At 37.1% G+C, this 120,000-nt stretch overlaps 6 protein-coding genes and 1 long non-coding RNA gene across 22 annotated transcripts in view; 1 reads left to right on the forward strand and 6 right to left on the reverse strand.

The window, feature by feature from the left end:
• Positions 1-2,543, reverse strand: part of LOC132140525 (ubiquitin-protein ligase E3B-like) — a 9,339-nt gene extending 6,796 nt beyond the window's left edge. Inside the window, exons 1-6 of the mRNA XM_059549295.1 lie at positions 2,325-2,543; positions 2,130-2,245; positions 1,854-2,052; positions 1,694-1,774; positions 1,431-1,610; positions 7-75 (exon numbers count right to left, since the gene is read on the reverse strand). Coding sequence (XP_059405278.1) covers positions 7-75; positions 1,431-1,610; positions 1,694-1,774; positions 1,854-2,052; positions 2,130-2,176 — 576 coding nt within the window. The 5' untranslated portion in view covers positions 2,177-2,245; positions 2,325-2,543. The remainder of the gene's footprint in view (positions 1-6; positions 76-1,430; positions 1,611-1,693; positions 1,775-1,853; positions 2,053-2,129; positions 2,246-2,324) is intronic.
• An 11,194-nt stretch (positions 2,544-13,737) lies between these two features.
• LOC132141587 (forkhead box protein N4-like) lies at positions 13,738-21,759 on the forward strand. Of its 3 annotated transcripts, XM_059551239.1 has the most exons (11): positions 13,738-13,877; positions 13,967-14,110; positions 14,858-14,946; positions 17,399-17,562; positions 18,892-18,983; positions 19,111-19,203; positions 19,301-19,422; positions 19,530-19,626; positions 19,724-19,931; positions 20,309-20,671; positions 20,775-21,759. In XM_059551239.1, exons 3-11 carry the CDS (start codon positions 14,861-14,863, stop codon positions 21,023-21,025), a joined length of 1,476 nt encoding a protein of 491 aa, XP_059407222.1. In that variant the 5' UTR covers positions 13,738-13,877; positions 13,967-14,110; positions 14,858-14,860; the 3' UTR covers positions 21,026-21,759. The 3 variants fall into 3 exon arrangements, with proteins under 3 accessions (XP_059407222.1, XP_059407223.1, XP_059407224.1); XM_059551240.1 differs by having other exon boundaries at positions 13,786-14,110; positions 14,861-14,946; XM_059551241.1 differs by lacking the exons at positions 13,738-13,877; positions 13,967-14,110; positions 14,858-14,946 and adding an exon at positions 16,792-17,154.
• Positions 21,760-22,184: 425 nt separating this feature from the next.
• LOC132141588 (acetyl-CoA carboxylase 2-like) lies at positions 22,185-50,073 on the reverse strand. Of its 7 annotated transcripts, XM_059551243.1 has the most exons (55): positions 50,056-50,073; positions 47,934-48,432; positions 43,417-43,549; positions 43,197-43,335; positions 42,916-43,025; positions 42,757-42,838; positions 42,569-42,667; positions 42,385-42,494; positions 42,194-42,304; positions 41,891-42,100; positions 41,251-41,421; positions 40,962-41,123; positions 40,124-40,287; positions 39,862-40,012; positions 39,653-39,756; positions 39,465-39,546; positions 39,228-39,373; positions 38,992-39,142; positions 38,714-38,848; positions 37,854-38,000; positions 37,578-37,766; positions 37,291-37,391; positions 37,071-37,159; positions 36,755-36,879; positions 36,474-36,587; positions 35,781-35,894; positions 35,619-35,708; positions 35,417-35,535; positions 35,132-35,173; positions 34,101-34,124; positions 33,497-33,640; positions 33,312-33,411; positions 32,306-32,413; positions 32,177-32,233; positions 32,044-32,085; positions 31,743-31,958; positions 30,765-30,920; positions 30,453-30,656; positions 29,405-29,560; positions 29,180-29,302; positions 28,696-28,965; positions 28,399-28,496; positions 28,187-28,307; positions 27,945-28,055; positions 27,643-27,786; positions 26,783-26,903; positions 26,564-26,660; positions 26,392-26,488; positions 26,143-26,278; positions 25,337-25,514; positions 25,132-25,244; positions 24,878-25,032; positions 24,580-24,750; positions 24,024-24,160; positions 22,185-23,377 (listed from the first exon to the last, which is right to left on the reverse strand). In XM_059551243.1, exons 2-55 carry the CDS (start codon positions 48,323-48,325, stop codon positions 23,251-23,253), a joined length of 7,188 nt encoding a protein of 2,395 aa, XP_059407226.1. In that variant the 5' UTR covers positions 48,326-48,432; positions 50,056-50,073; the 3' UTR covers positions 22,185-23,250. The 7 variants fall into 7 exon arrangements, with proteins under 7 accessions (XP_059407226.1, XP_059407225.1, XP_059407231.1 ...); XM_059551242.1 differs by lacking the exon at positions 50,056-50,073 and having other exon boundaries at positions 47,934-48,452; XM_059551248.1 differs by lacking the exons at positions 47,934-48,432; positions 50,056-50,073 and adding an exon at positions 46,504-46,735.
• A 1,952-nt stretch (positions 50,074-52,025) lies between these two features.
• LOC132141590 (AP-4 complex accessory subunit RUSC2-like) lies at positions 52,026-74,760 on the reverse strand. 3 transcript variants are annotated; one of them, XM_059551251.1, is made up of 13 exons: positions 74,446-74,760; positions 65,218-66,916; positions 64,236-64,746; positions 60,849-61,487; positions 59,387-59,584; positions 59,041-59,187; positions 58,017-58,093; positions 57,711-57,885; positions 57,526-57,631; positions 55,990-56,036; positions 54,735-55,797; positions 53,366-53,542; positions 52,026-52,760 (listed from the first exon to the last, which is right to left on the reverse strand). In XM_059551251.1, the coding sequence occupies exons 2-13, from the start codon at positions 66,754-66,756 to the stop codon at positions 52,577-52,579; spliced, it is 4,863 nt and encodes a 1,620-aa protein (XP_059407234.1). In that variant the 5' UTR covers positions 66,757-66,916; positions 74,446-74,760; the 3' UTR covers positions 52,026-52,576. The 3 variants fall into 3 exon arrangements, with proteins under 3 accessions (XP_059407234.1, XP_059407233.1, XP_059407235.1); XM_059551250.1 differs by having other exon boundaries at positions 64,236-64,764; XM_059551252.1 differs by lacking the exon at positions 59,387-59,584 and having other exon boundaries at positions 64,236-64,764; positions 74,446-74,759.
• Positions 74,761-75,425: 665 nt separating this feature from the next.
• Positions 75,426-76,386, reverse strand: LOC132141591 (uncharacterized). The gene is made up of 2 exons (XR_009433905.1): positions 75,911-76,386; positions 75,426-75,880 (listed from the first exon to the last, which is right to left on the reverse strand). It is a non-coding gene; the product is annotated as an uncharacterized LOC132141591 (long non-coding RNA).
• A 26-nt stretch (positions 76,387-76,412) lies between these two features.
• On the reverse strand, positions 76,413-99,523 carry LOC132141592 (probable phospholipid-transporting ATPase IM). 2 transcript variants are annotated; one of them, XM_059551254.1, is made up of 28 exons: positions 99,145-99,523; positions 92,125-92,207; positions 91,934-91,992; positions 91,539-91,652; positions 90,778-90,876; positions 89,777-89,838; positions 89,020-89,092; positions 88,820-88,890; positions 88,574-88,656; positions 85,894-86,052; positions 85,544-85,632; positions 84,823-85,010; positions 84,338-84,546; positions 84,143-84,189; positions 83,900-84,065; positions 83,616-83,804; positions 82,584-82,699; positions 82,093-82,257; positions 81,831-81,942; positions 81,274-81,379; positions 80,932-81,073; positions 80,645-80,828; positions 79,473-79,696; positions 79,288-79,371; positions 78,790-79,035; positions 78,566-78,704; positions 78,309-78,439; positions 76,413-77,469 (listed from the first exon to the last, which is right to left on the reverse strand). In XM_059551254.1, the coding sequence occupies exons 2-28, from the start codon at positions 92,165-92,167 to the stop codon at positions 77,149-77,151; spliced, it is 3,621 nt and encodes a 1,206-aa protein (XP_059407237.1). In that variant the 5' UTR covers positions 92,168-92,207; positions 99,145-99,523; the 3' UTR covers positions 76,413-77,148. The 2 variants fall into 2 exon arrangements, with proteins under 2 accessions (XP_059407237.1, XP_059407236.1); XM_059551253.1 differs by lacking the exon at positions 99,145-99,523 and adding an exon at positions 98,828-99,103.
• Positions 99,524-102,621: 3,098 nt separating this feature from the next.
• The window catches only part of LOC132141593 (protein unc-13 homolog B-like), a 43,650-nt gene continuing 26,271 nt past the window's right edge, over positions 102,622-120,000 (reverse strand). For 2 of the 5 annotated variants that reach the window (XM_059551259.1, XM_059551258.1), the window contains 15 exons: positions 119,579-119,705; positions 119,238-119,334; positions 116,443-116,586; positions 116,231-116,308; positions 116,023-116,100; positions 106,845-106,933; positions 106,340-106,486; positions 105,980-106,103; positions 104,893-104,937; positions 104,749-104,820; positions 104,275-104,422; positions 104,107-104,163; positions 103,608-103,700; positions 103,315-103,474; positions 102,622-103,136 (listed from right to left, as the gene is read on the reverse strand). In XM_059551259.1, the coding sequence (XP_059407242.1) occupies positions 102,851-103,136; positions 103,315-103,474; positions 103,608-103,700; positions 104,107-104,163; positions 104,275-104,422; positions 104,749-104,820; positions 104,893-104,937; positions 105,980-106,103; positions 106,340-106,486; positions 106,845-106,933; positions 116,023-116,100; positions 116,231-116,308; positions 116,443-116,586; positions 119,238-119,334; positions 119,579-119,705 (1,745 nt within the window). In that variant the 3' untranslated portion in view covers positions 102,622-102,850. Of the gene's footprint in view, positions 103,137-103,314; positions 103,475-103,607; positions 103,701-104,106; positions 104,164-104,274; positions 104,423-104,748; positions 104,821-104,892; positions 104,938-105,979; positions 106,104-106,339; positions 106,487-106,844; positions 106,934-107,876; positions 107,904-108,070; positions 108,092-109,109; positions 109,149-109,290; positions 109,318-116,022; positions 116,101-116,230; positions 116,309-116,442; positions 116,587-119,237; positions 119,335-119,578; positions 119,706-120,000 lie in introns of all 5 variants that reach the window. The other 3 variants (XM_059551255.1, XM_059551257.1, XM_059551256.1) reach the window with 3 other exon arrangements.

Here is a 120,000-nt window from a genome sequence, read left to right on the forward strand (position 1 = left end):
AATGACCGATAATGCGTTTTTAACAGTTTTCCAGTCATTCTTGTCATTAATGGAGCTCACATTAGAACATTCTCCCTGTAAAGCCAACATTTATCATAAAAGCATTGGAGAGTCTGATTCTACATAGATTTCACTTCTTATTTTGGGGTGTCAATTTATACCAGTATTGGAGACAATTGTCATATTTAAACAATGAAATATGGTTATCTTGTTAATTGGAGGGTGTCGCAATATACCATATATTTTAATAATGAATAGTACACATAGAAATAGTATAACACACAATAATACAGAGCCATTATGGAGTGTACAATAAAGAATAAATTATGATTAATTTGACTGATAGTATGATAGTATGATTTAATCAGATTTGACTGATAGTATGGTTATATATATATATATATATATATATATATATATATATATAGACGGTTTCAACGGCAACAACATAAACAAACGTTACTGTGCATGCGCTCTTTTGTGGACCTAACTTAACTTCCGGTAGACTTCCAAATAGAATCAATAACAACAACCAAGTCCCTCTAGAGTAGATATTTTTTGATAACAAACAAAATTTGTTTGCTGCGTGGATCAGGCCGACTTAATGAAAATGCAAATTCATTCTTTGCCAGCAGGAGATGTTTTAAAGCATAGACATAAAGCGCGAGAAATAGAGGTTTCCCCAGTAACAGCTGTAAACAAAGCAGAGCTACGCTCACGCGCTGCTTTATCAGACATATAACATGCAAGTCTTCCTTCAGAAATACAGCGATATATAAACACATGTGCCTCGTTTTGATATTTAAACATATAAATGTAAGGAATTATTATTATTAAACGTGCAGTACATAACGTTACTCATGTTTATTCAACGAAGCCTTTTTGAAAATCGATCAGTTTTAAAATTGTGGCGAGTCTCCAAAAATAAATTAATGTATGGGAAACACATCCCGCAGCACAACCACCTGACCCAACTTCAGTCTACTCATCACCTTGACTTTAACTGCGTTTGTAGAAGGCACCGCAGCCAGACCGATATACACAACACAGACCGGAAGTTAATTTAGGGCCAGGCGCGTGCGCCCGATGAAACCGTCTATATATATATATATATATATATATATATACATATATATATATATATACATATATATATATATATATATATATATATATATATATATATATACATATATATACATATATATATATATATATATATATATACATATATATATATATATATATATATATATATATATATATATATATATATATATATACATATATATATATATATATATATATATATATATCAAGATTTCTATATATATCCCAATATACCATTATCATGATTTTTGTGGCCACAAAAAAATCTGATATTGTGACAGCCCTTTTTTGCACATCAGATTTATAATTAGAAATCATACCTGCACTAAATAACTATAATGTTTAGTGTCTTTCTCCAAGCCCAGGTGCCTCAGTAGATCTTCCTCTCCTCCCTCCACCAGCTGGTAGAAAATATGAAAGTTTCTCTCACCATGGTTTTGGTGAACCACTCTCGACTTTTCCAGCAAATAGCTGAGGATGTGGCCACCAACAGCATCTCCCTACGTATTGAACACAAGCGTGAATCTTTTTTAACATGCAATATTATTTAATGGGATTAAAGTAGTATGGTATTTGTCGATACCTGACAATCAAACTGGATGTCCATATACTTCCCAAAACGGCTGGAGTTATCATTTTTCATTGTTTTTGAGTTTCCAAAGGCCTAAAAACACATGTACTGAATGTAAAGCATACATAATGAATGGTCAGACACATTTTGAGAATATTATTTTTGTACTGACCTCTAGTACAGGGTTGGACATGAGCATGCGGTCTCTCACAGTGTCCAGTAAGGTGGAACTAGGGCAGCTGACCGCGTAGTACTGCAAGATCTTCTTGGAGGCCTCAGTTTTACCTGCTCCACTCTCCCCAGATATCAAAATAAAGTGGTTGTTGGCTTCTGATAGCATGGTGTGGTAGACATTATCTGCTAATGCATATCTGAGAAGGACAAAAAATAGTTTTTTATTTTTATTTTTTATTATTATTTACAAATGAAGGTAAGTTACAAAACTTACATATGAGGGGGCAGCTCAAAAAAGTTCACTCCCATGTAGAGGTCCATTTGTTTCTTGGTGTAGATGTCCAATTCTTTGTATGGGTTTACAGATATCAGCAAAGTACCAATGTAAGTCTGAGAGCACAGAGATGTTGAGATGACATAATCACAATGTAAAAAGCTAAGTAAGCTTTGTTTCTGATGTCTGACTCACATATATCAAATCCTCTGTGAAACGCTTCTTCAGATTGTCCAGGAAGGCTGACTCACTGTTGTGGGCATCAAGAAGCACAAAGTCCTGAATGCCAACTCGATCTCTGGCAATCAGGGCTCCCTCCAAGTCCAATTGACCCAGTTTAACCTTTCCTTTCTGCCAATCAGACAAGCACAAAACTGACCATGACCCAATGCAATTTGTTTACACTGACCAAGTCTATAGGATTGTGTCATTCTGCAGGCATACATTTCAGAAGCTTAGCTTTTAAAGCAGCAAAACAGGCCTTAATATCAATTTCTGTCAAATAATCAGTGACTCATTTCCAAACAATATTTTCTTCGAATATTTCCAAAGAGTTCATGGATGTTGCATTTCTTCACCGACAGAAATCAGCATTAAAACTGAGCTGTTTGGTGACTCTCCTCCTTTCCATTAATAGATTTGTTGAGACTCAGACTGAAATTTGGGGTCTAAGGTCTCTGATTGAGTCACAATCATCGAACCGCATAATCCCCTGCTGATGTTTAACTAAGTACTTTATAATGCTGCTCCCTATTGTAGAGGCTTTTGTAACGAGATATCATATGCAAGGAGTACCACGTTCCTGTCCCTATGACTGACAGCTTTGCTTTCGCTAAGAAACCTATTTAAATAGCACGTTGTGGCTGGATTTATTCCACCTAGCATATTAGTTTACATTCAGTACACCTTAAAAATGCATGGCCATATCTTCCAACTTACTGGGAGATACTTTCGAAAGCCAAGAGTGCTTGTTTTCACTCCACTGAAATATTTCCTGAGATATAGATTTAATCAAAACCAACATCAATAGTAAAGTGGGTTTAATCAATGCCAATATCTAGCACAGTGAATAAATGTTGATTTATTCTTGATATTGCTTTAAAAAAAAAAGGGGAAAAAACCTTTTGGTTTCTTAGGTTTTTAAGCAACTCAGGAAGAGGTTTAGCCAGAAATGTCACAATTTAACTATTGTCTGCAAAAACCACAATCCTCAACCCAAATGAGTAGAATTTTTTCTAGTTACTTCCTTAGTTTAGTGTCTGTCATTGTGTTTTAAAAAGAGAACAGAGAAGTATATTTCTCAATATGTGAAAGAAATTTTGAAGGCATGCATTACTGTATTTTTAGGATTGCCAGTGGTCCTTACTTTTCTTCAGAATTTGTTGTAATTTGTCCAGGATATTTGACTTTCATATAGCGAATTAGAAGAAGAAACAGAAAGGGTGGTGTGGGGGGGGGGGGGGTAAACTAACTCTAATCTAACGACTAGAAGCCCCAAAAATCTCCTCCATGCCCCCCCCCCCCACCTTTTCACCCCCATAAACCTCATTAGAGGCCAGTTTTTTTGTCCTGTAAATTCCAAAGACGATGGACAATGAAGAAGCTTTTAAAATGCATTCTACATTCCATTACACATATTCTCTCTGCGTATCCTTTCAAAATTTATTCATTAGAAAACATTTAATGTCACACCGAATTTCACACTGGGCAGTCCCAGGACAATAGATTAGATTTGGCCTATTTGGGCTGGTGCGGGCTAGTTGGATGTAGAGGGGGAGAGGGCAAAGGAGCAGAAGAGGGAGAGAGAAAGAGGTAGATATGAAGGAGGGAAAGAGGAAGGGAGGGAGGGGGTTGCTTATATTTGTCTGATCTGAGAGCTTCTGAAATGAGGCCTTCTTGAGACAACAGGACAGACTAAATTGTGCTGTAACGGTCTGTGTCCCGCTGCTCGCTGAGAGACTCATTTAGCATGCCCTTGGGGCACACAATGGAGGCTTGTTCTGAACAGCACAGTTATATGAAGACCGTAATCAAGGGTGCTGTGTTCGGGAGGGGGGACGTGTTTCTTGGTTGGGAGATTTTCGTCCACCTGTTCACCAATAAAATTTTCATCCCACTGCATACAAGTAGTGAATCACCACCCACCACCTCTCATCACTTCACGCTTCCCACTACTTCATGTCCTTGCCGCCAACCCCAAAACATGCCCCTCCCGCTCTCACCCTGCTTTAAGCCAAAGGGGCAGGTGAACAATATCATTGAAGATCCCCCATTTGAGATGTCAGAACCAATCTCAATCTCTGCGTTATTGTGGAGACTCCCCCTCTCTAGTTTCTGTCCCCACATGGGAACAAGCTGAACTCAATGTCACATGAGGGAACAATGGACAGAGGGAATGCTAATGTTCATAGTGTGACACTTTCAGTGTGATAAGATGCATGGACATGGGCACAGGAAAAGCCTGTTCCTCTTCTTCTCCAATGAGAGACTCAAACAGAAGGCAAAGATGTTACTCTCATAGGTCTGAGGAACCTGTATGTTTCACATATACAGTCAGAAGTTTGGAGACACTCAGGTATTCCAAAATTTAAAAAAAACACAAATGAAAGTATGGAAAGTTGTATTTTTGATTCTCTTTGCCAAGATTCCGGATACCAGATTAGTCAACTGCAAAAGGTGAATCTTGGGATGATAAATGAGTTAAATGAGTTCCCATGCAAAACTAAATAAATAGATATTAAATATTTTCATAATTCCAAAATTTCATAGATATTTTCCAACCAATTCCTAAACCAATTAAACATGGTAAGCAGTCACAACGTAGACAAAACTATTAAGGTCAACCATATTTTAATAATTACATAGCCTGCAAGAAATGTAAAAACAACACTGAGCCCCAAAGTCAAGAGATCAGTGTTTTCTTCAGTAATTGAGAGATTTAGTCTTTCTCTTCTAAAGAGAATAAAATAGACATAATGACACAAATTGTTTAAGTCACAAGGCTGGTCACCCTTCATCAGGTGAATCTATTTCTCCCTTTAGTATAAAAGCTATTGTCTTTTAATTAAGAGATGGTCCTTCAGCCTGGTCTAAAATGTCAGTCGCGGCTGAGTTGAGATGACCTCCACCAAATCAGAGAGGGAGGGAAGGAGAGAAGGGAGAATGGAGGAAGAGAGAGAAAGATACAGTAAAGACATCCAACTCCTCAGAAGGCCTGGCCAAGAATAGGAAAGACTAGACATGATGGGCAATAGCACTCTCCTAAAGTGAACAGCGAGGTCTAGTTACATCTCTTCTTCAGAGTAAAGGAACCTGAAGTTTTGACAGGTTTACAGCTTGTGATTTATCATCTGGGTGACATATTGGATATTGCGCTACACTGAAGCTATCACCGCCAACTGTGACAGTAAAAAAGCAAACAGGAAGCTAGAAACTGAAAAGAGCAAAAAAGCACATTAATGGTCTCTTTGAGCGCTGAAGTATTGCTTCATTTGATATTTGCTTTTCATATTTCCTTTTCATTGCTATTATTTATATGCCATTGTTATCTTTGCTGCAGAAGATTGATTACAGCAGTTAGAACTTATGTGGAGTAAAATATAAATGTTCATACAGATATATATGCAAACAGATCATACCTGCATCTTTGGTCAGCTGCCGATCAAAATATGGGAACTGCTCACATCCAGACCAACGCTGTCCTAAATAATCCTTTCACTGTCCAGATAGAGCCAAGCAAATCCTACCATCCCACAATGGAACCTCAAAATGTAAATGTAATCTGGACTTAAAATTTTCTCCAAAAACTCATCAAAAGTGCACTCCGTTTTTCTTACATGGCTTGCGAGCAGTTCAAACTGAAATGGCTCAAAGAGGATGGCCATCTATTATTGGTGTGCTCTTCGCAGTAATGACCCATGTTCTGGTTGCAAGACCTGGGTATTTAATGATTCATGGCCCAGTCAGGAGGGGGTTCAGAGAACCAGAGATCTTATTCAGTGCTTACCTGTGTCTACCACCGCGCTGGGTGTAACACAATGATACAGAAACACAATCCGTGGATGTCAACCCTTCCCCCAGTCCTCTACCTCTGCTACGGTAGAACCAAACATTACAACAGAGCGGCTCCTGTTTCTGATCTTTGATTAGGGAGATAGATTAATGGCTAATTAACCATCAGTGAGTTTGAGAGACGCTCAATAAAGCTGTCCAGGGGCGGACTGGCCATCTGGAGCACCGGGACTTTTCCCGGTGGGCCGCTAGCCAATGTGGGCCGGCCCGCCCGGTACACAAATATATATATATATATATATATATTTTTTTTTTTTTTTAATTGACGGAAATCATAATATTACATCTCTTTTCTACGCAAATGGATGAGTGAGTCGATCGCGCAGCCAACAAGCGCGTTTTCGTCTAATTTAGAGAGAGACAGATTCATCTGGTACAGCGAATTTCTCTGAGCAGCAGGCCACTGTATACGTTCACTTAAAACATAACCGACTGTGTTTACGAGAATACTTGCAGTGACAATTATTTTGAAATAATTGTGTGTGTATTTGTTCATTCAGAAGTTAGGATACCCAAAAGATGAATTAATTCTTTGTACGCGCATTGTCTGAAATGCTGCTCACAGCGCGTGCTTTGAACGAGTGCGCGCAAGCTTCGAACGCGCGCAAATTGTTTAAAAAAGTTGAATCAGCAAGATTTAGAAACAAGTGAAAACGATCAACTACGATACATTTCACCCCTCCAAGCGAGTGAACAACGCGAATTTTAAAGCACTATTCACGATAGCCCGTCGGGAAGAGCAGTGATACATTTTGGAGCCCGACTGCAAAACACAATAGCCCCTGGACGTCGGGCTAGCGATTTTGCGAGCCCTGCACCTCAGATCTATCCAGTTTGTGAACCACTGGTTTCCACAATGTTTTCGTTAAACAAAATAAATGATTATTTTAAAAGATTTACTCAGGAGAATAATCTGTTCACGAATCGGATCATGAACTTATATTACCGCATATTCATGCATCTGTTAATTGCAGTGTTGGGAAGGTTACTTTGGAAATGTAATAGGTTACAGATTACAAGGTTACAAGTAAAATGTAATAGTAGTGTAACTTTTTCAATTACTTTATTAAAGTAATGTAACTAATTACTTTTGATTACTTTTTGATTACTTTTCAAAATCTCCAATAAATGTTTATTTGCAACTGTTAATCATCTTCAAACATTTACACCATTCAGGTTTAACCTTACAGCAGTGCTCAATACTGTCAGACTTTTACAATCCTTCATCACTTGAATTAAGATGATCAAATTTGAACACATGTCTGCATGTCTGCTTCATTAATTTCCACATGGGGCGGACTGGGATAAAATTTCAGACCGGGAAATCTCAAACTCATACAAACAAATTCATGGACAACACTATTTTTTGTATGGACCTGATATAAAAAAAGATTTAAATCTTTAGTTTGGGGACATGCAAAATAATTAAAAGTTCTCTCCAGAACTTCACCTTCACTTCATTTCTTTTTTCTTTTCAGTCTCTTTATTTTGCCCTGTTATCCATCTACCTCATGACTTTAACACTCAAGATTTAACAAAACTATACTTTCTAAATTGCCTACATGTCAAATTGAGTGCATCACTACAATATAAAATCCTAATACTGAACATGAGTCATGTTTTTCCCTCACAAAAATTAACCGCTTTTATTACGTAAAGTACAGTAACCATGTTTTTTTTTAATTATTATTATTGCAAATGGATTACCATTTGTATTTATTTTTAAATAAATAAATATGTAAATTTGTGGCATGGTTTAACAACAGTAACCTTTGTCTCTGAATTTATAGCAAATATTAAAACTTTGCATATGCTTTGATTCAAGTGTACTTTTGATATATTTGTCCAAAATGTGGCATATTCCGTCCGTGTTAGGCAATAGCAATCCCGTTTTTATGACTGGATTCTACTAACCAGACTATGTTTCTGCATCGCGGAAATTATAGGGCCGTACGTCTCAGAATAGTCAGTTCAATTTGGGAAAGAAATCAATTACATCTGTATGTGGATGTGTGTAAATATTCAAATGTAATCCCCACTGTAATCTTTAAAATTTTCAGAAGTAACTGTAATTTAATTACTCATTTTTTTCTTAGTAACTGTAACTGATTACAGTTATTTTTATTTTGTAATTAAATTACGTAATTAAGTTACATGTAACTAGTTACTCCCCAACACTGGTTAATTGAATGCAAAGTGTGAGTTCTAGGAGAATGTTTGTCTCGTGATGAACATGTATCGCTCACTAGGAGTCGCTAAATGAACAGCTGCAGCACGCAGGTTATCTTTTTTTTTTTTTATTCAATGGCGGATCAGTTGCCCTATTGGTTAAAATCCCCAAACAGTATACTTAAATATCAAATAAATAAATTACATCAAAACAGGGGCTTTTGCGTTTTGATGTGGTGGGCTGCTGTGGGCTAGAAAGTCCAGGGCCACTTTTTGGTCCCAGTCCGCCCCTGAAGCTGTCATCAGGGCAGACGGCATGCACTCCTCCGAGCTCTTGGCCACTTGAAGCCAGCTGGCTCAGAACACAACCAGCATATGTTAACCATTCAATCACAGCTTGTCATGAAATTTTTGCAGGGCATATGAACGATCACTTCATGTGGTTCTTGGATGGACTAGACTGGAAGAGGTCTTAGACAGTGATGATGACTACAAAGCCCAACCTTATTTTCCCTTTGTCTTTGTTATCTGACTCGTGCTTGAGACGACTGACTGGTGTCTCTTTTCGCTCTGTTAATGACCCAAATAATCCAGTAGAAAAGATTGAGTTTCCTACAGCACTTGCCTCGAATCTCAAGTGTGTGAGATATACTGTGTCAAGCTTGACAAGCATGTGATGTTCAGTGTTGCTCATTTCAACAAGGTGACATGTGACGCCAGTTTCCACTGGAGTGCACTTGAACTTTCTTGTCAGCTTTTATTATCTACTACGAGCAGGTTATGAACTTGACCCTTACTAAATGAATATTCACTGTTCAATACAGATAAGCTCAATCATTAGCAACCTATCCCACATTTAACGAACAAATTAATGAATTAATGAAGGAATGAATACATAAATAAAGACAGAAGTTGCAGTGATGCATTTACAATGGAAGTGAATGGGCCTAATCTGTAAGAATTTAAAAGCAGAATTGCAAAGCTTCTAATCTTATACAAATGCTTACAATAAATATTGTCGAAACTTGTGCATTTTTTTATTTTTAATGTAGTTTACATAAATGTTTTAAGGTTTATGGTGTTCTGCTGTCATGGCAATAATTGTAAAATTGGATATAGCTTTACACAGAAATTATATGTGAATTTGACGCTAAAACCATGCTAACATCCATGCTGTTTATGTCTATACTATTGAAACAGTGAGTATAGTAACAAAGATCCATCAGCCCATTTATTTCCAATGTAAGTGCCTCAATGTAAACCAGATTTGCACATTTTTTAAGAAACAAAGGGATAAGTGGAGATGACCTTGTCTGGTAATAAATAATTATCTCACAAATGCTTCAAGCTGACTGAGTTTAAAGGGATAGTTTGCCCAAAAATGAAAATTCTGTCATCATTTACTCACTTTATGTCATTCCAAACCTGAATGACTGACTTTCTTTCCTTCTGTGGAACATAAAATGTGACCCTGCACCAAAAAACCAGTCTTAGGTAGCAAGAGTATATTTGTAGTAATAGCCAAAAAAACAACAACAAAAACCTTATATGGGTCAAAATGATCAATTTTTAATATTATATACATTTCTATATAGCAACAAATATATTAAGTTAAGATATTTACTACTGTAAATATATAAAAATGTACTTTTTGATTAGTAATATGCATTGCTATGGACTTCATTTGGACAGCTTTAAAGGCATTTTTTCAATATTTTTTTTTGTTCCCTCAGATTTCAGATTTTCAGTTAAATCTTGGCCAAATATTGTCCTATCCAAGCAAACCATACATCAATGAAAAGCTATTTATTCAGTTACTGTATAAATATTAATTTTGAAAAATTGATTATTATGACTCATTTTGTGGTTGGTCACATATAAGATATTGTGAGAAATGTCTCTGTAATTTTTTGGTAAAATGTAAATTTTTGCAACATTTTTCAAAACATCTTCTTTTGTGTTCCACATAAGGGCACAATTACGTTAAGCACAGAATATTACTTTAACCTTGTTCAAAATAATTGTTTGCTTGCATCAAATAGCCTTATAGTTCTGTATCTACTGGAAACAACAAGTCCATTGCACTGTAAAGGTAGGACTACACACACCAATCTATCCAGTTATATTAAAAGTTGTCCCATTCAAAACCTCTGTTGTCAAGGCTACTTTCGCCCCTTACACCACAGGCCCGTTCTAGCCCCCCCCCCCCCCCCCCCCCCCCCCACTTCTAGTAATGCTTGTCCAGCCTTAACAGGCTTTGTGCTGCCCACTGGGCCCTGATGCAGCACGAGACCCGGTAAATCCTATTATACAGGAGTCACAGCACTTGATTTTCCCATTAGAGATTCCAAGCGGCGAATAAGGGTGTATTATAACACCGGCTTTGCCGCGTTCCCACCGAAAATCCCACCTCGCTCTCTCGTTTTCATGAGCTCTTTTCTTAGTATTAGCTATGTTTCATCGGTTCTTTTACTGTGGGATTCTTGATGAGCAGTAAGAGCTAGAGAAAAAAAAACAATAAATGGATTAGCATTCTACATAATAGTAGCTGTTATATTCTTCTGTTGTATTCCTTGGCTTAATTTTTATTTGCATTGTGAGTAATTAAATAATTAATATAATTAAACCTTCCAGACTTATCTATGAAAATATGTAGTGGCTTTGCAATTTAAAGATACTCTCCTCGTGCCATTGGTAATGTTTCTAAACTGCTTTTTCACACAGGTTACCCAAGGCATCTTCAAACAAATCAACCAAAAGACAACCGTTTTGACATAAGACAAGAGGGACGACCAGTCGTTTTTGGAGGTGTTGAATGAATAGCAGAGAGAAGAAAGCTTTCATTCACTCTCCCTGTCAGAGTTTAGGTCAGCCAAGACCTGCTGATACGACCAAAGGTCAAGACTAGTGTCAAGAGGTGACCTGATTGGTGACCCCCAAGACGTGGTGTTTGAACTGGAACTTTAAAGGTCAGAAAAGAAACAGAAGAATAGGAGGTGTCCACTAACACAAGTGGCCTCAGTCAACTGATTTGAGAGTTACAAATGTTTTCTATGTAGGGCTATTACATTTTTGCTAGTCAGTGATGTTACCACCAATTTGTGTCATCTCATTACTCATGCCATTCAAAAATTAGATCAACTTCTTTCTTTTGTGGAACACAACAAAGTTTTGAAAAATGTCTTAGGGTTTTCTCTCTCTCTCTCTAAACAATGAAAGTCAATAAGAAATGCTAAAGTTGTTTAGGAATGAAAGTGTATGTATGTGTATTTGTGTGTGTGTGTGTGTGTGTGTGTGTGTGTGTGTGTGTGTGTGTGTGTGTGTGTGTGTGTGTGTGTGTGTGTGTGTGTGTGTGTGTGTGTGAGAATGCTTGAATGCGTGTGTGTGTTCCATTAAAGACAAACATACTTTTATCTTTTTGGGCACAAAACCTGTTGCTAACATTTTTCAGATTTTTCCATCTTACACAACCATATTTGTCCCAGCTGAACCAACATTGTTGCTACCGTTGACCATGTGGTCACTAAACCTTCTTTAAGGCTTCCTAATGAACCCTCTGACCCATCAAAGACAGATCTTCTTGAGACAATGCTTTAGGCTTCCTCTGCTGTGGTCCTGTGTCATCCTGGGTTCAGTCTGCGAGACAGCGGTCCAAAAGGTCACTCAGGGTCTCTCATTAGTCTAGGAAACAGAAAGAAACAATGAGAACAGATGAAGAGTGACCTCACTCTATAAGTAGTGGGTTAAAACAATATCAAAATCAAAACAGCTCGATCTGAGGTGTGACTTCTGTTTGCCAATCGTACAGCTCTGTTTGTCAAAAGACAATCTTAAAACTGGCAATAAGCTTCAGGGAAGTGCAAGATGACAGTTTTGGTTTACATTATGAAGAGGAAATTTCCTAAACCTTAAGTGCTTAGACAGTTTCTACACACAAAAGTGAATAAATTGTATTATATATAGTCAAGGTGCATGTATATGTAGCTGTTAAAACGTAGAAAAATATTGTTAAGCAATAATGATAATATAGGTCTAACTGATCTCAGTCACTAAATCTGCTTTGCCTCTTAAAATAAACAGGCATAAAAACTACATAAAAAAGAAGAAGAAGACCTTTCTTTAAACCATGTCTAATAAACATAGAGACATAAGAGCAAAATACCCTTAGGGTAATACAAATAAAAAATACACTCTAAAATAATGCTATAATGCATTAACTAATCAACTTGACTAGTAACATAAAACACTTAAAACGAAAAACAATAAGAAAAGTATTAATTTCACTAAAATAAAACCATGTGTGATGCGTCTGGGAACGTCCTGTTTAAACTAAAATGACTTTGTATGACAAAGTAACCTAATTCAACTGACATGTTTACATTATCTTTCGCTTCTCATTACAAACTTGGCACAGTGCAGTGGCTGAGGCTGAAAGAAGAGCAGCACACACGGGCTTTAGGACCCAGCGCTTTTCTCTTCTGCAGGAGCGTCTTTTTGTCCGTTGCAAGCGCGCATTGATTGTGACTTCGAGATTTACCATCTGTAGAGTCCCATGTGGTTCAAGTCAATTAACGTCACCGGCCGGATATTTGAAACCTATATTTCAAAATGCAAAACCTTTCCTAAAGTCATCTTTAAAGGCAAATAGAAAATGATGAAATATTATGAATATCTGTGGAAGTGTCATTTCTTGCACAATTCTGTTTTCTGTTTTCCACTATGCAAATATGAAACGTTAATCTTTTTTGTAATTATTAATTACAATAATAATATCTGTAGTTATAAGGAGCAGTATGAAATAATTAGATATGTGCACAGTTCATTATTTTGCACTCAGCATAGATTAGTCCAAATAATATGACAGTAAACGATTTAAAACACACTTTGTGTGCCGTCAATAACATTATCTCCTGCCTTTCATATTTATTTCACAGAATAGCCTTTAAACTCTCTTGCTTGCTTGCTCTAGGAGTCTGTCATATCTGTGATGTCAAGCCCAGCCTGCGCGCCACTCAGCGCGGTTTCCCCGCCACAATGTAGCAAAGGACGCGGCTTCAAAGGCGGTTAAATCAAGATCAGAACACTGAACTACTGCTCTTATCAGGACACAGTATCTCACAGACGCGCGCGGAGAGGATGTGTCTTTATTTAGAATGTTTAAAAATAACAGTTCTACTTATAAATAGGTGAACGTCATCAAGAACTCTCACTTGTGTTATTTTGTGTTGCCTGGCTACAGGGGGACATGAAATCACTGCTCAGTTTGTTACAGCTGGTCACGTTTTTCTCAAAGTTTATAGGAATCCATAGTTTGTAAAACAAAGCTTCCAGTAGAAACAGAGGATTTTGTTTAAACATAGCTTTTTCGTTTTTATTTTTTGTTTTGGCGGGGGATAATATAAGTTGCGCACCTGCGGGCTAGACAACTGCACAAAGAAAACACGGAGAAAAAAAGGCCACATCTCTGAGGAAAAAAAGTTTTCGTCAAATTAAAGCACTGGAAACCAGGTGAGATGCTCTGACAGATAATGTATGTGATTGTGGAGGCAAGGCAACAGCTGTCAGTCAGAGCTGAACCCCCTCCTCTCTTCACGCAGTGCGCATGAGCGTCCACAGAGAACCCACAGACGAGGGAAATTTAAAAAAACGGGGGACAACAAGTGCCCCGAACGACAGAAGAGCTTTCCTCTGTCTCGTTATTAAAGATTTTCTATACCGCAGAACAACTGCAGCATTAACAGGTAAGATGCGGTTTATTTCATGTTTCTATTATCGTTAATTTTAAATAAGACAAGAGGATGCGCACCTGTTTCGGACTTGCATTTGATGCATAACTGATATAAATATCTGATTTTATTTTATAGGCGGTGTTCTGTAAACAACTGCAAAAAGTTTCGCGTCTATTTTTAAGAAATAGCCTACTTAACGCTTTTTGGTTAAATTAAGTATTAAGCTACATGAAAGCTTGACTGACAGGTAACGGTGACGACAGATGATCACCGATTAGTCAACAAAACAAATATCACATCAAAACTGGATTGTACAAATTACATTTTTATCTTTTTGTTTCTTGCTCACACAGTTATTGTGTATCAGTTTTTTGTTGGTGGCTTCCTACTTTATTCATATTTTCAAATGAATGTGTTCTCATGTCGTGGTGACGTGTCAGATTGTTTTATGGTAACACTTTATTTTAGGGTGTCCTTGTTACGCATGTTAGTACATGTACTTACTATTATAATGATAATTAATTAGTTATGCATAATTAGATGGAAGTAATTATAAGCCTAACCCTACTTAATAAAAGTACTTTAATACTCAATATTTTATAAAGGTCAACTGTTTTTCCTTTACTTTTCTTTTCGGGAAATAGTCACATTTTTTACTATGTGTATTTGCGTTTTCATGGGACTGAATGCACATTTCTAAAATTCCCCTTTTTTTCTTTCTTCTTTGCATGGTTCATTTACTTGCGTTTTATCTGCCAGAAGATGATTGAAAGTGGAATAACAAGCAGGATGTCAGGAGTTCATGAAAACCCTGTACAAAGTCACCACACCTCCACACAAGACTACAGGTAGGGGGTGATTTACTTTGATGGCTGAACCCACTGCTTTTCAACCTTGAGCAGATTAGAGAATAAAAAGATAATTTTGGGAAGAAGAAGAGCGCTGCTAATCTTAATACAATCTCCACCTTCCCTATTCTGTAAAATAAAGGTATGTTTTGAGAGGCAAGGAATTGGGGTTTGTGAAAAAGAAAGGAGTGAGAGAATACATCATCTTTGCTCTGAATGGATCTGTCAGAAAGCATCAGCTCTGTTTACACGCCCGCTGTCGGCACACGGAGGGATTGAGGACCTTGGCAGGGGCCCCCACGGGTCACCAAGGAGAAGTGGCTCCCAATTAGAATGTAAACGAGGGCGACTTGAGCTGTGATAAACCGTGACTGTGTGCGCCCGCCTCCCCCTTTCTGTGGGACACGTAATGGTTTGCATCAATGAGCAAATAAAATCATTTTTTCTTCCACTTCACCCTAATGACCGTAAACTGAACAATACACAGCTGGGTTTACAATTAGACTTCAGAAATGCTAATAAGTACAAGGATGTAGGCTCCCTTTTCTTGACGATCGTAAATTTGAGTTCATGTGGCATGTTATGAATTCTTCCCAAAATCAAGCCCCCTCTCCTCCCAATTACCGAAACATGGTTTTTAAGGCAGTATTATAACGAATATCATTATTAATCTATTTTTTTTGTTATTATATCTGTGCATCAATCTCAGACCTGCAGTGTGAGACAATGTTTTTCTAAAACGTAATGTGCTTCTTATGTTACAGTACAGCCATTGTCTCACAACACAACAAGTGAATGCTCTTCCTGGCAACATTTATAACTGTCGGTTACAGTCACGTCAAAATTAGTTTTAGATGATTTCTCAGTTTTAGATGTTTTCTTTGAATGAAGGATTCTAAGCACTTAATGTAATTTGTATACAATATTATAATATAAAATATTTTCTACATAGAATATTTAAATAAAAAATTCAATGTGTATAAAATAGGTGTTATTATTTAAATAAAATATATAATATTCAACACACAACCCGAGGGAGTTTAATAATTGTTGTGCCAATTAATTACTAATCAGTCATTAATTTACCAGTGTTAAATTAAACTTGATTAATATAAGTTAATATTGGCTTACAAAATAAATAGAGAGCAATTTTAATGAGGAAATCAATATTTGAAGAAAAAAAAATTCCACTACAAAATGAAAGGGCGGAGAAATCAGTTTTAATTCCATTAAATGTTTACACTCAACAGAAAAAGACTGATTAAGGCTCAGCAATATGAAGCAGAACTTATAAAGCCAGGTGTTAAACTGTCCCACATGGTGTCTTTTTCATGTCTTTATGTGGATAGGCATTAGGAAGCCATTTCAAATCGCATGACAGTGTAGTGTTGACATGTTCGGTGTCTAAGGTTTCATGCTAGTAAGTGTGTGTGTGTGTGTGAAAAGGATCATTTTTCAGAAGCTCCAAACCAGAGCAATCAGGGTCCTTAAGCCCATGTCCCCAAGTTCTTCCTTCAATGCTGTAATTTATTCAGGTGGCAGACTGTGTGTGCAGTGTGGCTTGACCTCCACCTCCTTCAGCGACCCCCTCCCAGATACCCCCCTTAGCTACTGTCTGATGCCTCCAGGCGGGGGGGCTGGGGGAGAAGGGGACAGGGGTTGGGTGGAAAGGGACAGGGAAACAGATGGCATCCTATTTTTCTCTGTTGTGTTAGGCCTGTCATTCCAGTAGATTAATGCAAGGGGTTGGTTAAAAAAAAACCGGTAAAGACAATCAAGGAAAGGTCTGGGGGGGAAACAATAGAGCCACGTGCCGCTGTGCAGATTTGTCGTTTGGGACACAATAGGTGATCGTTTTTCAATGGGGCTGGACCAACTGTTGCAGGCAACGTGTGCCACATACCCATGTTTCAAATGATATCATGGGTTGTTTACATATGATTCAGCCAATGACGGTGCAGACAGCGGTAGTCACCTGACCACAGTTAGAGGTTGGTTTAATGGAGAGGGGGGGCACTGAAGTGTCCAGACACACAAAATAACTGAAAAGTGAGGGTTGTCATAGCGACCCCAATTATTGGACTGAATAGCGAGTGTGTAGTGAAGTCTGGAGAGAATACAAGAGGGTTTCTCCAATTTCTTGATGCTTAGTCCAAATGAAGAAATGGCTGAGTAAATAATTCTCACTGCACTGGATTAGATCAGAGGGTGAGCGTATTTTTATTTCCGTCCCCAAAGAACAGATTTACAAAAATACTTTATTGTTTAGCTATTTACAAGAAAACCTGTTAAATGAGAAAAGAATAGGAATAATACGAATTTAACATTGAAAACTGACAATTAGAAGACAAAATTGAATTCATAAAAGTGCGATTGTTTCCACAGTTCTCTTTTTGTCATATTAAATTCATATTTGTGCTTTAGTACTGAGAGCTATGCTGTGTTTTTGTAGACTCCTGACCACAGACCCTTCGCAGCTGAAGGACGAGCTGCCTGGCGATCTTCAGTCCCTGTCCTGGCTCACTTCTGTGGATGTTCCCCGACTGCAGCAGATAGGATCTGGACGAGCTGATTTTGCCAGTTCTGCTCAGAACAGCCTGCTGGAGCGACAGACAGGTCAGGAGCTTTATAGACTGTGTATGGTTAGAAGTGACAAAGTGAAGTGAGATTGAATGGATGGATTGAGTTAAAAATGGCAGTCCCAAAAATAAAGAAAAGAAATATCGGAATTCATCCAACAGCATCTAAGATGCCAAACTTTATATATTAGCCTGTAATTAAAGGCTGTTATTTATTCGGATCCGTATTTATTTGTTTGTAATTTTTATGTCTTTACTAGTGCTGTCAAATGATTAATCCTGATCAATCACATCCAAAATAGATGTTTTTGTTTACATAATATATGTGCGTGTACTGTGTATGAAACGTTTATGTTTTGAAAATATTTAGAATATTTATAATTTATATTAAATATAAATATATTTAATATATGAATGTAACATATTTTTTTAAATATATACATGCATGTGTGTGTATTTATAAATACATAATAAATATACACAGAACACACATATATTCTGTGTGAACAAAACTTTTATTTTGGATGCGATTAATCACAATTAATAGTTTGACAGCACTAGTCTTTAGCATATTTGTCATTTTGCATTCATTCTAAGAATTTTTATTTTTTTTACCAAACCTTTAGATTATTCTTTAACCCAGTTTTTTTTTATAAATATTTAAAATATATATATTTTTAGAAAGCTGTGCCTTCAAGGGTTAGTTCATCCAAAAATTTCAATTCGGTCATTAATTACTCACCCTCATGTCATTCCAAATGCATAAGACCTTCGTTCATCTTTGGAACACAAATTAAGATATTTTTGATGGAAGCATCCATAGACAGCGAGAATACTACCACGATCAACTCACAGAAACATAGCAAGGATATCAGTAAAATAGTCCATGTGACATCAGGAGTTCAATCGTAATTTTACGAAGCTGTGAGAACACTTTTTGTGCGCAAATAATGCTCGCACTTTCTACTGAATGTAAACAACACTGATTATGTTCTGGGGTACATAACTCGGGGAGAATAATTGCTAAATAAATTATGTTATTATTATCTTTGCACGCAAAAAGTATTCTCATAACTTCGTAAAATTACGATTGAACTCCTGATGTCACATGGACTATTTTACTGATATCCTTGCTATGTTTCTGTGCGTTGATCGTGGTAGTATTCTCGCTGTCTATGGAGGCTCAGAGAACTCTCGGATTCCATCAAAAATATCTTAATTTGTGTTCCAAAGATGAACGAAGGTCTTATGCATTTGAAACGACATGAGGGAGAGTAATTAATGACAGAATTAGATTGTTAGGGTAAAATAACCCTTTAATAATAGTTGACTGAATCCCTAAACAACCCTTTGCTGAAACTTTCAGCTCAGCTGAATAGCATGACGGTAGCAGGCGGAGCAGGATCTGCGATTCATCTACAGAGTGAAATGCAGCACAGCCCTCTAGCCATCAGTAGCGTGAGTGAGGTTTCAGATTTCAAACAATTATATCATACATGTGCAACTAATTCAGAATGTAACCACCATTTGTAATAGAGTTAAAATAATCTTGTGTTTACAGATGTATTCTGTGTTGTTTTTGTAGATGCCTCAGTTTTCCCCTGGGTTTCCGTGTGCCGCTTCAGTGTATCAAACAGCCCCTCAACAAGTGCTCACTTTCACTCAGGCAAACCAGCAGGTTGGTTCAGTAATTGGGATTATTTGTAAAGACTGTTCAAAGTATTAATATTATTATACAGTATATCAAGATACTATTCCTGTGTTCAATTCTTTAGTGTTCTCCCGGTGGGATTTATGGCAACTACAACAGCCAGAGTCTGTTTCCTCAACCCCGTATAATTGCTCACAACCAGGACTTGCAGCCCAAGACATTCCCTAAACCAATCTACTCCTACAGGTGAAAGAAGGTTCACCGCGACAGACTCTGAAAAACATTATGATTCTCTGGAAAGGGAACAAGATTTTATTTGTCTCAGGTTGACTATGTTTGATATCTTTTCTCAGCTGTCTGATTGCCATGGCTTTGAAGAACAGCAAAACAGGCAGCCTTCCTGTTAGTGAGATCTACAGCTTCATGAAAGAGCACTTCCCTTATTTCAAGGTGAGGAGTTCATGCAAAAGAATGCCGGCGACTAGGCCATGGAGTCAAATAAATGTTACTTACAATATACTGTCCTCTCGATTACTGTGCTTCTCAGACAGCACCTGATGGATGGAAAAATTCTGTACGCCACAACTTGTCCTTGAACAAGTGCTTCGAGAAGGTGGAGAACAAGATGAGCGGTTCCTCCAGAAAGGGTTGTCTCTGGGCACTCAATCCTGCAAAGATTGATAAAATGGAGGAAGAGATGCGGAAATGGAAACGCAAGGATCTCCCAGCCATCCGTTGCAGCATGGCCAATCCAGGTCTCAAATCATTGACTATTATCTTTATTATACATCTTTGCTCTGACAACACTCTAGCAGTGAATTTTCTTACATTTAAGGCTGGTTACAGTTCCTCAGAACAAAGCAAACTCATGCAGAAATACACACCTTGTTTTTAGGAAGACACATGACAAATAAAATGCAATGCATTCTAATATTGACTGCATGCTTCATGTCAAGCATGCTTCATATACCCCCAAAAAACTGGAGCCTGTGCCCATGACACATTATGAGATTTTCAGTGAAATCGGTCAACTCCTACTGCACAAAATCTGCAGAAATTACGTAGACATAGTAACTGAAAAGTAACTGTAGACATTAATACGGTCCTGTTTTGGTACTTTTTCTTTTACCAGATGAATTAGACAAACTCATTACAGACAGACCGGAGAGCTGCAGACAGAAGTCCATTGAGACTGGCATGACTCGCTTGCCCAGCTGCCCACCAGGGCCGACCCTCCCAATACCAGCGCAGATGCAGCCCCAACCAGTGGTCACTCTCTCTCTACAGTGCCTCCCTATGCATCAGCACTTTCAAATGCAGCTCCAGAATCAGTCTCGCTTGGCTCCGGCCTCCCCTGCTCCTGCTCAGACACCCCCTCTCCACACCGTCCCCGACCTGACAAACAAGCAGCACAGCGACTTCTACACGGTTCACCCCGACATGAATTCAGAGGTGGATGCACTGGACCCAAGTATTATGGACTTCACCTGGCAAGGTAACTGTGTAAATAATCGAATGATATTAAAATATTGAAAGCCACAGAATGTTTGTTTGTTTCCGAGCTGGTATCTAACACAGTTCTTCTCTTCTGATTGCAGGAAACCTGTGGGAGGAGATGAAGGATGACAGCTTTAACCTGGAGACATTAGGGACACTCAGTAACTCCCCACTTCGGCTGTCTGACTGTGACCTGGACACTGGCAATGTCACACCTGTGTCCAGTGCAGGAGGACTGCCTTACCCAGACCTGCAGCTGACAGGCCTCTACTCTTCATACTCGGCTGTGGATGCCTTTTCTAACCAGTACATGAACACACAAGGAGGAACGAAGCCTATCGTTTTGCTTTAAATGCACCTGCAAGAAATTCAACAAACTGAGCTTTACCTCCCAGGACCATCTATAAAGCTTTCAATCCGAGCCTTCGTGGTGTGCCAGACTCCAAAACACATCCTGCAACACAGATTTCTTCCAAGGCAGCCAAAAATGTTTTGTTCAATTATTGCAACATCAGATATAGAAAGATATCCTGAACTGAAAGGAGTAGCATTTATGGTGACGTCACAGTATTCAAATGTGTCATTTGCATTGACTGTATTAATTACATTAAATGCAATGGGTTTGAAGGGACCAAATCAGTAATTGTTTTTTAGAGAGAATTTGCATGCTGAGAGAATATGATTAATAAGGAGTTGAAAAGATTTCCTGTACCAGTGCAGATACTGGCATTGTGGCCAAACATAATCATCCAAAATACAGTGTTGTTATTATACGCCTAATGCAAATTGTGAGTTAACTCAACACTTAAGGAACAATGATCAAATTATGGGAATTATGATTTTGGGTGTTTCCAAGCTTTTTTCTGTACCATTAAAGACATAATTTTGTCCATGTAACTGTTAGCCTTATAACTGTAGTTGTGTGTCTTTTGTTGTACTGTGATAGACACTGTATCTGCTCTTTAATATTTGTTTATTATTTATATTTATGAAAAGAGCTGAAATGGTGACATGAATCGTTTTTATTGTACATATCTAAATATTTTGAATGCAAGCAATAAAATTTCAGATTCAGATTGAAAGATGTATTCATTTAACTGTCTTTTAATTCTTAATGATCTTTTGAATTTTTAACTACATATGCATATTCATGACCACTAGTGTTGGGAAGGTTACTTCGAGATGTAATAGTTTACAGATTACCCCATCTAAAATGTAATAAGTAGAGTAACTATTTCAATTACTTTTCTAAAGTAATGTAACTGATTACATTTAAGTACTTTTCTAAATGTCAAATGTTTTTAACTACAGGAGCATCTCAAAAAATAAGAACCATGGAAAAGTTCTTTATTTTTTGTAATTTAATTCAAAAAAGCAAACTTTGCTATATTCTAGATTAACTGCACACAAACTGAAATATTTTAAATAAAATAAAAATATATATACTGATGGTTACGACTTAACAGCTTAGGAAAATGAAAATTGGATTAATGACCACAAACTCACCAAGATGAAAACACATATTATTTAATGCATAATTATTATAAATCTCTTTTTAAAAACAGCCTGATAATCAGTCAACAAAGTCAGGCCCTTTGGCTCTACTGTAGTATTATTCTGACTTGTATGTTCTAAAAGCACACAAACTCAATTAAAGGCATTACATCTGATCAAGAAGTCTTCTTTAATCAGAATCAGTACAGCTGAGTACAGTACACATATTTATCCATTCATAGAACCAGCACATACTGTATGGCTGCATTCATATAAACAGAAGAATTACCTGCAGTCATGTGAAATAAACTATACAAAAAAACAAAGTTCAAGCCATTTAAATATACAGTGGCCCTGATATTGATAACACTGTATGTGTATAACTACTTTCATTATGTGATATATTTAACACCAAGCAGATTAGTTAATGTACATTTAATATGAACAGAAAATACATTTCATGACAATTTGAATGTGCATCAACTATTCTGCAGGCATTACAGTACTTTGCAATGCAATGTCTGTTTATAACTACTGTAAGTTATCATCAAGAATTACCCTGATATCTACACAGTGATTGTATTTAGGTGTAATACTGTTACTTCGCTCTAATAATAAAGATTTAATAAATTGTTCTTCACAATTTATATATTCCTGAGGAAGTGCTACACAGCATGAATGTGCGCTCCAAGCATCGGTGATTCCCTAAAACCATCTGATATTCAGTCTTGTTTATTTCCACAGAAAGGACACAAAGGCACACTAATAACACTGCATACTAATTTCCCTGTCTTGAGAAAGTTTAAAGAAAAGCTCTGGTGCTCCGCTGAGAAATGTCCATCCTAACATGGTCACTGAGAGTCACACTAACAGCAACTGTGTGCACTAAGATGAGTAGGAGGACTATGTGACTGCTGGACATTTAAAATTGTTTAAGGTTACTGACCGATGCGTTGATCCAAAGAACCGACCAAAAGTGTCCTTTTTCTTTTTCTTTTAAACTATGCTTTTAAAGCACTATTTATAAATAATACCACTTGACTGTCATCTCTCTGTAGGTTTCTTTCAATGGCATGCATGTGATCAGCTGCTGGTGGAGCTGTCCATGGTGGCCAGCAGGTGGCAGACTTTGGCTCTCTGTGAGGGAGTGATGTCCTGTGCCATCTGGATGATGCAGTCCACGGTCACTTCTGGGTTGGCTTGGACTAAACTAAACATATAATGCAGGAAAAGTTTTAAAAGAGGTTTGCTTAAACAACGACTGACTGTTTGCTGGTCATTGTGCTTGTGCTAAATCTGACTTAAAGTTTGATTGTTATTAGAAAACTGATTTGAGAAGCAAATTAGATTTGAGAAACGGAAAACCAGGAATGGTGTTGGATGAAAAGCTTTGGCTTTTCAGGGTTTTTTTTTTTAAGTGCTTTATACTTTCATTCAGTAATGACACATTAAATTGACGTAGTTATACAAACAACAACATTTTTAAATAAATGTTGTTCTTTTCAACTTTCTGTTAATCACAGAATCCTAAAAAAAGTATCTATTTCTCACAAATATTATGCAGCATAACTGTTTGAAACATTGACACTATTTCCTGGACACCAACAACTGCTGAAATTCAGCTTTGATTTATTCCTTCACAGAAATAAATTACATTTTAAAACCGTAAAAAGCTCTTTGAAATCGTAATAATATTTTACAGTATTACTGTTTTTACTGTAATTCTGACCAAATAAATGACCATAAGATAATTCTCTGAAAAGCATAAAAAAAAGTTTATGTATTTTACAGCAGTGTGTGCTATTACATCCATGGAAAAAAATGAATTAAATGCCTATCCAAGGGGAGAAAATGACCTGCGGATGTGTTTGAGAGCGTAGTCCCTCTTTAAGTATTTAATGTTCTCTCTGATGACTGAACATGTCCCATCCTGCTGGGACAGATGGTTCTCCAGCCACTCTACCACCACTTTGTTATTGTCCCATAGATACGCCTGCAAGAAACAATTAATTCACATGGGATGAATATCAACTTCATCATAGTCAAGTTTGATGAAGATACATTTGAAGTTACATTTTAGCTAGCAAAGCTCAACTACACTTCCCACCAATGTTATTTTAGTATTATTTATTACAGCATTTAGTAATATTTGCATGTTTTCCATTTTCATATACAATTTTTTTTTATGAATCTTTCATTTTTATTCCAGTTTTAGAAATGTCAATATTTCTTCATTTCAGTTCATTTTCAGTTCACCAGAAACTACTTTTAATAGTGTTTTACAAGAACAGTTGTTTTCTTCTTGGCAAATCAGATCCTAAGCTGACAATTGTCTGAATTTGTTACAAACTCTCGACTTCAGTAAGAGAGAAAAACAGAAATCTTCAGTTCACATGAATGAGGTTTCCTTACTTTTACAGTCCCTTCTGTCTCCACAAACCAGCGGCGTAACATGGACTGTATATGGCCATTGCTCAGATCTTGGTTGGCCTGCATGATCTCTCCCTTCACCACCTCCTCCAACAGCAGTCGCCTCAGACGCCAGTAAAAGAATGACCTAGCATTCTTCCAGTCCAGGATGTCCTGAAAACATTTGATCAGGTGAAAAAAAACAGAAAAGCCACTCTTTAAAACTGGTAGTTTTCATGCATGTGATCCACAGCTATGACCACATGGAGCCTTCTGCTCCTAATGTTTCGTTTGTTTATACCATGATGACACTCTTTTCCAGCATCCTTCCTGGAGTGTCATGAAGGTCCACAAACTGCACCGCCACCTGGTGGTAGATGGGAAGGAGGAACTCCTCTCTAGACTTCAGTTTGGCCTCCAAGTCTTTACGCTCCTGGCTTGGTAACTCTGGGTTGCCTACGTGGAGTACAACAGTAAACCGTGTGTCACATGCATGAGTGTAAACGTTCCCTGCCAGTGAGGACATTTGTGTTCAAGTGAGATTAATAGCTATACCTAGCTGCTCAGCCAGACGGGAATACACAGCATCAATCCTTTGCATGGCCTTTAGCAGGTCTTTCTTTCTGAACTTGATCTCTACTGTGCCCTCGGCCTCTAGAACACCCCCTCTGAAGAGGAATTGAGGTGAACGATCAAATAAGATCAATGGAGTAAAAAGATTTAGAAGAGTAGTGAAGAGAAGCTGTATGGACATGCTCACCTGCTTTCTCGATCTGCGTAGAGCTCCATGTGCTGAAGGTTTATAGTGGGGTCGATCACAACCCATGATCCTCCTCTCAGCTCAGCGTGGGGAGGGATGTAAACCAGTACAGGCTGGGGGAACTCTCGCAAGGCATCCACGATGTAAGAGCCAAACTTTAGCACCTGGTCATACATATCTGAACCAGAGCGTTCATGTTGAAACTTAAAAGAAAACCTCTTAAAACTTTGCAGATGCACAGCCCTTCAGAAATGTTGCTGAAAGTAGTTAACACACTCACCAAAAATACAGTAATATTGTGAAATAGTATTACAATTTTAATTTTACAATCCTTTCTATATGAATATATTTGAAAGTCTAATTTATTTTTGTGATGGCAAAGCTGAATTTTCAGTAGTCAGTACTCCAGTCGTCATTGTCACATGATCTTTCAGAAATCATTCAAATATATGCTGATTTGGTGCTTAAGAAGCATTTCTTCTTCTTAATATCAATGATGAAAACAACCGTGCTGCTTAATATGTTTGTGAAATCCATAATAGCATTCTTTGATGAATAGAAAGGCCAACAGATCCTTATTACCTTATATAACTGTCACTTTTAATCAATTTAAAGCATCCCCTACATCTTAAATGTTTAATTTTAAATTGGACATCTTAACTCTTTTCCTCATTTGTAAGCCGCTTTGGATAAAAGCATCTGCTAAATGACTAAATGTAAAAAAAATAAAATAAAAACGACATAATCCTAAACTTTTGAACAAGTACATTAAAAAGCATACTTGTGTGTGAAAACCAGCTGTATACCTTTCATGCCTCCAGAGAAGCCTCTCCAGTTGGCAAACACCATAAGTGGAAGTTTCTCCCTGTTGAAATCTTCAATAGCCTGAGCGGTTTTATACGCCGAATCTGGGAACCACACTTGACCAGCCTGCTGATAGATCTGAGGCAGAAAAGACACTTTAAGTGCATAAGAATAATTGGGACACGCTAACAGCAAACACAGAGAACACAAAACTAAACGTTCTAAAACGTTCATAGTGTCAGGACTCTGACCTTGGCCTCTGAGTCTAAGTTGGCTGGATCTGCTGGAATGGTAACCTCTACTGTGCGGGTCTCAACGGCAATGACACCAAGAGGAATCCCACCAAGCCTGTAGGACATTCACAGTCTCACTCGGCTCAGAATATTCAGTTGAATCAAATGTTTGTTTGACAGCTTCACTTACCTGGCTCTACCCACCACAACTGTCTGTGCCCAGGTAGCCATCACCTCCATAAATGTGCCATGGTCAAAGAACCCACTCTGCCATGCTCCCTTCACAGCTATCAACACACATTCACAGAAAAGAAAGGCTGAGTTTGCAGTATCATCCTGAGCTCCTACACAGACAGGGTGGAGAGTATGTCTTCTTCATAACAGATTGTGTGGATAATTCGATTCTTACTGGGATGGGGTCGTCCACACAGCAGCCAGCGAGGGTCATAGGGGGCTTTTGTGGGAACAAAATCAATCTCCCTCTCAACTGGATCAGTAGGAGGCATTATTGGGACGGGACTTTGATTGCTCTAAATTATAACAGAAAACACAAGAGGTGTTTGATGTTAATTTAATTGAACACAAAAACACACTGGCCCTTTTGTCATTTGGACTAACAGTCCAAACTACTTAAAGTCATGCTAAAGATTACATCTAAAGTCTGTCAAGATCATAACAATATATATATATTACAGTTTTTTTTTTTACTGATGCAAATGTTAGAAATTATGCATTGGGATACAAATGCCAACTTGTATACGATGCACACTTTTTTTTTCTTTTTTTTTTTACAATGCATTGCATCATTAACTTTCATGCTGATGTCACATGGATTATTTTACCGATGTCTTTACTACTTTTTCTGGACCTTGATCGTGGTAGTTACCTTGCTGTCTATGGAGGGTCAGAGAGCTTTAGGATTGCATCAAAAATATCTTAATTTGTGTTCTGAAGATGAACGAAGGTCTTACAGGTTTGAAACAACATGAGGGTGAGTAATTAATTACAAATATATATATTTTTGGGGTGAACCATCCTGTTAATGCATCTTTGCTAAATAGAAGTATTTGACTTTTTAACAGGGGTGTTTATAATGGTAGAATATGTGCCTTTTAATGCTAATTAAAAATAATGATGCTGCATTTGCTTATAATTCTAAATCATGATAGCTTTTTTTATCATTATTATTTTGGGGATAATTATGAACTAGGAATGTTTTTTTGTTTGTTTGTTTGGAGATTCACCCTACAGTATCTGTAAACAGACTACCTTTGGCATGTAGGACAGCCACTGTAGTATAGTTAGCACCCCTTCAAAGTCATCTGGCACAATGCTGTGTGTCACTCCATTGTTGTGCATGATCTGAACCCCTCCCAGCTGGTTATTGGAGGTGTACACTTCACGACCCAGCACCTACAAAGAAATACAGAATTCAAGACTTAAATCACTGAATTATAGTGGCTTCATCTATTCTTAAGGAATAAAGGAAACCAACATAAACATGACACTTTTTATTCTTATTCATTATTTTTTTCATGACACATTTTAAGGTGTTCCACTAAATTCCACACCTTGTTTAGTGCCCCAGCCCCAGTCAGGATGATATGGGAGTTTTCCACTTGAATTACTCTTTGTCCTAGACGTACCAGATACGCACCGATTCCTATAGCACGACATGTGACCTAGAGGAACACAGAATGATTACAAGATGACCAAAACATAGGTAATATATTATATATTACATATATTGGCATTTGGTTCCTGGCACACTGTATATTGTTTGATGAGATTATGGGAAGATGTTAGATAGTACCATGCTTATGGTGATGACTTCCTTATAAGCCTGAGAAGTTTCTCCAGCTATGGTGCCAGAACCCCTCAAATTCTCCACTCCAAGACCTTCTTCTTTCCCTATGATGTCTGTGATGATGTACCTGAGACATTATTTGAACACATAAGAGCCAATGAGAGAGGGTTTGGGTATACTGTAGTTCATTCTGTGCATACTGAAGCCATAAGGGTTACCTGGACTCGCCTCCCTCCTCTACATGGTGACAGTGCACAGAATTCGAGGAACTTATGCGGGTGTAGTCCTGAGGCGTCAGATACAGGTACTTAAAACCCTACATGGGCAAAACAGAATAATAGACTTGAACAAAAGCAGAGCAAACAAAGCAAACATGCATCAAATATGATTTATAAAATGAAAAAACCCAAGATTTAACAAAGATACAAAAACATTAGCGATATTACAGTGAAATTAACATGAAACTCCCCAGACAAGCAACGGTAAATTTGGTAGCACATTAAGCATTCGGTCACCTTATAAGGGTCATCTGGGTCGATCCAAGCCACTTGAAACATGTGACGTATCTCCTCCGCCAGGCCGATTCGAGCTCCACTATTGGCAGCGATGTATATACGTGGAATCCCCTCTGCTCTCGACAGCTCAGACGCCCGTAAAAAAAGCTCATCCTCCTGGGGTCCAAATGAGCCAATCATATGGGTAATATCATTACAGATCACAATGATATCTCGGCCCTCTGGGTACTCTGGAGTCTTCATTTTCATGCGGAAAGCCACCATGCCAATCTGGAAAGGGAGGACAGACAAATGGCTTGCACAGAGCTTATCCATTTACTTTTCATTTACTTTCCATCTTTTCTTTACAAGGAAAATTATTTAAAAAATGTAAACAAGTTCCATAATTCTGTTTGATGAACAGCATTCTCCTAAGATCCATAGAGAATTAGTCCTGTGCCTGAGAAAATCCCTCAAAGAATACAGTGAGAAATTATTGATGCACCTCATTGTCTCCTGGTAGTCTGTTCATCTGCACAAGTCTCCCCTGAGAATCCAGGACCAGTTCATTACACATCAACACGTCTTTAGGGTAGCTGTCTCCTGGTCCCCAAAGCTTAAACAAAGCCTGGCAACAGAAAGCAAAGATAACAGGCTAATGTCATTCCAACTATAAATTCCAGAACCAAGACTGCCACAATCACAGTGAGTGATAACTGAATCACCTCACCTGTCTGAACATCTCCGGGAAGTCATAGACGTACGTGGTGCCAAGGGTCTGAGCCTGGAAGCGTTTGGCCTGCAGTAAATCTTTTGTGACATACGGTGTGTTGATTAGCATGCCGTGCAGTGGACCTTGCTTGTCTCCAAACGACTGGAACATTATCTGCAGATGTAAGTTAGCATTAAAAAAAACCCTTATCCTTAACCATAATTCTGTAAATTATGAAAAAAATGGAGAAGCCATGGGGTCTTCAGATATTGTTGTGGACATAGGTGGCCATGGAGTTAATACGTTTGTTGCACTGTTACAACAGCAATATGCAAAGCAAATACTTAATATTTGATTTCTAGCCTGTCTAGAATTGTTCAACATCAAAGTCTCACTCAGTGGACACACAGTTTCGGTAATTTATTGGTTCACAGTAATGCAAGTACAGCTTTTATCGACATAAATGGGGGAAAGACTGAAACCCTCAAGATCATGTTCAAATAGGAAAAAAGCCTGATGACATCAGTTTCAAAACTTGTGTTTTTTCCTATTTTTAGATGGCCAAGATAATGTGGGTGGCACTGCATTCAGTAGTGAATCAGATTCAGTTAGCAAGAGAAAATGCAAATGCACTTTAGAGCACAGACAAATAGAGATGAAGGCACATATATGACATTGAATTAGCCATCGTTTGTGCAAACTATGTACACTCAGGAACTCATTCAGCAGTTTTGCACCCTCTAAAAAAACTGTTTTGATGTTGTTAGGAAGAAAACGGTCAGCTGAAGAAATGGCATGGAGTACAAAAGCATAATGATAAACACAGAAAAATGAAGCAGCTGCTGTTGTGTCTGAGCTTATGTACCTCTGAACATTCAACCTTTGAATTTTTGCACTTGAGCAGTGAATATCAAAAAGAAACTGGGTCAGACGTATGTCTATGTATCTTTGAAATCTATAACTGAAAAAAAAAGGAATTCCTTCACACATTTATTCACACATTCATTCCTGTGTTATGCCAATGTGTCATGTGGTATAATCATACTCCAGCGAATGTAGATTGTACCTGTCCAGTGGAGGGGTCAGTGACCTCCTTGTAAAGGCTGATGTCTAAATAGTAGCCGGACTCATTGGTGAGGAAGAGGTGGATGGGAATGACATCTCCATTGTTGGTGAGGCGGATGTTAATCTTCAGTTCAGCCTGGAGAACGCGCAACTTCCACAAACGACTACCGTATCGCATCACCATTGAGCGCACAGACTCCTCTATCTGTAGGAAAAGACGACAGAGCAATACAGCTCAGGAACACTGCCAGCAGCGATGATTAACTACATTTAAGAGTTAAAAGAAAAAGAGTTTCATGTTTTTGAAGCTAACCTTTGAGGGGTCCATAATGACAGTGGGTACAAAATTGAGAAAGATGTGATTGCAGTCAGTACGAGTGGATATGTTACTGAAGGCCACTTCAAGCTCATCCATGGCTTCCAGCAACAGCCTCTCTCCCTCATTCTGCAGGTACTCGAACGAGGCCTCCTACAGAAAGAGTAAAAAAATGAAATCATATATATATACATATATGAAATAAGAACTTTAGATTTCTGGTTTCACATTGAAGATACATGCATTAGTATGAACATTTTAACATCTATTGTCAATTACCTTTAATTGCCAAGTCTAAAACAAGTGGAAGTTGGAAGCAATTTGGTGCATAATGTACATCAATATATAAACTAGCATTATAAGCTTTGGGGTCAGTAAGGTTTTATTTTATTTATTTAAATAAAAAAGTTAATACTTTTTTCTGCAAGAATGCATTCAATTTATCAAAGGTGACAAATACTTTTAAACTGTTGCAAAAAATCTATGTCAAATAAATGCTGTGCTTTTTAATTTCTACACATTTTACAACAACAAAATATGCATCAGTTTCAAAAAATCTTATAATACTGTACACTAATTATAATAAATCTTTCTTCAGCACCAAATCAGCATATCGGAATGATTTCTTGTGGATTATGTGACACTCAACTTCTTTCAAAAGCTTTTTTTTCTTTTTTTTTTTAAATCTTACAATTCTAACCCCATATTTGAAATGCTGGTATATTATAAACAAAAAAAAAATGATGTGTACAAATATGTGTAAAAAATTATATTCAGTATAGTAAAATATTTTAGGATTTATGTCAAGGATTATTCAAGCATGCATTTATGATGGTGTCCAGTTAGACTAATGTAATCACGAGTTCTGACCCAAATATTCCAATGGACAAAATAAAAAATCATGGCATGGTTGAAGGTTTTAAAAATATTGTAGGTTCATTTCTATGAAATATAATATTTCATACTGTCTAGTACCTTGGTGATGAGGTCAGAGTGGCGAATGATGGCTCTGATAAAGAAACGATAATCTGTGACCTCTGCACCCTCTTCCACACGAGCAGCGCCCAGGTACAGTTGCATCCTATGATGGGCGCAGGGAACGGCCGTCAGATCAAAGTTATGCATACGATTCAGCTCAAGCTGGAAGGCCAGAGCAGGCTCCAGGTTACGGTAGATTCTGTCTTCATGGAACTTAAGAGAAACAGAAGGACAATGTTCAGTTGTTACTCTACAATATACATTTTTAAATGACCGAATCGACAGATGCATCACTTACTTCATCTCTGGCCCTGAACGTGAAGTACTTCGGGAATTCTCGCTGAGGGGCAAGATTGATCAGTTTAGCGTTTTTCATTTGAATCTTTTTTGAGTGACAACATACTTGGTCATTAGTGTATCTGAGCATTCACCTTTTGTGCAACTAAAAATGTGATTCTTCTGATTCCATACTCATAGAGCAGAGTTTTCTGAAATGAGGCACAAAGAGAGTTAAGTCATGGAGCAGCACACACATCCAAAAGGATAAGTCTTCAACATACTTTAGAATTAGCAAATGCGGTGAAATCCTTGACTAAAGCATCATCATCTTCAGTGTCTGCTTGTTTGATTGACACATTTATGATGTGGATGGGATTTTCCTTCATGTTCTGAAACAGAGACAGACCATATGTAAAGTGAAATCAACCATAAACTAAATATTAGAAAAAAGGAAAGTTTGGAATGACATGAGGCTGAGTAAATGATTATTTTTTAATTTTTGGATGAAATATTAATGTTTTTTTCTAGGGATGTAATGATGCAGCCGGAGACTTTTTACAATCAATACAAAGACGTGACGACTCAAGTTGATTAAGACGTTAAACGAATCACAATAAAACTGAGTTTATGTATCTTTGAGGAGATTTAGTAAAGTTTAGATGGTATTTTCTTTCATCTTGCCTCTGTATAATGCATATTAAAGTGCTGCTTTCTTTACAGTGGCAACCAAACTCTTTATTGCCACTGTTTCATAAGCGCCACCTGCTGGCAGAAAGTGAATTTGCGTTTTCATTCAACCCATCTGCTGTTTTTGTTTTTCGTGCAGATATGTTTAATGTAGTATAGATTCACAAAACTAAAGTCAGACCATTCTGTCTTTGCTTCAAATTTTTAAATTAAACAATATAACTTAGATTAAAAACTGTTTATGTTGCAAGTTTGGATTGTGATTATAATGCAGTAGTTTTCTCTCATTTTAAATGAAAAGAGCACTGGCAAAGCCTTAGCTTGTTTACATTAAAATATTTCATTTATGAGTTATTTTTAAATTTATTTATTTTCAAAGTTTCAGGTTAGTTTTGTTATTTGACATATTTCAATTTCACAAAAAATGTGCAGCATTTTATCAAAGCAATAATAAAAGGACACCTTTCATAATTTGCCTTCAATCTCATTTAGTTAAAAACTGTGGATAAATCATATTGTGAAATCAGTACAGTGAATCATATCACATTGTGTGTTGAGTGAATCGTTAAATCCCCATTTGTTTCTTCTCCTAACTCTGACCTTACAGCTCTCCCCATCACAAAAGGTGGAACAGCCATCAGAGAACAGAGAACTCTCACAAAGCGGATCCGCAAAGCGGCAGATCACTTCATCAAAACACCTACAATACAATCAAATCACAGATCACATCTTCCATTATATTAAGCATTTAAATCTCGATTTATACGAAAAAGAAGTGAAAGCACCTTTTGAAGTGTTCAAAACTATGGAAGGCGACCATGGCTCCCATCCTCTGGCAGGGGGGCGACATCGCCCCCTCGAGGAAGAGCTCACTGCCCTGACGACGCATTGTTTGAAACTCTCCCGTATCATTCACAGGAACAGAAAATCTGTGATTGAAGAGTTGGAATATTATATATGTATGTATATATAGGATATGTATGGGTGTGTGTGTGAATGCAAAATGGAAAAGTAAGGAATTATGTGTACCAATTATGTACAAACATGCTAAACTCATGGCACTGCTTGTGCTAAATGGAAAAAGCACAAGTTTAAATGCAAAATACTCCCTGATGTTCATGGTCATGTGGCTCATCTAAATTAAACAATGGATTGGTATAAATGCATTCCACATTTTAATACTGTGTTGACTGAATGCACATTTAAGGCAAATTTAGGATTGTAGAATTAGCCAATAAATCGAAGAAGAAAAAATCTGAGCCATTAAATCCAAAATAAAACAAGCAAAATCCCTTTAGGCTAAATTTCTTCAAGTCATTAAACAGTTGCATCCAGCATGCATTTCTGCAGACATACTATGTGGTTCTGCAAGGAGGAGCTGTACTCTACCTGTTCAAAGTAGGACTGCTCCCTCTGAAATGAGAGCAGGTGAGTTGTTAGCATTGGATTTCTTTCTATCATGATTGTTAAAAACAATCTTAGTAGAAATATTTCTCTAAAAAAAATCTAAATAGATTTTAGGTTGAAAATTAGCAAGCAAATTTAACTGTAAGGGAATCACTTTTTGCATTTGCAAAACATCCAAAGCTACAATCCTTATTACAAATCATATGCAGAGCAACCCAGTTAAAGGAACAGTTTTATTTTATCATCATTTACTCTCATGATGTTCCCAAACTGTATACATTTCTTTCTTATGTTAAACACAAAACAAGATATGAAGACAATTGAATTGACTTTCATACTAGGGAAAGAAACTATAGAAGCAAATGGGGACCATCAACTCTGCTTAGCATTATCCTTCAGAATATCTTCTATGTTTAACATATGAAAGAAACTTGTATAGGTTTGGAACAACATGAGTAAATGATGATAAAATGTTCATTTTTGGGTGAACTTTCCCTATAACGCGATTCAGTGTGATTGACCAATCTGCTTTGACTTTTGAAGAAACGGAAACATTTCTATAAAGATTTAGTTTTGATGCTTTAATATTTAAAATCACCATGAAAAGGTGTTTGAAATGTGACATTTCTGATTATTATATTTTTGATGAAAGTCATTCACAAGTGAGGCTAGGAATGTGTGGCAAAGTAAACAGGATCGATTTTGATTTCATGTCGGCTTATATATACAAAGAAAGCATATGATTCAGTGTCTATTTTTATATCATTAAAACCTATGCTTATGTAAAAAACTAAATACTCAAAACAAGTTGATCAATCACCCCAGTGTGATGGTGTGAAATTTTGCCCCTGTGCTGTGCTCGATATCATCTCCCAGTAAAGCTTAGTAAAGGAAACCCAAACCAGGCTTTACACCAAAGTGGGAAGTTAGGAGTGTAAGAAATCATCTGTTTTTGTGCACTCTGTTATATATTACTTCATTAAATAGATGCTAAAAAATAAAGAGCGTATTACGTGGGTTTGGGCATGGACTGGCTCAATGAGACGTAAGGCTCTCTTTCAGAGGAGAGATACACAGAAAACAATGTCACAATAGGAGAATAAATGTTACAGGGGATCATACAGAAACATTCAGACTAGAAAACAGTTGTACTATACATCCAGGTTCAATTGTATTGTTATTCTATTACATGGACAGTGTGGCCTGTGAAGCACCACAGCTCAGAGATTTCAGTATCTGGATCGTATTTGTAAGCCCTATAGAGTATATAAAGTATCTAAATGTGGTTGCTGCTATACCTGTTAGGGTGGGATGATGGTAACATGAACTGGAAATCCACTGCACATGTTCCATCCTGCAGCTGATGATGCTGAAGGCTGTTTAGCTCATACGCTATATATCCCCTCCGTACATATACCTGAGGAAATCCCACACAACACATTGGAAAGGCCTGAATGCATACCACTAACAGTTGGGAAGAAAAGGTCAAGCTTTACTGACCTCTAAGGCAGCCATGCAAACCACCCGGTTGCTGTGGTAGAAGAAACTGGGCAAGACGTCGAAGATAGAGGTTTCAGACAGGATGAGTTTCTGCAAATGCAGGATTTAGATAAACAAATATCTAAAAGTGTTAAAGCGGTAAAGACGAAAGAATCACCTTACCTTGAGGTTCTCGGGACAGAACTGATGCCCATACATATCAATAGCTGATAAAAAGATGGATTCCACCTGGTTATGTCTGAGTTCATATGAGGGCAGATGAGAGGCAATCAACACCTGAAGAAACAAAGTTGTTATTGAATAACATTTATAACATGCATAACATTTTTTTTTGTTACTGCTTAGTGCACAATGTGCCTGCTTAGTGCATTTTTTGTATTAATATGCGTTATAAATTAGTATGCTTTTTTAAAATCACACGACTACACAATATTCCATGTTTTATTTAGAGTGTGACGTTCTGTTTTCAAAAAATTAAGCTTTTTGTGTAAAATGTAACTTTTGACTGTCCAATCATACTGTACAGTCAAAAAGAGATGCAATGCTATACTGGAAATGGATACAATATTGTTTAAGAAAGAAATATTGTAGGTCAAACTATGTGCATACACAATATACACTCCTAGTTTTCCAATAATTTTTTTTACAAATATTTTTTAAAAGAAGGCTTACCAAGACAGTAAGAATTGGAATATTGTGAAATATTACAATTTAAAATAGCAGTTCACTATTTTCAAAAATTTCAGCAGTCATTACTCTATACTTCAGTGTCACATTATCAAAGTTGAAAACACTTTACATATTGATATGTAAAGTCAGCATTAACATAAGTGCTGGAGTTCAAGAGGTTCATACCTGTCTGGCCCGAAGCGCTACTTTAGAGTTATCCATTTTACTGAGTTGTGTGAGCTCATGTAGAATGACCATGAGCTCGTCAGCAAGAGTCGGGTCCCGGCCACAGAGCTGGTCCTGAAATTTTTTTACATTATAATCGAAACGAGCACAAGATGTATCAATGAAACCAAACTACTTACTCCTAATTAAACATTCTGTTGCTATTTTCATAATGACTGCGTGGAATCAGCTTATACAATAATATAAATAAGCACTGTTAAGTATTTCAGAAAGGATCTTACTATGAGCATGGTGACAAGGACGTTCTTCTTAGAGACCTGAGCATGGGAGAAGATGCACTCCAGTACCGGAGTCATGTCAGGCTTGTACTTCTCTCTTAGGTTGATGACACATTTATCAAAATGAGCTGTCATAAGAAAGAAAAAAATATACTTTTTAAATTATATCAAATTAAAACAAACCATTTTCAGGTTATGTCCTTTATCTAAAATTTTCCATATATATATATATATATAAATAAAAAAAGGAAAACTTCTGAAATCATGTTCTGTTTGCTCTTCTGTGACAGTAGTATCAAGATAACACTTGGACATATACCCTGCTGAAACTGCATCTCCACCTGAAGGTACCGTCTCAGAAGATCCAGCACAACTGATTTCATATACCCCCTGATGCTACTTCGGTACCTAAAATGATTTAGAACAGGTGTAGAGTGGCATTTTCTAGTTAACAGAGAAGTCTTTGGGTATCTTACGATAACAGCTGAGGTAGAATCTCTTATGTTATCAGCTTGAGCGAGTCATCAGGCACTTCTCACCTTTGCACCAGTTGCACAATGCTTTGAGTGTTCATAAAGAAAACCTCTCGGTCAGCTTTCCTCTGAAGTGTAGCAGCATGGCTGTCAAGTATGTTTGCTATCTAGAAGTGTTGATTAGAAACTGATTAACAACTTCAATTATACACCGTATCTTTGCAAACAGAATCTGTCGAGTAATATAAATTGGTATCAACTAAATGTGGTAAATTTAAATAAGTTACACTTGACTCTATGTAACACTGTCTAGAGATATGAGCACAATCTATGTTCCAGATAAGTATACTCACCCTTTGGCTGGGGAACTGACAGAGCACAGAGGTAATGTTACTGGCGTACTGTGCCATGACCTTTCGAATGGCCTTCTCCACAGTAACTGGTATACGCCCTGCCACGCTGGTCATGATCTCCTGTAGTTCAAGAAGAGGTAGAGATGGATCCCGAAGAGTCTTCATCAGCGTGTCGAGCCACTTCTTAAGCTGCAACGGCAAATCGATAGTTAGCAGACCAAACTGCACACTGTATTCATGCTACTTTGAGTCTGATCAGTGGATCAATGTTCTGACTTTTTGACTAAAGTATGGCTCCGGTAGACAGTATCCATCCATAATTTTCACAAGGTTCTCCAGAACACTGTGGAAGACTTGGTGAAGCCTCTCCCCTACAACAGGTAAAGGCTCCTGGGATGGTAATGGCTCTGTATTCGGCTTCACCTGATGGAGTAGACAGAGAATTAATACTTCTCATCACAGATGGCAGTATGTCTATAAATAACACTGGAAAAAAGCAAAAACTGTGGCCCCAAAAATTATTTGGACACTAAAACATGCATGAATTACATTCAACAATGCATTAGGTATCAAACCAAGAACTGACTTCAATTTTCTTTTTTATTTTTAACAAGCTGATTTCAAGGTGACTTTTATCAAGTCAGTTCCTCACAGGAATAGTTCATCACATTAATTATGAACATGATGCACTAACATCTGACAACCAGAAGAAGTCAAAATACTCTTCATTGAGAACAATTTATCATATATATTATATTGCTTAAAAAGTGTGCTCTTATATAAAGCGATAACATTCATAAAGTAAATTTTTAAGTGTAGTCAAACTGTCCCAATACATCTTTGGGCCATCCAGCTAAATGACATTTTTAACATTTGCCCAACACTAGCATTCCCTGTTATTTTTCTATCCTATCTACTTGTTGTAATTTTATTATTATTATTTTTTTTTAATTTTAACTTGATACCTGCAAGTGCACAGCACTTACATATCAATGTTCTTTTCTTGGTTCAATTGCTTCTATCGTCCTAACTTGAAAGTTGTTTTGGATAAAAGTGTCTGCTAAAAGACTAAATAAACAGTACTAAACAGTTGATCATGTGCATCATCTAGTGAGGAGAAATTATAGACGAATCACCGGATGAATACAGCTGGGGTCATCCAGGTCCATTCGGGCCACTACACACCCAGGCTCTAATACTGTTCCCGGTCTTTTTAAAAAGTGAATGCAACCTGAATGCTGGACATGCAGGGTCATCACCATCTTCATGACCTGTAAAAAGACGGCGAAAGCAAACAATCACTCTAATTTAAAACATCTCTCTCAGTGCCACATAAGGTCATATACAGAATATGAAAAAGTGCATTCTGTAAAGGGAAACTGCTATCTAGAAATGTAAAATGCTTCATCTTTACCTCAATTTCAGCATAAGGCTGGGTGGCCAGAACATGAGAACCATCAGCAACTACATATTGCAACAGTTTGCCAGCAGAAGGTGACCTGAGCACCGTAGGGTCTCGCTCTTTCTCAAACACACACGTTTTGTTTCCCACTGTGATGCGGTAGCTACACATCATATGACAAAAGACTAAATAAACATCAGCTGGTCCATATGAAAAAGTACACAGAACAAAACCTCTTTTTCTCTGACCTGTCAATCTCCTCTTTCATGTAGGTTGTGTAGCTGCTGCCACCATAGGAAAGAAGCAGTCCGCCATCACTGAGTCTATGGACATCGACTTCAATATCTGAATCATTCATTATGATGACGTACGTGGTGGGTGACTGGCGAGCCACCTGTCCCACAGACACAAACAAACACATTCACGTTTGTTACTCATGAATAAAAAGGTGATCGAAGGGATTCAAGTGTTTTATTATATATTACCTTTAGGCAGTATTTAACTCCATCATAGATTAGATCAACATTGACTGTGTTGACGAGACTAGCAGCAGGCAGCACCTGACCCCTGAAACATCCAGAAACACATTCAAACACAGAATGCTGTAACATTATAGTGGTTTCTTTGCATTTTCAATGCCTGGGATGCTGGAGTGCCCGCATAGAGGAAATACCTCTCCAGTGAATGCAAGAAGTCAGACATGCTCTCTCTAAAACTTGCATCAGCAACTTGTAGAGCACCACATACCACACCTAACATGGTGTCTGGCCTCTCCACCTAAAAGAAACATACAATAAAACACATGTCACTTTACTTTAAATGGCTTGTAAGTTTATTCGAGTCTCGATTTAGTTCAGTTCACTTCCTAGGTATGAGTCTTACCTGCACTTTCCCTGCAATAAGGTGATCTAGCCAGCCAGTATCGATGTCGTTGTTCCTGAAACTCTCCGTCTCTAGCAGCTTGATGAGATACTCCACCGTGGTCCTGAAATCTCCTCTGATTGACAGCTCCTTCATGGCTACCACCATGTTTCTGCAGGCCACAAAGACTTTTTTTTAAAGCCTTCAAGTCCAAAAGCCATTAGTGTTTTTAAAGCATTAAAGATTTCATTTAAGTATCTACTGCTAGTCTCCAGCAACTCACGAGATTGCCTCTTCTCGGTTCTCGCCCCAGGAGAAACAATGTCCAAACTGCGAGTCTGCAAACTCGTGTAGGCCTCCGGTGGCTGCTACACTGAAGTAACCCCACACGTTTTTACTGCTGCGGAAGTTCAGCTCCTGAACTGTTCCTGAGCTTGGTTTAAAGCCCTTGTGAGGACAAAAATGTTAAATAAATGAATCAGGCAAATCAAGTCTTTAAAAGACTACTGCATTAATACTAAGCTTTTAAAAATACATAACAGATACTGTTATTAAACAGGAGTAAATAAAATGATACTAGTGATTTAATTTAGACAAGCAATCTATTTATATTATTAGACAATTTTGGAAGATATTTGCATACAAAAAAAAAATTGTGCAAGTCTCTTAAGCTCACTATGGATGCATTTATTTGGTCAAAAATAGCATGGACAGTAATACTGTGCAATATAACAATTCAAAATAACTTCCCATTTTGAATGCAATTTATTCCTGCGATGGCTAAACTGAATTTTCCAGCTGCAGAAATGTAATATGCTGATTTTGCTGCTTAGAAAATATTTCTGTAACATCTCACTTATGTATAATGGGTTATTAGAGTATTATTATTATCTTATCATAAATAATTATAACTGAATTTAAAATGCATAGCGTAACAATGAATGTGTATAATGTATTAACTGTGGTTACAATTATTCATGAGACTGCACAATGCATTTTAAGGTGCACTACAAGGCATAATTAATGCATTGCAATTACTTTTATAATCCATTATACATAAAGGATTTACATAAAGTGTTATCAATATTTCTTATTATTAACTATGTCGAAAACCTGCTCACTTCATCTGGGTTCTCACTGGTGATGCGTGCAGCTATGACATGTCCCCGGGGACAGGGGATGCATTCTGGAGATTCAAAGTTGATAGGTGTGTCTCCCCACGGAGCTTCACCAAACAGGACACGGATATCCTTAATTCTGTAAAGAGGGATCCCCATCGCTATCTACAGAGAGAAGGTACCAGGAGTTTAAGATCAGCATTTGAGAATTAACAACAATAACAAAATATGAAACAAATTAGGGTCTTGTTACTTTGCAGTGAGAATCTCAAAACTTCACTATGCTACTCACCTGTAGCTGCGCAGCAGGAAGGTTGACATCAGCAATCATCTCAGTGCAGGGGTGTTCCACCTGTAGTCTCGGATTCAGCTCCAGGAAGTAGAAACTTCCATCCTCAGTGAACAGATACTCCACTGTACCAGCACTTACATAGCCCACCATTTTAGCCAGATGCACTGCATACTGACACACAGAGCCGAAAATAAATTGTGCAAGCCAATATCAACACCATTGTGAAACAGTTCCCAAAATAAAAGGCTGAAAAAAACAAAAACAAATTCAATGCACAAAAACATCATGAACTTTTATTAAAACTCTAACACGAACCTGATCTAAACAAAGCACCTTGGTGTGCATCGCTCCGTGTTGTGCATGTCAAATAAAATCAATCATGATAAATAAATTTCTTTTTTTTTTGTATAAGAATGTATATCTGCAAGTATACGTCTGTGCACAAATTTGAAGGCTGTCCTTGGATCAACTGCGCATTACTTTACAGAAAACCTACAACATAGTAGCTACATTCAGCCTCAAGAACCAATGGTGCAACCAAATAAAATACACAGCTGTGTGAACTTTACAGCCCAGTTTAAGAGCTCATGAACGGCCAAAGGCAACATGGCCAGAAAATATTCATAGATTTGTTTCTCACCCTCTCCATTTGCTCAAAAGTGCTGGTGGAGACAATGGTAGCAGGAGCTTCTTCTATGATCTTTTGGTGGCGGCGCTGGATGGAGCAGTCTCTGCCGAACAGAGAGATGGCGTTACCATACTGGTCAGCCAGGATCTGCACCTCCAGGTGGCGTGCATGTTCGGCTAGCTGCATGATGAAAATAGGTGAACCTGGCACCTCAGCTTGCACCTGTATTGAAAAACAGACACATGTGACACCGTGTAATGAAACCCGAACCTAGAACTACACAAAATAATGAAGATGCATCAAAGCACAGTGTACCTGTCTGAAAAAGCTGGGAAAGTCTTCAGAACTGTCCACTTTTCTGATGCCTTTCCCTCCACCTCCCTCTGATGCTTTGATAGCCACAGGGTAGCCAATCTTTTCAGCACTCTAGCCACAAGACAACACTAAATCAGCAGCAAACTAAATCAAAACTGATGTCACCGTCTGATTGTGCAGTGAAAACTCACCGCTAGACCCTCGTCTACATCTTTAACGCAGCCCTGCACATAAAGTTCAGGAGGAACACTGATCACACAACCATGCCTTTGTTCTTCTTCTGCCCATTCAACCTTTAGACCTGAAAAAAAAAAGATAAAGATGGATGAAGACATCACACTAGCAGCAGCTCATGTCGTGAACGGGATCTCTCACCAAATCCACTCCAGGGCAGTGTGGGGATTTCTGCGCTCTGAGCAACGATGGAAGATGCCACCTTGTCTCCTAATGCCCACATGGCTTTACTGGAAGGTCCTGAAAAAGAACAACCCCATAAACACTCTCTGTCCTCAACTAGCAAGGCTAAGCTGTCTAAACAGGTCTTAGATAATGAGATGAAATACCTAGGAAAGATATCCCTGATTTATGAAGAAGCTCTGGTAGTTTGGGGTTCTCAGAAGCGTGACCCCATCCAGCCCACACCGCCTTATAAAGATAACAAGACCATCATTAATAATGATAGAAAATACACATCTCTGTGACAGATATTGGACAGGCTGTACCTGCACTGGAATCCTTTTGGCTATATCCACAATCATCTCAACATTGGCATAGTTGTTGTTATTTGGGCCGCCGGGGACTGGCACATAGTGATCAGCCATTTTAATGTATTCTGGAGAAAAAAACGAAAATGAATGCCTAGAACAAATGGTTTATGTAATAAAATCGAAATAATAATAAAAAAAATACACATTTAAAATAACTGTAATTAAATAACATAAAATATGCATATACAAATAAAGTTGCGTTTCATATTGAACAATAATTTTTCTTGTCTGTTGACCTGCATTGGCTTTCAAGTCTTCAGGTGTGACCATCACCACAAAGCGAATGATTCTCTCATTACGGAACATTTCATAGGACCAGCGTCGAATTGAACGCATGCATTTAACTGCAGCAATGCCATTATTAGCAATCAGCACCTAAGATGAGAGAGATATATTAAACCCAGCTGAAAATTAAGTAAAACAGCATAGATCTACACATAAAGGCATATCTATAACCTTGTCTATAATGCGGTTTCCTCCAAAGCGAGTGACAAACTCAGCCGGGGAGGCAACAGTGAAATCTCTGTGCACGTCCATCTTCCTGTATTCTTTGCCCTTTTTCAGCAGGTGGGGGCCTGACATGCTAGGCCTACAGGCATAAAACATCATTTTAATTATTTAAACATACAATACATTACAAAAAGGAAGCTGGGTAGGGTTTCAATAACAAGTAAGATGTGGAAACTGCTGTAACAGAAAAGTTTTATATAAGCCTTCATGAGAAACATCAGCAAATCAGCATTTTAGCTAATATAAGCACACTAAAATGTTCGAAAAACAAACATACGATGTAAGAATCCATCAAATCAGCATGACTTCTTGAAGCCAACTCGATCCGTCTGTGTGAAAAATGTTTCCTCTACTGATCTGGCCTCTGTACTCTCCACCTCTGTCAAAGTGTGGTATAATATAAATGCTCACACAAGCAAATCAGCCAATCACAGCTAAATGTGTTATCATATATCCTAGAGACAGTACTGCCTAACACCTGAACTGTAAAACAAGTTTACACTTTAAGTTGCATATCTGAATGTAATGCAATTAAATGTACAGTAAAAGGGGAATGGAGAAGACAAAAACAAGGGATATGCAGCTTAAAACACTATCAACTATTAAACTTGTGGATCATCTGCATGATCACACTTCATGAACATAGCATGGATAAAAACATTTATTTCTGATCCAGGAGCAATAAAGATTTGCACAATGCGGATATGGATCAAAATCAAAACAGCACAACATGAAAGATTCAGGGTCAGGGTCTTAGCAGAGTGACCCACTCAGCTGACACAAATTCAACAGGCTGCAGAGGAGAAATTTAGTTGTGGGAATGAGCTCACAAAAGCATGACTTAGCATTTTAGACATATTAGTATGCTAACTTGCTAACTTAATACTAATGTTTATTGTTAACCTGATCGCTGAAGTGCCACATTAGAAAGAATGGCAACTGGTTAGCATGCTAACCAATTAAAAATAGGCATAAACCAGGGAATGAGATATTATTAAAACTACATCATTTTAATGTTCTAAAAAAAGTTTCTTGTTTTTGAAAAAATCTTTATATCTCTGAAACATTAGGTAGCACTGTTTTCAAACTTCCGGATACCTCCGGGACATGCCATTGATGATCCCCTATACATTTTTGTGCATATATGTCAAATGGTTTAAAAGATATAGCAATTTATGACAAATGTCAGAATGGTTCAGCTGATCCTGACAAAATTGATATCCACAGATTCAGACACCAATATCATGATCTTCTGACCAACTGTTCAAAAGTTATGAGCCAAAATAGCTATTTTCATATCTCACGATCCATAGGTGGCGCTGTTCCCAACTTTAACACGGATACTCATACCATGCTGTTGATGAAGTGCATCAAGTTTAATTTTGATTGATCAAAGTTTGGCCAAGATGCAGCTTCAAAACTAATTTCGGGTCAACCTCAGTTGAGTTCACAGCATCACATATTTTTTACTTTTTGACCAGTAGGTCAAAAACTTCTGTTCAGTCATTTCTATGCGGCTCAGTCCAGAGATCATCTCTGCCAAGTTTCTGAAAAATTGGACAACATTTGAAGGAGGAATAACAATTTTTTTTTATTAAAAATGGCCGCTACTGTAATGGGTGCAGGCTTAATGTAAGATATTCAATGTGATCAGCATGAGGAGAGTAATTAGGTGTACTACATTTCATTTTTCTAGAATAAGGCGTTCAAGAGTTATTACCATTTAAATTTTGAATTTTTGAACTGGTGGTGGCGCTATAGAGTTGATCCTAGAGACACCAAAGTTGGTCAGATCACTATTCATGGCCATCACTACAAGTGTACCAAATTTCATCATTTTTCTGTTTTTCTGTTTGTTTTCCCATCGGACAGCAAGAAGAACCAGTAAACAAACATAGAACAAGCTTCATTCAATCTTTTGCTATTTAATGCACTCCAAAACATATTTTCTTTAAAACTGCATGCTTATTAAAAATAACTATTTGTTGTAATTGTGTCATTTTGTGCAGAGAAAAAAAATATTGATTTTATTATGCTTATATGAAAATCCTATTTGGCAATTATGCTACGTTCTGAGACTTCATGTCTGTTTTCAATAATCCAGCGTCTTAACTGCCCACAAACAATGAGCAGCTGCATTTGTTTATTCCATTATCTGAAAAATGCATGTAGCATCAGGGAACCTTACAAACATTGCCATTATCCAGTTCTCTTTTGTTCTCTGCTCTTTGAGCTTACACAAGTATTTGAACTCAGAGAGACACAGGCTAAAATTATCAGGTTATATTACGTAACACTATACGCACAGTCTGGAGAACAGAAATCCTGCATAGTTCTGCATTCCAAAACTCATTTCCAACACTACTGTGACTCACAAGTTGCTTTGTTATGCTACGCTGCTAAAAACAACTACAGAAACCACGCCCCTTTTTTACTTCCAGTGTACTACTCAAGAACATACTGTACACTTCTAGAGGACAGAATGAACAAGGTGCATGTTTGGTCTGGTACCAACCTCTTGAGGCACTGAAACCAGTTGAGTGCTTGTCCTTCTTCTCCATCCATGGCAAAGTATCAGATGATAATGCAGGAGAAGAAAACAACAACATCTCAAACGTTTTATGTTCCCTCCCTTTTCCTCTTTGCTCCCACTCATGTCCCCTCCCCCATGTGAGGACCTCACTACCACATGTTTAAGAAAAACATGCTAAGAGCCGGGTGAGGATGATCATTGGTTTTTGTTTCTCTACAGACAAATAAATGCAATTCCTTGCGAAATGCCTGCCAAACTACAAGTTTCTGAAGGTTCATTACCTATAATCTTTGGAAATATTTTTTGCAAATAAATTGCAAATCTAGCCATGTTGAAAGCATGCTAAAGAAAAGAGTTTTCATTTGTTGATTGCAGTTTGCCAAAGTGCTTAACATAGTAACAGGTGATTGTTCACTGCAACCAAAGACAGATCTGTCTCAACAAATGTCACCACAAGAAAAGATCTGTTTAGACAAATGTCACCAAAAGAATGACCTTACCTTTTGGCCTGTAAACTTTCACTTCCATTATTGGTAAAACAAAATGCATTTGTCTTGCTCTGTATTATCAACCGCTGTCCATTGGTTCTGAGGGAGTCCGCCCAAGTAGGAGACTTGTTGAAGAGGACAACAGCGTTTCACAGATTACACACAAAAACCAGAGACCACATCGAAACAACTTGTCCCAACAAACACCTAAATATATATGTCTAGGATATTTTGTCTCTGGAAACACGCTGGAAAGCAATGTCTCTGAAAGTCAACATCAGGAGCAATGCTTCCAATAATAGTACAGAAATGTGCAGCATGTCACTTTAACAGGTGACAAGCATGAGCAAGTCATGTGATCACTGAGAAAGACCATATGGCTGTATTTCTGGTCCATAACTCTGTCCTGTTTGACATTGGGAACTTTCATGTGGTGCACAGTGTCCTCTACCGGTATTCGGAGCAAATCTCAAGACTAGACACAGAAGTTAACTATTAAATCAGTCATACTGAGGCACAAGAGGGAAAATCTGAACTAGTCTATTTGCATTAATTTCACATTGCATCCAAAAACTGATGTAGCTCACATTTGCACTATTAACATTGCACTACTGTTATTTTGCATAGAATACATTGTTTAACAATACTTTTGCACACTCATCCAACTATATTTATTACCACTGTACTCATGTTGCTGCTGTTCATAATGTGTATATATAAGCCTACATTGCTCTGTTCATAATGTGTATATATAATCCTACATTGCTCTGTTCATAATGTACATACAATCCCTACATTGCATTCCTATTTATATTCTGCATATACTCTGCTCAATATTGTATATAGCAACTCCACTGTACATTCTGTAAATCATAGCTTCACTTACTCTGCACTTTTATGTATATAAAACACTATATTCTTGCAATTCTGGTTAGATGCTAACTGCATTTCATTAGCTCTGTACTTGTACTCTGCATAATGACAATAAAGCTCCAAAATAAATAATTTGAGCTCATGTCAAATAGCAGTTTCTTTCTTCTTTTTTTTTTTTTGAAACGTAAATATTTAAGGTTAAAATGTACTGCAAGTTGTTGGCATTTATTTACATTTTTGCACTTTTGCTTTCTTAGCTTATTTAAATAATTATGCATTGTGACAAATATTCCGTAAAATGATTCCATATAACTATCAATTAATATTATTATTTAAATATATTTAGATGCAAACAAATTTAAATTCAGTTAATTTGGAATGTTTCTATATGTCACATAGCTCATGAAAACAATGATATGTTATGATATGAAATGATATGAACAATGAATGTTTTAACTTTATAGTAATTTCAATATTTAAAGAAACACACACACATTTACATACATACATATATATGACAATATACTGACAATAAGATTGCGCACACACATAATCAACATTAAACTCACCTCAAACAGGCTGATTGGTTCAGGGGTGGCACCACCTCTGATGACGTGGTGGTTAGTGTGTTAGCTGTCTCTATGCTTTTGGGCTGAGGTTTGACGACCTGGCTCATAGCCAAAGTTTCATCATCAGAGGAATTATCCTCAGAAGCTCCCAGAATAAACTTCATTCTCTCTTTAGTCTGAACACTCGAACCAAATTTGGGCCTATCTGACTTATTAGTTTCAATGGGAAAAGTGTTGGAAACTGCTGCTCCTGTGCCTTCTGACTGATCAGTGGGGTCACTAGTAGTTGATGAGGGAATTTCCTCATTTCCTGTTGTAGAGCTTACTGATTTCGGCTCCATTGGAGGAGAGTGTTGCCCGGAACAGTCTGTGGTGGGCGTTTGTGATGGCATCTCGCTCACCCTGTGGACCTCGATGATGCATTCAGTTGAGCTATACAAGTAAGAACTGACAATAAGATGTTCCTTTTATTTTTGTCCCGAGTGTTGTAAGTGTTCAACTGTGAAGATCAAGAAAAAATCATGCCAAGCAAGTTATCAAAAGTGTGCACAACACTAGATGGCATCAGTGTGCAATATTATGTTGCAACCAAAACCAAAATGTGGTCTTGTCTGATATCAAAAGCTGCAGGGTGGATCATTCATTCATAGGTTACAATGAATTTCTAAATTCGATATAGCTGAAATAAAACAAAAAACAACTTCTGTGATTCAACTTTGGGAAGTTTCAGAGAAACGTGTTTCTCATGACCATTCAAAAATTAAGAGGAACTGAAGATATTTAACAGTTCTATTAGTGGAAGGAAACAAAATTAATATAGCATTCTCTTCAACTGAAACAAAGCTGAAATTAAATAATATACAATAATTATATATATATATATATATATATATATATATATATTTTTTTTTTTCCTGGAAAATAACTGAAAAAAAAGACTGAAAGTGAAATAAAATTAAAGCCAAAAGGAAGAATTAAAAAAAAAACAAAGCCTAATTAGCTTCTGTCACGAAAACAAATTCCTCGTATGTGTGAACATACCTGGCAATTTTTAATTTCAAAGTAACTTAAAACTGAAAATCTTAACATTTTAATTAAAGCTAATATTGATAAATACTGTAATAGTATTTAAATAACACACATCAACCGTTTCAAACGTTTTGAAATGATCTGTGTGTCTAAGCACAGCATCTGAATGTAAACAGAATCGCAAGCATTAAAAAAACGTGGCACATGCAAAGACTACAGTTAATAATTAACATATTCGGTAAGAACTTCGGTAAGAATGAAATAAGTAAGTGAATATTAGAAAAAGCATTTAAGTTTTAGAAAACGTATAGGATTCTCAAGAAAAGTTTAGCTCAAACCTTTGAGGGAAGCAGTCAGTCAGTGTCCAGACCTTCTCTGGTGACGGAATGCGTACACACAGTACTCAGTGCTCTTCTCTTTACAACAGTGCCATTTAACCGAGTGGACCCTCTGTGTGTGTGTGTGTGTGTGTGTGTGAGAGAGAGAGAGAGAGAGAGAGAGAGAGAGAGAGAGAGAGAGAGAGAGAGAGAGAGAGGGGGGGGGGGGGGTTCTCTAGGGGGAACGTTAAGTCTTGATGGTAAGAAATGAGGGAGAGGGAATGGCTCATAAACAACCTAGGAATATAGTAACAACCAACGGCTCTGGTAACAACAGCACCGAAGGTCAGAACACGTGTGACGTGTAACAGGACACAAACGTCACTCCAATCTGAAGTAGGCACGTCACAACCAAAGTAACCTAAACATACTATTTGAACCTTAATCCAAAGACATAGATGATTTCTCTGCATGAAGTTTATGAATATTCATTTAAAATGTTACTACCAGGCGAACGTGACGCAGCCTATTTAATTTCACAAGTTTCAAGTCTCATGGCTTTGCAGGTCAATATAAACAACAAAATGTGAGGATCAACCTGATAAGACTTGCGTCTTATCTTAAAATGTGTGTTACAAAAAAACTTGAATAAAATGTCTGTAAAACGCAGCTTTAACTGCAAACCTCTCCACAAGGCGATACCGTTATTTGTCAACAAACCCACGTGAGTTTTTTTGTACTAACGTTATTTATTTTTGTCACTGACTGATACTTACATAACAGCGACACATCTACACGATGTTTGGTTTTCTCCTCCTGCATATGTGTGTTTGTTTTATTTTGAAGACCTTATGGTTCTTTGAAAGTTTGTTGCTGCGTGTCGTCATCAAATGACGTTCTTCATGGTCCTGAAAATGTATTAAATTTTCACTAAAACACAGGGCGATTACCCATGTTTAAATAATTAATTTAAATAATATTTTTCATGGTAAATTAAAAAAATATAAAAAATAAAAAAAATATTTATCCTAGTAAATTTGATTGTTAACACAACCATAATCCTGGTGTATTTTAAATTTTAACCAAGGCTATGTGTAGCCTGAAACGCCTATCCATGTGTATTTGAAAACATTTTATTAACATATATATAAAAAAAAGGACAAGAGGCACTGCATCAGTGTTCACATGGGCACTTTGTTATTGATATCCATACATGATGGTAATGTTATAGGAGCACAACATGGTCACATAGGGGAAAGCTACAGGTATCGTACAGTATATACAGGCCAGAAATATTGGGAGGATCGAAGACAGAGAGAGAACATTGCACAAACATACATCACCCAACTAAAATGTCTCTTTGACTGGTGTTTATCCTTTAATAATCTGATTCCAGTTCTACCAGTATTTTATTCCTGCTTCATACAGAAGGAAAAAGCAACTGGAATGGCACCAACCTCTTGTAAGGAACCTCTCTTGAATCCTACTAGCAGACGCATTAGTTCAAAAAGGCACTGGACAGCTATTTCTCTCGCAATCTCTCTCTCTGATATTTACCAGGTGGATTTAGTTGAAAGCAAAGTGTATTTGGAAGACCCAACAGACAAACCTTAAGTGACCAGGATTGACCTAAAGCAGCATCACTATAATCTAGATTATGCTGTTTTTTGTAAAAGCATTTTTGTCTAATCATCTGAATGGTTTTCGTTATTAACTGTTAGAGTCAATAATGTAATTCCTTTTGAGAACATGAGAATGCAACATATTTACAATTACAAATCCACAAAATAATAACAAATGCATTTAAAAAAATAGAAAAGAATAAACTGTTTTAACAAAAACATACTTTGACAATCATCTATTGATGTCTCAATAAAGCAATTTGAAAAAATCAAATCAAAATAGGATTACTTTAAGGAAAAGCCCGTCAAGTGTCATACCAAGGGCCCAATATTATTATAAATAAAATTGCTGATTATACTCAAGTCCTGAAATAACAATTTAATGCTATAATAGAATACATTATACACATTCCCTTCCATAAGGCCTCACCTTGAATTAAATTTAGCATTTCACCGTCCTTGTCTAAATGTCTTCTTTCTTTTTTATGTCCTGTACTGCAAAAACAGAGGAAAGTGTTTGTGGATGATATTTAAGAGATCTAAGAAATCACCTCATGAATTTAATATATTGAAAGGGGAAGAGATTTGCCACCAACAACCCCCCCCCCAAAAAAAAACAAATATATATATTTTTGCTCATTATCTATTCAACTACTTACATAAGACTCTATACAGTAAATCCATTCCATTCTAACCATACATCCATCTGTTCATCTACAGACTGATCTATCTTAATAAATATACTCCTTAAACCAAATTAAAACAACCAAAAATCTAAAGTAGACAAACATTAGACACATCTTCCCTTTCTTTATCTTTTGCAGATTGTGCAAAAGTTAATATAGGAGGGAACAGAACAGTTAAGTTTAAAGATTGAGCTTATTTCAACTCGTTACGCATCAGAAAAGCAAAACATTTGTGATGCACTCAAGTCACATGCAGGCAATCTTGCTGTAAACTGTCCCTTATTGGTGAAAAAGCTTGAAATGAAGGGGCAGAGATTTTGGATCGATTAACCTGTCAAAACAGCACAGGTTGGAGAAAAAAAAAAATGCATATGGACAGGTAGATTTCCCTTGAAAATATTTAGTCTTTTTCAACATGTTAATGATCTTTAATTTCAGTGATGTACTATTCAGCTTCATACAGTTATTTGCACAGTGTGAGAAAGAGATGTTCACGGATGACCTCTGAAGGGCACGTACTCACACTCTCGGTCACAAAACATTGATTGGTTAACATCTGGATTACATAAAATAGTACAGTATTTAGTGAAGACAAGGCATATGTGCCAGTAGTGTCATCTAACAACTTCATTTGGTTTTTTCATTCTTTTTAAAAGGCTATTGACATTTATGATTACAGGCTAAGTTGCAAAACCTGATGGCTCGTTGCAAACAATTTCACTACTCAGTAACTAGATCTACACTTTCTAATCACTGGTTGGCTCAATGCTGTCCACTGAAACAAAGAGGGTGCTTTCACAACAGCAAAGTGGGATGTTTGTGTGTGTGTGTGTGTGTGCACTGGTGTATTGGTGTTTACATACACATGCAAGCACATAATGAATCCGTCAGACTCCCTTGTGCAGCATATTTTATATTCAGAAGAGCAGTGACCTTCCTCTTTGTCCCCGACTGCATCTCACTCCCGTCTCTGTCGGAGCCTGTGAGTTTCAGCGCTCCTGACTGTCTTCGATCAGGGTCACGTATATGATGGGAACAAGACCCTTGGTGTCACCCAGAGCACACAGCAGCCAATCAGAGTCGGCCCTGCTGAGCACCTGCAGCACTTCACCTTTGTGGAAACCGAGCTGCCCTGGCTCTGTGGCAATATGATGGCATAACGCCTTCACTTGACTGAAAGAGACATTAAAAGAAAGTAGGAAATAATTAGTTGAGATCTGATCTGGTTAATTAATCAGGCATGGCTGCACTGCCTTTTCATTTACAAATAATTATATTAAATATGCTTACATTATTATATATATATTATAATTACATTAAATAAGCCAATTACGGGACTTTGTGAAGTCGCACTTACTAATCAAACATTACATTTTTTACATCAAATTCTGAGCTAAAGAAACATTCAAACTTTGATTATTTCAATCTCGTTTTTCACATGTCGTGTAGTGTATTTTTTGGCTTTTGTTTGTATTATACACGAAATTGAAGATGACATCAATGGGGTAATATTTGCATACTGTGCTTGGGCTTTATATTTAATCTTTATTATTTATCTTGATCTATTTAATCAACTATAACCACCTTTACATTACAAAGGCAGAACAGAATACAGAATAAGTGCTGATGTACAGATGGCACATACAATCTGTGTATAGATGACTATTTGACAGCCTAAAACCTAAGCTTACTTAAAACTCTTCTGGCCTTGCCTTGCAAGCACTGGTTTTCTTCTGGAAGTGCAAAACTAGTCATTATGAGTTGTCTAACAACATTACCGTGGGGCTTGTCTCCATGTCGGGGGATTCTGTGTTTGTGCTTGTTCAGTTTGGCCAAGGTGGGATTCTTGGCTTTGAGACGTAAGAGATTGTTGCTCTGCTCTTTTCCCCACTCCAACAGACTGAGCCACCAGATCCAGCACAGAGCGGTCGAGACTCAACCAACCAGACGGCAATCTGAGACAAACATATAGCTAGAAAATTAGCTGCAAGTTTATACTAAAAATTCCTTCTGTAAAAAATGCTGTTAGTGTCTGGAATTCTAAGAACGCATTGTGAAAACAAAGCAACTGAGGTTTGGAAAAAAATATACATATATATTTGGACCAACTTCATATATAGCAATATCTGTGATATATCTATAACTATAAGAGAATAGAGAAATTCACACCACAAAGACAGAGGAACAATATCACAGAAGTCACATTCACAATGATGTTCTCCAGCTAAAACATAAAAATATTGACAGCCAATCGGAACTAACCTCCCATCTTACCTTAAAAAGCTTAAGCAGTAAAAATTCATAAACAACATAACTGAAGCATTAATTTAATAATAATAGGTGTTGTAAATGTAAATCCATGTCCTAGTCATATTTTCTTGGTTATATAAACATTACTTAAACAAAAACAAATATATTTTATATTTTTACATTAACAATGTAATCAATATTTTATAAGCCAAGTAGGAATACCATTAGGTTTTTTACATTTATTCAAAAATAATCAACTCAAGGCAGTAACAATTTCAACAATACATTATATTTGTGAAATTTGTGAATTATTTTTAATAGTTAACTTTTAACTATTTTTTAGATCATCAGTCATTAAAGCTCGGTAAATATTGGTTAATATAGAGACACTGAGATTTAAGCTGATTATTCACTAACAAACACACAGATCATGTTTTCAGGCCATTTCAAGTCTTATTTTGACGTAAAAAAGCTGCTATATCTAAGTGTGTGAGTTGTTAACTTACTTTTATAAATTAGTTTTCCCATTATCACGATTTTATTGCTCATTCAGACTGATTCCCGAACAAACGAACAGAAGAGATGGGATTTATTGCAAGAACTAATTACAGGTGATCATAACCAGTGAAATCTCACATCACTTTCCATCTAAACTCCCACTAAACTCACCATCTCTTTAGGGGTTTTGTGAAAACTCAATGGGCTCAAAGGAGGCAAGAGAGATGCAAACATTACCTGCTTGGACCGTGTTTCTTTGGAAAAGCAAGTGATCTATATACTTTTTAATGTTATATTTGCATTGTTTTATTTTTGTACAACAACCTTTTTTTTCTCATCCAATATTTTGAGGAGGCACTGGCTCCCTTGAGTTAAATATAGTTATGCAGACCAACTCACCTTTGTTTTCTGACTTGTTTCGGCTCACTCTTCTCCATCTTGCTTGTGTTTCCAGCTCCAAACAACCGACCCCAGCGGAGCACCTGTGCCGACCCATCCTCCCCTGCTTCTGGATGAGCCTGAACCCCTTCATAGGCGTCCTGGCAGTCTGGCTGCTTCTCCTTACTCTTCTTCAGCTCAGTGAGCACTGATTCCGGTGGACTTCCCATCCACGATGGCTTCCCCTTAGCGATCTTGTTGGGTTCTGACAATGCTGATTGGTGGAGGACCCCATTGCCAACACTATTAATATGGCTACTTCTGGTCTTACCATGTTCCACCTGTTCATCCATCTGCTGAACGGCCTCGGCCCCCTCAACCACACCTTCTCTTGGAGGTGGATGGCTTTGACGGTGGTTCTCAACACCTCCTTTCCTCCTCTTCTCCCACTTCACAAATTTCGAGCCCTCAGTGGAGTTGTCGATGTAAACCTGTGAACTCTGCATCAGCTGGTACCACCAGCCAGATTGTCTGTTTCTCTGTTTGGCTCCATCTCCATCTCTTTCTCTCCTTTTCTCCTTCTCACAGTCTTCTCCAACTCCCTTCATCCTGCCACCACACCACCCACTGCCTTCTATCTGTCCTCCATCACTCTTTCTCAAACACTCTTTGCCAACCCCAGCCTCCTTATCTCGTGATTCACTTTTCCGCCCATCTCGTTTCGTTTTTAATGTCACTCCCTCCATCCTAAGCCGGCTGTCCTCATCTCTCAAGATGAAGCTTTCTCTCTCAGGCAGCATTCCCAGTTCCTGTGCTCCAGACTCCAACATTCCAGAGCCTCGCATGAGCTGGAAGGTAGAGCGATCTGATTGGTCGAAGCCTTGGCGAGCAGAGCACAGCTGTTCTTTGTGTCTCACGTGTTCTTCCCCTTTCTGTAGTTGGTGTGGCTCAAATAGCAGGTCGAGGTCAAAGGGCAACAGTGAGAGCGGCTGAAGAAGGAGCAGCAACTCTTCAAACAATGGCTGACAGGCCCCTTGAGACAGGGGTAGTAAACCCCATGGGTGGTAGTGTGCTGCTATGATGTCTGGGGAACCATGCCAGAAAAAATTAATAAATTATAAAAAGACACAAAACATGCTAATTATTAGAATTATGCTGGCAATAGAGTATGTGAAACCTAAAAATCTTGGCATCACCATTCAGCCAACTACTCTTAAACAAGATACTGAACATAGATGTTGCAGCATAAATGTAAGTGAAGCAAGCATTGTCCTACCTTCATGTGTGTAAATGTGATTGAACCAGAATTCCAGAGATCGCAAGCTGAAAAACAGTGAAGGTGAGGGACTGATGTAAAATCTTGGACCCAAAACTACAAAGGTAAAATCAAATCTGAAACATAACTCCATAATAACAGAAATCATGCACTTATAATAATAATAATCATTCCTTACATTTATATAGCGCTTTTCTAGGCACTCAAAGCGCTTAGGCACTTATACCAGAGATGGGTCTTCTATATACATATATATACTTCCTAGGTGTTGGGGACCCCTGCTGAATACCCCTGGAAATCTGTTTTAAAGTGAAATACTACAAGTGCAACAAGGAGCCTCGAAAGTGATAACTGTATGTGAGTGATAAGTGATAACTTTTGACTGGTAATGTAAAATGGACTTCTTAAAGTGATACTCCACCCCAAAATGAAAATTTTATCATTAATACTTACCCCCATGTCGTTCCAAACCCGTAAATGCTTTGTTCGTCTTCGGAACACAATTTAAGATATTTTGGATGAAAACCGGGAGGCTTTTGACTGTCCAATAGACTGCCAAGTAACTTACACTGTTAAGATCCAGAAACTTGAAAATTGAACCACTGATGGCAAATGGAGACTATTCTGATGATGCTTTTAATACTTTTCTGGACCTTGACAGTGTAACTTACTTGGCAGTCTATCCAAAAATCTTAAATTGTGTTACAAAGACGAACAAAGTTTTAACGGGTTTGGAACGACATGGGGCTAAGTGTTTAATGACAAACTTTTCATGTTGGGGTGGAGTTCCCCTTTAAGAAGAGGAGTGACCACAGCACAGAGCAAAACAGAGAGAGTTCAGCATGCTGCAGAATGCATAACTGAAACTAATGATCAAAGCGCTGTGTCTCTGACTGTAATTTTAATAGGAGTGGAAAAGAGGAAGTTTGCACAGGAGCTGAGATGAGTAAATCAAGGCCCATCAAAGCAAAACTGGAGCTTTTGATGACTTCTAAAGACTTCTCAAAACACTGCTGAGTTTCAGACGGCAAGATTTGAAGTTTTTTTTTTTCAGACCTGGCTTCTTGTAGTGCTAATAAAAATCATACGCCATCGATTTGTTCTAAATCCTAGTGAGCTGCCTACCAAGACACAATTTTACGGCACCATTGCAAAGGTAGAAAATGGCAATATTTATTAAAAGTATTATTTTAAAATCTAAAGCAATACTTTCTGCATGTATCCTTCAGATAAAGCATTCCCAAAATGCACTGCATTAAAAAAGCATGTATATTCTATATTTTACTAAATACAGCATTGATAAAAACATAGTTCCAAATAGAATGTTTTTTTCCACCAAATATTTGTCTTTGTATTATTGTGCTTGCCAAATCTACGAAGGAATGCAAATAAAAAAAATCCATTCTGATTTCATGCTGAAGCTTTAACAAGCACAAAATAATGAAAGGGACAAAAATGTGCTTTCATAAGCAGTATGAAGTGGAGCGTGATTAGAAAGAGTGTAAGGAAGAGCAGGGAGATGAAAAGAGAGCTTACTTTAGCAGGCCGAAGATGAAGGCATTGAGTCTCATACTGTGATTGGTCAGCTCACAATACTGACTGACTTTAGAAAACAGACTGTGCAAAACCCGTGTAGAGGGACCTAGGACAGAACGGATGAGCATAAATCATTTCCTTCATTTTCATCCATACAATAATCCCCTACATCATTCCTCTCATACCGAGTTGTGTGGAGGCCTCCACCACACTCCAGGGCTGGTTTTTGCGTTGTCCGATGATCAGGTCCAGTATATACGCTTTCAGGCCATCATGCAGTATCTCACGAATGGCAGGACAGAGGTACTTCAGAATAAGGTGACCCACATTTGGACTTACAGAGCTATTGCCCAATTTGGCCTGTATAAGATAGCGAAAGTGAACCAGAAATTACTGTAACGTTTTTACTGCCTTTAGTGAGACACTCAAACTCAAGTACACTGACTTTAACACTGTTATTTATTCATTCATTCATTCATTTAATGTTGTACCTTTACACCTGCATCCCGACTGGTGCCAAAATGAGCCACTATCAGATCCACTGCTGTGTTTATGGCATTCACTAAACCTATTACATAAGGACACACAGAGGAGAAAGAATAGAAAATATTTTATTATTCAATGCATCTAATTAAATTCAACTCCAAATAATAGTACACAAACACACGCTCTCTCTTGTACTAATGCAGTTTAGAGGGTCTGATGGGAACGGTCAATTTCTGAGGTGAGTGGAAAGCAAAAGGGGCTTTGTTTGATTGACTTGAGGACCCAGTGGAACAACATCAAGAGACAGTCACTAGGGCGTATGTAACATTCATTGCAGATTCATATGCTGTGTGTGTGCGGTGCATTAAAACTATAATTAATTTAAGAGCTAAAGGGCTCACCGCAACAAAAAGGTTTATATTAACCTCTTCAAGCTTTAAAGATGAGCTTGCTGAGGTTATTAAACTGCTGTATATATGACTATATGGAGATTATAGGTCAATCTGGACATTGTTTAAACTGCAAAACAAGACAAGAGAGGAAAAAGGAATTGCTTAAAATAATGGTTGTCCTAAATATTTTTTAATTCTGTTATCATTTATTTAACTTCATGTTTTTCTAAACCTGTATGACATTATTTCGTCTGTTTTTAAGAATGTTTTCGCTGCTTTTGTCCATACAACAAAAACAGGAACTGGCCTCCAAAGGCCAAAAAAAGCTGAATAAATGTGCTGCCATATAAATTATTTCATATGTCCTAAGCTATTCTTTGGCATCAGATCACGTTGAAAATAGCACAATAATCTAGCATAATAATGCCCATGTGATGGCCAAAAGTTACATGATAATATTTAATGACTCAAACTCTCAGTGACTTTCAATAAAGTGTAATGAATGAATGTAAATCCAAATATAAAACTAGGACATTTCACCTCTAGCAAGAGTGAGGTTAACTTAAGAACTTAAGAACTCAAACACGTGGCGTGCCATTGTTAGCATAACTACACAGAAAAAAATTAAATCACACACCTCTCTTCTGCAACAGGTCTATAGAAATGGATTTGTCAGTATTAGCATCGGGTGATAAGCAGAACTCCTCTGGAGGGTGCTCCGTCTGAGAGAAGTAATCAGGCAGGAAGTCACTGTAGCACTGAGGTAGTTGCCTCAATGACTGACCTATAATCAAAAACAACATCAGTCAGATAAATGCAAACATATACCAAAAACATAGACAAAACAAGCTGATGACAGACAAAAGATAAGATCATAAACACACTGAAGTGTCTACTAACTACAAACAAAATGACCCCACCCCAGTCCCCTTTCCAGCTCATTCCCTTCAACCCTCATTAAGTGTTAGAAATGGGTTCAGCACCATTCAGTCTGCCGAAGCCGAGCGGTTGATTGGTGGGAGGGAAATCAAACACATTGTGTCGCATGACACGAGTTCCGGGTCTCTTGGTTTCCAAAGCACAAGAGAAAGAATGAGGGCCGTCTTTACCACGCTCCACACCCAGAGGGTTCTTGCGCCTGTACTCTCTCCATTTCAAAGCCTGTGGGGAGAGGTGGTGCACTGGGGGGCCAAATGGATGGAAACGGGGACGGTTGCAAATGATGGACAGAATACGAAAAGAGAGAAAGAGGTATTGGTGAATGGACAGTAAGATGGATAGATGTGCATATAGAGGGAAAAGTAGCAAAAGGGAAAGAACAGTCAGAAGGGTAAGAAAAAATTGTGAAAATGCCAAAGTGATGCAATGCAAACCATGGGCAGAAGGGGATACAGAGAGATAGAAAAGAGAAGTAGTTAGCAGTAGTTTAAGGACAGAAAAGCCAAGCTAAGTAAGACAGCTACGGCTTTGTTCAGATAGGCAGCCTATATACAATTTAGGGGTGTAATGGTACACAGTTATGATGGTTCAGTACGTACCTTTGTTTTAACATCACGGTTCAGTATGGTTTCAGTACAGCTCTTAAAAGCTGAACAAAGTACATTCAATTATAATTAATATTTTATTAGGGATAAAAATCGACCTGAACTAGGGAGCCCTTTTACATTACTGTGACCAAACTTAAGTTCAATTACTATTTATTTTTGACTATAATAATCAACACTTAAATAAAAAGACAAAAAATGTATGCATGTAAATTGCACACAATGCAGTTTTTAAATTAACTTCTAAATTATACAATTTCTATATGTTGCTGAAATATAATAATTTAAATAGTGGCTGTCATAACATAAATGTACATTAAGTAATTAAAAAATCACTAACAGGTAAAGTAAAATATTAGTATTGTCTAATATTTTGAGAAATGTTGTTCTCTAGACTTAATTTCTCTCGGGAAGTAACAAGCTGTGGACACTGGTGACTTGCCCGGCGTAAATGAAATCCCACATGACATTTTGTTTACAAATTGTTTTATTCATGTCTTTCAGCATTTGAAACATTTATTGAGCGATTATAATGTATGCGATGTTCATTCATGTTTATTTCACATTAAACTAGAAGTAATGAGTAAGGGATGATCACGCTGACATTTAAACTGAGGCAATTAGCGATCTGTCACCCCGCATCATAGAGCACCAAAACAGCATTATTGAATGATTTGTTTGGCACAGACGCATACTGAACCCAAAGGCATATTTTCGGTACGAATACGTGTATCGTTACACCCCTAATACGATTCTATCCAACTCAAATCATAAGAAAAAAATCATAGTTTTTGCAAAACCATGTTAATGTTTATTTTCTTTGAAATCAGATAAAAAGATCATTAAGTCATTAATAAGGTCACAAACTGTCTGAATGTTCTTGGTTTTGCTCCAAACCTACCATTAGGCTGTCGCGGTGTCACACATGCTGGTAAAACCTTCACTGGCTCTTCCTGTGATCCTAGAGGACTGAGCCCAGAGCTGGGAAGAGTCGGCAAATTACCACGGTGGAAACAGTGATTTCTAGTGGGCAATGCAGGCATCAGCGGACTCTGCTTCATCAGGGGAGGTGGAGGCGGTGTAGGAGGTTTAGGAGTCTCTGTACGTGTGGTCATTACGGGTGGGGTATGCTCGGGCAGTAGACCTGCAGAGATGGGGCAAGAGAGGGAACGTGGCGGCTTTGGACCACCCGGGGTCGGAGTGCATGTGGAGCAGGTTCCAGAAGAGGTGGGTGCACCTTGGAGGCGAACTGGGGAGTAGCTGCCCAGTGGGGATGGCCGCACTGTTGTAGGTGTGTTGGAGGAGCCGTGTGGTGCCATACGATCTTCTTCGGAGTCATCTTCCCCTCCCTCGGGTGCTGCCGCCACTCGAGTCTGCATATGGCTGATGTACCCGTCCAGAAGAGGAAGGAGAGGCTTCGCCTGTGGTTTTCCAAACTGGTGCTGGAAAGTGAAAGGCTGAATGGGTAACGAGGTTGGACGTTGATCTTTGTTATAGCGAATTACAACTGGAGAGGAGTCTGTGGAGCTAGACAGGCCACCTACGGGGAGAAAGAAAAGAGACCGAGATGAGCAATGAGGGATGCAGAGAAAATAAACCAGATGAAGATTAAGAACAAAATTATAAAGTTTAAACATAAGAGTCTGTGGCAGAGTCTCATTTAATGTAGTAATGCAGGCATTAACAATATCTAAAGATGCATAAATCGTTATAAATGAAGCAAGTTATTTTATGTAAATTTAAACCAGAAAGCCTATGACAATGACAGCAATTTAAAACAGCTAGAATAAAACCCAGCAAGAACAACAGCAGGCTCTTCTTATGAAAGTGAAACAAAACCATACATAAAACAAAAACGTTTTCCAAACACATACCTTAAAACACTGCTACAAAAAATTAATGACCAAAAGAGGTACATAAACAACCATGGTATTATGCCCAAAACAGCCTGTTCATAAAGCTCCTCTGTGTACACCTCTAGGTGTGTGTTGCGTGTGTTCTGACGGCACACAGTGTGTGTGAAACGTCACTGGGCTATTGCGCAAGCTGTTTGCTCCACATGCCTGAGTACTCATATATCAGAGTTTTTGAACACTGTAGAACCCAGTCACAGTCAGCAGGGGCAGCACAGCACAGAGAGAACTAACATGCAGCCCAGTAACACTTGTTAACCTTTCTGTTAAGCAAACCCTGCATATTTATTTTGCTTTGGCAAAACTCCAAACCTAAGTATTAGGTAACTTTACTTTACCATGCAACTCTTGCACTGCTTGTGCTACAGACATGAATGACACATAATGCAGCTGGAAGAATATTTGTTTTTACTAATCTCATAAGATTTAAGATTACCTGGTAGAGTCCTAGTGCTGGATGATATATCGGTTCAATGCGGTTTGAATTAGGCACACGGTACAAAAAAAATTTGTTAACTGCATACACTTCCGACTAATAGTCGGAGAACGTTTACAACTATTAATAACAAACAACTTTAACTGTGCTAATAAACCAACTGTAAACGGCCATTAAACAGAAGATGAAAAAAGATGAGAAAATACTATAGCAGAATAAACAACCTCACTTTACCAAGCGTGAAATATCAGAAGAAAATAAATACTGAATTGAAGGTTTATATGAATGTTTCTCTGAGGAACTGACTGTTCTCAGAAAGGTTCAGGTTAGATGCTCTTTTCTTTCCATCTTATCTCCATATAAAGCATATTAATGTAGTATTTAAAAGTGCAGCTGTTTTGTTTACAGCAGTAACCAAGGAAACACTGTATCCTGCTGTTCCATAAGCGCCACCTGCAGTAAGAGAGTGAATCTGAGCTCTCATTCAGCCTATTGGCTGTTTCATGCAGATGATTTATGTAGCGTGATTTCACAACATTCAGTCAGATTGTTCTGTTTTTACTTCAAATTTTTAAATAATACAATCTAATTTACATCATAAACTGATCAAGCTACATGTAGCATCTCTGTTTGGATCGTGATTAAAATGCAACGGTTTCATGCATTCTGATTCACATAAAGGAACAGTCAGGTCAAAAAAATGTGATAAACTGTGAAACAGTTAGAATCCTTAAAAAAAAAAAAAAAAAACCTGATATGGACTTTTGGTCAAACCACCCGACACTATGGCAGAGTATAAAAAGCCATAGACATAAATATAAGAATATTTTACCCAACAATTTCTGTTATATTTAATTTACCATCATGTTGTTTCAAAACCACATAACATTTATTTCTCCAGAGAACATGAAAAGAAAATATAGGAGATTTTTTTTATTATCGTTCCATGGAAGAATGTCATAGGGATATGAAATTACATGGGTGAGTAAAGGATGATTAAATTTATTTTTGGGTCCAAACCATATGGTATTTTTTTCTTTTGACTTGGAACAACCAAAAACATACTAGCAACACTCTAGCAACCACATTGTACTATAAAACAAGCAAATAATGTTAACGGGATAGTTAACCCAAAAATTACAATTTTGTCAATAATTACTCACCCTCATGTCGTTCCAAACCTGTGACCGTCGTTCATCTTCAGAACACAAATGAAGATATTTTTGATGCATATTGAGAGCTCTCTGACCCCTCCCATAGACAGTTGTTTTCATTCAAATCATGTATCTGCGAGGCGCAGCTGTCACAGAAAAGCATACGCTGTGTTTACATTCAGTGGATACTCTCCAAAATTGCAGTAGGGTGACGCAGAGAAAACAAATTGTTAATAAAGTCGTAATTTTTTTTTTTTTGCATACAAAAGGTAAATCTCGTAGCTTTGTAAAATTATGGTTGAACCCCTGATGGATTATTTTACTGATCTCGTTACGTCTTGCTAAGTTTCTGGACGTTGATCGTGTAACATTACATTTACATACATTTATGGATTTAGCAGACTCTTTTATCCAAAGCGACTTACAGTGCATTCAGGCTAACATTTTTTACCTAACATGTGCTCCCTGGGAACTGAACCCACAACCTTGCAAAGCTAACGCAGTGCTCTACCAGCCTCTGAGCCACAGGAACACATTGCTGTCTATGGGAGGTTAATTACATTGCTGTCTATGGGAGGGTCAAACAGCTCACAAAATTCATCAAAAATATCTAATTTAATAATCACTATCCATTGAATACATAGTCAAGAAGACTTCCACAATCCAACCAGGCTTCTGGGTGCCAGGCTGAACAACAACATAATTCAAACACAAACTACTAAGTCAATCCACAAAATAAACCAACTTTTACAAATACTCAAAGGTAAAAAAAAACTTCCCCTTACCTTCTGCTTTAGTTTGAGTCTGTTTTCCCGCTCCCCCTGGTGATTCCCGCAGTGGTGTACTCCGCAGTCTATGTGGAGGGGACAAATCACAGCTTCCTTGACTATGGCATCGAGTGAACGGTGGCAAACTGTGGCTTTGACCCTGTGGAAGGTCTTCCAGGATAGGGGAGAACTCTCCAGATGAATGAGAGTGCATGGATGTGGCCTCCATCCCACCCTTCTGCGATGGTGACCCTCCAGTTCTCCTCTTATTTCTTGCAATTTCTGCAAAAGTGACACGTGGTGGAGGTGGCGGGCTCGGGGCTGCACTCTCACTGAGCCCAACAGGGCAGCTGAGCAAGCGCTCCAAGGATCCAAAGCGAGGAGATAGAGACTTGTCCAAGTTTCGATCGTAGCTACGAGAACGAGGTCGACCGCTCCCCGACGCACCAACTGAACTACAGGCTGTCACAGGTGGTGAGATGTTAATATACACCTGCCCTTCAATCATCTTCTCACGGGTAGAGTCAATCTCACTTGGATCTTCATTCTGGCAAAAGAAAAAGAAAATAATGTAAAGGATGTAGAAGTATAGAATGAGAGCTGGTTGTTTTATTTTGATTTGATATTTTAATTTACATTTTTTATGACTTAATTATTAGCTTTTCATTAAACTCACAAACCACATGCAGTTCCTTCATAAACCACAGTGTGGGAAACCTTGACATAATGTAATGCTAAATCACTTTATGTTGTTAATAACAACAAATGGAATATATTCTTTGGATTTTATATTATCCTATCGAAATCAATTTGATAAACAAGTTACGTAATCAAAAAGTACTCTTATTATATTACCTAGAATGAGTAATGTAATGGATTAAAAATTGTGTCATGTAATTTGGAATCATTACCGGACTATAATTTATAAGTAATCTACCCAACTCTGAGAATGAGTGATGGTGCAAAAAGCTAACACAACATGAAGCAAATAATATAGCACCTCTGCATCTTCCTCTTCTTTCATTTTTTGGAATAGGTAGTACTCTGTTGGCTGAGTGGGACTTCCTTTGCTATGATCATCTGAGCAGCTTGTGACTGATGATCCTGCTGGACTGGGAGAGGACTGGGAAGAAAGGTCACACGTCACAAGCTTGTAGTAATTCTGTGTTGCTACAACCAAGCGAGCTTGGCTTTGAAGACACGAGGTGAGCTCATTGGCAGAAGTTTCAGCAGAGAACAGTGCCTCGCTTCCGAGAAGGTTGTGGTACGAGTTACAGTTGGCATCTAGTTCCAAAGCGGCACCTTGAGGCTGAGATACAGAAGAAGATTTGGCATGTTCTTGAATGGCCAAAGGATGCCGGGGGGGTTCGATCGGGGAGGTGTGTAAGTCCAGGTAGAAAGCTCCACGTCCACTGCTACATTCTGTTCCACCCATCCCAACAAGCTCAGACACAGAAGAGCCACAGGATTGCTCGTTGGAACGGTTGATATTGAGCAACTGTTTGGTCGGGACAACATTGTTCATCTTGTTGTAAATCGTGCTGAAGTTTACCAGCACTCCATCGGAGCTAATGCAGGAGGAATCACTGCCGTAGCCCGGGTGACACTCAGAAAACGATTCGTGAAAATGTTCAGGGTATGGCTGAGAAAGGCCACAACAGGAGCAATGTGGTGCTGCGAGACTGGAACACTCTGAGCTTCCTCTGCCGCCCTGCATGGCCTGGTCTTCATAATCATCATCCTCACCCCATTCTTGCTCACCACAGTCCATTGAAAGGGTAGAACCACTGCTTCCGTGGCGCCGATGACTATCTAATCTCAGCATGTTCAGGCCTTCCATGTGAGTTGATAAAACTAAAGTTCCACCTATTGTGTGGTCTCTGCTCTCTGCTTCCCCACTAGGCCCATTAGTGGAACTCCATTGTTTTTCTGTAGACTCATGCAAGAGAAAAGGTTCAGCGGTAAACCCAAGGTCATGCAGGTGGAACGGCGGCAAGTCTTCATTTCCAAGTGCTGCATTTGAGATGCCATGCGAATTTCCATGCAGGTGAAAGGAGGAGTCTTCCAAATATCCATTCAGATTGTCTTCATCCTCCTCTTCATCTTCATCTTCAGTGTTGAGCAGAAAGGGGTTACGCCTCGAGTTCGGCCGTGTCTTCATCAGCAGGCCTTGAGCCTGATCTTCAGAATTGCTTGAGGTGAAAGAGGAAGTGTCGCTTGCCATACTCCCTTCCCTCCCTCCTCTTCCATGTTTCTCTCCTCCCCTCATCCCTCCATCCCCAAAAGTGTCACTAGAGCTAAGGCTGCTGCCCGATGTCTGTATGAGGCTGCTGTACACCAAAGCCTCCCGCTGAAGAATGTCTCTCTCAGGTAGGGAGGTGGTCCGGCTCAATCCCAAATTCTCCGGGCAGCTGAAGGGATTACCGTTCCTTTTCAATGGACTACCACAGCACTGTCTTGAGCTCGAAACCTGGCAGTGAACCAGCGGAATGTGGTGGACAATAAGAGTCTCCCCGGTTAGCTTTGGTGGACTGTCCATCTTCTCCTAAAGTGGGTAAGGTTGAAGAATATTTGGATATTCGCAGATCTTGGTTTTCAAAAGGACTTTAGTTCACACGTCCAATGCCAATCCGGGGTTTTGGAAAGTGAGGAACATTAAATAAAAGGTTAAAGAGGATCTCCTGGTGGAAGGTCAACATCTGGAAAAAATACAGGAGACAGGATTCAGTTTTGAATTATCTTCACGTTTCATGTAAGACATGAAGTTATCCAGTGTTCATGAGAGGAAAGAGCTTTTTAGTTAGGTGTCTCATTGTGTAATCATATAATTTTCAACAAAGACTGTTACATAACAAAAACCTGATCTATGGGGACAAATCCTGAGTACCAAAAACAGACAAAAAACAACAACAAAGAATAATAATAAAGTAAATCCAGTTCACATTCCCCCTTATCTGTTCAGTCTACAGATGACAATGGAATAGGGATGGCACGATCCGCTAAAAAAAAACGAACCGTTCAGTTCACCACATACGGTTTGGCACGCACTGGGACCGCGGTTCAACTTAAATCCGACAAAGCACCTGTAATATGGTTTGCTGTAAATAGCACGTAAAACAAACTGGGTTCAGTTAATATATGTTTCTGTTGATGGATGCGCATTCTGGCTTGCCAGACATTACAACAACAGCGATGAAAAAAAAAAAACCTTAGACAAACCATGCACTCTTCAATGTGAATGCAGTATGCTGGATTATGAACAGTCATTTATTCCGTCATCACCCGGGTGCTGATAGTGTTTAAACTAAACTCATTTAATCTTTGTCAGTTTAAACATTTAAGAGCCAGAGGACGCGAGCTCACATGCGCAGTGTGAAGATTTGTGAGTGCGCTTAACAGAACACGCGCAAATATAAGCTCTCTCTCAAGTATTGTGTTTAAATGGACAAATTCAGAAAAAAATTAGGTCAAAATGCCTGTCTTGGTAAGATGCCTGAACGTAGACCACTGTATCAGTGCATTCTCTTAAAGTGACAGTTTTTATATTAATCGAACAGCAACAAAGAAATCACTCACTGCTCTTGATTAAAAAGCTTTTGTAAATTTACTAAAGAATAATCTTTAATTTATACAGTCCAATATGCAATGCTGTTTTACATTTGATTACTTTATTAAATTTCTGTACCTAAAAACTAATGCTAGACCTCCCTAAACAAAAAACCTGAAAATCTGTTTATTTTTTGTATCTTTACTCTATTGTATTTATTTGTGCTTTTGCTTGTAGTTGGATAGAATATTCTTTTTTTTTATTATTAGAAAGTATAGTTTTTCCATAAACATAGTACATACCGAACTGTACCGAAACCGTGACTCTAAAACTGTGAAACAAACCGAACTGTGAAAAAGATGAACCGTGCCACCCCTACAATGGAATCAGAATGTAGACAAGCTTTAAATAAACTGGTACACGGGTAAATACATTATTTAATTTATATTATTTAATATTAAGGAAATACATTTAAACCAACACAAATATTCTTAAACATACATGAAGAAAACTAAGAGAAGATAAATAGAGGTGCCTAATAATTAAATATATACTGACCTAGTGATTAGTTAACCAGGATCTTGAAAGCATGTTTTTTTAAATCATTTTTATTAATATTTTATATCAACCAAACACAGGGACTGTCAAGAGCATAATCATAAAACTACAAGAAAAATAGAATAAATGGTGTGGGTGGCATCAGTATGTTTGCCAACAGTATACCACTTCAATGGTATTCCATAACTTCTCAAAGTAAAAGTAACTTCTTTTCACTCCTAAAAATAAATTTATATTGGGGTCTTTACTGTAAAACTATTCATTATTATTCATCATTTAGAGATAACTACAGATTTCAATGGAGATTACAGTATCTCACTTTCTAACAGTGATCATTTTTTATATTTTTTTGTATATTTTTGTGAATTTTAGTTACATGGAGAAGAAATAAGACCAGAAATGATAGTGAATTTCAGGAAATGATGCAAGATGAACTCCATGTCACCTACACACACATTGTGGTAAGTATGTGCTAACCCTTAGGCCACAGCTCTTATTTTGGTCAAAGTGATACTCACTATACTTTTCCTGGTGTACCAATGGTGTTGGCTTCACTAGAGAGGAAGGGAGGGGTGAGTGGTGGATGTTGACCTTATTTTAGACGGGCGGAAATCTTGAAGGAGGAAATGGCTGTGGGTCAGTGACCTATTGTTGGGTCTCGGACTGGGCAGACAGCTACAGCAAAGAGTGATAGGACATGCAGAGCCTGACAATGACCTAAAACCGTCTCTGTGAAGTAGTAGAGCACATTACATCATCTGAAAGTCTCTTTATGTGTGTGTGTGCCAGTGTTGGTGATAGTTCAATAGTCTAAATCCAGAATAGTGCCATTAAAAACTAGCTATAGTTTCTAATTGCCTTAACATGGACATTATAAATTAGGTTATTAGCATTTATTTTACATGTGGTTGAGGTCTCAACAATAAGAACGGACGAGGTCCAATACAGAGAGTTACTGGCAGGCTGACATAAGTCTTGGGCCAACTAGGCCAGTGTTTATCGCCATATTTTGCATTTGTTGATCATGCACATCTTTACATGCTTAAAATCTTCTTTACTTCATTTTCGACCAAACTAACTGGTATGAACCAAACCTAACTATACAGCAATGGAATATTTTTTTTCCTTAGGTTGTTCTTGTAAGCACATTTAATATACTGCCAATAATTGATTATGTAAACAATATGGAAATTCTGTGCATTTTACCTTAACGGATAGGAGCCATATAACAACAAGAGGTCCTCTGCAAACATCACCTGTCAATGAGAAACCTCATAAAACTGTCTGTGTCCTCCTGCTGTCTTGCCAGATTAAACTGGTGTGTTGGCGCAGTGGTTAAGACACATGTCTTTGGTGTGAGAGACCCGGGTTCGAATCCACTGTGAGACACCAATGTGTCCCTGAGCAAGACACTTAACCCCTAGCTGCTCCAGAGGTGTGTGACCTCTGACATATATGGCAATTGTAAGTCGCTTTGGATAAAAGCGTCAGCTAAATGGATAAATGTAAATGTAAACTCAGTTACGTAACACTCGTGTGTTCCTGCCAGTCTGTGTGTTTAAGAAAATATATTCTGAACCACATTACTTTAAAATATTTTCTTTTCAAATTACAAAATAATTTTCAGAAGGACATTTGGAATGCTACTCTATTACCCAATTCTAAAAAAAAAAAGCACTGTTTGAACTTGGCATGAAAGAAAATTCACTCTATTTACTAAATACATGTGATTTATTTTATTGTGCATGATTAATTTGATTATACATTAATTTTTTTTAATCAAAATGTTATCAACCTCGATCTTCCAATAAAATTACATACTTTTGATTGGTAACATAAGATGGACTTCTGAAAGGGATACCCCAAAATGAACATTTTGTCATTAATCACTTATCCCCATGTCGTTCCAAACCTTCAAAAGCTTCATTCATCTTCGGGACACAATTTAAGATATTTTGGATGAAAACCGGGAGGCTTGTGACTGTCCCATAGACTGCCAAGTAACTTACACTGTCAAGGTCCAGAAAAGTATGACAAGCATCGTCAGAACAGTCCATCTGCCATCAGTGGTTCAAGCGTAACGTTATAAAGCACCGAGGATACTGTTTGTACGTGAAGAAAACAAAAATAACTACTTTTTCAAGAATTCATCTCCTCTGTGTCTCTCTGCATCACAGTCACAAGCCTCCCAGTTTTCATCAAAAATATATTAAATTGTGTTCCGAAGACAAACAAAGCTTTTATGGATTTGAAACGGCACGGGGCTAAGTTTTTTAGATTATTTACTCTGCTTATTGATTATTGAAACTCACATTTATCCACTCAACAACTGATGCATAGAACCAAGTACCACACATTTTTTTAAATAATACATTTACTCGGATGCATGTCGAAATATGAAAGAAAAGAACTGCCGCTACATCTGTTCCATCAAGAACAGAAGAACATTTTCTTCAGGTCACAAAAAACTACACTGTTGAAGACACAGGATGTTGATGACTTCCAATTTCAACTTGACATTGCTGGAGAAACAATGAAATGTATCCAAGACCTTTAATAGAGTTCACACAGTCTGAAGCATCTATTTCTAGTAATTCATGAGTCAGTTTAGCCTGACTTCATCTAATCAGTCACACACTACTGAGACATACTGAAGGGACCAACTAGTGTTCAGGTCTCACTGCTACATAACTACAGACCATGACAGCCACTAGATTCCACAGACTGGGCGTTTAGCTACAAGATCAGATGGACAGCTGCAGACAGACGGCATGCCTCTCACACATGCACAAACATAGAAAGGGATTGGGTACTACAACTGAGTAGTCAATTTGGAATAGAATTCAGATTGGTTTTCTAGTATTATTTATTAGATGACTAAAGGCGTTTTTGCAAATGTATATACAAAATTATTGACCCTTTTTCTTGTTACAGTAGAAGAGGAGACTGACCGACTGACTGAACATAGTTTATTTGAAGCTGCAGAAAGTGGTTTGAATTACAGGCTGTGTTGACAAAAATATTGTCATTTGAAGACTTTAAAGAGAGAGGCTACTTTCAAAAAGCCATTTTGGCAACTTGAAATAAGATAACAATAGCCTGGAAATCTAAAGAAAAACAGGTCACAGTCAGAAAATGATTAGAGAAGAAAAGATAAAAAGGGTTTACTGGTTTCCATAATGTTTCTTCCCAGTGTGACTCATGTTTAAATGTCCCCAAAAAAAAAAAAAAAAAATCATTGACGTCCAAGGTACTAAACACACACACACACACAAAATCGAACTTCTACAAAACCAGATAATAAAAAAATATTTTTTCATGCTCGCCTTTCTTACCTGTCAGGATGAAAGTAACGTTAAACATCAAGTTACTGTACAACAAAACATGAAAAAGCCAGCCATACATAGTCATAGCCCAAATGACAACGTTACCCGACACACCTTCAATTATTACATGTAACTATGATTCCAAAAACAAAAGTCCAAAAGTCAGTTTTACTATTTTGCACTATCATGGTCAATTTTAGAAGCTTAAAATTAATAATAAGCTTCGAATTGAAATGACAACATCTCACAATCATCTCTTGAACACAAGCTGCTTTTGTTAAAAGGAATCAGACTAGAAAGTTCTTTCAGTGATGGAAAGAAACAGATATCAGCCCATGTCAGTTATGCAACACAAAATAAATGTGACCCTGGACCACATAAGCAGTCTTAAGTCACTGGGGTATATTTGTAGCAATAGCCAAAAAAAAAACATTGTATGGGTCAAGATTATCCATTTTTCTTTTATGCCAAAAATCATTAGGATATTAAGTAAAGATCATGTTACATTAGGATATATTAAAACTTAATTTTTGATTAGTAATATGCATTGCTAAGAATTCATTTGGACAACTTTAAAGGTGATTTTCTCAGTATTTGATTTTTTTGCACCCTCAGATTCCAGATTTTCAAATACAAGATTCAAGATTTTTATTAAATAGTTGTATCTCAGCCAAATATTGTCCTATCCTAATAAACCATACATCAATGTTTCTCAAATTGAGAAATTGACACTTCAGACTGGTTTTGTGGTCCAGTGTCACAAATGTTATATTCAACCACAAACGACCACTATGGTTCCAAAGAGTAACATTCTGCTATGGTCATAGTTACACACTGTAAAGAAGAGCATGCAAAATGTTACACGCTCACTGTGTGTTTATCGGAGTGTGTATTTTAACAATATTTATAAAAGAAAGTAGCGGACAATGCTGACAGTCACTGGCACAAAGCATGTCTTTTGTTCTGTTTAGTCTGTTACAACATTTGTCACATTCGGTAAGAAAAATATCTATCTAAAATTTAAGTGGGTTTGGTATAATATGATAAAGTGGTAGAGCATATATATATATATATATATATATATATATATATATATATACACAGTACAGACTAAAAGTTTGGAAACATTACTATTTTTAATGTTTTTGAAAGAAGTTTCTTCTGCTCATCAAGCCTGCATTTATTTGATCAAAAATACAGAAAAAAACAGTAATATTGTGAAATATTATTACAACTTAAAATAATAGTTTTCTATTTGAATATACTTTAAAAAATAATTTATTCCTGTGATGCAAAGCTGAATTTTCAGCATCATTACTCCAGTGTCACATGTAACATCCAGTCTATCACATGATCATTTAGAAATCATTCTAATATTCTGATTTATTATGAGTGTTGGAAACAGTTCTGCTGTCTAATATATTTGATGAATAAAAGGTTAAAAAGAACTGCATTTATTCAAAAAAAAAAATTCTAATAATATATTTTCTTTACTATCACTTTTTATCAATTTAACACATCCTTGCTGAATAAAAGTATTGATTTTATTTAAAAAAAAAAAAAAAGAAAAAAAAAAATTACTGACCCCAAATTACTGACCAGTAGTGTATATTGTTATTACAAAATATTTATATTTTAAAAACATAGCTTCTTCTTTTTTTTTTTTTTTTATTCTATTATTTGATCAAATAAATGCAGGCTTGATGAGCAGAAGAAACTTCTTTCAAAAACATTAAAAATAGTGATGTTTCCAAACACTTGGTCTGTACTGTATATATATATATATAATTAAAGATAAACCATGGACTTGCTTACACAACTAGTTAAAAGTCAGTTAACCATATATAGTCTAAAATAAACAAAAATAAATAGGTTGTGCAATTCTCCAATCATAACCTTTATAGGAATGAGACCTAATAAAGCTTCAAATGTATTTTAATCTATTCTTCGAAACTACATTGACTCGCATAGCATTTAATTTAAAAATCATACTAGGGGACAGAAAAGTAAGCCATATTGAAGAATCACTGTCAGAAATGACATATCAAACATACATACGTGTACATTAACAGGCCTTTATGCGGCTTATATTGGTGTTAGTCGGGTTTTTGTTTTTCTCCATTATTTTTAGCGTTCATATGATCATCTTTAAGTCCCGATGTTTTCAAGTGTTTATTCGTGAACCGCTGCTGTTGTGATCAATGCGCAAGCACAGACCTCCCTCCCTCGCGCACAGCGACATACTGTAACAGCAGCACTCCCTGGATCTGGATCTGGATCTGGATCTGGGGCCTGTTTAGTGATTTTATCACGTGTGCATTATTTTCTATTTTACATGCAATGCGCCATCGTAATGAAAGCAAGTCGAAACATAAATAAACAATACAAAATAAACATCAAAACAAAAAAGCCTAACGTTACAGCCGGACCATGACACGAATGTGTCTCTATTGGGTCATGCTTTCTGGATGATTAGATCATTCTAAAGGCGGAGAAACCCACCTTTAAGATCTTAAAAACCACTATGCAGATATTAAAGAGCGTAAAAACGGGATTGAGCGCAGATAACTGTGAATGCGCACACGTCTTCAGCGTCTGCATTTTACCATTTTAAAACAACAATACGAATAAATGTCGAGTAATTTCATTCGCAGCATACAACAAAATCATAGTTAAATCTGAAGCAGCAGTAGTGATGTAACATTTGCCAGCGGGCAGTCCCGTTAGCTTCCTCCACACAGTGTTTGCTAAATAAATTCCCATTACATTCTAAAAGCAAAGACCTAGTTATACTCACGTTGACGCTAAATTTCATCTCCTTGATTCCCAGGTATCACGATGTCAAATCACGCTGAACGATCGCCACGTTTGGGTTGGTTTTGTGGTGGTGATGTTGAGCGCAACAGAGGCGCAGCGCTGGAGCGAGCGGCGCGACGTCAGACTGAAGCGCGCGCACCCTCACTGTGCGTCCTCTCACAATGCTGACTTCTGGCCATCTTTACGGTGATACACGGTCACAAATCACGTCTTTTGGGTCCAGATGAGCGGTTTTGCACACACTGTGGTTTGGTAGCGTAAGGGTGGGAGGGGTGTCAGACTACTGGTCCCCTGTAAAGGCAGCTCTTTGTTCTGTCTGCTCTGTAGTCATTAGAGAAGCGTTTCTCATTGTTCAGTCGAAGAATGCCTGCCTTTACTCTCAGACTCAGAGTTAAATAGCTGGCGTGTCTCATGAAGGGTCTACGGGCCCATCTGTCTGGGGGGCCATCTAATTTTAGCTATGACTGGGAAAACAGGGATTACAGTTGGGCATGCGATTTCAATGTCATTGCAAACATTTCAAAATGGCTTTTGCTTGCTAATTTGACAAATGTTGCTAGGTTTTCTTTTCTTTTTTTGTGTATGCAAATCAGTGACCACAGATGTACAGTTTCTGTCCAAATATGTTTTGTAAAAATATTTGTTCAATATATAAATCTAAATATATATATATATATATGTGAGTGTGGGTTTAATTTATTTTTTATATATTCAGATTTATTACTGTATATTCAGATTTACATTTATATATTCAGATTTGCATTTATATTCAAACATAACTATATATTGAGATTTACTTCTATTTAATTCAGACATAATATATTCAGAATTATAACTATGTATTCACAATTTACATTTATATATTCAGATTTACATCTATATATTCAGATTTTTATATAATTATTCCCTGTTTGGCACCTTACACACACAAACATACACACACAGTTTATATACAATATAAAAAGTTTTAAAAAGTATTTTATTTGTATAAACAATACAGGATTTGCATAGCTGTGACTGTCACAAATAGAGTATGAATAGGATGTATATTAGTATACCAAGTAATGTTGAATTAAAATGTTTTTCACTGTGCTAAAAATACACTTGTATATACCCAAACCAGAAGAACTCCTTAAACTAACATTAAGTCAAAGTCATATGCAAGGCACTCTATGAGTAAAATGTAATACTATGTATGTCTCCAGTTCGGTCTCCTCTAAACATAGACATAATGATGTCATGACATTAAAAATTGATTCTCTTTTGAAGGATGTGATTGTGGGATTTCAAATACTGAAACATTTGGAAGTCAAAACCCCTGTCCTAGTCCAAAGAAAAGCATATATAGAAACAAAGCTGCAAAAATTTCTTGTTCTGGAAGCGGTGTAAAGATAAGTGTAAGATATGGGCTTGTTCTGGCTGTCAGTTACTGTAGCATATGTGACTCTGTGTCAACTTCCAATGCATCCCAAAATTAGTAGAGTGGCTGACTTTATTTTTAACAAGGTCCTTGATCACGTCACTCCCATCTTAACTATTTGAGGGCCATTTCAGCACTGTTCACACCAACAATGATAACTACAACAATACAGATATAGTTTTAAAAATCCTTTTAAATCTAAAAATGACGGGAAAAAATAAAATTCAATTGACAGCCAATCAGAATCCATCCTTCTTTAAAGAGCAGATAACAAAACATTAACACACACACTTATAATAAACAATGCATGGGTTACTAATTACTGTTATAGTTAACGTTCTTAGTCTGAACAGACCTTTACTCAGTCATTTCATGCATTAAGAAAGCTCTTATATGAGCTCTTAAAGGTACAGTAGCAAAAAGGTCCATTTATAGGGTTAGTTTACCCAAAAAAGAAAATTGTCATTACTTACTCACCCTCATGTCGTTCCAAACCCGTTTATTTTTGATTAAAGTTGAACTACTGTATACTGTGTCCGGGAACATTTCAGTTGCATTGCTCTCTATGGAGGATCAGAAAGCTCTCGGATTTCATCTTAATTTGTGTTCCGAAGATGAATGGAGTTCTTATGGGTTTGGAACGACATCAATTAATGACAGAATTTTTGTTTTTGGGTGAACTATCGCTTTAATTCTAAAGGACCGAAAGAGGGAGGTAACAGAAAACTAGGATTGTTTTGGTGCAAAAGAAAAAGTTGATTAACATTATAACTGGAACTCAAGGCATAGGAAATATGCTATGACCCGTTTGAGTTATGAAAGGACTATAAAATGTTGGGTGTGGTGCAAACTGAACTCAGAGTTCATGTCAAAAGGAGTTAGTGGACAAAGTACCTGGAAGAGGAAAAGAACAGGAAACAGTTCCTCTATGACATCATGTAAATGCCATTGTTTTTTGCTCTCTTGCATTCAAGTTTGTTTGTCGCTCCCTATGTAGTGATGACAGTAGAAAAGACAAGTACTGTATTTACTCTCTGTCCTTCAGCATGACGGATAATTCAGTTTGTTCTTGCTGTAAACCACACTTGCATTTTGAGTGACAATTGTGTCTATGCACACTCAACAAGATTTCGTACATTTAGGAATCAAGTCTTTTGTTCTTGGTGTGTGTATTTATTATATACGCATAATACAGCAGCTGTTCAACCACTGTAAACAGCATTTAAGGTTTTGATTCTAGCTCTTTGGTTCTAGGTTGCATCTTCAAAAGGAAGCGTCTTTAACTGCACGGAACATCTGTAGTGATGTTGGTTCTACTTTCTGTTTGGGGTTCTGTTCTCGCCCGACCGGGCTGTAACCCGCAGATCGACCTGTGGGCTTGAACCCAGGAGAGCGTCCTGTGGGAATCAAGCCCATGGAGCGAGCAGGTGCCTGTCGCCGCAGAAATCTGCCAGAGGTCACGAGGTCACCATAACCATGGGCGTGCGAGAAGGCGTAACCGGACCGTCGTGTGCTTCTTCGGGTGAGCCTGGCACGGCGTGGACGAGGAGCAGGCTCCTTCATCTGACGCACCTTATACCTCACCTGAATTTAACAATCAAAACAGAAATGTTCATTTTTGCACCCTCATCAATTTCAGCAAACACTTACTGTCTTTCTCTTTACTATATTATTCATTATACTACTATCCTTTTGATATTTCTATTGCTTATATAATTACAAGACATTTTAATGTGCATACAGTACTTCCTCTCATTCGCTCTTCCCGTTTTTCTCTCAGCCACTCATTATGACCATACACATCAAACTCCATTATAATTTGCCAACATTAGGATTGAATCATGTTGACAGTGCAATCCAATTGCCCTGATTCTGTGTGTTTGGTAATAAAATAGAATAAAAATAAAGTTTAAAATGAGAGAAATCACAGCATTCTTTTAAAATGCACTATTCTGAATTCAGTTCAGTGTTTTTCATCTGCAGAAAAAAAAACCCGACTTGCAGCATTGAGAATAAAATACATCAGTGCATTTCTAGAGTCACAATGACACGGAGACTTTTTAATTGAATTATTAAAAGAAATAAACTTGACCCTTTCCTTTTTGTGTTGGTGTCAGGCATTTTACAAGGTGAAAAGTGTAAGTCCTAATTAAATTATCATTAAAAAGGTGATGAAACTTGTTTAGATATAAACATTCTGAATACGACTGAAATCTGAATATAGACCTTAAATGGAATTTGATTTGCATATAAGCATAGTCAGTTACTGTATATTCAGATTATGCCAATGTGATCTTAAAAGTAATTGATATAAAAATGGTTCATGGAATAATTATGTCATTTACTGCTATTCTGCAAGTAAAAGAAAGAGTGAGTTAAACTTTATTTGAGGATCAGTAAAGTGAGGTTAAGTAACTCTATACCTTGTCATTGATTGTTGGACAGATCTGGCTGTAGAAGAACCTGTGTGCAGCCACAGGAAGCACACAGAGTATAGCTGTCAATGCAACAGTCAGCCAAACGTTGGGCTGGTTAAGACAATTTCGGGCAGTTCCTGTAAAACACAACATACACACACTGACACTGTACACACTCCTTCTTGAAAATTTGTATGAAAAACAGTATGTGGTATATCATACACATTACAAATTATGGAATGCAACATGCAAGCCCTGCTTACCTATGAATGCAAAAGAAGATGGACGTAACCGGAAAAGTCCATCAGTGTACATGGTGAAGGTCAATATGAAGAACATTCCCAAACTACCCCATACGAAAAGATGGTTCACAACAGTCCAGTATGAGAGGTCCAGCCCCAACTGTGCGGAACATAGAGCAGAAATGAGAGGGGAAAAGACTTCCAATCAGATTAATGGCACACACAACTGCAGATGTTAAACTGACCTGTACACACACAGTGACGGTGAGACAGGTCTGAGTAATCAGTGCGAATGACTGATAGTCTGCACCATCTTTGCCGTCGTCTCTCGCCGTGTCATATATGGCAGCGTAAGGCACAAAGAACAGCACTAGAGAGCTGTAACAGCTGTGAAGTGCACACATCACGAAAGCACGTTTACTGAAGTACTGACACAACTGCCCTGGGACATACAGCTGAGGGTACTCCAGACTCCAGCCAGCATTCACATCCTGGAGAAACATAGTCATATTTCATTTCAACGAGCCAGTTCATTTCTAACCATTAATATACAGTTGAAATGCTACAAGGCCTCATTCATCTTTTTAACACACGAGAGCATGGTGAATTGACACTTTTTAATGTTCCTTGAAGGTTAATAATAATAATAAAAAAACAGCCTTTCACAACTGTCTGAATTCAGAATAATCAGAATTGCATTTGTTTGGGCAGATATAAATTAATTTTACACACATAAAACCTACCTGGTCAAACAGACTCATTCCCAGAACAGGCAGGGCGGTGTATACCAAGTTATACAAAGTGATGAAGCCTTCATCATACACCGTCTAGAAAGACCAAAAATTATATTTACAGATAATTAGGTAAAGTAAGAAAAAAAAATGCTAGAAAAAAAGAACAGTTTTCTGTTCTGCTGCACTTGGCTCACCTGTGCGGAAAAGCCGCAAAAAAATGCATACCAGAAGTGCACAAAGGTAAAGGTGAAGTTCTTATAGAAGAAGTAGCGCAGGAACTTGCACATGCGCAGGTACGACCAGCGGCCGTGTACCAGCAGGAGGCGCTGCAGGAAACGGAACTGAGCGAAAGAAAAGTCACTGGACAGCACTGCCTGCATCCCCTCCTGACCGCTGATACCTACACCGATATGAGCCGCTGCAGGAGAAAGACCATAAGATCAATATCAAATAAAAAATATCAATAAATAAAAATAAAGCTTTGAATAATGTGTCACATGGAACAAATGTTAATAGCACAAGCATTAGAATAGCAAAACAATCATAAACAATGAAGTCACTTGTGGGAGTACACCAGCACAGACTGATGATGGTCTCAGAGCTACAATGACATTTTAACTATTAAACATGTTTAATAAAGCTAAAATAAAGAAATACAACTATTAAATAAAAACTTGCACTTAAATATTTTTGTATGAAAATTAGATATGCTGCTTTGTAGCTGACTGAAATAGGTTTCATTTGAATATTTGTAGCAATAGCCAAAAAAAAAAAACTTATATGGGTCAAATTTATTGTTTTTTTATGCCAAAAATCATTAGGAAGTAAAGATCATGTTCCATTAAGATATTTTTTTAATTTCCTATTGCAAATATATCAAAACTTAATTTTTGATTAGTAATATGCATTGCTAATCACCTAATCACCTTTAAAGGTGATTAGATGCAAATAGTTGCATCTCGGCCAAATATTACAAACCATACATCAATGGAAAGCATATTTATATAGTTTTCAGATTATGTATAAATCTCAATTTCGAAAAATTGACTCTTAAGAATGGTTTTTGGTCCATGGTCACACATGGAAATATATATATATATAAAAAGTTAAATATAAAAAATAAAAGCTTAATCAAAATATTAATACTTTAATTTAATACTAGAAAATTATACAAATAATACTAAAATAACACTGCATTGCTTTGAATAAGAGTTCAAAGCAACAAATCTCCAAATGTGATTTAATATCTAATATTTATAATTTTTTTACCTTTTAAAATGCCATTTTATATAATAAAACAACACAAATAAGTTCATAAGAATGTTTATTTTAATATGCATCTATATTGTTGTCAAGCTGAATTCACCTTTAATCATGCTGACATCATTAGCTCCGTCTCCTATGGCTAGAGTGACTGCTTTCTTATATTTCTTGACCAGCTCCACCACCTGAGCTTTCTGCAGAGGAGTCACCCGACAACAGATGACAGTCCTGCACATGCAAGCCGTCCGTAAAAACTCCAGCTCCATGTTGCTCTCCAGAGCGAATGCCTAGGAACCCAAAGATCCCCGCCAGGAAATAAGATGGTTTTACTTTCTGCAGCTACCTCAGCATCACATCCAGACATTAGGCAGAAGAAAGTAGACATCTCACCAGGCTGTGTCCATTTATCACCAGTCCGTAGTCTCCATTTACGATTTCATCCTGAACCACTTCAGGAGTATCACCCAGGATAATCTCAGGAATAAGGAATTTGTCTTGTTCAGTATCAGGACACATCTTTTGACGGGCATCCCTTTGCAAAAACAAAAAAGAGATCATTTAAATATAAACACAACAGAGATTCTGTGCAAACATACCTAGTAGTAGGAAAAAGTGCATTATCAACATCTGTAAAATTTCCCTATAAAACACCCACCCAAATCTCGCCTTCTCCCATGTGATTTAGCACTCAATATACAATACATATTATGTCATCTACATGAGATATATTACCTCAGTTCCTGCCTGACCTCCTCGGGTGAGTTAGCAGCAACAAAAAACACTTCGTTCATCTCCTCCCTCAGCAGGTTACATGAGTAGCCAATGTTCTCAGCGGTCTCTGTTACAGACAGACAGACAGAAAGAAAGAAAGAAGAAAGGTTTTCAGAGGGCCATGTGGTAATTTATCATTAAAGGAATTTAGTTAACAGTTCAGCCAACCATGAACACACAAGAGCATACTCTCACACACACACACACACACACACACACACACGCACACAGATGGCTAATCAGTACATTACATAATGATTATAAATGACACAAGCACTGACCTCATCGTGATACATAACTGAATCATTGCACTTCCATAATGTAAATAGAAGTTTTTTAATGCCTTTCATTTTTAGTTGCTTAATGCCTTTATTCCTCTCTTCAAAGCAGGAGATGTACAGCACAGAAAACGAGCAATGCAAACACATCAGGTTTACTTACACTAAATCAGTATTGGGGATGTGATTAAGGGTTTCAAATAGCATAAATATATTTTAGAATTAAATATTGAAGCACACCTTGCTTGTCACCAGTGAGCACCCAGATTTTGATGTCGGCTTTGGCCAGCTGTTCAATGGTCTGAGCGACTCCATCCTGAAGTTTATCCTCTATTGCAGTGGCTCCTATTAACTACAGTACATAAAAAGGGACAGAATAAAAACACTTTAGCATCAAAAATATAGCTAACATTTTGGGTAAATTAAACAGAGCAGCCAACATAAAGATTATAACCTCTAATTATGCTTTTGTGTGGGTTTTTTTGTGTGGTTTTGTTCATACCATCATGTCTTTCTCTATCTCCTCATATAGTTTTTCCAGTTTCTCCTCCCGGTCCTCCAGAGCCACACTGGACTCATGGTGGCGCTGTTTCCACTCTGAAAAATATTCCTCATCCAGATCCTTGTATGCTAAAACAAGAGTTCTCAACCCCTCGCCGGCAAACTCCTACAGAGAATAAAAGATACTGAAAGAATGCACAATCAAATATATATTTAATGGGCAAGATTTAAAGTATATGAACTATAACTCCATGTAAGACAGGCACTCCTATTGTGAGTCTGTAGAGTTTTCTATGGAGATCAACTTCTTATGATGTTCAGTTTGCGTTTAAAATGAATTAGTTCACTGCCTATGCAGACAGAAGACAGGAAGGCAGCTCACAAGGTTTTGGAACAGCTTATATTGTCTAAAGTGTGTGAGATAGCATGTGAAGCTGTGAGAGAGAAACAGATATTCTCTCTGTAGTCTAGAGCCCTCTGGTGTTGACTTACATTGAGATGCTCAGTAGTGACCTTCATCAGTTCGCTGCAGGAGGGATGTAGTCTCTCATATATGATGGTGTCTGCTCCTTTACAGTACAAAGAGAGCTTGCCCTCTGGATTACGAACTGAAAGAAAGATCACAAATTTAAGACATATAAAATATACACAATATGAGAAGAGCCATGGAGCCTTCTTAAAGCGACAGTTTACCTTAAAAAGACACGTTGCTTTAAATTTACTCACCATCAGGCCATCCGAGACATAGATTAGTTTGTTTCTTCATCTGAGCATCTGAAATTTAGCTTTACAATGCTTGCTCACCAATCGGTCCACTGCAGTGAATGGGTGCCATCAGAATTAAATTTAAAAAAGCTGATAAAAATATCGCTATAATCTACAAGTAATCAACATGACTCAAATGCCATGTGACATAAAAATATGCATGTGTGTCAAAAAACAAATCCTTCATAAAAGTTTTTTAACTTTAAACCATCACTTCTGGTCAAATAAATCAGTCCATAATCTGTAATAACAATACCTCCAGTCAAAAAGTCAATCTCCCACTGTCTTCTCACATCAAAACCCACCAATATATTTGTTTAGAATATATTTGTTTATTTATATAATATATTTGTTTCACTTGTAAACAGTCCTTGATCTCTGTATATTTCTTTCCTGATTCAGATGAAATTACTTTCACTGAAGAAAACCAATATTATGAATAGAGGACTCTTTTTTTGGCCAGAAGCCTTGAATTTAAGTTTATTAAAAGGCCTTGATGATGGATTTGCTTATAAAAAATGCACAGCTTTTTGCTTAATGGACCGGAGTTGCGTCAGATTATTGTGTTTTAGCTTTCATTCTGACGGCACCCATTCACTACAAAGGATCCATTAGTGAGCAAGTGATGCAATGCTAAATTACTCCCAATCTATCCTTATAAAGAAGCTCATCTACATCTTGGATGGCCTGAAGGCGAGTACATTTTCAAGAAATTCTCATTTCTGGGTAAACTGTTTGTTCAATCAACCGTGAGCATACCAATCACAGACATCCTTTTTCGCACATTGTTAAAATCCAGGATGGCTAGCAGCTCATAGCTCCTCTGAATCCCCATCTCCTCTATTGTCACTGTCTCAGGTGTGCGTGAGCGGAACACAAAGCCGAAATTACGCGCGGCCGTGACTAGAGCACCCTCATCAGGAGACTGGGCCTGGTACACCAGATCACCTACACAGTAAATTAAGAGTAATTTAATTAATTAATAATTATAAAAAAGTAAACATACAGTAAAAGTGTAAGGCATGTTTTACACAATCACTTACCCTCCTTTTTCTCTTCTGCCATGACAGTGTGACAGAGAGCGAGTAATCTGAAGAAAGCATGTGCGTCTGGAAGCTCCAGCTTTATAGCCTCTACCAGAGTATAATCGTAAAAGAAGAATTTCGGGTCCGCAAGCCGGTTAAAGGAGAAATCCACTGGTGTCATTTCCTATTACCAAACGCAAACTCATTAACCCAGAAGACTCATTCAGATCCCTAGCGATTGTTTGAGACTTTGTTTCTCACCGCTGTGATCTCCAGCCTCTGTCCACTATAGTGGTCAATAACATCTCCTGTAGAGAAGAGAAAACACTCTTTTAAGTTCAAACAGTATCTGGCTGATAGATTGCTCCAGGAGAGTTTTATGTCTTGGCGATTATTTGAAATAATACAGGCCTATAAATATAATAAACAACTGATGCATGTGTGATTGGTCCTGACCATAAGATTTCCCATTAATGGAGCATTTGTTGAAGGTCATGATGTTCTGGGTGAGCGTGCCGGTTTTGTCTGAGAAGATGTATTTGATCTGACCGAGCTCTTCATTGAGCGTCGTGGTTCGAGCCTCAGCTGGCGTGTCAGTTCGTGCATGATACATGTTCCTGTCCCAGTTGATGTAGTAACTGTTTCCTAACCGAATTACTTCCATACTACAATATAAAAACAGAGAATGAAAATAACATTTTTTTCTTAAATTAGTGCAAAAGTTGTCAGCATGACAATTTTAGTCAAAGGTTTTATTGAAACATTACAGCAGCATTACAGCCAAAGGACAAAAGATACCTAGAAATAATGCTGAATATTTCTTCTTTTTACAAGTTCTACAGTCCTAAAACAAGTCCTAAAACTCTGCTTTTCTCCATGTTTAAATGTAAATAAACAAACATATACAAAACAAACATATACAGTGCACGAACACACTCTACCTGACATATAATGAGATGGGCACCACAGTGTTGAGGATTATAATGTAAGACCAGAAAGTGAGGAACGCTGAAAGTGCTGTGTTCTCTTCCCGTGGAAGAAAGGCATTGAACTTTGACCCTGCGTGGTTTTCCCAAATCCCATTCCCCACAGCAAGAATAATACACATCAGAGCCAGAAGTCCAAAAATCTACAGAGATCAAACAGAGTTACCAACCATCTGCTTACATACTAACAACAACATACTAACAAATATAGACTTCTGTTAATATATTCAGTTAATTTTTCTTTTAATAGTTTATTACACTACTGTTCAAAAGATTATGGTCGTAAGATTTTTTTTAAAGAGGTCTCCTATGCTAAGGCTGCAATTAATTAGTCAGTAACACGGTGAAATATCATTATAATTTAAAAGACGCGTTTTTGCATTTTAATGCAAAACATTTTAAATTAAATTCATAAAACTGTATTTTCAGCATCATTACTCACATGATCCTTTAGAAATCATTCTAATATGCTGATATGGTTTGATATCAGTGTTGAAAATTGCGTAAAAATTTTTTTTATAATTGTTTTAAGAGTAAAAGTGTTTAGTCACTTTGGTTTATTTAATGCCTCCTTCCCTAAATAAAATCATTAGTAGGTCACAAATGTATACATATACTGTATAAAGGTGGAGCTAATCTTGAGGTAAAAGAATTATAGATTAGACATTTAACTTACAAAGAGCACCAGTACATTCATGAGTCGATCGATACTTGTCCTCTTAAAGGTGCTTTTCCCACAGTTCTGCATCAGTTTAGTCTCTGGGCCTGAAGACATAACATATACATGAACCACGATACTTTTCATTCAGGACAAAAAAAAACCCCTAATGATTTCAATCATAAATCCAGAATATTGTTTATTTAAAAGTCAGTTTTTATCTAGTCTATTTAGTCTATGGGCTGGTGAGCCGTTTTACAGCCTCAAAAGCACACGTCACACACATTCTCTGCAGTAATAAAGAGGAATTGAACTGGGACACCAGACAGCTCCAGAGCACACACCACACATCGGCCTGAATTTATTACCTGCAAACAACACCAGGCCAAAACACCAGTCTGTGTTTCTGAGTGTGCAGCCTCTCAGCAGGACTCGCTCGTTGTCCAGGGAGTATTTCTGTGTGCCGAATGTCAGTGCGCCCGTAAAGCGATCCAGACGGTTGTTAGGAGGCTCACAGCACACCAACCCTGAAGAAAGCACAGAGAAGACCAGAGGAAAATGTTATAGCTCAGAAGTTGAGAAGACTTGGGAGTTCTCAGTTACATTTCATTTATATTAACTTTTTTTTTGTGTGAATGGCATAGCTCAGATAATTTGGTTTTGGGGGGAAAAAATTATGTTTGCATTTATTTTAGCAGATTTTTGAGACTATTGTTCTCTTTTGAAAACTCTACAGGAGACATGTAAGCTGGGGTTTTACTCAGGTGAAAACCAAAATTTTATGTTGTGGTCTAGTACAAAAAAAAAAGGTTAGATTCCAATCGGAGAACACAGCAAACAAAAAATGTATAAAAATAGGAAGTAGTACTTTTTTCAATATATTTGTATAAGCCAAAACAAGTATGTGCAATTAATTTCCTAAATTATAAACTAATAAAAAACTTCTTATGAGATCAATATCTGTTCGAAGGAGAGATGCTGGATGAATTATCAGAGTAGACAGGGTCAGTTATTGTTTATATCTGACTTTTGGCTCTCTATGAATGGAAGGAGTATGATCATGACATGGAGTAACTCAAACATATGACAAAATCTCACAAAACACACGCATCTCTGACGTGCGTCTATCATCATTTGTATTGGATACAATTTCAATTCTATTCTTTAAAATAAGACACCTTAACACGGATGGTGTGTGCCTTCTCAAAGTTCAGTGTAAAGATGCAAAGCTGGCAAATGCCAGACTAAACTATGCCTGCTCTGACTCTCCTCAGCTCCTAGTATCAAAATGTATAGTTGTAATTCAGTTCTTCAGTTCAGTTCTTTTATTTAACCAGATTAAAACTCATTGAGATTAAAATCTCTTTTACAAGAGTGACCTGGCCAAGAAGGCAGCAACAAATAGTAAAAGTATACAATTATACAATATACAACAAAAACATAAAAAAACACTCATAAATCACAACAACAATTCCAAAGGATAAAACATGTTATTTGTTAAAAGTAGCTTAAACTCATTTGGTGACGGTAACGTGGTAAACTTTAGGATATCCTGTAGGTAATTCCAAGAGGAGGCAGCATTATATGTAAAACCTTTTTTCCCTATCTCTGTTCGAACCCTAGGAACTTTGAGATGCATCAAATCATTTGAGCAGAGATTGTAGCATCCATTGGAGTTTGAGAAGTTGAGAGACAAATAATGTGGATTAAGACTGCAAATCGACTTATAAATACAACAATACCAATTAAAACTTCTTCGGGTATGCAAGGATGGTAACTCTGCCTTCTCATATAAAATGCAGTGATGTGTTTGATAGCTACACCCAGTAATAAAACGTAAGGCACTATGAAAAGCTATATCAAGTTTTGTTAAGTAATGTGTTGGGGCATTCATATATAGTATATCTCCATAATCCAGCAAAGGTAGAAATGTTGCAGATACCAGATATTTTCTAGCATTAAATGAAAATAAGGTTCCGTTTCTTTAATAAAAAACAAGTTTTAGCTTAAGTTTGGAAATTAATTTGTCAATATGCACTGACAAACCAATACAATATACAATACAATACAATATTTATAACACATAACACTTTTAGTGCCTTGCAATGATAAAATATCAGGAAAATTTTTTGGTTCAACTTTAGAGGTCGAAAACATCATTAATTTAGTCTTATCTATATTTAAAACCAGCTTAAGTTGACAAAGGCGAGACTGAGCAGTATGAACTGTATGCTGACTGTAAACCTTAAAGTGCTTGCGAAGCTGATGACGCGAAGCAATAAATAACAGTATCATCTGCATAAAGATGATATTTAATGTTAGGGATGTTATCACAAATATCATTTATGTATAACGAAAATAAAATAGGTCCCAAAACTGATCCCTGAGGGACGCCCTTTGAAACTGACAGGACAGATGACATACAGTCTTTCAAGACCACAGACTGTGTTCTACCTGAAAGATAGTCAGCAAACCAATTTATAGCAGAATCAGACAGACCAACAGTGGCAAGTCTTTTTAATAGGATGCCATGATCAACTGTGTCAAAAGCCTTTGATAAATCGAGGAAAATAGCTGAACAAATTAGTTTACCATCTAAAGCAGTAGTTATATCGCTAAGCACTTTCATTGCGGCTGTGTTGTTTTCTATGTTGGGCCGGTTTGTTTTCTAACCAAGGACTGGAAGGGAGAGTGAATTTTATTTAATTCCAGATAAGTTTTTAATTTTTCGTTCACTAGTTTCTGTAAAAGTTTAGATAAGACCCACAATTTAGATAGTGGCCCATAGTTATTTACAGGCAATGCTTTTAAATATTTAATATATAATTGCTGTGTTATTGCATTTATCCATCTCTGAGCAGCATACATATCTAGTAGCTATCCATCTACTGTTTTGTTTTTATACTTTCTGTAATCTTCTTTTGTGCTCAACATAAACTCTTATAGGTTTGGAATAACGTGAGGGTAAGTAATTGATGACAACATTTTTGGTGAACTATTCCTTTAACTAGAGCAAGGAATTCTCTCTCTCTCTTTCTCTCTCCTCACCATTGAATGCAGCCAAAGACTCTAAAGAGTCTCCCATGTCTCCTGTTACAGTCAGAGACTGTTTAACCTTCAGGTTGGTTTCTCTGTGTGACAAAAAGCAAAAACATGAAATCAGGCATTCAGTATTCCAACTTAAAAAATATATATTCACACGAGATATTTCAGCTTCATTAAAACAACACAAAGTATTTAATATAGATGCACGTACATAAAAACAACAATGCCTCTTCTGTTTCTTGTACTTACCCATCCAGCTCTGCAGTTTCAATGTACACCAAGTTGAGAGGTTCACTGCTGGACAACAGGAGCAAATCTGCCTGTGAGGATGAAACAGAGAGACAAGGTGATATTGATTTAATATCAACTTACATCTGATCCTAAATCATTAAGTAAAGATATACAGTTACATTACATTTAGCATAATCTAAATCTGTAAAATGCATTACTGTGACAAACTGGTTGTTCTCCAACTTTATGATGTCTCCCACTTGCACATTCATCCATTTCTCGCTTATCAGTCTATTTTGAAAGAAAGAGAACAAAAAAATAAGTCTAACGCATAAACAACATCATTCTGATTTCAACAAGTTGCAACACTCAGGGTGTGTGGGTCATGTGTTTCTATTTAACTCGACATAAATTATGAAAGCGCATTTTTGCTGAGCTTTATACTGACACATTTTACTGCAAATATGATGAAGGACCACCAAGAAAATTAATTCAAAAATAGAAATATGAGGCATCATTCAAGCAGCCATTCATTGTGTGTGTAATCTAGAGAACATCATGAGAACAGGTCAGAACAACAGGAAGAACCTTTTGATGCATTTACAGCTGCATCCTGTTGTGATTGATGTGTTTGTTTTGTAGTTGAATTTAAATTTAAAATTCAAAGCATTCCAGGCTAACAGTCTGAGGAGATGAACACTTTTCAATCCCACCTTTCAGTTTCAGGGCCAAAGTTCTGAGCTCTAGAAAGTGCATGCACATTAAAATATGGAAAATGCACCTGGTTTGAGCTACAGTATAAACATAACTGAGACACTCAGGTCATGATCATATACCAAAACTAAGGTTGTATAAACAATCTTAAAAAAACGTCTTGACTGCACACTGTTGAACCCACAATAGCTGTAACTGCATTTGGTGTCGTGAAATTCATGTTTATAAAAGGTGTGTAGGTAAGAAGAGTGACAAACTCACTTTCCATTGATAAGCACATTCACTTTACGGTTATTCACCTGCCTGTCACTTCTGTGGCGATTCTGTCAGAGAGAAAAAAAAACAATGTGGGAAATTAAAAAGCAAAAAGAAAATTGTAACAGAGGCTCTCTTTTTAAAGACAGAAGAGAATAATCTTTATTCAAATGCCAAGACCTTATCATCCCAGTTTTTGGAAAGGCTAGACAGAGAGGACAGGAGGAGTGCAATTCCCTAATTCCCTTCCACTCCCCTCAGCGGGAACATTAGGACTATTGTATTCCTGCTGAGGGTGAGGTGGCTCCTGTTAACTGTATCAAGTTTTCCAGTCCACCACTGACAAATTTTAGATCTGTAACCTTTTGCTTTATGATTTTCTGCTGCTCAGAGGAAAGTTTGCTTGATGACGCCTGTGTGCCAAAGTAAAGGGCATTTAAATTAGACGTGTACTGAGTATTGTAGTAAAAGCTGTCAGTCTCATTAACTAAATGTCAGTTTATTTCCATGAGACTCCAGACCCAGATTTAGCTCTGTTTTAGAAAGTCTGGAGAACCTCTGGATCACATTGTGACAAAAGAAATGATTGGTTGGGCAAAGCTATCCAGTATTACATGGTATAAAATAACCAACAAAATGTTGCAAACCTCTGTGGCTTTCTTTATACAGTGAAATAGCATTTTCTTATGTTTGGTGGCTAAACAGTTTTTGTTCACATTGACTTCTATAGCTTGGGCAGACAATACAATCGAAGTCAATGGGATCAAAACTGTTTTGTTATGAACAAACAACATTCAAAATGTCTTCTTTTGAGTTCAGCAAAGGAAAGAAACTTAACAACATGAGGGCGAGAAAATGTATGGGTGGACTATCCCTTTAAAGGAATAATTTGGCAAAAACAGTCTAATCGCAATCTGTTTCCTCTCAGGAGGGGAAAACGAAAGAAATACGAACAAAGAATGAATAGTTCCTTAGTTTGTAGTATGTAGTCACATGTTTGTACTTACAATATCATCAATGGCATCTTTGGCTGCAGTCACTGTTAATACTAAGACGAGAGGGACGACAGTGGTGAACCAGGACAGAGAAGAAATAGCAGGAATAACCTACGAAACAAATTTTTTTAATGTGCTTTGAATGTGGAAACATGATATTAAAGTAATGGCAACAACATACATGTAGTTACTGTATTGTGAGCCAGAGACGTTACACAAATATGAATGTGAGAAGTCGTATATGACTGCGTGATTTGAGATAAAAAGAAAAAAAATATTGATGATGTGTTTATCGTCAGTTGTTGATCATGTAATTTTTAATTGCTATAGTCACTCAATTCATTTACTAGTGTCTATGGTCGCTGTACTTCCATGAATGGAAAGAGCTGGCCATGATGAGAAACAAAAAAGGCTGATGTCAACTGACTTGCCTCAAAGTCAAAACTAGTAAATGAAGTTACAGGGTCATGAGACGGTCTTTATTGTGCAAGAATTTAGTCATTTGGAATGTGTGGGGTGTGGGCTTGAAACCGGAAGTCAGGGTCACGTTACAAACCCATTCTTTGCAATATGCATGACTAAAATAAATGTTTCAAATTGAGGAAACATCCTAAAAGAATTTCACTTCCTTTGACTTGGACAGACTTTGTATTCAAATCCCTATTCATGCATTTAGTTATTTTATAGGTACGAATGAAAAGATATTATGAAAAAAATATCAGTCTTACAAGCTTTTGTTAGTGCTTCACTCAGTAAACTGTGATTTTACACACCTGTAGGATGAGCAGGAAGAGGAAGTAGGCATTAGCGATCCTCTGGAACTGCTCAAACAAGTTGAGAGGCAGAAAAGTGAAGGGGTTGTATTTGGAGGTCTTGATAGAATTGGTCTTGAGGGAGAAAAGATAAGTTAATAGTGTTGTTCAGATATCATGATTCACGTGGTGATGTGTTTTTTCTAAAGATTACACATGCTGGAAGTCATTTTCCAATAGAAGTATGTGTTTTTTTGTTATGTTTTTTAGTAGAAAGGTATCTAAAAATAACTGTAGTGTGTTAACTGTTTGGAGGATATAGTGTCATGATGACACAGCATGTCATCAGACAAAAAATGTATTTGAATTAGCGATGTATTTTGAATTTTCTGTACATTTTCTGATTTTATACTCACAGCATATTTGAATGATGAGTTATATTCTCTGTCATTTGCTCTGATCTTCCTCTCCACCTCTAGAAGAAAATATAGAGAAAAATGGTATATACTCTTTACAAATGTTAGGCTTGGTTAGGTTAGGTTCACTTCAGGTTCAATTCATATTTGAGTGATGAAAGACTTTGGTTTGATAGTGATTGTGCATCTACCGGTTTCTTTCTTCTTTGTACAGTCTAAGCCAAAGAATGACATGGCTACCCTTCTTCCTCTTCAAGGATTAATCATAATTTCTCTGGAAAAAAAGAGAACAAAACAGTTGTCTGTGAGTTGTTTTCCTTTCAGGAAGAGTGTGTAAACTGCTTAATGATGATGGTGATTCGAAATTATCTTTAAGCACTTTTTAATGGATAAATGCAACCAGGGCACACCATGTATGCAAACAGAACACACTAATACAAAAACAAAAGAAAATGTAATATTAAATAAAATATTAAATGTAAAAGAACATTTTAAATCTAATCTAACAGACCCCAAAATTTTAAAAAGGTAGTATATTTACACACTGACACACACACACACACACAGTTGAGGAAACAGCTCTTATGAAACCCGCCCATTGGATGATTCCAGAGTGACCTCAGCACAAGAGTTAATAATAGAAACCACATGTGTGTGTTTTAAATGTACAGCACACATGCTAGAGCACCTCTGGAAGGGCTGTTTTCCACTGCGGACACAGCTTGGTTATGCTATCCACATCAGTGGAAAAAGTAAACCAGAAATAAACATTTAAGGAGTTAGAAATCATTACATGTCCTACTCAAGTTTAATTGGAAGCCTTAAAGGGATATAGTTACCAAAAAGTGTGAATTCTGTCATCATTTACTCACATTAATGCAGTTTGAAACCTGTGTGACTAGATGACTTGAGATTCAAGGAGCATAAAAGGAGATTTTTAACTGAATGTTCAAGCTGCTCACTTCCATTCAGTGCTAGCAGACAGTACTGAATAGACCAGATAAAGCACTGTAAATGTATCATAAAATTAGGCCATATGACAATTATTTGAGAACTATTTCAGAAAACTACTCTCATTGGCCCTTTTGGTGCTTTTTTAAATCCTTTTTGAGGTCTGAATGCCCCATGTCAATGTATTCTTTCAATGTATGGAAAAAAACTAAACAAAACAAAGGTTTTATCATTCATCATACAGTATCTTTAACTCTACATTTCTTTGTAATCTGTAGGTCTGAGTCTTTACACTGTAAAATCTAATTTGCAATGAAATGCATAAGACCTTTCCCAATCTAATTGTCAGTAAAGATTGAAAAAAATAAAATAAATACAGCATGTACTGAGACAGAGACAACACCAAAGCCAAATGTGCAAACGTTGTGAAGTTAATTCTTCAGAACAGCACAACATGCAGGGAGTGATTTACAGGGAAACAGACAGAAATAAGGGGTCACTGGGTGAAAAACAGTGCAAGTGGTTGGAAAAAAGAAAGAGATGAGACTAATTAAACCACAGAAACAAATACAGGGGGTTCTGATGGGGTGCAAAATGACAAGGCACAGGCCACAACACGCACACATAAAAACCACAAAAGCAAGCATATGTTTGCAAATCACACATGCTACAGGAACACCTCGCACTGCAAACCTCACTGTACAGCAAAACTAAAAAAGTGTGCACTGTAAACAAGTATTGAAACTGCCATTTTAATAAATAAAAAAAAAATATTCATATATTTTACATATGCAGGATGTGCTTACTGAAGAAAGGTTTGAGCAGAAGAGGAAAAAAGCAGACACAAAATCCAACCACAAAAAGGAAGAAGCAAAACTTTCAGGTTTAGTAACACATACTATAAATCATCCCCTCTTACTCTTTCCTTGTAAATTCCAATTACATTTTTGAGAAATTTTAATTGAGGTTGTGGAATTGCAAATTGAGTTTGGATTTAAAGAAGAAAAATGAAGTCAAAATGCCTGAAATAGAGTTATTTTATGTCCGTCATTTTAATTTCCAGTTCAGCTTCCTGTGGGTTGTGCTTATTTAATTCAAAATCAATTCCAAAGGTGATTAAAAATGGTGAACATATGCATATAAATTCTAAGCAGAAATAGAACAAATAAATAGTAATAGGCACACATCAACTGCCCTGTAAAAATTCAAAGCAGCACCTAAAAATCCTCACTCAATACTCTGACCTTCCGCTCTATGGAAGGAAAAAACAACGACTGGCAATTTTACAAACACTGCCTAGAGTCTAGAAGTCAAGTGGCAGTCATTTGTGAGTTTTCTGAGGGGCTATTGTGTGCACTCTCGTTTTCCACATTTAACACAAAGCCAACAATAAATCTTTTTATTTTTTTTATCCTGTGCTTTCTTATGTTTCTTTGAAATGTGATTACAACACCATCCCAGTTTTGTAAAAAAAAAAAAAAAAAAAAAAAAAAAAAAGGCAAAGCAAAGGAGTGTGTACACAGAGCTTTGTGTGTCTCAGAATACCCTACATGCCTGTGTGTGTGCTGGCATGCTCTGGTCAATATTGTTTCACACCACTTCAGATAATTTACAGTGCCCAGAGGGGTATTTTTAAGCTGGGCCATAGACATCATAACAGAATCAAAAGAGCATGCAAATGAATGAATGAATGAATGAATGAAAAGTTAAAAGTGTCACATGCTATTACTTTTAATAAATGTTGGTTTTAATCACAAAAAAATAGATAAATAATAGGACAAGTTATGAGGGTGTGAAAACATAGACACTAAAACCACTTGATTTGAAAGTGGTTTTGAAAGTAGGGCAGTTTTCTTTAGAATCCCACTGAAGACAAAAGTAAATGTCACTGTGTTTCTACAGTCAGTGTATCTATATATCATATCATATATATTAATGTAATGTAATATAATCAATCCAGAGTAACAGTATAAACCCTGAATCCACAAACACTAACAGTGCAACTCAAACCCAGTCTGGTTAATTTTGAGGGAATGGAGAAAAACAGTGATTAACTACTGAAAGATCACACAATAGAAAGAAGTGCTAATGTCAAACAAGTGAACACTTGTACAATGCAGCGTCTGTACAGACTGTGGGAAAGCTAAAAGATTAGCAAGTGCAAGTAAAGCACAACACTGTAACATCAAAAAGAGTGAATGTTACCATACACTAAACTATCAATATAATATACAACATTCAAATTGATCACTGAACTGTCAAGTGTTTCAGTCTGGAGTCTCGATTGCAAAACACGTAGCTTGTGTTGTTTAGATCAAGCATCTCAGGACAGTATAAAACATGCAGTGACTTGCAGCAGGATTCCTCAGAAATGCAGCAATTGTCTAGTAGTGAGTAAAACAGTTTGGAGATGACAGCAGAACAGTGCTGGGAGAAACGGCAGTTTTTTTTTCAAGTTTGACAAGACGTGTGTAAATTAAAACAGTCCAACTACAGCTACATTTTAATAGTTGTTAGTTACAATACAAGCTACTAAAAAAAGGTAGCCTAGCAAACAACAAAGCTGTTAATAGGCAAATACTTTATAATTATCATATCAAAACTGAATCATAGCTTTTAATCACACATTATTATGAAAGAATGAATGGATATCTATGAGAGTGATCAAACTTTAACAGATACAGTTATACAGCTAAAACTAGAAAACATACCAATATAATGGATTAAAAACAAATGAGGTGAATATTTCACTATAAGATAATATATTTTTGTAATGAAATGAATCCATAAATATTTTACTCTAATTATTTTATAATAATAATATTTATTGTTATATTATAAGTTGTTTTGGTGGGGGGGGGGGGGCTAAACTACTGTAGTTAACATTTCTCTCAGAGGAACGGTTTACTTTAGCCGCATTCATTGTGTAACTTGCTATTCAGTACATTATTAGGAAAGGCATTTGCAAAGATTCATAAAAAAAACTTTACACTCACTTTATCTGTTGGTGAAGCTGGACAACGAAAGATTCACGCAAAGATTTAGATCAAAATCTAAACAAAAGTAACGTTAATCCACTGCGTCTTCAGCTGCTCAGATGTTGGGAGTAAATGACGATTGCTATGTTCATTATTACATCCAACAACATAACACCTCAATCGCTCAGGAGTCATTATTATCTACATCTGCTCTGGAGGACTGATGACAGTCACTCAGGGCAGGACTAAGGTAAGACGCCAGTACACTCTGTGCTGAAACAATACTGTCAATCAAACTATCGTGGGAGGGGCCCGTCTGTGTGATGTCACAAAGACAGGCATCTGAGATCGGCTCGATTTGAGAAAAGGGAAAGATTTTAGTATATATAATAAAACTGAAAAAAACCCGGGTGGATTTTTTCTCAATATAGGGTGGTTGTGTACAAACACTGCCAACACACATTTCAGTTCAAACAACTTGTAAAAGAGCATGAAGCATCCGATGACCCCTTTAAAGTTCAATTTTAAAGTAACCTCCGTACAAATATTTGGGTTTACCAGATGTTTTCTTTCCAAACTTGGCTACCAAAATATTTCCTGGAAAATGCTTTTCTTTTAGTAATGCAAGCATCATTTAACGCGCAAGAGATTAATACAGGTCTGGAACATAAATGTACACTTTAAATTAAATCTGCATTTAAAAGTGTCCCATGCAAACCATGCAAAACTCATCCACAGAGTTTCAGGCGGTCTGATAGGTTCAACCTGAATCAGGTCAACAGAGACAAAGGTAGCTGAGACTAAGACGGGCAACTTTCCCTGCAGTTTACATATTTAATGTCTAGCGAAGGAATTTTATCATTAACTGGTGCTTTTCCAAGCATACAGAGACTGGGACAGTACAGGAAGCTCTTAAGAACCTCTAGTTATACATTAAAAGCCAACACCATCATCTCTTCCAAACTCTACTCTACTAAATGTCTGTGGAGTGAGCTGAAGGCAACAAAACATGAAGTATGCTGCTGTTGCGGTGGGATTTCATCATCATTCCCCCGCTTCACTCAAGGGTGCAGGAAACATGATGACTAAGTCAATCAGAGGCGGGCATCATGGGAAGAGAGTCATAGGATGGGCAGCACAAGCTAAAGAGCAATAAAGGTTAAACATCTCACTGGAGATACACGGCTGAGTCTATACAGTAGATGTGTGAAGTGAATCAGTAAAATGTCCCAGTGTGAGATGCTTTGCATTTATTGCCCTGTGATGGAGATCTGACTAATGAGTTTCAAGTTTCACGTACTTTTTTCTTAGCAATTTCTGTGTGGCTGCTTATTAATCCGGGTCAAAATAGGTGTCTTAAGAAGTAGTCTGACCAATTAGCAGTCAAAATGTCAAATGGCTAAGAAAACAATAACCTCTTCTTAACAGGCTGCATGGTTGGAGTTATTTCAAATGGTAAAAAAAAGAAAAGTAACGTGAAAGTTTAACACTCAGTGCTAGACATAATCATGCACAACAGTATAGTGATAACAATGCTTGCCTAACCAAGCATAACTAATATTAAGATGTCTCACTAGTAGTGGCATGTTGCTGTCCTTCTTGTATTGTTTTTGTTAATATTAGTTTATTCCTCACTTTTTGGTATCCTTGCTAGCAGCTCATCACATTGCAATAGAATTTAAGGAACTCAGCTACTTCTGTTTTATCGGATTTTAATGAAAACCTCTCATGAGATTTAATCATTGATCATCTAAACTAAACTTCCTTGTCTACTTGCGTTACACTTTTTTTAGTAGCCTTAAATGAGCTTGCTTGCATTTGAACTCCAGCCAGTTAGCATAATCTCATCTCATGTTTAGTAAAGGCATTAAAGCGATAAATCACAATGAAAATGGAAAATCTATAAGACAAGAGCTGATGAATAATTCAGCCAATCCTTACAAATGGCACTCAGGTATAGCAAAAGGAGGAGAGGCCTCTCATTTTACCAGATAAAGGCATGTCATGTCTAATGACCTTTTCATTATTTATCCATTAACAATAACAGCCTGTCAGAGAGATAATCATATCTGATCAGACAGAGCCTGCTGTGTGTTGTCACTGCATTATTTATCTGCTGTATTTTACCACGAATTATATGGGCCACCAGAGGAACTCGGGGTCATGCTACAGTCATGACAAACTCCTGACCCTGAGGAGAACCAGACTTCAGAATGTACTAAACAAGTCTGGAGAATATATGTTACAGTACAAGACAAACATTTGAGTTTTGAAGTCTGTAATCAACTGTACTAAATATAAAATACAAAAACAAGCAACAATGATCCTACACTCTAAAAGATGTACAGTTATACCCTGGTCTTTCAAAGAGCCCAAAACACAAACAATTGAATATCCTTTTAAAAGGTAGATATAAATATACACTACCATTCAAAACTTTGTTTTTGAAAGAAGTCTCTTATGCTTTTAGAGTGTAGGATCATTGTTGCTTGTTTTTTGTATTTTATATTTAGTACTGTTGATTACAGACTTCTTAAAAAAATAAATTTTTTAATATATATATATATATATATATATATATAGATAGATATATATATATCCAGGCTTGAGTTTCACAGGATGCTTTAGAAATGATTAGAATTTGATAATTTGATGCTAAAACATTTTTTTAATATATAAATTATATATACAGTGTATATATATATAATACCATTATTATTTTTTTTCATTTCTATATTTATATTTAAATTATAAAATCCATAGAGACTCCCCACTAAACAGACACACAAGTCAGTTTGAGGTGTATACACTACAATACCTGCCAAAATTACGATGCGTTCAGTGAATTATGTAACATTTCAAACATTGAATCTTGTGTTATAAAAAGTGATCAAATGAAAATATTCATTAAAGTATTCATAAACTTTTTTTTGTCACAAATTAAAAGAACAGCATTAGTTCTCACCTGGTGTTCAAGTAACTTCAGGAGAGTCTGTTTCTCTGACAGCAGGCTGGTTAGAAAAGTTGTAGAGTCCAACAGAATGCCAACTTCAAAACTCCTCAACTTTTCTCAACGAAAACAAAAACCAAAAACTCGTCCTCAGTGTATTACGTGAACCTCCCACCCCTTTTTTTTAAGACTGCTGACAGACGAGAAAAAAACTCTTTCATTCTCACACCCACAATTGTACTTCCTGTGTTTTCCAGGACAGTCTGACGAATCCCCCTCTACTGACCTTGACCCCTCGCTGCACCCCTTATCTTTACCCTCAGGATTCTTACCGTAAATGTCCAACGGTTACATGGTAGTGTGTGTAGGTATAGCACTACTTTCTCCAGCCAGAGATCGCTAAAATCAGCCAAACAGTCTCCTCCTCTTTGTCTTGCCCTCTTTACTCCTCCTCCTTTCTCTCCCTTCTCAGTCTTCCAACACTTCTCACCATATGTTGATGGGAAACAGGGAGTGCAGGCATCCAGCCTAGAGTCATTCACACACACACACACACACACACACACAGAGAGAGAGAGAGAGAGAGAGACCCCACAACACACACTCTAGATAAACAAGGAAGAGGGGCAGCAACTTGCAGTGATCTCTTCTGTTTCTCTTTCTTGCTCCACTCCAGTGATAGTTAATCTGAGATAACATTTACTCTTGGTCTTCCTGTGTAATTAACTCAGACTGTCAAACTTTTGTTAAGATCTCTAAACGTCTCTCTCTCTCTCACACACACACACACACACACACACACACACACACACACACACACACACACACACACACACACACACACACACACACACACTTACTAACTAAGTATCGATTTCCTGCACACCAAAAAGGGAAACTACCCTTTTTTCCCCCCATTCCTCTAACAACTGACAAAGTACAGCAGAACTGAGCATGTTCACTGTGACTACAAGGCCATACGCGTTCACTTTACACGTTTACTTAACCATCTAAACAAGGACTTTTGTTTTTATATCTAATTATAACAGTTACACAGTCAAGCAAGTACTCAGATATATATATATATATATATATATATATATATATATATATATATATACAGTACAGACCAAAAGTTTGGACATACCTTCTCATTCAAAGAGTTTTCTTTATTTTCTGTATTATTGTAGAGTCACACTGAAGGCATCGAGGGCTATTTGAGCAAGAAGGAGAGTGATGGGGTGCTGCGCCAGATGACCTGGCCTCCACAGTCACCGGACCTGAACCCAATCGAGATGGTTTAGGGGTGAGCTGGACCGCAGACAGAAGGCAAAAGGGCCAACAAGTGCTAAGCATCTCTCGGGGAACTCCTTCAAGACTGTTGGAAGACCATTTCAGGTGACTACCTCTTGAAGCTCATCAAGAGAATGCCAAGAGTGTGCAAAGCAGTAATCAAAGCAAAAGGTGGCTACTTTGAAGAACCTACAATATGACATTTTCAGTTGTTTCACACTTTTTGTTATGTATATAATTCCATATATAATTCCACATGTGTTAATTCATAGTTTTGATGCCTTCAGTGTGAATCTACAATTTTCATAGTCATGAAAATAAAGAAAACTCTTTGAATGAGAAGGTGTGTCCAAACTTTTGGTCTGTACTATATATATATATATATATATATCATATTTTGCACACTTCTTTGTCCCTAAACTATAAACAAGTATTTAAGCATAAATTTAGGCAGAAAACTATCACAGGCCAGTGATGTATTTCCATCCTGTAAGTGAACAATCATTAAAATAGTCCTGATACAGCACTGCTCAAAAATGCATGCAACATATTTCATGAGGAAATGGCTATAGGTAACTTTATTATAAACCCATTAAAAAAAAAAACGGTTAATCATACTATTCTAAACTATTAAACACTCATGAGCATAGTAACGCACACAAACACACACACACACACACACACACACACACACACACACACACACACACAGAGAGAGAGAGTACTTACTGTCATTAAACACTTTTCCATGTAAATAGCTTGACTTCAGATGTGAAAAAGTATATGCCACAATATTAATTCACCCACTTTTAAATATGTTATCCACCTCAAAATACACCAACATTAAATGCAAATAACTGATCCACAATGGACAGAAACAAACAAGTCTTACCTCTGTTTCACTGCTTTTAAAACAGGTGACCTTATTAAAGGCAGAGGTCAAGGAGTGAAATGGCCGGGTGGTTTTGAACAAGCTGTGCACGGATCAGATTCCTCTAGAGGAACTTCTAAGAGATAAGGAACATTTAGAATGACATGTTTCTGCTGCTAAATTCTAAAAACAAAGGGAGAGAGGAAATGCTTTAAGAAGAACAACCGTAGTCATATAGAAAGTTAGAAAGAGTGAGTGTAGGCTTTACAACCAAATGCACATTAGAAAGAAAGATCAGAGTCACACGTTAATTCATAAATAATTTATAAATAAATTCAGATTATCAGTTCAATCTGTGATCTCTTCCATATCTTGAAATACATAAATAGCTTTCCACATATTGACAAAACATAAATAAACATATGACCAAAAGCTGGAATCTACAGTAAATACATGCACGTGTAGTAGTCTACTTTACACACTGTGTTAACAGCTGTTTGGTTGTGCATATATTACAAACAAAACAAACCATAACTCCATTACACCTCAAAAAAGAGAGCATACAAACTACTTGGCACAAGGTAAACAAAGTTTCATACAGTACATCCCTTCTTATTTTCTGGCACTACTGGTTGGTCTATATATTTGTCTTTATCTATCTTTTTTGAGACTTGGGGGGCTTGCCATGATCTTTGGAGCAGTCAGACTATTAGAAATGTCTTTAAAGGTAGACAAAGGTGATGAATGTATTAAAGGTACCACAGATAAGATTTCAATAACACAGTAAAGGACAAGACCAATAGAGAAAAATTTGCTAAATGTGCATATCTGGGCCTGCCTGTCAATCAAAGAATAGGCAGCCAATGCTAATTAATCTTGTTAGACCACTCCCCCTGCTATAAGACCCCTCCCATTCAGAAGGCCACAAAGAACATGTGGAATGAGCCCTAAGACTCATGTTTGGCAAAACTCTTGCATCTTCTCACTTTTTTTTTTTTTTTTTTTTCGTAATGTCATTAATACAGTACCTTTCATTACAATGTGCTTTGAAGAACTGTGAAGTGCTCAGTAAAATGTAAAGTGTTCTGCTTTCCTCTTCTCAGAGGGCTCCCACACATTTTTACCAATACATTTCAATGACTGTTCAAGTTGTTTGATAAACTAGATAATACTGTAAACATTGCTGCAAAGAATTCAGACATTGCACTTACAAATACCAATTTCTAGCCAACAAATCATTTTAGTTTAGACTTTATTATCATTATTTTCATGACTTCCCCAGTCATTTGAATACCTAGATATTGTTTGTGAAAAAAATGCAAATTGCAAATAAATTTCTAGCCAACAAAATATTTTAGTGCTGACTTCAGATTTGTTTTTTGTTAATTTGCACAACTTTTCCAGTCATTTGATTAGATCATTTTCATAAAACAAAAATGCAAACTGCTCTCCAAATACCAATTTCTAGCCAACAAAATATTTTAGTGCTGGCTTTTTAAGATTTGTTAATATTTCCATGAATTGTTTTACTTCTTTCTAGTTTCTAGATTTCTGATTATTTTTTACATTTCCATGACTTTTCATGCCTGGAAAACAACATGTGAAATTTCCCTGACATTTCCAGATTTTCCATGACGGTAGGAACGCTTTTCTCAATGCTATCACTCATTTTGTGAGTTGTTGGCCATAATGTAGAGTGATGCAAAGCCAGTCAGACAGTTAAGTGTCTCTTAAGGCTTTGAATAAACATACGCAATTTTATAAACAGTGTAGGTCCTTGTGTGATTGGTCTGTGAACGCTTGTTTGAAGTCTCTTCTGTTTAAATCAGTTCGCTTTAATGACAAACTGATGAGGGTAGTCTTGAGTTTCATCTTCACCTCCCCTCTTCAGCAGGTCTGGTCTCAGACTTTAGTTTGACAAACTCTTTGGCAACCTCATCAGTCGAGCGCTGTGAGAGGATTCGTAGTGTGGTGGTCCCGGTTTCATCGGTGTTGATGCGTGGACCCAAGGGGCACCAGAACACGCAGCTTTTCCGGTCTGCTACGTCTCTCAGCTGCAGTACTGCGATCCCAACCACTCGATCGGCACGACCGAAACAATAATCCTTCACCGTTATCTGAATCTCATAGCAGTCCAGACTCACGCCTTTACCCAACACACTGATTGAAATAAAGAAGGGAAACAATACACACATCTCAGAAATATGTTTTTTTATATATATATATATATATATACAGTATATTTGTAACTGCTAATAAGTATTAGTATCATTCTTCTAGAAAATGCTGGTATTTCAAAGCACATAATTTACAGACGAGTAGACAGGTTTTTACTCACAATTGAAAAGTCTCATTGTACTTTGCAGTCCAGCTGTTGTTTTTCGATTTGGTTGTGAATTTTCGTTTCTTCTCTGTAAGCTGTGGGCCGACCAGGTAAACATCCACAAATGGACGAAACATCCCTGAGGTCTGCCATTTCATGTCGTTTACTGCAATCACTGGAAGAGAGAGAGATAAAGAGTTCATAAAAAGACACCAGGGGAGGTTGGTTTTGACATTAAGACTCATCAGACACTTAAATGCACGGATAAGAGTCCTAAATTTAGCTCTTCTTTGCTGTGGTGCTCTCACCTCGGACGCTGAGTTTCTGCTCAGTGTTTGCAGCTGGAGGCAACAAATCCAGCTGAATCACCGCTTCCCCAATCGGCCGCTCAACCCCAGAGCCTGTCAATCAAACCACTTCATTTCACAAACACTGTACAATCAAATATATGTAGTGTTCACAAAAATGCATATTACAATGATTTCTGAAGGATAAGGTTATTAAAGCACCTATTTTATATAAAAAAAAAATGATATTACACAATATTGCTACAATATTTTACAGTTTTTGGTGAAATTATCACAGCCTTTTAAACATAGGAGACTAAAAAAACAACTTACTTAACCCTTAACTTTTGACTGTATGTATGTATACTTTAATTTATTGTATATATTTTTTTATTATCTTATTACTTTATTCCATTTTCCCCATCATTTCCTATTTTCCTCTATTTAATTCAGAAGAGAGAGAGACTCTCTCTCTTTCAAGCCCTTCAAAGAGTCGAGGACGAACGAATCTTTAGCCCACCTCTGTCGGGTCGAACACTCTCCTTGGGGGTGATCCTGATGCCCATACCATTTTGAACTGCAAGAAGAAATGTTTCATTATCAAATATATGAGTCTTGCAAATGTCAACTTATTTATAGAGATTGTGTGGCCATGTGCAAGGGTTAATAAAAGACAGCCACATCTCACCCTGAGCATGTTGTGTTGTCACAAACGCCTTGATAAGAGCATCTGTGGTCTGTGTATATAGGGAGAGAGCATAACGCAGCGACGACAGCTCAGGGCTCTTCTCCAAGTACACTTTCTTTAAACCGTTTCCACCAGCATGGAAGAAGAGCTACCCAGAATCAGGTTAGAGAGAGAGAGAGAGAGAGAGAGAGAGAGAAAATTAGCATGCATTTCCTTCTGCAAAAGGTGCTACAGTTCACAGTAACTTATTTTGTCTGACCACAATATTACATGTGAGAAGTATGTGGTGAGCAGCTTGCTCAGACTCTTTCAGTTTCTCTCTCCTTCCCACACACTTTAATGACGCACCGATCCCAAGAACCCAAACACTTAGTGTGCAATGTGTTGACTTGGTGAGACAGTTCTGTTTTTAAGCAGACACTCGACACTTTAATGTGTTGGAACTCAGCAGGCTTGCCATAAGCACCAACACACCTTGATTGAATCCAGTGCTGCCTCCAGGATCACACACTGCCTTGGTGACAAGCTCTTTGGCTCCACCCCTCCCTATAATGAGAGAGAAGGATTAGCCACACCCACTACCTTAAGCTATAGATTATATGTGTTTATGGTTAATACCTTTAGTTTAGACAGTTCCTTAGCAGCAGTAAGAAGCTGAGCTCCCTGTAATAATAATAATAAAAACATTATTTCAAACGTCTGCCTGCCAGCATTGGGTGAAAATTATTATATCATTAACCTCCTGAATGTCAAAAGTATGTTAACATTGTACTTCGCTACATTTTAAAACACATTATTTACGGAGTTAAAAAATAAATAAATAAATAAATAAAAATCGCTGCCTGGAAACTACTGCAGTAAATAATGGGCAGGAGGGCAAACTGGTGCTAAAATCACAAGAAAGATGCAGACGGACAAAACAGGCGTTAGTGGTGCAGACACCGCTGAAAACGAAACCCCGTCATATTCTGAAGTTGTACTTGAAGGAAACTAAGTGAACCCCTGGCCATATTTATGCTCTATTATGCAGTGTAAGCTGCGCTTGCCTAGGGAGACCAAACTAGCAGATAATAAGCAGATAATAAATGATTAGATTAGCTGGATCAGGTGTGTTTAATTAGGGTAATATCTAAACTTTGCAGGACTGTGGCCCTCCAGGAACTGAGTTTGACACCCTTGCCCTGTCCCATTTTTGCCTCGCTCCCACTGTTAAAATGTAACTAAGTAATTTTTACTCTGAGTACATTTTAAATGAGCTACTTTTTACTTTTACTTGAGAAGATTTTTAGACTGGTACTTTACTTGTACTTAAGTAAAATTACATTAATGTAATGGCACTTTTACGTGAGCAGAATATTTTTGTACTCTGCCTAGACATTTTATTTTAACAACTTGCCATAAGCAGTGCAGATGCAACTTAAAAAAACTGTAGAAGTTGCAGTCTAAGAAATCAGACAAGTTACCACCAGTTAGAAAATGGAACTATTGATCATGGCTTTCACTTCTGAATGCTTGATAGTATACAAAGACTGACAACTGAAATAACAATAATAATAATAATAATAATAATAATAATGAGCATTGACAATGACCACTTTGTGCCAGTAAAAGAGCATACATGGTGTTCTGAGACCAAGGACAGAGAATCATAGTACTGTTGTCTAACACTAAACATCATGTACATGTGTCCTGTAAAATAGCTCACTATACTGTCGCTGCTCTGAGGTAACACAATCGTTTTCTCCATGCAGATCAGAACCGTCCTCCAGAGGTCCTTTAGCACACGCTTCAACACAGTCTTGTCACAGATGTCCGCAAAGATGCTGAGGCTGCAACACACATCGCAAACAGACATGTGTTTGTACATCTTACATGTGACAGTCGGGGGAATCTCCCTAGGGAATTCATGACTGATGACAGGTTATTATTTCACTTCTCTCTGCTCTTGTTTAAGAATACCAAGTGTGCCAAGAAACAGAAATAGGCACACATTAGTGTGACCCTTAGTATGGCAAAACTGACAACTGGTCCTAAAAGCTACTAAAGGAAGTTGAGCTGAACTGACTTTGTGTCGAGGAACTCCATAAGCGGCCGCAGAGCGTTGTCTGCATCAGCCTCCGCTGTGTTACGTGTGTTCTGATTCAGAGGTCCTTTAATCTGATACAGGATCTCCGCCATCTGTCGCACGCATGCATTCACACGGGCCTGGAAACTATGCACAAACCGAAAGAGAGAAAGAGAGGGAGATAGGAATGAAAAAATTAAAGATTCAAAATGATTCCAACAAGCAAGACCACAGTGACAATGACACTATTTCCAAAATACATGTTTCTGTAGTGCAAAGCTTATATTTTATTCATTTATAGTTTATGTTGATGGATGCATTCAAAATGCATCAAAATAAAATAAATAGAATAAAATATTTTTAGAATAAAACTAAAAACAAATAATAATAATAGTGATTTTATGACAGAACTATAATAGCAAAGGTGATATTTAAAAGCAGAATACTCAGAAACATTGCAATAATGATATTAAGTTGAAACTCAGGCTCAGAAAATTAAGTTTACCTCTTGGCAAACATGCCACTCAGGTTTTCCAGAACAGAATTAAGCTTCCCTTGCAGGTCATTGAGGATATCTGCAGCCTCTGAGTCGAGCTGTTGAGAGTCACACACACACACACACACACACACACACGGGAAGAAGTGTTAGTTTAATAGAAAATATCAAACTTAAACTAGTAGGCAGAGGCGCGGAGAGGCAAGGAAAATATTTAAGGGGAGGGGGGTCACTGTGTCTGTTTGTCATGGTTCTGCAAGTGCATCAGCAAATTGGAAACTTCCTCTATTAAAGCCCCTTTTTCAACGGTAAGAAAAATCCTCCGCAATATATCTGTCAGATCCGACAACATCCTAATTAAAGCAGGTGTTAAAATACCAAAACAGAGTGGGGAAATTACGCTTTCATTCCAATAATGAACACTGGAAAAATGTGTTCAACCAGTTTAACGCTGCTGAGAAAGGATAATTAAAACATCGCACAGTATCGACAGCAAAGGATGTAGATTTGGTTCAGGGTGGTAGAACAGAGAAAACTTATCAGAAGATTTTGTTTGCTTTCTGTATTCTAGCCTATGGCTATTCAAAGACGGAAAGCACCAATAAGATTTTAAAAACATAGTACAATAGCATCTTTATCCTTTATTTGCACAAGAATGTGGCCCCAACAAGTGTTTGGACACTTGAACCACTATGTGAACATCATTGTGATAAATTATTAAACCAAGTGCTATTTATTATATCAAAGCGATGTTGCACAACCAAGCTTTTTAAGCAAACGTAGACAAATATATTCGTTTATTTCTGATATATTTTTATTTGGACACTTTCTGGTTGTTAAGATTTAGTGGAAATTGTTACATTTTTAATTGTGGCTTGTCAAACAATACCTGAGGCCAATGAACGGATCATAAATGCATGTTTGCCTGAACGTCTATTTGCACGATGCCATCACAGCGATGGGGAAAGTCTCAGGAAGAGGAAAGAGAAACAACATGACACGGTCTCACTCACACACATACACCCGTGATGATTATCGCACCTTTTTTGTGTTGACTGTTGCCTCTTTCTACCAAAGGACAGAGTGAAAATAGCACAGAAACAAAAGAAAAAGGCACACAGAGATAAATGATACAGCTGAGCAAAACCTTGATTGCACAGATGCTTCTGAACGTTATAGAATTGAGATTAATACAGGAATGTTCAAAGTTCAAATGCATGAGTAACACCACACACCTCTTTTCCCTCATCTTTGGGCTGAATAATAAAATAAAAACAAACAGAATAAATAAAAATGTCTGACAGATCAGATGTGAGGTCTACTCTCTCATCTAAGGTCACATTCACATAATCAGTGTTTGGGATTGACAACTGCATTTACTCGTCACAAGTTAAATAACTAGAGTCCAGTAGCAATAGTGATCTGAAAGCTCCTGATGCCACGCCCCCTAAAACGGCTCATTCAAAAAAAAAAAAAAAGGTTTAATTATGACTCTTGAACAATTCTCTTATTATGTTCATTTTATCAGGATCGTGAATGCACAGCATGATCCAAATATGTAGTTTAATGCTTTTTGTTCTGTACATAGTCTATGCGTCTAAAGACCAAAATAAATAATAATAATTATTATTTGGTCGCATTACAATGATTTTCTAATTCAGAGTATGATGAAAGATTGTATATGTGGTGTGTGAGGAATATGGCTATTGAAAATATAACATTTTAAATTAACTACACAAAATGACTTAAATGAGAATTTGTTTATTTAAAGATTCAAGTCATTAAAATGATCCAAACTTCCAAAATAAGTAGCAAAGTTGACCAGACTTCAGTCAAAAGCCTGGTGACATACTTTAAATTACTCATAAAACACAATGAGTGTTCTATGAGTGACTTATGCTCTAGAAAAGCAAAAACGTTTAATAAGCATCTGTTACTGTGTTTACCAAAACAATGACTGTTTATTCACTGACAACAGCTAAATCAAATAATCTGCCTAAGGCACATCATTATTAAGGCTTTGAATTATGGGTAATTGTTTTGTGTCACATCAGGGCACAAGAATCCTATTGCACCTAAAAACAAGAGTCTGACAATGAGGTACTGGAGCCCTGGGGACAAGATCACAGCCAAACAGCACACATCTCTCCTTCCCATCAGATGTTACACACACACACTTGCTCCTCACACTAATGAGGCCTTGTTCTATCATGTTTTAGAAAGCTCCACACACACACACACACACACACCCACAGACGTGCATCAGCTTATTACCTCAGCTCCATCACCCACCTCTGTGGTCGTGTTCTCATCCTTGAGACAGAGAAACAAAATTACATTCAATATCACACAGAGTCCAGTTGATCCAGAGACTATGGGGCAACACTACCACAGAGAAACAGCGTGTGTGGTTGTGTGTGTGTGTGTGTGTGTGTGTGTGTGTGTGTACACAAACCTCCTTCTCTTTGTCCTTCTTTTCCCCCTGATGCCAGAACATGGAAACAAACACATGAATCAAAGAAACATACACAAATCAACACACAAGATAGAAACTATAGGCACTTACAAGCTAAATCTAAATGAACACATATAATGATGCATTATTCAATACATTGAGGGAAATAAATGCAGACATTTGCTAATTTAGTTGTTATAGCTTAACATTAAAATCATGAAGATGATCCCAAACCTGGGGCAGATGCAAAAACATGTTTACATGTTTAATGACTATGTAAGATATACATAATATATACATAACTATAACTATAACCATATCTGTAATGATTAGTGTATAATATATATATATATATATATATATATATATATATATATATAATACTAAATCAAAAGTCCACGGACAGTTAGATTTTATAAATGTTTTTGCAAGACTACAATGCTGCATTTATTTTGTTAAAAATACAGTAAAATACATTCAATATTTCTAACATTTAAAATAACTAATTTAAAATGTAATTTATTTTTGTCATGTAAACTGGATTTTCAGCATTCTCTAGTCTTCAGTGTCCATGAACATGAACATAATTCACAAAGATTTTAACAATCTTTAACAAATCTTCTGAAACAGATTTGCTGCACACATACAAAAGCATTAAATAAAGAAATCAGTTCTTATTATTAAAGCTGAAAACAGTTGTGCTGCTTAATATTTTGTGGTAACAATGATACATTTCTTCAGGTTAAATTGTTGATTTTTTTGTAACATTATTAATGTCTTTACTGTCTCTTTTGATGCATTCAATGTGAATAAACGTATATGTTATATGTGTGTTGTGTGTATATTTATGTATTTTGAAAATATTGTCAAAAGAGTTACATCTCTGTTACACTATAATATATTTTAAATTGAAAGAAACTATAAATTCCGATTTAAAAATTCCGCCCAACTGGCCTACAGATTATGAAACAGTTTGTTTCAAATGTATCTTATAAATGGAATTCCAAAGTCTCACTTATTTGTAACAAATATATAATATATGTTAGTGTGTATATTGTAGAAACCTATATTGTACTGCAGCCTTGCAATGATTTGTATAATGTAAAGCACTATACAAATAAATTTGAATTCAATTAAATAAAAAAATCAATAAAACACTAGAAAAAACGTGCCACTGGGGACCATATGCATGTGTATATCCTGTGGGTGGCGTCTTACTCCAGGGGTCGAACTCAAACGTTTCACTTCAAAATAATGAAGCTGCTTTCTTTCACACACTTTTTGAATTGTTTAAATCTTTAAGTACTAATATTACAAAATACTGTAAGTGCACACACCTTTTCTTTCTTAGCAACAGACTGCAGGAAGAAAGAAGGAACAAAAAGACAATAAGAATGAAAGCCAGCTAAGAAAAGTTTTAAGAGCTACTAAAGGCAAATATGCACATAGATGAACTCAAACAGCACAATATCTTCCACACACAGAACTGAAGGGAAGGAAAGAAGAATATAGATAAATAATTCTACCAGGTAATAAGAGGAAGTCCCTAAATATTTGATTCATCTGCTCAAAGTGTCTGATACGACGACACTGACTGCTTCACTACGACTGTCATACATCAAACTAAAGCATTTAGCTCACACAAACCCACCTTCTGCCCGACAAGCTGTAGATGCATGCAGATGAAAGAGAGATGGTAAAAACAACAGTCAATAACAGATGGATGAATGGCAAGGGGTGATGAGGGTGACAGAGAGAAGGAAGCTGTAACTCTGAACAGGAGCAGCCGAATGCTCGAGGGGCCATTCACATAGGATGCACTTGTGCATTAAAAACAGCTACACTGAGTGGATTGAGCAGGTTAGGTTTTATTGTTCCAGCTGGTTAGGACAGGCTGATTTTATCACCTGCTTTAAAACTGACATTCACCAACAGTCCTGCATATTATATAAAAAAAATAAAAATAAAAAAGTTTATACCGTATATTAATACTACCTTTTAAAAGATTGGAGTCAGTAGAATTTAACGTTTTTAAAATATATTTTCTATGCTTATACCAATGCTGCATTTATTTGATTAAAAATGCAGCAAAAACAGTAATATTGTGAAATATTATAATTTTAAATAACAACTATAATAAGGATAATTTATATTTTAATATACTTTTGTCCAAGATTCTTTGATGAATATAAAGTTTGTAAAGTAAGTTAAATGGTTGCAATCAATTTATTTTAGTTACATATAAATAAACAAATTTAGTTGACCAACTTTCAACATACATATATATATATAATTATTATTATTTTTTTTTAATGTAGCTAAAATAAATAATTTGCAACTGCTTACCTTAAATTATTTTTATTTAATATACTTTTTTTTTCTTTTTTTTTTATCAGACAGTACTGCCCTGGGTATAAAATGCAATGCTTCTTGCCTCTGTCTATGCATTTATTTGTTCCTCCCCACAAACACCAATGTACCCGTCAAAAACATAACTGTTAAAGAACATTACCACGGACCCTGACAGCAACACCTGACTCACACAAACTCAAGGACAGCAGAATATTTGTCATCGCTTCACAGCGTCATCTCCAAAATGTAGAATTAATTAAAAAATGTCTGGCTTTAAAAATGCCTGGATGCAATAACACAAAGCAAAGCACTCACACTTCAGGTGCAGTCACTAGAAGAAGAGTGCCAGCTGAGCCTAAAACTGCTGCTGTTCTAATTCAGTTCTTTTGATTGGCAACACGCTCCCAAAACTGATCTTTAGTTAACTATCATAATTTGACCACTTTTTATACAATACTTGAAGGAGGACAGGAACTTATGGGAATAAAAGACAGCCCTTGATAAAAAAAAAACATTGCAATAAGATTGCAAACCACAATCACAGACACAAACTATTGAAGGGTACACAACCAACAGGGGTCCACAACACGCAATACAGCCAGGGTTGACTTTTATCTTTACAAAACCAACCTTATTCTCCTTTTCTTTGTTGTCAATCTACAAATAAAAATAAATCATACATTCACCAATTACAGTCCAGTGTGCCACAGATATAAAATACCAACCTGCTAAAATCGCATTAAACCACTTGCTCACCAATGGCTCCTCTGCTGTAACTGGATGCCAAACAGCTGAAAAATGGATAACCGATTCGTGACAACCCGAGGAAATTATATGATGGATTCTTATCATGCTTTGATGGAAACATGCAGCTTTTCATTTCAAAAGACATTCATTAATAGGCCGGTGTGGATTATTATGATGTTCTTACCAGCTGTTTGGACTCTCATTCTGACGGCACCCATTCACTGCAGAGCATCCATTGGTGAATAAGTCATGCAAAGCTAAATATCTCTAAATCTTTCAATAAGAAACAAACTCATCTACATCTTGGATGCTATGAGGGAGAGTAGCTTTTTAAGCAAATATTGATTTTTGGGTGAACGATTCCTATAACTGCACAAACAACAAAGTGCATCAACTGTTTGGTGAATTCACCCCTACAGAACAATTTTAAAGGTAATTTCTATTCAATGGACTTTCCAGATCTGTCATGGTGTAACGCTGCAGCTGTGTTTTAATTAGTCTGTGTTATGTAATGATGCTGATGTTAACCCAGTTGCAATCATTAACATCACAGCTGGAGTCTAGAACACAAACTCCACAGGACACATCACACCTCCAATTAGAAATATACAATTTGTATGGATTTAATCAATATCTTTAAACCTGCATTCAAGCCAGACTCTATTTATTATATGAATACAGAGAACCTACATAGTTCACTCCTCACTCATGCTCTAATTCAGATTCACTGCTCTTGGTTGGATACAAGAATCAATTAAGGCACAAATCCCAGCTGTAGATGTGAAAGCTTTCGATTCTTTTAAAAGCTTAAGCACTACATTAAATTATCTGGTCACAATTAATGAGTCAATTAGGCTTTAATGTGTGTGACTGCAATATAAAAACCCGTCTGCTCTGTCAGATTTCCCTAACTTCCTAAAGTCTTAAAGAGACAGTTCACCCAAAACGAACTTTGTCCTCATTTACTCGCCAAATCCTGTATTTTCTTTAGTCTGTCACAATCTTTAAATACAATTCACAAAAACAAAACATGAACGAGTAAATGAAAACCAGACAGATGATTGTACTGTATATAAACCAAGCTGACTATGATCTCTTAACATACCTCTGATCCTTCTGAATCCGAAATGCCAGACTGATGGAAAAGACGTAGATACATAAGTCAAACAAAAATTATAAAGTAAACAATTAAAATAATGACGCATGAAAAAATATAATAATAATAAATTATTAAATTAAAAAAATAAAATAATAAACGTAGCTTCACTTACACTACTATTAAAAAAGGTTTGGGCTCAGTGAGATCTTATTCATGTTTGGAAAAGAAATTATGTTAATTTTGAAAAGATGTATTAAATTGATCAAAGATTAGAGAAAAAGACTTACATGGTAACAAAAAAACTTACATTTAAAAAAATAGGCTGTTGTTTGGAACTTTATATATTTATTGAAAAGTATTACAGTTTCCAGAAAGATATTGTTTTTGACACTAATAATAATAACACATTTGAGCACCAAATTAGAATGATTTCTTAAGAATCACGTGACTGGCTTCTTAAGAATCACGTCACGAGAATGGCTGCTCACAATTTAGCTCTGCCATCAATGGAATAAAAAAAAAAAAAAAATGTATTTATTTATTTATTCATTCATTCATTCATTCATTCATTTAAAAACAAATTCTGCAATGACCCCAAACCTTTTAGCTGTAGTGCAACTATCTGCTCTGCTGAAAGTCTCAGTGCTAAGAAGTGGTTGTACTGTCAGTGACTTGCTCGTAGGTGTAAACTGTATGGTAATTGCTTCCTCGCATCCAGTCGCTTTGTCAATGCATATCTCTGTCAGTGTGAACAGCCATTTATGATGTTTGATAAACAGCTTCATAAAGAAGCACATCAGGTGAGACGTATGCCTGCTTCTCACCTTAGCATCTGATTCATCCGACTGGTAATGAAAAATAAAGAACAAGATGAGTAATAGTGAATACAAAAAAGAAAGAAGGTGCTAGGGTGCTAGGGTGCTAGGGTGCTAGGTAGTAGCAGAAGACTTTCCTGCATTGTTGATTCACACAAAATCTTGCAAAACTCTCACATGCGCGCACACACACACACACACATCTCACACTCTTTACCGCAGTGTTGAGTATACAGACCTCATTGCCTTCATCATCAGTGATGGCCTGAGCAGAGGGAGACCAAAATAATCCTTAGCTTTAAACACATACACTCATAAACAACTACATTCACATTTGCACACACATCTTTGTCTAACTGGAAGATGTTTAAATGATAGTCTAGGAGACCAAAATATTAAATGCGGCCAGAGCACAATAATAAAAAAGATGAACCATAATTTTCTAAATTAACATTTTCTCAATTCACTTATGATTGGCAGGTAATTGGCAGATAATTTTGTACCCTATCCATAAACACTCTCAACACACCTCCTCCTCATCGTCATCAGGCTCCTCCTCATTCTCCAGCTGGGAGTGAAAATAGAGATCACGGTTAAAGTCATTTAGGAACTTATACTAAGAGAACAACACTGCGTAGGGCTGGATCATTTGGGTGGCATAAGGTGACGCAAAAAGGGCACTGCAACCTAGTGAAAGGGTCTAAACACGACACCTACTAAGGCACACAAACCAGACAGAGGGTTTAACAGGGTTGATCAATCTCAAAAATAAATCGCTTCACCTACCCGCTCTTCCTCAACAGTATACTATACACACAAAACATTGCATATGTTAGCTCAGCTATTATAAACATTCACCACACACACATATCTACAGCAAAATGCACACGGAAACACACTGATGTAAAAAATTTAATAACAATAGAAATGGCATTTTCGTGTCCTGCAGCAGATGATTCACCAGTATTTCCAAAAAGACGTGGATCATTTGGACAAACTCATGATAGATAATAAACATTCAGTTCATTGCTCACCACAAGTATATCATGCACAAAATGCCAGCAGGCCCAGCGTCATCAAACCAAAACCATACACTTCAGTTTCTCCCAGCAAACAACTCGATACTCTAACCAGCATAAAAACTACACACTAATTCAGAGTAATTGGCTGCATCCTGAGGTTGCGTGATGCTATTTTAGATTTTGGCTAAATGAGGTACACTACCTTTCAAATGTTAAAGTTGTGTAAGACTGCTTTTAGTTTTATTTAGAAAGGAGGCATTAAATTGATAAAAAAAGGTACCGTAAAGAAATGCTGTTTTTGATAAGAAGACATTTAAAAAAAAATGGAGTAAAGGCTGCTTTGCCCTCACAAAAATGAACTGTATTTTAAAATATCTAAAAACAGAAAGAATTACGGTAAATTTTTAATGATTTAATTAGCAATTTTACAATTTTATTGTATTTTTTCTCAAATAAATGCAGCCTTGGTTAGCATTAAAGACTTCACGAGAAAAATCTTCACAAACCCGTACTTTTGAACGATAGTGTACCTTATAAGGCACCACATTTTTATTGCAGTTTCCTGGACATTTGAAGGACTTCTTCCCTGTTACATGTCAGTTTACAATAGTACCACCACAGAATGTTTTTGTAAATTGCTGCATCTGTAGCTAAAAAAAAAGCCTAAAAGCTTGCAATAGCTTCATGTTTCACTTACCTGTTTGGCTCCCATAGACTCAAACATCTTCTCCAACATCACACGCATCTGTTGAACGTTGTTCATCAACACACAGGGCTGCAGCAGAGTCAGGAAAGAGCGACAGCACAAGCAAAGAGAAAGATATACATGTAGAGAGACCGAACTTAGACCTACTCTGACACTTAATGCACTTAATTTGGTACAAATATAGTGTTTGAGTGCTCACCGTCTTTTCTTTCTCACAGTAGGAGGGGAAACTCTTGGTTAGAATAGCACAATACTGCAGAAGCACTTTGGTGATAGTCTGATTGGAAAGAAAGAACACTATTACACCTAACCGGTATGCAGAGTAAACCTTGTGTAAAGACGAACACTCTCTGCTTGTTTATTTTCCAGTTTGTCTAGTATATAGTATGGTTTAGCTCTGTTGATCTTCACCTTGGCAAATCGTCGATTGTACTGGGCAACCACCGCAGGATCAGGACAGTCTAGTTTCTTAATGATTTCAAAGCTTTGGTTGAGCTGAGTGAAGATGTCCACGACCGAACAGGAGAACAGAGCATGCTCAGATGTCTGCTGGAACTGTGGAAATGACAGAAGTCGGACATGTTTCTTTAGCTAAGGGAACTGTTTTCCCTGTTTGTTTTTATTGAATATTTCTACTTAATGTCCTCCAAATGTCATGAGAATTATGCAATGAACAACAACATTTTATGAATCCTAAATACACAGAAATAAATCATATTTTTACACCTTTGCATAGCTTTACAAAATGACATGGCTTTCTTCACAAATCACTAAATTCATATTTCATCTTAGGCATGGTCTTGCTTTTATTTTCGGGGGGAAAATTCGGGCAAAACTGTTTGTGTGGTGTAAACACGATACACATTAAAATTCAGTCTTTGTTTATATTATCATAGTTTAAAACATGAAATGCTCATGTACAGTCGTGGCCAAAAGTTTTGAGAATTACATAAATATTGAAAATTGGAAAAGTTGCTGCTTAAGTTTTTATAATAGCAATTTGCATATACTCCAGAATGTTATGAAGATTGATCAGATGAATTGCATAGTCCTTCTTTGCCATGAAAATTAACTTAATCCCAAAAAAACCTTTCCACTGCATTTCATTGCTGTCATTAAAGGACCTGCTGAGATCATTTCAGTAATCGTCTTGTTAACTCAGGTGAGAATGTTGACGAGCACAAGGCTGGAGATCATATGTCAGGCTGATTGGGTTAGAATGGCAGACTTGACATGTTAAAAGGAGGGTGATGCTTGAAATCGTTGTTCTTCCATTGTTAACCATGGTGACCTGCAAGGAAACGCGTGCAGCCATCGTGTTGCATAAAAATGGCTTCACAGGCAAGGATATTGTGGCTACTAAGATTGCACCTAAATCAACAATTTATAGGATCATCAAGAACTTCAAGGAAAGAGGTTCAATTCTTGAAGGCTTCAGGGCGTCCAAGAAAGTCCAGCAAGCGCCAGGATCATCTCCTAAAGAGGATTCAGCTGCGGGATCGGAGTGCCACCAGTGCAGAGCTTGCTCAGGAATGGCAGCAGGCAGGTGTGAGCGCATCTGCACGCACAGTGAGGCGAAGACTTTTGGAAGATGGCCTGGTGTCAAGAAGGGCAGCAAAGAAGCCACTTCTCTCCAAAAAAAAACATCAGGGACAGATTGATCTTCTGCAGAAAGTATAGTGAATGGACTGCTGAGGACTGGGGCAAAGTCATATTCTCCGATGAAGCCCCTTTCCGATTGTTTGGGGCATCTGGAAAAAGGCTTGTCTGGAGAAGAAAAGGTGAGCGCTACCATCAGTCCTGTGTCATGCCAACAGTAAAGCATCCTGACACCATTCATGTGTGGGGTTGCTTCTCATCCAAGGGAGTGGACTCACTCACAATTCTGCCCAAAACACAGCCATGAATAAAGAATGGTACCAAAACACCCTCCAACAGCAACTTCTTCCAACAATCCAACAACAGTTTGGTGAAGAACAATGCATTTTCCAGCACGATGGAGCACCGTGCCATAAGGCAAAAGTGATCACTAAGTGGCTCGGGGACCAGAATGTTGAAATTTTGGGTCCATGGCCTGGAAACTCCCCAGATCTTAATCCCATTGAGAACTTGTGGTCAATCCTCAAGAGGCGGCTGGACAAACAAAAACCCACTAATTCTGACAAACTCCAAGAAGTGATTATGAAAGAATGGGTTGCTATCAGTCAGGATTTGGCCCAGAAGTTGATTGAGAGCATGCCCAGTCGAATTGCAGAGGTCCTGAAAAAGAAGGGCCAACACTGCAAATACTGACTCTTTGCATACATGTCATGTAATTGTCGATAAAAGCCTTTGAAACGTATGATGTGCTTGTAATTATATTTCAGTACATCACAGAAACAACTGAAACAAAGATCTAAAAGCAGTTTAGCAGCAAACTTTTTGAAAACTAATATTTATGTAATTCTCAAAACTTTTGGCCACGACTGTATTTATGATATATTTACATATTTTAGGATTGAAAGTCCAAAAGAGCATTTTTTTTTTTAAAGGAAGCTAATACTTTTATTCAGCAAAGATATATTCAATTGATCAAAAGTACCAAAAAAAAAAAAAAAAAAACATTTACAATGTTAAAAAAAATGTATTGAGTAAATTGAGTCAAAATATTTTAAGTAAATGTGGTTCAAAAATGCATCATGGTTTCCACAAAAATATTTAGCGGGAAAAAAAATCTTCAGCACCAAATCAGCATATTCAGCTTTGCCATCAAAAAAAAAAAAAAAAGTCGAATTTTAAAATATATCAAAATAGAAAACATTTTACATTTTGATAATAGCTCATAATATATGCGCTTTTGCCATATATTTGATCAAATAAATGGACCCTTGGAGAGCATCAGACACTTCTTTCAAAAAACTTTTAATATATTTTTTAAATACATTTTTGCCAACCCCCATAATTTGAACAATATATTGTATTTTATACAATATATAAATAAATAAATGATGAATGCATTGTAGAAGGCATTTCTCAAAACCTTTTAAATTTTCCCTTTACATAACTAAAAGAAAAAATCTTATCAATTTGAAGAAAGATCCGGTAGTAGACAGCAAGCAGTAAATTTGTTTGACAAAGCTTGTTTTAAAGCCTGGTAGACCAAGAAGAAGCCATATATAAGAGAGCAGACCAGACAGAAAGGATATAGAGCAGTTTCTGAACCATACCCCCTCTCTTTTATCCCTCTCAAGGGCTCCATGCATAAACTCCATCGACACTTCCTCATTCTCAGCCAGCCACTGGAGAACAAATGGCAGAAACCACCTACAGATGGGAAATGAAAAAGAAATGTAGAGAAACAGGAGGAGGAATAAAGCAGGAGGAAGCAGCGAAGCAGCAAGTGGACAAGAACATTGAAACAACAGAGAAAAGCATCAGCTGGGGATCCCAGTTGATTTGAGACCATAAGTGATTATAGTGTGTTTGACTGAGAACATTAAATGAACAAACTGCAGTTTATTTGAGGAAAAGAGAGAAAATTTAGCTAAAGATGCTCTGAAAGACTCACGATGGGTACTCTGGGACGGTGTTGGAGAAGGCGGGCAGGTCATGGACGTATTCGTTGTAGAGCCATTTGACTTTGAAATGCAGATTCATGTAGTCCGCACTTTTACACAACCTCAGCTTCTCATGCTCTGGGGAAACAACAAGCATGAGTCGATGCTTACATTTCATCTTACCTTGTCACTTTAACCCAGAAAACATTTAGTCTCCTTCGGCTTCAACAAGAATTAACTGCTTTTTCTATCTGAAAGTAGCTAGCTGTACTAGCTGTAAAAATTGAAATAATAAAATAAAATAAAAATACAATAAGAAAAAAATAAAGAAATGGCTGCTAAAAATTCAGTTTTAACATTACAGAAATACATTTTTATTTTACTTTTAATTTTGATAAGGGAGACTTTCTTCAAATGAATAAAAATAAAAAAT

Source organism: Carassius carassius, chromosome 5 (genome assembly GCF_963082965.1).
Source record: "Carassius carassius chromosome 5, fCarCar2.1, whole genome shotgun sequence".
Classification (NCBI taxonomy): Eukaryota; Metazoa; Chordata; class Actinopteri; order Cypriniformes; family Cyprinidae; genus Carassius; species Carassius carassius.

What these genes read in the sequence shown, in the direction of transcription:
- LOC132141587 (XM_059551239.1), top strand. Translation starts at nt 14,861, where the DNA reads ATGATTGAAAGTGGAATAACAAGCAGGATGTCAGGAGTTCATGAAAAC. An exon ending in GCCCTCTAGCCATCAGTAGC is followed by an intron (nt 18,984 to 19,110) that starts GTGAGTGAGGTT and finishes TTGTTTTTGTAG; the next exon opens with ATGCCTCAGTTTTCCCCTGG. An exon ending in AAACCAATCTACTCCTACAG is followed by an intron (nt 19,423 to 19,529) that starts GTGAAAGAAGGT and finishes ATCTTTTCTCAG; the next exon opens with CTGTCTGATTGCCATGGCTT.
- LOC132141588 (XM_059551243.1), bottom strand. Translation starts at nt 48,325, where the DNA reads ATGCCATCACAAACGCCCACCACAGACTGTTCCGGGCAACACTCTCCT. An exon ending in TTATTGCAGGGAAAGTGCAG is followed by an intron (nt 39,757 to 39,861) that starts GTAAGACTCATA and finishes TGTTTCTTTTAG; the next exon opens with GTGGAGAGGCCAGACACCAT. An exon ending in CTTCTCTGGAGGCATGAAAG is followed by an intron (nt 25,515 to 26,142) that starts GTATACAGCTGG and finishes GCTCTGGTTCAG; the next exon opens with ATATGTATGACCAGGTGCTA.
- LOC132141590 (XM_059551250.1), bottom strand. Translation starts at nt 66,756, where the DNA reads ATGGACAGTCCACCAAAGCTAACCGGGGAGACTCTTATTGTCCACCAC. An exon ending in CGGCTTCGGCAGACTGAATG is followed by an intron (nt 59,188 to 59,386) that starts GTGCTGAACCCA and finishes TTTTGATTATAG; the next exon opens with GTCAGTCATTGAGGCAACTA. An exon ending in TCACATTTACACACATGAAG is followed by an intron (nt 55,798 to 55,989) that starts GTAGGACAATGC and finishes ATGGTTCCCCAG; the next exon opens with ACATCATAGCAGCACACTAC.
- LOC132141592 (XM_059551254.1), bottom strand. Translation starts at nt 92,167, where the DNA reads ATGTCATTCTTTGGCTTAGACTGTACAAAGAAGAAAGAAACCG. An exon ending in ACTCATCATTCAAATATGCT is followed by an intron (nt 91,653 to 91,933) that starts GTGAGTATAAAA and finishes TTCTCCCTCAAG; the next exon opens with ACCAATTCTATCAAGACCTC. An exon ending in CCGTCACTGTGTGTGTACAG is followed by an intron (nt 78,705 to 78,789) that starts GTCAGTTTAACA and finishes TGTTCCGCACAG; the next exon opens with TTGGGGCTGGACCTCTCATA.